We start from the raw sequence: 144,179 nt of genomic DNA on the forward strand, positions 1-144,179 counted from the left end.
AGGAGTAGCTGGTTCCTGCTGTAGAAAGAAAAGAGGGATGCTGACTTCATTTGAGAGTTTGCAGAGGGGAAGGAGGACAGGGAAGGGCAAGAATGAGAAACAAGTTTGTGTATTATTTTTTAAAAAGTGAACCCTAGGAGAATTACAAGAAAAGGAACAGGCAGGAACAAAAACTTTGAGTTATGGAATAGGAGCAGGAGAAAAGGGGCATTTTTTCTTCATAACCATTAGTAAGACTATTACAAAAGCAAAACCAAAAATAAGACACAGAAAATAGCAAATGCTGGCGTGGATGTAAAACAACTGGAACCCTTACATGTTGCTGGTAGGAATGCAAAATGGAACAGCCGATTGGTACAGAAGTTTGGCAGCTCCTAAGCAAACTAAGCATAGAATTACCATATGATCCAGAAAATTCCACTCATAGGCATATAGGCAGAAGAACTGAAAGCAGAGACTCGAGCATGTATTTGTACACCTATGTTCATAGCAGCACAATTGACAATAGCCAAAAGGTGGAAGCAACTCAACTGTTTGCTGATGGAAGAATGCATGAACGAAGTGTGGTCTATCCAGTCAATGGAATATTATTCAGCCTTAAAAAGGAAAGAAATTCTGACACATACTACAACTTGGTTGTACCTTGAAAGCATTCTATGTGAAATATTGCATGATTCCACTTATATGAAGTACCTAAAGTAAAGACAAAAGGTAGAATGGTGGTTTCCAGGGACTGGGAAGAGGAAGAAATAGAGAGTGTTTACCAGGTACAGAGTTTTAGTGTGGGGTGATAAAAACATTACGGAAATGAATATTAGTGATGGCTCTACATTGTGAATGTACTTGATGCAGCGAATCATATGTGGAATGGTTAAGATGGCAAATTTTATGTTATGTATATTTTAACAAAATTTTAAAAACATCCTTTTATAAAAAGGGAGATCAAAAAACACCCTAGAAGCTAAGTAAATTCCAACAAGTCAAAGCTGACTAGGTGTACTTGTAATGTAGAGGCCAGGACCACAAAGTAACAGCCACTGCCCTTTCTGGTCACTTGACACTCCACAGGCAAACCATAGACTCAGAAGGCATTCGTAGGGTTGTCCAGGAGGCAAGAGGCACTGTCCCCAATTCCAAGTGGTTGTGAAGATGTGCTGTAAGGAGAAAGAATTCAAAAGGCAAGGTTCTTACCTCTTTCTTTTGCAAAAGCAGGGAATGAGGCAGGACAAACAAGAACGTAAAAATTCATAGAAAATAGCATATGTCGAAGGAAAAACACCGTGTGCCCGGACCAGATCAAAGTGATGATAAACATCATGATTAACACAAGAATGAGTAGGCTTCTTTATAGCTACATTTTTCTGTTCAAGGCTGTGGTGGGAGTCCTCTGTAAATTAAAGGGCCAAAAATGAGTGAATGAAGATAGCCCTAATTTAGAAACTGCTGTTCAGGATTTTTTTTTTTTTACAGAACTATTTCAGAAGGCAGAAAAGATAATGGCCTTAGAATTTATGGAGGATGATAATGAAGAGACACACAATTCAAGGGCAGTTATCAGTCTTCCCACATGGACAGATGTGACCAAGTCCTATTGGAGGGAGGGCCCGGTGGCCAGCTCGCACTGAGCGTCATTGCTAAGAGCAAACTGTGGTCCGCGTATTGATGGCCTACAGGAAGTAGGGAAAGTGACTGACTGAATGACAATTGTTTTAAGAGACAAAAGAAAAATAATTTTAGTGACAACCTTAGCCGTAAGAAGTTTACAGACATATCACAGTTGGGATAAGCCCGACAGGACAGTTGGTTCTCTTCATTTTAAAAAAAATACACGAGAAAGTTAAGGTGCGGCGGCGCGGAGCGATCTGGGCCGGACCTCGCGGCCTGCGCGGACAGAAGCTGCTCGGGAGATCCCCGAGGCCGGGCTTCCGCATCAGGGCACAGGAAGGCCGGGACCGAAGACCGCCCTACAGAAAAGCCGGGGCAGGGCAAGGATGGTTCCGGAAGCCTGGTTCCCCTCGAGGCCGCGTGAGTGCGAGTGCCGCGTTGGTCTGAGGACGCCGCGGTCACCTTCTCACCCGCGCCGGCAGCCCGGCCCCAGACGGCGGGTGCAGGGGCGGGAGCCGCGGGCGCGGCGTTCGGAGGACGGCGGACCCAGCGCCCGTCACACGCCTGGAAACCCGCAGCAGTCGCGGCAATAACACGAACCGGGGACACCTGGAAAGACGGTGAGAATCAGGCTGGGGAACTGAACTAGAGCCTGTTGAACAGCGGAAGCACCACGGGCATGAACGGAAATGAACCGGGAGGGGCCAGTCTGGCGAGAGCGCCCGGGCAGCACGGGGGGCGGGGCGGGCACTGTGTGGGGGGGGCGGGGCGGGCACTGTGTGTGGGGGGCGGGCACTGTCAGTACGGGGGCGGGCACTGTCAGTGGGGAGTCGGGCACTGTCAGGGGGGGCGGGCACTGTGGGGGGGGCGGGCACTGTCAGGGGGGGGGCGGGCACTGTCAGTGGGGAGGGCGGGCACTGTCCGGGGGGGCGGGCACTGTCAGGGGGGGCGGGCACTGTCAGGGGGGGCGGGCACTGTGGGGGGGCGGGCACTGTCAGCGGGGGGGGGCGGGCACTGTGGGGGGGGCAGGCACTGTCAGTGGGGGGGCGGGCACTGTGGGGGGGTCGGGCACTGTCAGTGGGGGGGCAGGCACTGTCAGTGGGGGGGCGGGCACTGTGGGGGGGCGGGGCGGGCACTGTCAGTGGGGGGGCGGGCACTGTCAGGGGGGGCGGGCACTGTGGGGGGGCGGGCACTGTCAGTGGGGGGGCAGGCACTGTCAGTGGCGGGGCGGGCACTGTGGGGGGCGGGGCGGGCACTGTCAGTGGGGGGGGGCGGGCACTGTCAGCGGGCGGGGGCGGGGCCGGGCACTGTCAGCGGGTGGGGGGGGTGGGCACTGTCATGGGGGGGTGCCGGCCACTGTCAGCGGGCGGAGGGGGGGCGGGCACTGTCAGTGGCGGGGCGGGCACTGTGGGGGGGCGGGGCGGGCACTGTCAGTGGGGGGGCGGGCACTGTCAGCGGGCGGGGGCGGGGCCGGGCACTGTCAGCGGGTGGGGGGGGTGGGCACTGTCAGCAGGTGGGGCGGGCACTGTCAGGGGGCGGGGGGGGATGGGCACTGTCATGGGGGGGTGCCGGCCACTGTCAGCGGGCGGAGGGGGGGCGGGCACTGTCATGGCGGGGGCACTGTCAGCGGGCGGGCACTGTCAGCGGGCTGGGGGGCGGGCACTGTCAGCGGGCGGGGCGGGGCGGGGCGGGCACTGTCAGGGGGGGGAGGCGGGCACTGTCATGGGGGGGCACTGTCAGCGGGCGGGGGGGGGCGGGCACTGTCATGGGGGGGCACTGTCAGCGGGCGGGGGTGCCGCAGCTGCAGTTAGAGACAGGACAAGGGATCTGCTTCCAATTTTCCCGTGTGTTCATTACGTTCGGCTCAGGCTAGTAGAATTTATCATCCCGCGGACACAGAACTTTTTATTAATGGCCTCATCAAATAGCAGGGGCCAAAGAGTCTGAAAAAGTCCCATTATTTATGGCTGGTGGAAGAGGCGCTAGGCGTGTTCAATACGGAATCACTTTACAGCTGGAAGCCGAGGCCGTGTGGGATTTTTGCATTCAGTGGGCGGAAGGGATAGGAAAGCTGCGTCCACAAGAAAGTTTCCAATGCCATGTGCACAAAGGCTAGTGGGGAAGTGATTTTTCTCAAAAGAGAACTTTTCCTAAAGTGGAAGGGCACAATCTGAGAAATGGCAAAGAAGGTCAAAGCAGGTGGGACAAAGGCCAAGCACTTTGAAATGAAAAAGAAGGTATAATTTTGGGGCCAGATGGTTGCAAAAAAGGAAAAATAACAATCAGAGGTTTTGTTGAAAAGAAAGAAATACGAAAAAAATGTAAGATAGTGTTTGACATAAGGATTTTGATACAGGAAAATATTAAAGGGTAAATGTTTACTCAGAAGAGAAATGAAATAAAATCAAGAAGGATGGAAAGAGAAATGCTGAAGAGATTTTTGTAAGTGATTCAGTTGAGGGGAACTATGGGGTTTGTTAGAAGTAGGAAGGAGCTATAACAGACTATATAATTTTTTTTTATCTGCAAAGAAAAAGAAAAGAAAGCTATTTGAGTCTAAAGTAAGTTAAAACATGCTTTGACTCATTCTATATAAAGGTAGGTATTACTATTATAGAATATTAGTTGGACTTTTTATAATGAAGAACAATTGATCTGAGATTTAAGAGTAAGATCAAATAATCTGAAATAAAAATTAGGGTTGACTGTAAAGGTATCAGTTGATAGTACTTAGTCAAAAATTCTTGTTCCCTCTGAACAATCGCAGTGAAATGACTACAGAGTTTACTAGCTTCCTACTGGTCTCTGGCTGACCAGCTGTTGCTGGCTTGAAATAAAGAAATCTGAGCTTAGATAAGGCTTTCTGGGAAAACAGGTGGGAGAAAAATGCCACTGCGCAGACGAGAGGAGAGGCAACGACCTTTCGGAAGTGAAAGGCCAAGTTGCTGCCCCTGCTGTCCTGGTCAGTGGGGAGGGGTGAGGCACTGGGAGCCAGGTAAGTGCCCTTCCCCCAGCACCCCTGTCTCTTATCTCAGGCCCCTGTGCTTTCATGTTAGGTTCCATCCATCTTCCTTTGGGCCCTTTTTTCCTGATGGGAGTACCTTGGGGAAAGTTAAAACTATTTGACCTTCATCTCTCCAGGAATCTCATCAGATATTCAGACTGCTTCAGCTAGATCTGGAGCTGAGAGTCGCTGCCCTGGGTGAACTGCAAGGTTTTCCACAGGAGTCCGAAGTAGGAAATGGACATCACCAAGTATGGTGCATTTGAAGAGAGGAAGCAACTTAGGGCAGCAGATGCTGGGATACCAAAGGTCAGTGGTCACAGGAGGACATGGCAGAAGGCACCGGAAAGTGAGGAAAGCATGGAGCTGGGGGTGGGGGGAAGACGCATCACTCCTGTTTACAATGAAGGCAAAAGCCCCCGGGTTAGGAAGCAGTGTAGGTTTACCATGAGGCGGCGTTGGAAGACTCCTGGCAGCACGTGGACCATAGCTGGCTGATGTGTGAAGCAGACAGCCAAAAGCCCTCTCAGGAATAACCAAAATTAGCACCAAGCTAGAAATCCAGCGTAGTCATGCTCCATCCAGGCAGAGCTAATGAAGGACACTGTATCTCACCCTATCTCACCCTCCAAATTCACGCAAAATATCACACTCAGACATTTGGGGATGGAAAGGACTCACAACAAAATGTGTTCCCTATTTATTGCCGTCTTTTATTTTCACAGTAAAACTAGAGGAGAGTATGTTGCTGAGCATATAGCCATTAAAAGAATACAACCAACAGTTGGAAATTGAACTAAAAAAATCTGAGTTATAGCCTGAAACATACTAACACTTACTAATACCCCACAATGGATCCATATATTAGAAGCAATGTCTATCTTCAGTTTTATTTCCTCCTGGCTTACTAAAATCCATTATTTTATTACTTTGTGTATAATGTTGCACTGCCTCGTAATTTTCCCAAATTCATCCTTTTTCAAATTTTAAAGGGAAGGCCTGTCATTCCAACTTTCTATTATGTAACAAACAGGTTTAGAATTTTCCCTGTTCATGCTCTTCTTCCATATAATTGAGACTCAGTGCAAATCTGTTTGCACGTTGATGAAGATATTTCAAGGACCATGAATGCTATGAAAACATCAATGCTTCCCCCATAGGGCTTGAGGTTTGCGTTTTTAAAGTGCCACTTTTCTCTAGTCATTATGGGACAAAATAGGAGAATAAGGAGGGTCTTTTATTTCTACACCAAGGCTGGCATTGGACTGAATCTCAGCAACATTTTCCTGTTTGGGAATCATAAGCTCTTCTCTGATTCTGTGAAAATTATGCACAAAGTTCTGGGGTTTCTAGGGTATGAGGTACAAGGAATGTGCTTTCCTTTGCTATTACTCAGCAACTCGAGGCTATTTGTAACCATAGCACATCCATTTGAATTTAGCTATTTAACAGAAATGGAGACATTTACTTCTCTCTCTAGGCACTTCAGTTTTGTCAGGTGACAAGAAATACTGCCATGGCCCTGTTGTGGAGGCAAATTGAAATTGCAAGACTTGAACTCGAAAGAGCCTTTAGAAATGTTTTATTGGAATGTTATTTTTCCACCTGAAGCTGACTGATTCTGCTTCTCAGAAATGCAATTATCCATGTGTTACAAACTGCTCCTTTTATCTCTGTTGTAAAAACCAGTTCAGTTCCCTTTAGGACTCCTCTTGGCAAAGCATGACATTAAATGTTGATCTGTTTATTATCATGGAGTCACTCTTTAGGGAGAGAAAGAAAGGTTTGCGAGAAAAACTAGAGTGGTGACTAAAAGAATGATTGGCCCAGCATTAATTAGAATGTGGCTTTTAGACCTGGTGAGACACACCCCAGCTGTGACTGATTCACTTTCTCTGAAGCCAGGAACCTCAGCATGACTGACAATTTTGTTGGAATCATTCTTGGTTATGGGGTCTCTCTTGTGCATTCCAGAATGTTCAGCAAAAGATGCTGGGAGCACGAGATGCCAGGAGCACCCCACACTCCTCAGCCTCTGAGACAACCCAAAATGTCTCTGGATATAGCCGCGGGACACAAAATCACCTTTTGTTGAGAACCACTGTCTTAAGACTTAGTTCCCTCATCTGTAAAGTGGAACTAAGGAGAGGGGAGAGTTGCTGTTGTTGGTTTAAGGTGAAATAATGCATTCGAAAGGGTAGTCTAAGTGAATATAGCATTATTATTTTATAGACATGTATTCATTCATACATTGGACTTAAGATATCTTTATCGGGAACGGGAGATTCAGCAGGCCTCCGCAGGCAGAATATGATGAGGGTGTTTAGGAGAAATGTATCCCCTTTCTAAACTGAAAAATCAAGAGTTAAGAATTTACACACACATCAATGTTTTTAACCCCTGCATAACCAGCTAAAGAGAGGATTAGAGTGCCAATCGCAGATGTGATCCAAATTACCATTAAGGTTTATTCTAGCTTTGAAGATCCTTTGAAAATATGAAAATTAGAGTGGGATGAATACTTCTAGAATAATAAATATCCATGCTCTAGAAGCTTATTAATCTCCCATTATTAGAATAAAATTAACTTCCCCTGAACTCGTCTAAGTTATTTGGCGACTGTATACACTGAGTGACCTCTGAAGCGAACTGCTCAGAACGAAGCTGTAGATCTTTTTGGATATTCTGTTCATAGCCAACACTTTCTAAGAAGAGGGAAGGAGTTGGTAGGCATGGCTTTGGAGCAGACACCTCAAAGGAAGGATGGCTAAGATGTTCCGATCAAGATCAAAGCCTATTGTTTAGTGTAGCTAAATGGATAAAATAAATGTGAAGCCAAGTTCATGCACAGCAAAATGAGCAAAATATAGGGGAAGAAATGAATGAATATTCCTGTCCTTGGAAAAACTTAAAGACTACTGACTCTAGATCTTTATACATTTTACTTCTCACACTCCTAGGAAGTGATAGAAGTTTGAAGGTTTTCCTGGAGTGTTTCTGTAGTCATTAATTTTTAAAATAATTTGAACGCAAGTACCTATGTGTAAGAAGAGATTCTTTGCACTCAGTTCTGTTCTTTTATTATTTCTTCCACACACAAAAATGAAGGTTGCTGAATGCAGTTGTTAAATGCAGTTGCTTCTTTGTGCAAGCCACTTTTGCATAATGCCAAGCAAACACTTACAAGAGTCAGAAGTACAAAAAAAATGAGTTAAAAGAAATGATGAGAAGTATTTAAAATGAGTATCTTGTTGCAGCTAGTGATGATTCAAGTAGAACAAAACATTGGGAGATTGAGGGCTCAGACTTGAAGGAAATCAACTGGAAAAAGGCAACCTGGATTTACTTAACTCCTGTAAATGCAATATTAACAAATAAATCCTAAGATTTGGAGCAATGACAAAATATCTAAAAACTTGAGATTTTTTCCCTCCATTTTAATCCTGTATTAGGCTTCTCGAGAATTATTTACATCACCTGATGCAGCATCTATGCCAAATGCAAAATTGCACTGCATATTTTAGAGCAACTTTAGTTTCTTTGACTGACAACATTGGAAATGAAAAAGAATATTATTTTAGAGTGTCTGGTCCTTTATTTTGGCTGATAAAGAAAACTTCCATGAAATAGGAGACATTTTCCTCTTGGGTATAAACCTGTAATAAATGTTGCTGACAGACTAATTATAAATGTTTTATATATTTCGTGCATATGTGCTCCTCTCTAAACCAATTTAATTCCCATTAATGCTAATCTTGTTAATACCCACTCAGAGAGGAAAGAAATGCTCTTAATAAACTATTGATTTATTTGAGCAATTTAAATAGGGGATGTAAAGAACAGAAGGCAGAAGAGGAAAAGCCACCATTTTACTCACATCTGCATTTCCTAGAATATTTTCCAAATACTAATGAACTTTAGGTTATAATTGGTATGAATGGGAAATGGTGAAAAAATAAAGTGACAAAATGATAGTCCTCCACCCATCAAAAATAAGAGCATTGTAAACAAATTGCTATATTTTTTTTAGTATTAGCTCCAAGGTTAGAAGCGAGATATTATAAAGACGGTAGATTTTCTTTACTTAGAAAAAAGTTAAAGAAAAATGAGATTCACACTTGTATGAGTATTTTATCTTGCCCTATTCCTAACGTGGCTGGAGATTTTGTCCTTATACAAGAATCTAATAATTTCTCTCAAATTCAATCAAGCATCAACCAGTCAAGATTTCCCTATCTCAGGATACATTAATCAGCCAAGAGCCAAGACTGGGTCGTGCCCAGGTCTGAGTGGTTTCCTTGAACACCATTTAATGAGCCTGGGTGCCGTCAGGGGAGAACTTGGAAAGCAATAGAAAACCCTCTCTATCCCTTTCTAAATCATCCAAAAACTAGCTAACCATGTCAAAAGGTGCGGATGTCTATCTTCCCATTCTCCTGGGAAAAGTGGCATGAAAGAGGAAACAAGTGGAAGATTGAGTTTTGTCCAGGGTCCACCAGCTGGCCTTAAAATAAGTCATTTAACTTCCCTGAGACTCAGTTTTCCTTATCTGTAAAAAGGGGATAAAAACTTCTGCCTACTATACTCTTACACCATATAGTAGTATAAGCATTGAAAAGATGTAGTTGAAAGCACTATGAAAACTGTGAAGTGGTCTACCTACTGTGTTACGAACTGGAAAATGATTTAAGAAAAAGAGGCACAGGAAAAAAGAAGAAAAACAAACATAAGGGCAGATATCAATTTTATCAGGGCCTTGTATTTAAACAGAGAGAGAGAGATGTTTACCCTCAGGATCTTCTTAAAATATTTTAATGGCAACTGATGCGTATACTTTATGACTGGGTATATAGAACACAAAATAAAAAATGAAAACTGAAAGTATTTTAGATGAATGAAGTTTTTCTTTTCTGTTTATCCAAATGTTTGGTGTTGGTTATACATTGAGATGGGATGGGGGCAAGGATGATCTCTTAACATTCATTGAACAAAATACTGAAACAAATACTTTGAGCACAAATATTAAACTGTCTTTTCTCTACCGATTGGTAAAAAAATATATTATATTTTGATATTATTTTTTCTTTTTAAATTATGTGGTTATCCGTCCCAGCCGAAGTCGAGCCCGGTCATCTGGTAGAACTTGCGGTTGAGCGGCCGGTAGAAGTCGCGCAGCCTGCGCAGCACGTCGCCGTCGATGTCGGGGTGCGGCCGGCCCTTGGTCTTGCCCAGGCAGTGCGGCCGGCCGCTGCCCTCGGCCTTCTTCAGGCAGGGGAAGCCCTTGGTCTTGTTGAAGTAGAAGTGCTTGTCCGTGATGATCCTCTTGAGGCCCAGGAAGTCCTGCACGCGGCGCAGCTCGCCGGCCGGGTCGCGCACGAGCCGCTCGCCGCTCACGAAGAGCATGCGGCCGAGCGGGAAGTGGCGCAGCCAGTGCTCCAGGTGCTTGGCGTACAGGCCGATGTGGATGGCGCTCCACGCCGTGTCCACCAGGCCGGCCGTCCTGTTCCGGAACGTCAGGCTCTCGAAGCTGGGGATGTCGGGCCGCTTGGACAGCGTCTGCGCGTAGTCGGACACGGCCCGCGTCACCGGGTCCCGCACCACCACGATGAGCTTGGTGTCCCTGGACATGGCCGCGATGCGCGCGGGCGCCTCCCGCGTCACGAAGTAGCTGGGCGTCTTCTCCATGGTGATCTGCCCCTCCAGGGTTCTGGGCATCAGGTCCCTGGAGGAGCAAACAGAGCACGGGGTCAGCAGGTCGTGCCCTTTGCCCCGCCTCCCAAGGCCGGCGCTTCCGACCCCGCCGCCTCCCACTGCCGCGCTGCAGACACGTGCGGGGCCGCGAGCAGCGCCCGGGGCCGCTCTGCAGACACGCGCGGGGCCGCGAGCAGCGCCCGGGGCCGCTCTGCAGACACGCGCGGGGCCGCGAGCAGCGCCCGGGGCCGCTCTGCAGACACGCGCGGGGCCGCGAGGCCGCCGGGCCGTAGCGTCCGCTGAGGGCGGCAGGGCAGACCCGCCCGCCTGGACGCGCAGGCAGCTTCGCGCAAGCTAGAAGGAGCGAGACGCGCGTTTCTCTAAGGTCCTCCTGCGGGTCCCTGAGGAAAGCAAGAAGGCGAGTCGGAGCCTGGAGAACAGCGCCTTCCCGACTGCGCAGAGAGCTCCCGGCACGCAGAGGCCGCGTGCACGCAGCCTGCAGCCACACCGCCCGCGCTGCAATCTTAGCTCCCACTTGCTGGCCGTGGGAAAGTCGCATAACCACTCTGCACCTCGGGTTCCTCGCGTACTGAATGGAGAATAATAATACTACCTATCTCATATGATTGTTGTGATGATTAAATGAGTTAGTATACCTCAACAGCTTAGAAAACTGCCTGGCACCCGATAAGTACTATGTTAACTTTTAATGTTTTGATTATTATTAATCCACAATGCTATAAGAAAATCACCTTGGTCAAATTCTTTAGGTGAATTAGAATATTGTCATAAACATAATTATAGTGCTATGAGCTAGTATTAAACTGAGCCCTACCTGTAGTTTTCTTATAAACTAAGTAATTATGTTTAACATACTATTATAGCATATTATTATACACAACATACTTATCTTCATAATTCCTGATAAATTTTCCTGTAACAAATACATTAAATAATTCACCTTTTATCTAATGATTTGAAATACCATCATTATCATATTCTAAATATTTTGATTCATTTCTACATTGGTCCAATTATAAGTTATTATCATGTTACAGTGTATTTTCATGTATGTCAAAGTAAATCCCAACTCCATAGTGTTCAACCTGTTCTTGACCATTTCTGTCTGTTTATTCTTCCTGATGAATGGTAAATCATTTAGTTATGTTAAAAAAAAATCCCACTGGAGCCTTGATAAAGCAGATACTGCTTCTCTATTCAAGCATGCTTTCCTACTAATGGGCCTCAAGCCAAAGTATGAGCAGGAGAGAGAAAACCTATTTGCTCTTCCAACCTAAGTATACTGCCATTAAATGCACTATTCATTACATACATTTTCCAATACTAAGGCATTATCTTTCTAATTCCAATTTTTGTAAGAAATATAATAGATATGGCTTGGATGGATATTAGAGTAAATGTATTTTGGGACTTTATCACAATGACAGTGTATTTTGTCCTTTGATCGATGGATAAGAAGAATCAAACTTTTAGATATTCTTATATTGGATTTGCTTTTATTCTTGGAATAAACTCCATTTGATGGTAGTATATTTTATATACCATACATTTAATATACCATGCTAAACTTGATTTGTCATTATTTTGTTTTGGAGTTTCTATGCATATTCATAAATGAGACGTTCCTGTAGTTTTTCTTTTGTTCAATAGTTTAATCAATTGTTAGAATCTGAGTTATTTCATGAAGAAAAGAGGTTGAGAAATGTTTCGTATTTTTGTGTTCTATAGAAGTTTAAGTACAAAAATAATTTTCTATTCCTGTGGAGTTTGATGGGAATCACCTTCAAAGCCATTTAATACTGGCACTTTTGGGAGTGAGGGTAGGAAGGGATGTGTGATCTTCAAATATCTTTTCACTTTCTTGTACGCATATCAGTCTGTTATAATCCTCTGTCTTGTGTCAATTTTGGCAATTAATAGTTTTCTAAAAATCATCCAGTGAATAGCTACGGTTATAGTTATATCCCTTTAATTTTGTGTTTTTGCCTTTATTTCTGCCTTCTTGGTTAGATGATCTTTTCTAATCCATTTATTTGCATTTTATCTTTCTTAATGTCCTCCCCCTTATTTATTTTTTTAGCTATGCTTTGTTGTTCTCCTTCAAACGTATTTCACTGAATGCTTGCTTCATCTATTTTCAACCTCTCTTCTCAAGTAGTGAAAGCATTTTGAGGCTGTTATTTTCCCTCTAAGTACAGACTGGCCAAATTCCGTTAAGTTTTGACATATACTGTTGTCATTGTCATAACTTTGTGGACATTTAGCAATTTCATTTTGTAATTCTGATGTCCCTTTTGATGCAGGCATTATCTAGGGTTGTATTTATTTTTAATTATGATGGTTGATTTGTTATTTTTGTTCATGATTTTGTGGTTACTTTCTATTTTGCATTTGTGATAAAAGGACAGGCTTTGTGTACTGTGAGTTTGCCTTTGTTGGTTCCCTACAGTTTTACCCCCCATGCTATTTGCTAACTATATATATTGTCAACAAAGTCAAACATACACAAAAGTAGAAAAAACGTAAAATGAATCTGAAGTACTTTACATCCAGCTTCAAAAATGCATAACTGATGGCCAATTTCATCCATAAACCTACCCATTTCTTGTCCCTACCAGACCAACTGGATTATCTTAAAGTCAGTTGCAGACATCATCTAATTTGATTTGTGAATATTCAGCTCCCATCTGCAGTGTATCTGGCACAAATTCTTTAGTCTTTGTGGCAACCTGGTGGCACTGTGGCTCCCTTAGTTTTAATGATGTGGGTTTTCTCCTATTATTGTTTTCTCTGGTAATTTCAGTCAGGTTATCTTTGCTTTATTTGGGAGAGAAAGTGATAATTAGACATTTGACTTCTGTGGCTCTTTTTTTTATTTTTTAAAGAAATTTGCAATTCCTATTTCAAAATAATGTTTAACGTACCTTTTCCCCCATCCCTTAAATATACCTGGAGGTCTGGGTAAGAGTAAGGGAAGACCAGAGAGTTTGGTGCTGCCACAAGGGAGACACTAACTGCCACCATGCCACACCCATTCCACCGTGAGACATGAGTTCACAGAACTCATCTCCGGGTGACCCCAGTCATAGAACAGACAAGCTGGCTAGGCCAACCTAATTTGGAAGGGTGGGTTATCCTTGGGTAAGATGAGCCAGGAGATCTATCCAGAGACTGTAGGGATTTCTCAGCGGAAGAAATCTGATCAAGTATGTGGCAAAGTTTTGGGCTGTAAAAGCAAACACCAAATACACGAAAGTGTATTTGTTTGATTGTTTTAAAAGTCAGCATTCCTGTTTCCTTTCCTACAATCTTGGACTTTTTACTACTTTTCTTGAATTTTGGCCAGTAGAATAGAGACAGCATACTTTATGTGGGAGCTTCTGCTCGGGCGTCTCTGGGCTGGGGGAGGGTGCCCAGGGCCTTCTCAGAGGCTGGAGCTCAGATCGTGCTGGGCCAGAGCAAACACCGCTAGGGCCTCTCGGGGGAAAATCCCCTATTTTAAATAATTTCAGTGAAGTAGGGAAAAGAGCTATCCAAAAAAAGAGGCGTTTCATGAGGAAACAGCTAAAATAGAATTTCAAAACAAAAACACATTAATGATTGTCACCTGCAGGGGGAGGAAAACTGACTGAAGCGTGGGTGGGGCTGGGGAGTCAGCTTTAACTACAAGCTGCCTGAAAGCTACTTTTTGCAAAAAGAAAGAAGCGACAAATGAAAATCTTAATAAAGCTTACGTTGTAGAGAATGGTTGCTTTGCAAAAGAACTCACAACAGGATTCCTTAAATTGCAATCTCCTTTTAAATTTCCTTATACATTTTCTTACTGCAATTTGGGTTTTCATGTTGAAAAAACTGCTCATCTATCACATAAAACAGAATGTACATGTGAATTAGAACACTGCATTTCAAAGTGTCTAGCTCGAACTTGGACATTGCTCTTCCTTACCAGCATAAGGTACACACTGTGACTCTGCTCTGTGTAAGGGCTTCGGCTCGGAATGGGCAGTGAGACATCTACCCCGCTGTTACATAATAAAAGGCTTGTAGAAACCCCGAAGGTCTGTGCAATGAGAAGACACATGAGGTTTGCCTGAAGAAAGATGAGCTGACAGTGGGGAGAGAGAAATTCAGCTGGATGGTGGGAGGGACAGATCTTAGCAGGACTTAATTTCCAGACTAAGCATAGTAGACTATTCCAACTTCACTTCTAAATAGTGAGCAAGATTTAGAGATATTTACAGTAGGTATGGGGATGGGGAAATGGGTAGAAACCAATATTATAAGGAAAAATTAGAGAAGCTTATTTGTTTTGTCTTGAGGAAGACAAGGGTGAGAAGGGATTTCACAAGCAAATTAAGGATTATTATGAGGTAGTTTCTGCACGTTTGCTCTTCCTCTTCAAAGAACTCAAAGACAATTCACAATAGCCCCAAAATGGAAGCAACCCATGTGTCCAGCAACCCATGTGTCCATCAATGGAGGAATGGATTAAAAACTGTGGTTCATGCATACAATGGAATATCATTCAGTCTTAAAGGGGAGGGAATTTTGACACATGCTGCAACATGGATGAACATTGAAGACAGGAAACTGTACTGAGTGAAATATGCCAGTCACAAAAGGACAAATATTGTATGACTCCACTTACATGATATAGCTGGAGCAGTCAAATTTACAGAGACAGAAAGTAGAAGGTTGCCAGGGGCTGTGGGGACAAGGAACAAGGAGTTGTTGCTTAATGGGTACAGAGTTTTAGTTTCATGAGATTAAGAGTTCTGGAGACCGACTGCATAACGATGTGTATGCACTTTACATGACTGAACTTAAAAATGGTTAAGTTGGTAAATTTTATGTTGTGCATATTTTACCACAATTCTTTTAAAACAGAACTTAGGACAAGCCCTTCAATGGCAATGATAGAATTTAGTTAGACAAAAGAGTCTTTCTGGGCTTATGGATAATTAAACATTAAAACAAGGTACTACTGAAGGAGGCAGTGGTTTTGCTTTCCTCTTGCTAAACTAAAAGGGAAATACAATAATTTATGAGATTTTGTGGAGCTGATCTGAAATCAAAAGGGGGGTTTGTGGTCTGTGCCCCCTGCCAGCTGGGTGCTCGTGAGCCAGTGATCCAAGGCCCGTGAGCTCAGTTTGTCCCCTCCCCAGAAACAGCGAGACAAAGGTCCAGAAACCCACACTGCAATGAAGTGTCAGCCTGGCTGTTACTATGGGAACGCACCAAAGCACTGCTCTTAGGAGAGCCACGCCCGTGTTCTGAATTCCCAATCCCAGTGGAACCCCATTTCGGTCAGCTAAGGAGGGCGCCAGAGGAGATCGTGTAGACCTTCCTCACATATTCCTGGGCATCCACACACCTGCCCATTTACGCCGAGACGGTGAGGATGCCTGATGGGAAAGCCATGAGCTGGCCAAGTTCATTGGAAGGACAGAGACTGGTTCATTATGGTGTGACAGAGATGAGCTCAGTTTTTAAGGGAATTCCCTTTCCTTCCATGGCCTGGGGTATAGTTATGCCAAGAAGGAGACTGCTTGGCAACACGTCTATTTGATTCTGACACCATGCCACCCGCTGTGCGGAGGATGTCACTGTGGATCTGACGTGTCACCCTGGGTCAGCCTCTGAGGGCCCAGAGCTGCCCGAGCGGCCGTCCACCTACGGTGCGGGGACTGTTACGGCCAAGGAGCCCTGTCAGGTATGCTAAACAGTTTGTTGTTTTATATTCAAGCCCTAAGCCACGTCAGCAGCCAGTGTGAGTGCTAAAAGGACCCAGCGCGCTTCCCCACCGCTGCCTTCCTGAGACGAGAGGCCTGCGGCCACGGCTGGGCCTCGCCAGCGGTCCGGGAGGCAAGGCCGGACGCTAGCTGGACTGCGCCACTGCACCTCTGCCCTCAGGCCGCCACCGGGAGGGGCCCCGTGACACTCAACACACATGCATCGTGTATCTAATATGTGCAAGAAAGAACTTAAACAAAAAGCCACCTCCTGTGCTTTGCCCTTCTTATCAGTTGGGGCTATTTCTCATGAATTCCCACTAGCCTCACATTGCCTCTTTGTTCCCCCGCTCTTCCTCTGAAATTTCTACAGGTCCTCGCTGGAAGTATTTCTTTCTAAAAAAACCCACCTTATTACCCTTCCCCATTGTATTTTTAATAAACAGTGTTTGGTCAGTTGGTTTATTCATATGGGAAAATAAATCTTGACCTTTGCCTCTAGCTATTGAAAAAAATTAATTCCAGATTGCCTGCAGATATAAATACGTACGAATAGTAAACCAATGAAACTTTTGGAAGGAAACCTAGGTAAATAGCTTTTAAGGATGTTGAAGGAGGCAAAGTTTTTTTAAATTTCTTAAAGGAATAACCATAACTATAAAAAAGATGGTTTGGAGTATATTAAAAATAAGGACTTTTGTTTCTCAAATGATACCTTTAAGCTAGTAAAAAGTTAAAACTCAGAATGGAAGAAAATAAAGAAAATACAAAATCTGACAAAAGAGTCATATCCATGAAATATAAAGAGTTTCTACAAATCAATATGTTTTAAAAAATTAGACAGCATAAAAGAAAAATGGGTGCAAGACTTGAAGAGGCATTTCATACAAAAGATAGTACATACAAAATTACAGCTAGATTAGGAGGAATAAGTTCTAGTGCTCTGTAGCACTGTAGAGTGAATATGATTGACAGTAGTTTGGTTCATATTTTCAAAAATCTAGAGAAGATTTTGAATGTTCACAGTTCAAAGAAATGATAAATATTCAAAGTGATGGATATGCTAACTACCCTGATTTTAAGATTACACATTGTATACAAGTAACAAAATATCACTCAGTATCCCATAAATATGTACAATTATTACATGTCAACTAAAATTAACAGGGAAAATTAATTAATTAAAATGCAGTATCCAAATAGTCAACAAATGCATGAAAATGTGCTGAACTTCATTAGCCATCAGGGAAATGTCAATTAAAATACAATACCATATGATGACACATCCACCTAATTATCTAGAATAAAAACAATAGAGAATTCTGGGTGTGGTTGAGGACGTGGAACTGGCCCTTTGTTGCTTGGAGACTAAATTGGCAAATGACTTTAGAAAACTGTTTGGCGCTCTCTACCAAAACTGAACATGTGCAAACACTATGACCCAGCAATTTAACTGCCAGAAATACACTCAACAGAAATCATACACATGTTCACCATGTTCACAAATGTTCATGGATAATCCTAATAATCCCAAATTCAAGCCTTTCAAAAATAGAAGTATATACACACACAATGAGATCCTATAGAGCAAACAGAATTAATGACATAAACTTGAGGCCAAGCCTCACAATGTTAACAAACATAGCCAAGAGTACATGCTGCACGAGTTCCTGTATGAAATGTGCACAAACAGGCCGAGCTAATCTATCTCATTTGATGTCAACATAGTGGTTACCTTTAGGGGAATTTGTGACTAGGAGGGGCCTGAGAAGGGCTTCTAGATTGATGGAAATATCCCAAGTTGTGATCTGGGTGCTGGTTACACAAGTGTATCTGTTTTGTGAAAATTCATTGAGCTGTATTCCAGGATTTGTGTCCTTTTCTATATTTATGTTATAACTCGAATAAAAATTTTACTATGCTTATGAAAAATAAATGGACCAATTTCCTATAATGCTCCAAGAAATGCATGCATTTTTCTTGAAGGGCATTTGCTAAACCAACTATATCTCCAATTTGTGGAAATACAGATCACAAAGGAAAAGAAGTGAAGCTCACCTACTGAGGAGCCAGGGGTCCTCTCTGTGACCGCCTTCCCCCCACCCCAGAAAAGTTATGAGAACAGCAGCTGCCCCACAAGCGGGTGTCTCATCATCCTGGCACTACGAGTGCAGTGGTGTGCACCTTACCATAGAGCAGCGGTCCCCGACCTTTTTGGCACCAGGGACTAAGACAATTTTTCCACAGAAAGGGGCTGGGGGAGATGGCGTGGGGATGATTCAAGTGCCTCACGTTCACTGTGCAGTGAGACCTTCCTGCGAATGGTCATCTGTACTTGCAGCTGCGCCCCAGCCAGCGTGGCCGCCCCGCTGCCCCTCAGGTCATCGGGCTTCAGATTGTTATCAGGAGCCGCAGCCTGGATCCCTCACCGCGGTTCCCAGTAGGGCCCGTGCTCCCACGAGAATCTAATGCTGCTGCGGATCTGAGCGAGGCGGAGCTGCTGCAGAGATGCTCGCCACCGCCACCGGAGCGGCTGTAAATGCACATGCGGCCTCGCTGGCTCACCGCTCACCTCCTGCCGTGCGGCCTCGTCCCTAACAGGCCATGGACCGGTACTGGCAGGCTGCCGTCGTAGGGGATGTGTCTCAAGAGTGTGAACGCAAAAAGATAGGTAACTGAAGAATGGGTTGTGCGTGCAAGACATTTTAGCAATGACTTTCTCATTAATCTTTACACAGCCATAGAGAGATAAGGTAGGCAATTATGATCCCCAAATTTTCGGACAGGGAAGCTGAGATTCAGAGAGGCCTAATGGCATGGTGAAGCCCTCACGGCCAGGGTACGGTAGGTGGTGGGTGGGCCTCTCAGTGCTCGTGTCAGCCTCTTTCCATGGCATCGGACGGAAAAAAAGCAGCAGCCAGAGAGGATTAGGAAAAGAACATACAGACAATGGCTTGGATGGCGCCAATTCAACAGATGGAGAGCAGGAGGACCTGGGAGAGTGACCCAGAAGGCAGCTGCAAAGATCCTGGGAGACCTGCCCTCTGAACTGAGTGCAGGTGAGATGACAGAATTGGGGTCTGCCTGAATTGGGAACTGTATGAAAGGACACTGAAAAGAGGATGGCATGATTAACGTCGGCGGTGCATTCAGTCTGGGGCATGCTCCGGTGAGAACAGAGCAGGACAAAAGAATGCAGGTGTTCAATGCCTTACGAGGCTCCTCTGATGCAATGCAAACGTGAGGAGCTGCAGACCTGGGCTGGAGTGCTGCTAGTGGGAAAGGCAGTGTGGGTGAGAACAAGAGAAATGTTTCAGGGAGAACTGATGGGGCTGATTCCTGATTCATGGCAGGAACAGTGTGGAAGAAAGGTGGAAAACAATAACAATGGTACTAAAACAAACAGATATTTTGAAGAAGGAATTAGCTTCCTCTTTCCCCAAACATGGTAAAAAAAATTAAGTTTCTCTTTCCGTACAGTTGGTGCTACTTTGAAAAAAAAAAAACTTTGGATTTCTTCCTAAGGACTCTAGTGGAGACAAAATATTACTCGTTTTCCTCTGAAATATGGCACAGATGGATCACATGTTTCCACGAGGACAACATAGTTTTACAGGAAACCCAAGCCTGGGAATAGGAATATGGATTTCAGTTCTGATTTTGCTATTAATAAGTCATGTGATCTTGGGCAAATCTCTTTAGTTCCCTGGACCTCGACTTCTTTATAAGCAAAATAAGTTTATTGTCCTCAGTGTCTCCAGGATTTTCCACCTCTAAGATTTCATGTATGGCAAGGGACCTAATTCATTATTAACTTGTCGAGTTTAAAGTTCTGCACAGTTTCATGCTGCTCTGTTCTCAAGTGTGGCTCCACCAACCAAATCGAGAGATTTGTATAAATAATTAGGCAAGGCAATTCTGCATCAAGAGAATTGACTTCAAAATCAATGAGGTCTGAAAGAACACAGTTCAAATAATTGATGCCAAGAGAAAGCGCTGAGGTTAGTTCAAATGAAGGCTAGCCTGGCATTTCCCTAGTGCTTGGGGGCAGCAGAAAGACCAGGAAGTCCATGTGCTGAGTGGTCTCATTGTATTTCATCAGGCAAGTATGAGATCAGGGAGATCCGTCTCTACTCTGTGCTCCCTTTGTGCCTGAAACATCAACATAGTATGTGACACCTAGTAGACAAAGTTCATGGACAGGGCTGCATGAAACACAGCAGATCCAGGGCAGCCATAGTCAAGGTCAGGGTCCTAAGGAAGAACATGATGAAGACAGAAGCAAATAAACACTTATTAAGCATTTACCATACACCAAGATCTGATGACGTATTGTTTTTTGAATTCCACAACAACGAGAAGCTAGAATTATTATCCCCATTTCAAAAATGAGGAACAGGCTCAGAGAGACAATGTGACCTGTCCAAAGACACATGGTCATGACCAGGGACGGCCTGAGACTCCAAGTCCATCTAGCTCTCAAGTGCAAATCCCTCCAACCTACCCAAACACCCAGGCAACATGAGAGTTAATTTCAGTTGATGTTACTGGGGGTTGCTGATGTTCTGCCAAAATGTAGGCGTATTCCCTGCGCTCCCTTCCTATTCATCTCAGAGCACGAAGCCCCTTTCCGAAACCTCGCGGACAGGCAATGCGCCTCTCATGCTTTCAGTGCTGTGTTCTGCACCGTGCCGCCGTGTTGCAAGGGGAAGTCCTGAGTTGTGATTTATTGAGAAATAAATAAATCTGGCCCATGTATGTGTACTTATTTTTTAAAAAATCTATGCAATCAAACAGAATCATGTGTCTATTTCTGGAAGCCTCCAGCAGCAGAAAACACTAGGAAAGGCGCGCTCTTTTCATGGCTAGGCGAGAGGGCAGCTCCTGTGAGGCCCGAGGGCGAGCGCCGTGGGAGCGGGGAAACTGCGGGGGCTCTGCGTGCTGTCCCCGGCGCCAGCCCCCTCACATCGTATTTCTTTTCCTGCTGTTGTCATGTGGGACCCCACTGGCTGGGAGGCAAACGCCCTTCAGTCGCTGTGGGAGTGGCGCCTGTGGAAGAGGGGCCTGGCGCGTTTGCGCGCGGAGTCTGCAGGTGCAGCTCTCGGCCTCGGCCTGGCCCGTCAGCCCTGGGGCCGCCGCTTTCCAGGGCCGCTGATGGCAGGTTCTTTCTCAGACTCTGGCCCATCAAGTCACGAAAGAGACAAAAATGGTCTTTCTCTCACCGGGCTTTATGGCATCATGCACACCAGAGCATGTCTCAAGAAGACAGCATGGCATTCCTTGGACTCCAGGGAGAGGCGTCGAGGACTGTCGGTGCGGAGGCTGGGGACGCTTGCGGAGAGACAGGCCAGTCGCCTGTGGTCAGGCCGTGCTGGGAGGGGAAGGGCAAGAGCTACCTTGGCCGTAGATTCAAGTAATGAGCCTTCACGTGTGAGTCGGAGCTTGGGGTTTCCCAAGCAACTCCACACGTCGCCCCATTCGTTGACTCTCAGAAACACTAAAAATCCACCCACTCTTACAAAGCTCACCCATCGCTTCACTTCCTGATCTTCCCTTTCTAGGTTGGCTTCATTGCGGAACTCCTGTATCCACAGATTTGAAGTGTCATTTCTAACCCTGCAGACGTTCTCCCAGACTCTGTTCTAGAGTGGTGTCTGCCTCTCCGGAGCTGGTGTGTTTCTCCCAGTGTCCTATCAAAATAGCAAAGAATATGCAGAAAAACCACCTCGCAACCGTGAGAACTAAAATTCACAGACAACCTAATAACGTCAGAGTCTGTGAGACAGTCAGACCTAAGAAACCATCTGGAAGAGCCAGGAACACAGGGGCCGTCCCTGGATGCAGACGTCTGTTGTGAGCCGAGCGAAAAGTAACATCCACTGCACTGAGAGTGAGCACCTCCTTATTTTTTTAATTTATTTTTATGCTAGGTGCTACTCTTGCCTCACTCTAGTCCTGGCCTTGACAGGGAGCCACATTGTGAAAAATACTAGCAAATTTTTTGGAGTTTGAGAATAAAGAAAGTATTCCACAGGTATTCTATACAGAAGGAGAAACAGGTGGTGGGCAACCAGGCTACTGACAAATGCAGAGGGTGCAGGGGAGTTTGGCCGTACACCTCGGTAATAAGTGTCCACGGGTAGGAAAAGTTTAAAGGGAAAACGATCTCTATACTTGGCTAAGTTTTATTTCATTTGAAGTCACAAATAACATTTTTAAATACACAATGGTTCAGAAGACTTAAAACCCACGTAACTTTGGGAAGAAAAAAACTTAAAGGTTCATTTTAACTGAACTATACATAGAGCAAAATTAAAAGCAAAAAAACCCAAAAACCAAAAAAACAAAAAACAAAAAAGCTAGTGCATTTAAATAAAAGAAGAGGACATCTAAAATCAGGAAAAAAATAAGTCTTAAAGAATTATTCTTGGCTGGGTACAGTGGCTCATGCTTGTAATCCTAGCACTCTGGGAGGCTGAGGCAGGAGGATCACTTGAGGTCAGGAGTTTAAGACCAGGCTGAGCAAGAGGGAGACCACGTCTCTGCTAAAAATAGAAAAATTAGCCAGGCGTGGTGGCGCATGCCTGTAGTCTCAGGTACTTGGAAGGCTGAGGCAGGAGGATCGCTTGAGCCCAGGAGTTTGAGGTTGCTGTGAGCAAGGCTGACGCCACGGCACCGTAGCCCAGGGCCACAGAGTGAGACTCTGTCTCAAAAAAAAAAAAAAGACTTAATGACAATGTAAAGCTATACAATGACCACAAATACATACGCAGAAATCAAACACAATTAAATTAGTCAGAATCTAAAGCCTGATAAATATTTAGAAGCCCTTAGAAGTGTGCGTGCGTGTGTGTGCGTGCGTGTGCGTGCATGTGTGTGTGTGTGCGTGTGTGTCAGAAAGAGAGAGGGGGAGAAACTGATTACAGGGCGACGAGACAGAAGAGCGGAAAGAAGGCAGGAGAGCAAAGAGAAGACCCTGCGGCGGCAGGAGAGCTGCGCCCTCCCCACGCAGCAGGGCGCCTAGGCCAGGAGGGCGGAGGGAGGAGGGCGGAGGGAGGACCTCGGCGCACCCATGGGTCTGAGAAGGGAGGGCGGAGGGAGGAGGGAGGAGGGAAGAGGGCGGAGGGAGGAGGGAGGGGGGAGGAGGGCGGAGGGAGGAGGGCGGAGAGAGGAGGGCGGAGAGAGCAGGGCGGAGGGAGGAGGGCGGAGGGAGGAGGGCGGAGGGAGGATCTCGGCGCACCCATGGGTCTGAGAAGGGAGGGCGGAGGGAGGAGGGCGGAGGGAGGAGGGAAGAGGGCGGAGGGAGGAGGGAGGAGAGCGGTGAGAGGAGGAAGGAGGGCGGAGGGAGGAGGGCGGAGAGAGCAGGGCGGAGAGAGCAGGGCGGAGGGAGGAGGGCGGAGGGAGGGGGGAGGAGGGCGGAGGGAGCAGGGCGGAGGGAGGAGGGCGGAGGGAGGAGGGCGGAGGGAGGAGGGCGGAGGGAGGGGGGAGGAGGGCGGAGAGAGCAGGGCGGAGGGAGGAGGGCGGAGGGCGGAGGGAGCAGGGAGGAGGGCGGAGGGAGGACCTCGGCGCGCCGACGGGTCTGAGAAGCGAGTGGCGGCGAGTGGGCAGAGCTGGCCTTGGGTCGGGCTGCCCCGGCCTGGCTGTTCTTCCTCGGCTCTGTCACTCTGCCTTAATTCTAGACACCGAGCGCGGCGGGCTTGACGACCTCGCCATTTCGGTCCGGGAAAGTAGAACTCGTGCGCGGGGCGCGCAGTCTCTGCACTGGGGCGCGGTCAGAAGGAGAAATGGCTCTTCTTCAGGCGGCCTGACCTTGCGACGGCGCTCCATGCTCGCGGCGATCCGGGAGGTGAGGTGGGCCTCCTGCGCCCTCCCGCCCCGCCTGCGGGGCCAACCGCGCCCGACTGCCGCCCATGGTGGAGAGCTGCGCCACCCGCTTCTGCGGCGGCCCCTAGCTGAGCCCGTCACCTGACCATCCGGGCGTGCATGCGCGGCGGGAGCTGGGGACAGCTCTCCTCGCTTGGAAATGGCGGTCCACGGTCCACAGGCCACGGTCCACAGGCCACGGTCCACGGGGGCCACGGTCCACGGTCCACGGGGCCACGGTCCCCCCCACGGGCCATGGTCCTCACAGTCCACGGTCCACAGGCCACAGTCCACGGTCCACAGGCCACGGGCCACAGTCCATGGTCCACGGTCGGTCCACGGAGGCCACGGTCCACGGGGCCACGGGCCACGGGGGCCACGGGGGCCACGGGCCACGGGGCCACGGGGCGGGGGAGCCAGGAAAGCGGCATGGCCAGGGCAAGCCGGAGCTTTCAGGAAGGCTCCTTGGTACATGTTGGCCACGGTGGGGTTTGTGTTTGCTCATCCCTTTTTTCCCTGTTTGTTTTATCCTGTCTGTTAGGTTCTGGACACAGAGTGAGTGCTAAATCAACACATCTTTTAAGTATAAACAGAAAACGCGGCGTGAAGCTGCCTGGGTATTTTCTCTAAAATCAGCGATCGGTGCCCTGTGTAAATATCTCAGCTTGACTTTGAACGGTAGAAAATAATACATACTTTGTCTCACTAAGATCACAACAGAACTTCCAAAATAACCTTTTATTCATCACTCTTATGATATAAAACAAACCCCCCAAATAATGACATCATCAGGACATGAGGCAAGCAGACAAAACAAACTTCGGGGAAGCAATCCGTGAGTGTACCTTCCACACACTCTACCAGGGCAGCTTTGTTATGCTCCGCTGTGAAAGAGTAAAGCCATGGATCCATTCAGGACAGAAGAGAAGGGCTCTCACTTTAAGTCCCACAATTAGCAGGTCCCACAAATCACACAATACAAATTTGTTACAGAAAGTGTCACTCTAGCATTAGCCTAGTGCAGCTGGTAACCCTAAACTTCCCTCTCGTGACTCATGCTATTCAGGCCCAGGGACATGCTTTTCCAAACCTCTTGCCCTGTGTCTTCAAAACAAAAAGTCCAAATGCCGAGAGGATACATGGCTTGTGTTGCTGCCAACACTGAGGATGGACATTGCTTCCAGTTTCAGGAAGGATTTGAGTGAGGGAAGTTAGCTAAGAGAAAACACAAATTAAATAACTTACCAAATGTTTCATAATCAGATAGCAAGAAATAGTTTCTTGATGTAAAATTATCATTTTCTAGTTTTACTGAGAGTTCATTCCTTTGCTTGTCCTGTCTCAGTCCGTGGTCCTAGAGGTACTCACGCATGGTGGCACTCACAAGAGCTGCATGTGGAGGCAGAGGGCCTTTCGCATCATGAAGCAAATGATGCTGCTCTGAAACTTGCAGGTACATAGGTCTAAGTGAAACAGGTGCAGCATGATACTGATTCTTTCTATTAGCAACTAGATATATGTTGAAAGCTAGAATAGAGAACGGTTCTAATTTTATCAAAATGGTTAAGATTTAATTACAATTTAAAAAATTAATCAAAAGTCCATTTTAAATACTCTTTCAAATTATCTGAGTTATTAATGATAATTTGTATCTTGCCTTTGGATTTTGATAGACAAGTTGAAATACTTTAGAAGAAAAATAACTTCTAAAACATATGGAAATAACGAATTTCTTAAATTTAACATTTACCTTAATTTACATTTTCATCAAAATATATTCAAACGTACACAACTGTATTTCAAAAATCCTTCAGATCAGGGGCCACCAAAATACAGCCCATAGACCAAATATAGCTTTTTTAAAATTGTGTGATTCTATTTATATTAAACATTCAAAATAAACAAACCTGTAGGGACATAAAGCAGATTAGTTGTTGCCAAGGGCTGAGGGGCAGGATAGGGGAGAGGGAGTAACTGCTTAACAGGTAGTTGTTTCCTGTTGAGGTGATGAAAATGATCTGGAATTAGATAGTGGTAATGGTGAGCTATTTTTATAAGTAAAGTTTTATTGAAACCTGGCCATGCCCATTTACTTGTGTTTTGTCTTCCTCTGGTTTTGGGCTACAACAGCAGGCTTGAGTGCTGGGACAGAGATCACACGGCCTGCAGAATATCCATTATCCGGACTTTTTCAGAAAACATTGTCATCACTGCTTTAGACCATTACTGTCGATAGAACAAAATTAGTATAAGAATCTCGATTGTAACATAATTAGCGTTTTGCTGAAATTAAAAGATGAAAAATAAATTGTGCTAAGTATCTATTAATAATAGTTCGTGGTCTATGAATGTCTTTAGCTTATTACTCATCCCAACATGGCCAGCCCATCACAGACTACACAAATGAGCAAAAATAATTAAATTGAGTCACCTCTGGTAATTTGCCAACTTTCAGATGTATAAAAACAATAGAATTCAAACATATTTTTCTGTTTCGTTGTTAGGAAAGAATATTTATCAAAATAGGAGAATAGAAAGTATTTCATTCAACAGCTTATTGGCTTGATTTACAGCTTTTTAAATGTTTAGACATACGGTCTGCGGGTCTTCATCTGCACTCTTGTCCAGGGACCGGAGCTGTGAAGGGCAGGCCTGAAGAAAATGCCCAGGACGCAGAGAAGCCATCGCAAAGCAAAGCAAGGCAGACGGACCAGGCACCTGCTCCATGTCAGCCCCAGGGCCGTCAGGAGCGGCTCTTTCCAAACGAAGCAATCCACACGGACTAGGTGCTTCTAACGCAGAGATGTCACCAGCGTCTCACAGCTGTGACAGATCAGAAATCCCTCTGCTTTCGGCACAGGGAAACAAAATAGCGTAGACTCTTGAGTGAGACCATGGAGAAAAGACCTGCTTTCCAAATGGGCTTTTTAAAAATTAAATTAAAAATAATTCAAATTACACAAGTCCAAAAGGTTCATTATAGAAAATTTGGAAAATTCAGAGCACAAAAATTCTAAAAAGTAAAATTGTCCACCCACCACTCAGATGTACATTTTAAAATGCATCCATCTAGTCCTCATTCTATGCAGATCTTTATAACTTATTTATAAAATAAAATCATATTGTCCATACACTATTTTAAACTGTTTTTTGCACTTATGAATAAATAGGAAGCACCATTCTTATCATTAAGTAGACATCTACTTTATTTTCAATGGCTGCGAGCACATGATGATATGAAATGCCATAAAGCAGCAGTCCCCAACCTTGGTGGCATCAGGGACCAGTTTCATGGAAGACAGTTTTTCCACAGAGAGGGTGGGGAAGGGGGTGGTTCCAGGATGATGCAGGTGCATCACATTTACTGTGCAGTCAAACTTCTCTGCTAGTGACAATCTGTACTCGCCGCCGCTCCCCAGCGCTGGCTTCGCCGCCCCAGCTCCACCTCGGATCCTCAGGCGTGGGATTCTCAGAGGGAGCGCGCAGCCGAGATGCCCGCGTGTGCAGTTCACAGTAGGTTCCCGCTCCCCTGCCACCCTAGGACCCCAGCGCTGTGCTGATCTGACAGGAGGCGGGGCTCAGGCAGTGATGCGAGCGAGGGGGAGCTGTAAGCAGGGACGGAGCTTTGCTCACTGCCTCCTGCTCTACACCAGGTTCTTAATAGGCCTTGAACCAGTACCTGTCCAGCACAGGGCTTGGGGACCGCAGCCATGACGTGTTTAGTGATTCCCCTATTGCTGGTTACTTAGGTTGTTTCCAAAGTCCAACATTTTATTCACATGTCTAATTATTTCCTTGAAGTACAAATGAAGACATGTATGTCTTAAAAAGGTTTTGAACCATACTGCAAAACTTCTATGAAGGTATTTATATTTTGGCTTTGAATCTTAATGTAGTACTTAAATTATTTTAGTTCTGTTTATATTAAAGTGCATGTTTTCTTGCATACCCATTCATACTGTGCATTATGATATTGTAATTGCTGCCAATGGCATAGGAAAATAAATTCTTCAATATTTTAATACTGGTGAGCATTTTAGTAGATATTTACTAGAAATATGATTTTTAAAAGACATTTTTGCTAATGTATTTTTTTGTCTATTATTTTATACTGGGAGGATTTTTTGCTTAGACCTTCAACATTTTCTTTATATTAATGATATTTATCCCTTATCTTTTATGTAACAAATGTTCCAGTTTATCCGTTCACATTTCCTTTTATAGTGTTTTTCATATTTTTAAATGTTTTAAAATCTATCAGTCCTTTTCTTTATGACTTTTGCTTTCACTTTATGATATTTTCTAAATAAGGTCTTTCTTACCATAATACTAAATAAATATCATCTTTGATTTCAATTTTATTCCTTTTGGAATTCACTTTAAATTACGGTCGAGTTCAAATTTTAAACACGTTTTTCTAACAATAAAGAACAGGTAACCGTCCACTTATCCAGTACTGATATATACTACCTATATCACATACTAAATTCTATGCAACCTTCATTTTGTGTTTGAAGTTTTTCTATTGTGTTCTATGTTTATTCTTGCATTATCAGAAGACTTTTAATAATGTAATTTTACATGTCTCAAATCTAATGTTAAATTTCCTATCTGTTCTATTTTTAGTGAATGTGTATTTTTCCAAATGCACTGAAGAATTATAGAATATTTTTATCAAGTCCCCTTCCCCTCCTCACTTCCGTTGGAATTTGGATTTCATAAAACTTAAGGCCTAATGTAGGAAGAAATGACATTTTACTATACTGAGTTCATCAATCTGAGAAAATGATACAGCTTTTGCTTATACAAATTTCATTTATGTTTCTCAGTGAAGCTTTTATTTTATATTTAAATTAGTGTACAGTAAAATTGACTGTTTTTGGAGTAAAACTCTGTGAAACCCAATATTTGTATAGATTTGTGTAACCACCACCAATATCAGAATATAAAAGTTTCATCACTTCAATATCATGTAATTACTTTGTAGACTTACCCTCTCCTCACCCCTGGCAAGCACTGATCTGTTCTCTGTCACTACAGTTTTGTCTTTTTAAGAATGCCATGTAAATAGAATTATACAATATATAACCTTTGGAGACTGGATTCTTTCACTCAGCACAATGTTTCTGAGATCAATTCAAGCTGGCTCAGTCTTGCTGGAAGATAGCCTATGAGGGGTTCTCCCATCAATATATTGCCCCTTTTTATTGCTGAGTAGTTTTCTATTGCAGAGAAGCACTACAGTTTGTTTATCAATTCACCTACTGGGGGACATTTGGGTTGGTTCCAGTTTTCAATAATTATAAATAGAGCTGTTATTAACATTCGGCAGAGGGTTTGTGTGAATGTAAGTTTTTCTTCTGTCTAAATATCAAGGAAGGATTACTGGATCATTTGACAAGTATATGTATAACTTTATAAGAAATCAACAAACTATGTTGAATAGGAGCAGTAATAGAGGGCAGCCTTGTCTGGTTCTAGTCTAAGCAGGAATGCTTTTAATTTTTCTCCATTCAGTATGATGTTGGCTGTGGGTTTGTCATATATGGCTTGTATTATTTTTAGGTAAGCCCGTCTATGCCTATTTTGTTAAGCGTTCTTATCATAAAAGGGTGTTGAATTTTGTTGAATGTTTTCTTCTGCATCTATTGAGAGGATCATATGGTCTTTGTTTTTGCTTCTATTTAGGCAGTGAATTACATTTATAGATTTGTGTATGTTGAACCATCCCTGTATCTCTGGGATGAAGCCCACTTGGTCATGATGCATTATTTTTTTTTGAGAAGCACCTGAATTTGGTTTGCTAAGATTTTATTGAAAAATTTTATATCTATATTCATAATGGATATTGGTCTATAGCTTTCTTTTTTTGTTGCATCCTTTCCTGGTTTTGCTATCAGGCTTATGTTGGTTTCCTAAAATGTGTTGGGAAGGATTCCTTCCTCCTTGATGTTGTGGAATAATTTCTGCAGGATCGGCACCAGTTCTTCTTTGTAGGTGTGGTAAAATACGGGTGTGAAACCATCTGGTATGGGACTTTTCTTTTTAGGAGGATTTTTTATTGCTGTTTCAAGTTCAGTACTTGATATTGGTCTGTTCAGGAATTCTGTATCTTCCTGGTTGAGCCTAGGGAGGCTGTGTGTTTCTGAGAATTTGTCCATTTCCTCCACATTTTCCAGGTTATGTGCATAAAGGTTTTTATATTATTGATAGATGATATTTTGCATCTCCATGGCATCAGTTGTAATTTCTCCTTTATCATTCCTGATGGAGCTTATTAGAGTTCTTTTTCTGCTTTTCATTAGGCTAGCCAAAGCCATGTCAATTTTGTTTATTTTTTCAAAGAACCAACTTTTTGTTTTATTAATCTTCTGTAAAGTTTTTCTGTTGTCAATTTCATTTAGTTATAATTTGATTTTATTAATTTAACTTCTTCTGCTGGGTTTGGGAAGTCCTAGCCAGAGCAATTAGACAAGAGAAGCAAATAAAGGGCATCTAAATGAGGGCAGAAGAGGCCAAACTATCTCTCTTTGCTGAAGATATGATCTTATACCTAGAAAACCTCAAAGATTCTGCCATGAAATTACTGGAATTAATACTGGAATTAATAAATAAATTCAGCAAAGTCTCAGGTTACAAAATCAATGTACAGGAATCAGTAGCATTCCTATATGCCAACAACAGTCAAACTGAAAACCAAGTCAAAGAATCAATTCCCTTCACAATAGCAACAAAGAAAATAAAGTACCTAGGAATACAAATAATTAAGGAGGTAAAAGACCTCTACAGAGAGAATTATGAAACACTGAGGAAGGAAATAGCAGAGGACACAAACAGGTGGAAAACCATACCATGCTCGTGGACTGGCAGAATCAAAATTGTTAAAATGTCTATACTACCCAAAGTGATCTACAGATTCAATGCAAACCCCATTAAAATGCCAACATCATTTTTCACAAATATAGAAAAAATAATTTTATGCTTTGTATGGAACCAGAGAAGACCCTGTATAGCAAAAGCAACCCTAGGCAAAAAGAACTAAATGGGAGGCATCAGTTCACCAGACTTCAAACTATACTACAAGGCTATAGTAACTAGAACAGCAGTGCACTGGCACAAGAACAGGGACACTGACCAATGGAACAGAACTGAGAACCCAGATATAAAACATCCTCATATATCCATCTAATCTTTGACAAAGCAGACAAAAACATACACTGGGGAATAGAATCCTTATTCAATAAATGGTGCTGGGAGAACTGGATAGCCACAAGTAGAAGACTGAAACAGGATCTGCACCGTTCACCCCTCACAAAAATCAACTCATGGTGGATAACAGATTTAACCCTATGATAAACCTAAGGCATGAAACTATAACTCTAGAAGAAAACATTGGAAATACTCTTCTAGACATTGGCTTAGGCAAAGAATTTATGAAGAGGACCCGAAAGGCAATCACAACAACAACAAAATAAATGGGACCTGATCAAATTAAAAAGCTTCTGCACAGCCAGAGAAACTGTTGGGAGAGCAAACAGACAACTTTACAGAATGGGAGAAAATATTCACATGCTACAATCCGATAAAGGGTTGATAACTAGAATCTATTTTGAACTTAGGAAAATCAGCAAGAAAAAAAATCAAACAACTCTATCAAAAAGTGGGCAAAGGAAACAAACAGAAACTTTTCAAAAGAAGATAAACTAATGGCCAACAAAAAAATTCTCAACATCTCTAATCGTCAGGGAAATGCAAATCAAAACCCCAATGAGATACCACTTATCCCCAGTGAGAATGACCTTCATCAAAAAGTCACAAAACAATAAATGTTAGCGTGGATACAGAGAGATAGGAACACTCATATACTGCTGGTGGGACTGCAAACTAGTACAACCTCTGTGGAAAGCAATATGGAGATATCTCAAAGAGCTACACGTAGAACTACCATTTGATCCAGCAATCCCATTACTGGGCATCTACCCAAAAGAACAAAAGATATTCTATAAAAAAGACATCTGCACTCGAATGTTTATAGTAGCACAATTCAAAACTGCGAAGATGTGGAAACAACCCAAGTGCCCATCAATACATGAGTGGATTAATAAAATGTGGTATATGTATACCATGGAGTACTATTCACCTACAAGAAACAATGGTGATGTAGCACCTCTTGTATTATCCTGGATAGAGCTGGAACCCATGCTACTAAGTGCAGTATCCCAAGAATGGAAAAATAAGCACCACGTGTACTCACTATCAAATTGGTTTTAACTGATGAACACCTAAATGCATATATAGGAATAACATTCATCGGGCATCAGGCAGATGGGAGGGGGAGGAGGGAGTGGGTATATACATACATAATGAGTACGATGTGTGCACTGTCTGAGGGACGGACATGCTTGAAGCTCTGACTTGGGGTGGAGGCAAGGGCAATATATGTAACCTAAACATTTGTACCCCCATAAGATGCTGAAATAAAAAAACAAAAAAAGAAGCCAACAAACTGTTTTTAAGAGTGGCTATACCATTTTTCATTCCCAAAAGCAATGCATGAGGGTTCCATTTGTTCCATATCCTCATCAGCACTTGATATTGTCAGGTTTATTTTTTAATTTTAGCCATTCTAATAGTCATGTAGTGGTATCACATAGTGGTTTTAATTTACATTTTCCTAATGACTAATGATGTTAAACATCTTTATATGTGTTTAATTACCTGTTTTTTGAAATGTTTATTAAAATATTTGGCCCATTTTAAAATGGGGCTGTTTAAGTTTTTACTGCTAATTTTTAAATGTTCTTTTTTATATCTGAAATAAAAGTCCTTTGTTGGAAAATATTTGGAAATATTTTCCCAGTTTGTAGTTTGTCTTTTCATTCTTTTAATAGTGGCTTTGGCTGAGCAAAAGTTTTAGCTTTAATGAAGTCCAATTTATCAATTTATTTTATGTGTTGTGCCTAGCACATGTGTCAGAACACGTTGCCTACCCCTACAGGAAGCCTCAGTAAAGCTTTTTACAGGCAAGATGTACACACTTCTTGTTGAGATTATTCCAAAATATATATATTTTTAAATTTTGCTGCTATTTTGAGTGAGATCTTGATGTTTCATTTTATCTAAATATACCTTAAAGCAATTTTTTGAGACAAGGTCTCACTCTGTCACCCAGGCTGGAGTGGGGCAGTGTGATCATGGCTCACTGCAGCCTCCAACTCCTGGGCTCAAACGATCCTTCCGCCTCACACTCCTGAGCAGCTAGGACAGGAGGTATGTGCCACCATAACCTGATAATTTTTATTTTTTATTTTTTTGTAGAGACAGGGTCTCATTATGTTGCCCAAAGTGGTCTCAAACTCCTAGCTTCAAGCGATCCTCCCACTCAGCCTCCCAAAGTGCTGAGATTACAGGTGTGAGCCACAGCACCTGGCCTTAAAATGCTTGTTAAGATGCAGAAATTATATTTCCTCTCTAGTGATTTTTTTTTTTTTTTTTAGACAGAGTCTCACTTTTGTTGCCCAGGCTAGAGTGAGTGCCGTGGCGTCAGCCTAGCTCACAATAACCTCAAACTCCTGAGCTCAAGCGATCCTCCTGCCTCAGCCTCCCGAGTAGCTGGGACTACAGGCATGTGCCACCATGCCCAGCTAGTTTTTTGTATATGTATTTTTAGTTGGTCAATTAATTTCTTTCTATTTTTTTAGTAGAGACAGGGTCTCGCTCAGGATGGTTTCGAACTCCCAACCTCGAGCAATCTGCCCGCCTCGGCCTCCCAGAGTGCTAGGATTACAGGCGTGAGCCACCGTGCCCGGCCTTCTCTCTAGTGATTTTTAAAACTCTTTCTTTCAGTAAATCAAACAGATTTATGTATTTACATAGAATTATGGGTAAGTCATGTCAGACAAGTCACGAGATATCTTTGTGGTAGATGTTTTCATTTGTATATATCTCAGTAGCCAAAATAATATGTGAGTCTCAAAAATATTTTAGAGGGTAGGCAAGGTACCTAAAATGTAGATGAAGATATAGGTAGGACAGAATCTATATTTTTGACACTTGTACACCTATTATAAGGTAAGAATGAAGGGTTATAATGGGTGAGTCATGACAGATAGTCTAACCTCAAGTTCCCAAAATTTGTTTTTGTTGTAGCTAAGTCTGACATCAGGCCATGTTCTTACAGCAGAGTTTCTTAACCTGAGTTCTAAGAATGCCAGAAAGCAGTGAATTCACAAGAAGTGTATGTGAAAATGAGCATATGTGCATTTTTTTGAGGAAAAAGTCTGAAATCTCATCAGATACTCTGAAAAGATCATCTTGTTTCAATAAGGCACATTCACATTATACCCACTCTCTCATTCCAAACATATCTCATTCACTGCACATATTCAACAAATATTTATTTATTTATTATTTATTTATTTATTTATTTATTTTGAGACAGAGTCTTGCTTTGTTGCCCAGGCTAGAGTGAGTGCCATGGCATCAGCTTCGCTCACAGCAACCTCAAACTCCTGGGCTCAAGTAATCCTCCTGCCTCAGCCTCCCAAGTAGCTGGGACTACAGGCATGTGCCACCACGCCCCGCTAATTTTTTGTATATATTTTTTTTTTAGTTGGCCAATTAATTTCTTTCTATTTATAGTAGAGACGGGGTCTCGCTCTTGCTCAGGCTGGTCTCGAACTCCTGACCTCGAGCAATCCGCCCGCCTCGGCCTCCCAGAGTGCTAGGATGACAGGCATGAGCCACCTCGCCCGGCCTCAACAAATATTTATTGAATGGATGATTATTATATGGCTAACATCAGGTTTGACCTCAAGTGCGAGTTTTATTTAACAAACATTTATTGAATGCTTCTCTTGGCCAAGCATCCTATTAGAAAGTGGAGCTATGTTGATGAAAAGACAATGTTCCTGCCCTCAAAGAGCCGACCATCTAGAGGGCAGACAGACACTCCCACAAAGGTAATTCAGTAGGAGAATTACTGCGAGGGGAGTGTTATTCTGTCCAGAGAAGGCATACTGAATCTGCCTAAGGATTTAAAGAAGGCTTCACCAACACAGTAGTGCTTGAGTGAAAACTAGAATGATGAAGAGAGTAGAGCTATTCAGTGGCCTTAAGTTTGACTGCAAGCACTTAAACTTGAGGTACTGCTCAGTGAGCCAGATAGGAGAATGAGAGATGGTCACCAGTTATGTTATATGTAAATTCATTTTATCACAGGGTTTCAATATAGGTTATCAGATCAAGTGGGAGAGGGAGGAGGACTGTAGAAGAAACAGTGTTTGAAAACATGTAGGTGTAGGAGATTGTAGCATATTCAGGGAACTACAAGTGGCTCAGCCTTGCTGGAGTGTCAAGAGTTTCCACAATCCTGCTGATACAAATTTAATTTACAGAAGAAATACAATGCCAGCATAAATATACTATGTGAAATGGTGTAGCACTACTAATTAAGTTCTCAAAACAGGAAGCAATTTAATCATTATTAACTTAATCTATCCTTAGGGAACTGGTTAAAAATTTCTGGTCCATCCATGCAATATAACATTTTGCAATGTTAAAAAAGATCGAGTTGCATCTTTTTTCAGTGACTTAGAAAGACCCACAAATAGTATTAGCTTATAAAATAAGCCATAAATGATAGGATATTATCTCATACTTGTAAAAACAGACAATAAAAAAAGTCTGTGTATTAGAACGTGCTTCAGTGAGGATTAGGTCGAGTGTGTTGACCAGCCCAGTTATCATCCCTCTCTATCCCTGCCATTCGCCGCGGACTTTGTAGCTTTTTCATCTTGAGTGGAGTCTGTTTTCCCATTCCATGATACTCAGTTCATCTGTGTGCCTTGCTTTGGCCAGCGGAACATTAGCAGCTGTGCTACAAGAAAAGGCTTGAAAAACCTCCATCGCTGTGAGGACATGTCTGGCCTCCCCTTCCGAAGGATGGCAGACAAACGGAGCAGTCGAGTCACCCCAGTTGTCCCAGCGAAGGCTTCCCCAGGTCAGCCTTCAGCCAGCTGGTTCCCCAGACATGCGAACAAACCCAGCAAGATCAGCAGAGCTATCTGGTCGACCCACAGCTGACCACAGACATAAGCAAGTCCAGCTGAGATCCCAGGTTAGCCTGGATCAACCTTTACAACTCTGTAGATGAAAAATAAATAACCGTTACTGCGCATCTCTGAGGTTTTGGGGTAATGTTATGAAGCATTATTCTAGCCATACATAACTGACAGGCTGCATTTGTATATAATGCAAGCTTACCAACCATCTGGACAGATGCATAACAAACTATTAACACTGGTTACCTAGAGGGAATGGAATTGTTGGTCAACCTTATACTTCCACACACTGAAAGTACTGGTGTGCCTTCTCTCATCCAAGTACTAACCAGGCCTGGCCCTGCTTAGCTTCCGACATCAGACGAGAGCGGGTGCATTCAGGATGGTATGGCCATAGACTAATGTACCTTCTAAGAAATAGACTGCTACTTCTGCTTTGCTCCATTTTCTTTCCTTTACTTGCTCCTAAGATGCCGAAAAATAGATTCGAAAATAGGTCATAATCCTGGGAGCTGCCTAGAGCCTTAAGATTAAGTCTAAATGGTTACAGCACAGCCATCACTGGTCAAAAGTTTCAGAGTACTCGGCTTTTGTTCTTGTCCACACCACTGATAGGCTGAACATCAGGGAATGAGAAACTTAGCCTCTATTTCAACCCATTTTTTTTTACAAAGATGCAAGTGACTCCTGCTGGAGTATGGGGCCATTGAGAGAATGATTGTGTTTTCTATGAATAGGAAAAGCCATAGCAAGGAACTTAAAAAGTACCAGAAGTACTGTGCAAATGTATTATAAGCTGAAAGTGCTTAGGATGGCAATGATGGTGATGATGATGATGAGTTTATTTTTAGCCACAGTAAGAGCTGACTGCTATATAATCTATTAAACTCCCTGAGGTTGATCTAGTTTGACCTTTCATATGATTACAATAGCGGAGTCATTTTATAAATAGGGAGATACTGATGTGTGTAGGTATTTCTTTCATTCATGCCAACTTTCTAGAAGCTATGGCGATTATTTAAAAATTTACCAAGTCTAGAAAAAAAAAAGTAATTTCAAGTTATTATTCATTTGGTTGGGTTGCTCACCCCATGTTAAGCTTCAATCTCAGATAGTTTTAACTGATGGGGAGGCATTTAAAATAACTATAGACATCCAACAAAAATCAGAGGATCCTCTTTGTGTGAAGCGCAGAACTTATCAGAGGTAGTAGAATGTTAAATAGCATAAAAATGTGCCAAGTTTGCGGATTAAAAATACTTGGTTCCATCTCCTAATAATTATGTGACTCATAAGTTTCTTAATTTCTCTGTCTCAGTTTCCTCATCCGCTGAACGGAAATGACAAAGGTGCCCTGGTTATGGAAATTAAATTCTGTCATTCGCCACCACCGCATCAACCCTCAAATTGGGACAGCCTGGCAAAGGGTCAGTGAAGAACTAGAATGCTACTGCTAGCAACATTCTCCATATCTCTCATAACCAAAAAGTTTTGACTCATTAATTTCCCATTCCCTGGTACACTTTTATTGTCTGCTTACGTGGTGCCGTAAAACAAGGTCTGATGTACTTGACTCAGGATGGTTCCATTATCATCGAATTCTCTTAAATCTTCAATATGTTTGAGGGGAAACAAGCCGTTGTAAATTATATCGGCCCCACCATGCACTTAAACATTATAAGATCCTGGCCAGGCGGTGCAAAGTGACTTGCGCGGTGTCACGCCGGCCAAACAGGGACGCAGATCCAGGCCAGAGCAGCGCGGGAATATTTCCCAACCAGTGAGCGTCTGCGTGATCCATGGCCATCCTAACTGGCAATGCTGAAGAATACGCAAATACTTCCGTTTAGATTTTTGCAAATGCATTGCTTATTTGTAAGAAAACTAGAACAACATCCCTATATGTTGAGTTTGATGAGAGTTCGTTCTGACAACCTCAAACCTTCCAAACAAAAGCAACGCCATGTGCTTCATTCCAAATTGCCTATGTTCGCAAGGCTTCTGCCGGGCTTCTCCAGGCCCACCGCCACCCTTCCTGCCACACGCGCGGCGTCTGCAGGGTCTCGCCGCCCACATTCCTGCCTCTCGGTTTTAGGCCCATTCGCCTGTCGCCGGGCCGGCCTGCAGGCTGCATTGGACGCCCCCACTTTGTGCTCCGCTCGCAGACTCTTTGTTAACCACCTGTTTCTGTTGAGGGGCACAAGAGCAGCCTGAGCTTCCCTGCCGCAGTAGGCAGTGTGTTCCCTGCTTGCAGAGGTCTCAGCCCTTCCAAAATGTAGTCTTGATCTTGGGAAAATAAGTAATTAGCCTGATGGGGAGCACACTGCCGTTTCAGCGGTTTTCTCGCTCACTGGGTGTGAGGGGCAGAGGCCCCGCAGGGCAGCGGGGAGCCCAGTCTGCTGGGTGCCAGCGCCCACTCGGCTGGCACAGCGACTGCTGGCACTCGCAGCTCGTTAGTGCCGACCCAGCACTGCCACCCCCAGTGACGGGTCGGCTTTTGTGGACACTGAGGCATTCATTCGCGCTTTAACCTCAGAGTGCCCGTGTGGCCCGAAGACCTAGGTCTCACAAGTTGACACAGACGTCAAGAGCACACCAAGCGCTACAATAGGAAAAATGGGCCTGCGTTGTGGGGTCCTCGTAGAGACAAAAGCCGCTGTCACTGTTTCGATTGGAGGAGCCTTGGCGTATTATTACAGGCAGTGTCCCGTCCTTCTTGGTAATGCTGGCAGTAAGGGACGCGGTTATAGATCTGTGGACACAGTCCTGGGGTGTTTCACCCCCAACCTATGGACATTTCAGGATGGATAATTCTTTGTTGTGGGCTGTTCTGTGAGCTACAAGATTTGAGCTCCCTAGTCTTATCCAGTAATGCCAGTAGCATCCTAACCCCCGCCCCCCCAGGCCTTGACGACAGCCAGACGTGTCTCCAGAATCTGCCAGATGCCTCCCGGGGACAAAACTGCCCCTGCTAAGAACACTGCTTTAGAGAATTGCAACTATCATTTTTTAAAAAAGAACAGAATAAAATAGGATGGGCTAGGATAGAAAATATCAGAAACATAGCGTAAGGTAAGAGAAAGTATTATTTTGTGAACATGTATTTCATATTTATTTGTTTGCATGTATATACATATAAATAATGTAGATCGTGGTAAAAAGAAAAAGTTCGAAATACTGGTAGGTTGTCTTGATTCTCAGAAAGCCAATTATGAAATATTTATCTATGCTATTGCTAAGGATGGGTTTTATTCTCCCACTTAGAATCTCTATTTGTCCTTAATGATGTATTGTATGTTTTTGTTTGGCTGTGTTAAATTTTATATGGTTTTCTTTCAGAGAATGGGCACTTTGTTTTCTACCTTATTAAGACAAGTTTGGTTGTTTATGTCAACCTTAGATAATACAAAATTATCGAAGCAGAACATTCATCTTGAGTTATCCAGGAGATAAGTGAGTCTCTACTATGTGATGAGGGTAATCGGAAAAATGTGTCCTGCCATCTCAGGTTTATCATCTATTTCAGGAGACAATCTTTTAAACGATGCCTATTTAAGCCCTCATTTATAGCCAGATGACACAGGGTTAGACAGTTAATATCAAGTCAAGTCACACAAAAAATGACATCTGCAGTCAGTTGGGGATGTATGACATGAACACATAAAAACTCAAACAAATATATAATATTAATAGAAAAATAATGTTTAACAATAAAAACAATGCCAAAGCTGTTTTAAGTTAAGCTTCATAGATTAAAAAAAAAAGGCAAGTACTAAAGAAGACAGCCTTCTCAATTTTGGCCAAAACTTCGCTGCATTGAGTTTGCTGTAATCATAGAAGGTGGAAGTAGAGTTTACAGAAGTGGTACAGCAGGTGCTCAAGCTGTAACAGACAGCCAAGGTGAGTGTGAAATGCTGAACATTTAGAAAAAACAGAAATGGGTCAAGATAGGAATTGGAGGCAGGAAATATGGTCAAAAGTAAAAAATTATACAAGCTTGGAAGTTCACAAAAGAGAGAAGAAATTAGATCTCAGGAGTCCAGTATCTGAGACTCTAGAATCAAGCCAAAGACCAAGTGAAGTTTTGTCCATTTTCTTCTTATATATTTACTTTCTAGGAAGAAAAAGGGATTGGAAGATTTGGCCATGAAGTTGTGTGAATGGTGGGTGAGATAACACGGAAAAGATGTGGGTGCTTTAGTTAATTTCTTGAGAAGGAAACTAGATCAGTTAACTAGGACGAAGGACATAACAGTAAGTAGGACAAAGCCTGGATCTTTGGGAGCCCACGTATGGGATAAAAATAGGAAGAAAGAGGGTGGTTTCCTATAGCAGAGGAAACCAAGGGTACTTCATTTCAAGAAGTGCTTGTGATCAACAATGTAGAATATCAACACGGTAGATAGTTTTCCTAAAGTTTATGCAGATTTTCTTGGTGCTACAGATAACAGATGAGAGTTAGTTTTACATGGAGAAATCTCTAGTGGTTTCCTCTCAGTAAGTTTTTGCCTGCTTTTGTTTGGTTGTTTTAAATTTGGATTATCTTTCAACAACTGAAGTCCCCTTTGTTTACTACAGAGAGTTTTGGTGATTTGTGTCTTTCTATAGAGAATTTATTTCAGATACATTTAAAATTCATTATTATAGAGTTATATAGTTTATGTCTTCCAATTTCCTTGGTATTTTTTTACCATATCTATCCTCATTGTTTTATAATTTTTTGTTCTTTTTTTAGGTTTTGGATTTGAAAGTTTACTTTACTCTTTTTCATTCTTTCTATCTTAATATTAAAATGTATAAGGACATGAATTAATTCTACTTACATCACTGACTGTACAAATATGATAGGTATATAATGTTATCATTTGGCTCTTATATACATGGTCTTTAACTGCATATTTGAGTTCTTCTTTTATTCTAGGATTTTAATGAAAATAGTTTTAACCTTGTACTGATTTTATTAATTTTATTTTTCCTTTGTTATTATTTTTCACTTATAGTCAAAGTGTGAGTATAATATTATTTAAACATTCAAGAAACTTATTATGGTTTTTGTGGCCAAGTATATAAACATTTTATAAGTGTTTCACAGACTTTTGAAAAGACTATTTTCTGGTTTTAGAATAGGTACTCTTCTGAGAGCTATTTAGTAAATAAAAATGAAGTTTATTTTTGAGATTTTCATGTATTTTCATTTTTCCAGTTGCTCTGGAAAGATTCAAATGGATGTATTAGAATATTCCACCAGTATTGTTGTAATTTTAAAAATCCCTGCTTGTTCTGTGGATTGTATCAATATCAATTTCTTGTCTCTGGTATTGTGCTGCAGTTATACAAGATGTTAACACTGAGGGGGTGAGAGGTACACAGTAACTTTCTGTACATTTATTTAAAATCCTGTAAATCTATAATTATTTCAAAACAAAAAGTAAGAAAACAAAAGCATCAAGAAATCTTTCCTTGAATTTCTAACAGCTTTCATTTCATATACTTTCATGGCAAGTAGTTATGCCATCTAGCATATAAAGGTTCATGAATATTAAGATATCAGCTGTACCCTTTATTATTAAAAAATAAATATTTTTGTAGACCCAAATGAAGCATAGAATTATTTTGTTTGATCTAAAAAAAATAATTCTATGCTTTGTTTGGAACCAGAAAAGACCCAGAATAGCCAAAGCAACATTAAGCAAAGGAAGAAATCTGGAGGCATCACTTCACCAGACTTTGAACTATACTGCAGGGCTATAGTAACCCAAACAGCATGGAGCTGGCACAAAAATAGAGACATAGACCAATGGAACAGAATAGAGAGCCCAGATATAACACCATCCACATATGGCCATCTGACCTTTGACAACAATATACACTGGGGAAAAGAGTCCCTATTCAATAAGTGGTACTGGAAAAACTTGGTAGCCACATGCAGAAGACTGAAATAGGATCCAAATCTCTTACCATTCACAAAAATTAATTCAAGATGGATAACAGACTTAAACCTAAAACACGAAACCATAAGAATTCTAGAAGAAAATATTGGAGAAACTCTTCTAGATATTGGCCTAGGCAAACAATTTATGAAAAAGACCCCAAAGACAATCATTGCAGCAACAAAATTTGATAAATGGGACTTGATTAAATTAAAAAGCTTCTGCATGGCTAAGGAAACAATCAATAGAGAAAACAGACAACCTACAGAATGGGAGAAAATACTCACATGCTATACATGCAGTAAAGGACTAATAACCAGAATCTACAAATAACTCAAGCAAATCAGCAAGAAAAAAATCAAGCAACCCCATTAAAAAGTTGGTAAAAGACATGACAGAAGCTTTTCAAAAGAAAATAGATTAACAGCCAATAAACATATGAAAAATGTTTAATATCACTAATCATCAGGGAAATGGAAATCAAGACTACAATGAGATATCACCTAATCCCAGTGACAATGGCTTTTCAAAAAGTCCCCAAACAATAGATGCTGGTGTGAATGCAGAAAGAAAGCAACACATGTGCACTGTTGGTGGGACGGCAAACTAGTGCAACCTCTATGGAAAATAGTATGGAGATTCCTCCAAGAACTAAAAGTAGACCTACCATTTGATCTAGCAATCCCACTACTGGGCATTTACCCAAAGGAAAAAAAGACATTTTATAAAAAAGACACTTGCACGTGAATGTTTATTGCAGCAGAATTCATAACCGCAAAGATGTGGAATCAACCCAAGTGTCCATCAATGCATGAATGGGTTAATAAAATGTGGTATATGTACACCATGGAGTACTACTCAGCCATAAGAAATGAATTAATATCTTTTGCAACAATCTGGGTAGAACTGGAGACCATTCTCCTAAGTTAAGTATTGCAAGAATGAAAAACCAAACACCACAAGGACTCACTATTAAATTGGAACTAACCAGACTATGTCTCAAAAAAAAAATTGGAACTAACTGATCAGCACTCATGTGCATAAATGGAAGTAAAAGTCAGCTGAAATCAAGCAGGCTGGAGGGGTGGGGATGGGTGAAATCTTACTTAATGGAAACAATACACACTATTTGTGTGATGGGCACACTTATAACTTTGACTTATGTAGTACAAAAGCAATCATTGTAACCAAAACATTTGTACCCCCATAATATTCTGAATAATATATATAGTTTCATTTAAAGTCTTTTATATATGTTAATTGTTACCCCCAGCTTGCTTACTTTTATTTTCTTTCCTTTCTCTCTTTCTGTGTGTGTGCATGTGTGTGCACATCCACAAATCTGGAAAGGCAGTTTTGACCATCTTTATATTTTTAAACATTGTTTCTTATTGTTTAAGTAGGTCCTTGGAACTAAGAAATAATAGTCACAGAGTTTTAATCTTTTTTTGCTATATAATTTTAGTTCATTCATTTTTATTGTGAAATTTATTGCTTTAACTTTCTTTACCTTAACCATTTTAGGTAATTTGGATGGTTCAAAATTCTTTTCATAAACTTTTTTTCTTTAAAACTATATTATGCTAATGCTTTAAGAAATGTATTTTGAGGAACACATCTTATACTAACATTATTTTTCTTTCTGTGGGCAACCTATTTTTATCATTTAGATGATAGGGTTTTTGTTTATTGTAAGTGGACATATAGGAATAACATTTATCGGGTGTCGGGCAAGTGGGGGGGAGGAGGGGATGGGTACATACAAACACAACGAGTGAGATGTGCAACGTTTGGGGGATGGTCATGCTTGAAGCTCTGACTCGAGGGGGGAGGGGGCCATGGGCAATATATGTAACCTTAACATTCGTACCCCATAATATGCTGAAATATAAATAAATAAATAAAGTTTCCTCTTTGGAATCAGGACACATTTAGGCCACTTTCATTATTTTTGCATAGTATTCAGTAACCTTCTCAAATTGCAGACTAAAATGTTGAGAAAACAAATTAGAGATTTTCTCAAGTTTTCTCCCAGTTCATACTGAAACTCTATATTATAGAGAGGAAGGAAAGGAGGACATTCATTCTGATTCCTGCAACTGGTTCTGTTCCTTTAAATTACTGAGTTTTATGTTTGATCGTGTTTCTGTCTGCTGACCTTACAGATGCCAGGGGTGAATCTATATTTGTCTATATTTAGGGCTGAAACAGCTTCTGGTTTTCTCGGTTCCTGTTGATATCTGTCAGGGCCAGAGGAAGGGAGAAGGGAAATGTTACCTTTTTTCTGTGATTTACTTTGTTAAATTAAAAGTCAAATAAATATCCTGCAAGGAGGTCGGGAGTGAGCACAGGAACTACGGAGCACAGCTGTGTCCTGAGGTTGCTGTGCCGAGCCCCCAGCTGTGCCTGGCGGATGTCCTTGGAGAATCAGGGACCAGTGCTCCAGGCCCAGCCTTGCCGTCTGCAGGCCTGCGTCCAGCCTGCGCACCCTGGCCCTCAGCATCTCCCCAGGGCAGCCTCAGGACCTGCCTCAGTCCCTGCACGACCTCCCTCGCCCCATCCCAGCTCTCAGATTTCCGGATGGTCCATCGGCACCCTTCCCCGGACGAGCTTCCCTCCCGTGGCTCCTGGCCCTGTCGTCCTCCCTCAGTCCTGACCTCCCTGCACAGCGTCTTAGAGAGTTGGTGACTCTCGGTGTGTGGACGGCGGCTGCTCTTGCTCCCTCACGGACAGGGCCTTTCCCTCCTTGCTACTACTTCTCCGGCCATGTCACTGGGGATTTGGGGAAAGGAGAGATTTACATGAAAAAGTTCCTATTACTATACTGAACTAGGTAGGATGCCTCTTGAATTTTCATGTTTTTAAAATATTATCTTGTTGGCCTGTGGTTGGCTTTCATTCTTTGAGGCGAAAAAAACAAAACTGGATTCTCCTCACCTGAGGACACTAGACAGATCAGAGTGACGTAAAAGTCACTCAAAGAGGTCACTTCCTACGGGTGCCCCTTCCGGGCCACTGCACAGTGTGCTGCTGGCTGGGCACTATGCCAGGCACTGGGAACCCCATTTCCAGAGACTTCCTGCACAACTGCATGTGCCAGCCTAAAATAACCTATTCTGTCTCTGTTCCTCAGGCCCCAACAGCTGAGGCTGTCTGTGTGTGTGTACGAAACCGCAGTCCCAGGACTGAACCAGACGGTCTGGGCCTGCGCGGACACTCCACTCTTCTCGGTCATTCCTTTACATTGACATATTATTTTTCCTCTCCTGCCTGGGCTTTAAAGACAGGGACTGTGTTCCTGCCTGTTAGGTCCACAAAACTATACTTTAGAGAAAGGGGAGGGAGGGAATGGAGCAAAAAAAAAGAAAAAGAGAACACTCCAGGGACACAGAGTTGATTCTGTCTAATTATACTTTTTAAATCCCCCTAATTGCTCTGTTTAATTATTGATGTGGAAAGTGTTTCCTTTTAGGGAGGGAGTTAAGTAATCCAGAGCCCTCAGGACCAAGAAGACAGACATCACCTGCTCTGGATTTAGTAATTAAGGCATTATCAGTCACCCTGGGGCTGGGGCAGACCCTGGTGGGAGAGCTGAGGCCCCCTGGCCGCCAGCACAAAGACCAGTCACCAGGAGGCACCAAGAGCCAGTGCAGAGAAGTCTTTGAAAATGCATCTAAGATAAGCTTGCAGCCAGGCATCTTCTACGAAGGGCAATTGATCAACAGAAAGGGAAACAAACTGTGCTGCAATTTATTCCCATTCTGCTCATTGATTTTTCTTCCTTTTACCAACAAAAATTTGTTCACAGACTCCCAACGATGGCTGCAGAGGATCCAGCTTTGTAGATTTTAGTTCCCTTTCATTATCTGTAATCGTCTAGGGACTTCAAGTCACAAAAGCCTAATGTTTAAAGTGTCAATACTGTTGGTTGTTGTTCTTTTTCTTTTTGGAAATGTTTCATTGAACTACAATGGCCTTGTGTGGATATCACTAACAGCGTTCTCACTGTTGTACCTGACACCTGTCAACCGAGGCTCATTCCTGTTGGACCCCAGGAAGACACAGTGCCTCCTGGGGTGGCCAGGTCAGTGGCTACTGACTGATGAATGTCACTGGAATGAGGGGGTAGAAATGGAAGTCATTGGATTCATCTACTAGATTCTGACTTGGAATTCAATTCAGTATGGGTCACACTGTCAAGAAAAGCATAATCCAGTGGGAATAACATGCATCTCCATTTCCCCACATTTAGAATATGGACACCACACTGCACCGCCTCTTAAATCCCACCTGCCTCTAACATTCTGGGTATACGGGTCAAGGAACAAGGACTCCGACAAGCGTGGGAAAGGACGGCGAATGTGGCAGGCACAGAGATGTGCTACTCAGATCCCTCTTCAGGAAAATCTTGCTATCCCACTGCGTGAAGTGTGGTCCACTGACAGGCCCCAGCTGTCAGGGCCGCTAGGGTCCATCTCAGCTCTGGGGCTCAGGCTTTGCCCAGGGTGCAGCTTGGTCAGGATGGGCGAGGGCCGGGCAGGGGACTCCCGGGGTGAGAGCACCACTCCAGACAGAGCTCCCGGCTGGGCTGGGCTGGGGAGATCGCCAGGTCTGCATTTTGGTCTTCCCAGCCCAACCTCCCTCCCTTTTCCTTTACAGCTGTCCCACCCCACACAGCTTTTGTACTTCTAACCACATCCCAGGATAAGCTTCCTGGGAAGCCCAAATGGTGACAGGTGACTCAAGAGGGTGTGATGAAGCCAACCACCGGAGGCACCGAGGAGAGCAAAGCCACGAGGGAAACGGGTTGGAGCTGACCGCTGAGGAAGGAGCACAAAAGGAGAAATGGGCGTTGCAAGCGCAGGGACGGACACAGGCACGAGGCGCGGTGCTATGAAGAGCAGATGCGGGCCACGGGTAGCGAGTGGAGACGAGTGCGGACGTGTGGGGGCGGGGCAGGCGGGGGAGGCAGTGGGCAGGGGGATATCGCTGGGAAATATGGGATCCAAGATAAACACCTTTACAAATGCCCTGTGCACATGGTCCTATGGGTTTGTCGACTCTGATAAAGGGAAATGGTAGCCTTGGGAGAATAATGAGCTACACAAAGCAATAAAATATGGAGAATTCCATAGCATAGGATTTTGACAGCCCTAAAAATGATATTGTACTTCCATGTAGGTGGTTTCCTTGAACGGATAGCACCTGCTATTTGTTAGTGAGACTATGAATTGCTTGTCCCATGGTACAGTAAAATCAATCACATCATAACACCGATCTATCATGCGAGATCCATTCACTAGGCCCCCATTTTCAGGAAAGAAAATGGCAGTTAATATTCCTCTTGCTGACTACTTGTTCAGCAGAAGAAAAAGACCTGCTTCTGGACTCCTAAAATAACTTCCTTAAAGACTATTATCAAATTCTACCAAGGAAGAGTATCCATCCTGAAAAAGTTTTTATTTTATAAATCATAATTTGCTTTAATTAAAATACACAGTATTTCCCAAACTGTGCTCCAAGGAACCCATAGTCCTATCGGTTTTTCATAATATTAATAGATGTTTTCCATGGTCATTGTAACATGGGAAGCACTGTGTATGACAAATCCCATTTGACTTTTCACAGTGAACCTTAGAAGGTTCACAGCCCTAAAAATCCACCATAAAAAATCCATTTATATTTGTTGAATTCATTTCCCATTTGTATTTGATCACAAACTCCTTCTTACTTCATAACTCTCAACACTATAGAAGTAACACTACAGAGAAAACATTTTTTAGGTTGAGTTTGAGGAATTCAGAGCATTTCACAACAAAATTTGCTGCACACAACAAAAGAGGTTCCTTGGAAATGATTTAGGGTCACCCCATTAAGTGAGAGGGTGGCTACGAAGGTGGACTCTAGAACTCCCCACCCCCATTCAATCAGCATGGATTGTATTATATATTAAAAGTTAGCAACAGATTTTTTTTTTGGCTGAAGAATGAGTTCTAGTGGTACAAAAATTTGAAACCACAACTGTAATGAGTCAATCAATCTAACACACACACACACACACACACACACACACACGGGTGGGTTTGAGGGGTGGATAAAGCAGCCATTAGGAAATGGGGAGTGGCCAGGGGCTTGATCTCAGAGAAGGAAACACCCTCCTCTTCATTGCTCTGAACAGATGTAACACACAGTTCCCAAGGGATTTTCCTGGCTCAGACATACACAATCCGCCTAAAATATAGTTCTGATTTTCAGCTTCAAATGAAGTTAAGAAGAAATTGAAAGCCTCATGTCTCTAATCATTTTAAGTGTAAAGAATGTCTACAAATGGTAAACCCAAAATAGATGGCTTCAAGGTCATGGGCTGAATGAGAATCACAACAATAGCGGCAAGGTACTTCATGCACGCCATCTCTAATCCCGACAATCGCCTGCACGGCAGATGTTATTATCCCCACTACCCCAAAGACAGCACTGAAGTGCAGACAGGTTCGGTGACTTTTCCAAAGCTACCCAAACGATAAGGAGTTGGAGGACTCAAACTTAAAACAGGCAGATTTCAAAGGCAGCACTGTTACAAAGGCATTGAGTCCCACTGACTTTTAAAAAACATATATAAACAATCTGGATCTGAAACAAAATAGATTCTTCTCAATGCTTCTCAAGGTTAGCTCCCTTTGTAGGACTTGGAGGAACCTGCCACCACTCAAAATTTAAATGGTGCTTCCAAAGTGTATATATTCCCGAATCATGGCCTTTCTCTGCTGTGCTCTGCCCAAGGCCCCAGTCAGCACAATGCAGTCAGTGCAAGTGTAAACAACTCGGCCTCTCAGTTCTGCATATGTGCTTTTCACTTTTTTAGTGTGACCAGTGAGTTCAAGGCAGCTATGGCTTCTCTTCCACCCTGTGGTTTACAGGAATGACTCAAGTCCCTCCTCTCTCCCCCTGAGACCTCTTTGAGGTAGGCCAGTGAGGGTCTTGAACTCTCCACTATGGCTAGAAATGAACCCATGGCTTTCACATTCTGATCAACAGAATCAAAATGCTATTGAATGTTTCCATTTGATCAGGTCAGAACTACTCCGGAGGTCACTTCAGTGTCATCTGAATTCAAGAGAATCCATCTATTATGTGAGCCTGGACTTCTTGATAATTCAGTGCAACATTTAGGGAACAAGTCATAAAAAAATGGCTGTGTAATTCTATCATGGTCTCCCTCCTAAGTGAATTCAAAACAAAAAATGGACTGAGTTTGTCCAAAGAATGGCCAACTCTTTTGACATATTCATTAGTAAATAGCTCACTCTTCAAAATCAAGAACCCAGGATTGGATTTTCGTCAATGTTTCCTATAGTTACAATTCCTGATTTGCTCAGTACCCTTGCATATTATTTTCCCTTTCATCAGAACAGGAGCTTGCAAATGGCAGCTCTGTTTGTGGGGTGGGGTGGGTGCCGATCCTACCCACATCCCAATATTTAAGAGAGGAAAACTAAATAGGTTTTGTCCCCTTTAAAAGTGTTTCAGACAGGAAAAATCTCCCTGCATGTTATAAACTTGAATAGGAAAAATGTCCATTCTCCTTCCCCACCCCCACCCAGTTCCCAGCATCTTTGTTTGAACCGAGTCTCAAAAAAACATGTAAATCTTGGCCCAGACTAAGCAAATCACCTTAAAAAGGAAGGTTAGAGAACTGTTTATTATTTGAAATGTCTCTCTCCAGACCTTATTTTTGATAAATTGGCTTCAGCTTCATTACTTCATGATATATCTCCCTTGACATTTAATTATACTTACTCCAAACACATTAAGCGAATCAGTCTGAACAGCTTCTTATTAATATGCAAATTTCTCCTTTGAAAACCCATGAATCTGTGAAAAATCTCTTTAGGCTTCCATTAAACCCACTCAGGAAGTTGTATACCTCACACAGACACTTGCTTCATTCACTGACTCAATGATTCAGCATTTACTAATTGTCTGAGTTAACTATTCTGGCCACATCAAGGGGAGGTGGTAGGAAAGAGAGAGGGGACAGGGAACCAAATGGGATTCAGAAGCTGAACACTTAAAAGATGAATGATCAGAGTCCAGGCTTGAATTAGCGGCTGGTAATTAGAGTTGGAAAGCAAGCCTCTTTGCAGGCACCCGCAGCCAGATGAGTTGAAATAGCCCATTTGAGGGGCGAGGCGTGGACTGAGCTCACCGGCGACTTCCCTGGCAGGCCTACTTCCCTGGCAGCTGGAGAGGGCTGCCGAACCGGAACGTAGTCCCCTGCAGAGAGCTCTCCCGGCCCTCCCTGGTGCTGGCTGCACCCGTGCTCCTTTACAGTCGCCTTTGCAAAGGATCTGACTGTCATCACACAACACAGGGGACCCCAGGTTAAGGCATCCTAGTCAACAGAGGACTGCAGGAAAGCCTGGGACCTGGCCAGGGGACGCTCAAGTTCAAACTAGCAAATGAGCAGCCCGAAGGCCGTCAGGGGTCAGAAGCAAGTTCCGTAGAAGCTCAAGTTTTAGACTTCAGGAAACAAAGCCTAGGCTTCAGGAGCGAGCTGACGACCTGGCAACAAGGAGATGGAGGCAATATGGTGAGGAAATGAGTTTTCTGACAGAGTCCAGGGCAGGGGGCGTCAGAATGAAAGTGGAACAAAGTAGAGATCAATGCAGAAAAGAAATCTGGATACTAAGAGTTTATGAGAGAGTAAAGCAGTTCTTCAGTATCTGCTGAAACAAACTGAGTTGGGGAAAGACAACCGTTTTCCACAGCTCCATCAGACAGAAGTCTGAACTGAGGGACATCTGGGCGACAGAAGACAGAAACATCAGAAAGCAACGTGTAGGAGCCAGGTCTGGTGGCTTTTATCATCTCTGTGGAGTATTTCCAAGACAAACAAGTAGTAAGCAAGATGGTTTTATATATATATATTTATAGACACACACATATTAATATATATATGTATGCTTTGATTCAAAATGAAAGGAAGGAGGATATATAACAGGTTATTTTCAGTGTCATCTGAATGTTATCCTGAGTAATCTCGTCTGCTCTAGGACCTCAGTCTCACCATCTTACCAAAAAAGGGCAATAGCACCTGCTCCAGCCTTTCCACAGGGTTGCTGTCAGAATTAAATTGAATAAAGTACGTCCGAGTTTGGGCAGGGGGAGTGAAGGGACTTTGTGATCTGTAAAGAATTCTACATGTGTAAGGTTATTATACACAGTTATATCTATACAAGTTATGTTTTCTCATTTATACACTAGTCTCATAAATAACCTCAACTGCTAAATGGAAATTAAACTGCTTAATAAAGGGAATAAGAAAAAACTAATATTTAATGAGTATCTTTTGTGATCCACATACTACTTAAGGTGATCTTTATAGGTTATCTTATTTTATCCTTACAGCAACCTTGAAGGAACAGAAAAAGAAAATGCCATTGTCCTAAGTCCTGTTTGGAAGAGAAAAGGGCTAGATACAGACCCACATTTCACTGAGTTCTCAAACTTTTAAAGAGAAGACGAGAGAAAATAATAACAAAAATACACAAAGAATTTTCATAATCTAAAAAGTCATAGTTTTTAAAGATAATTCTGGATGTATCTGTCATTTGAGATTGGCTATATTCAACACAAAGGGTTTAAATCAAAATAATTAAAAATAGGAGAAATCTGATTGGATCAGAATAGAAAGATGTTACTTTCATGGAAACAACTTCCTACAGCTTTAGATAGGATAACAATAACCAAAAAAAAAATTAAGTGATATTTATTATAGTCAAAGATCATCATTTAGTTTATAAAGTTCTTTTCTTACTTGTTTAAAATTCCTGCCTCATATTTAATGCAACAAATTGGAAGAGAAAGGCCTTAACATATGAGAGCTTCTCTGAGAGCATTTTCACAGAAGTCTCAAGGTGAGCTAGGGGAAGAAATTAGGGAGAATTTGTTGTTTTTGAGAAAACTAGCCAGAAATATGTATATTGTTAGTTTCCTTTTTCTCAGTTCCATGGCCTCAAAGCAGCCACAGGCACTGGAGTGTTGTTATGAACCAACAACCTGCAACTTTTCCTCTCTGTGAGTGGGCAGATGCCACATGGGAGGGCGAATGCGTGACCTGAAGGGTCAATGACCAGGGTCCAAGTCCTGGCTCTGCCGCTTAGCAGCCATGATAACTTGAGTGTTTGTTTCTACACGTGGGCTAACGTCTAACTTACAGCACTGTTGACAGAATTAAAGCAGACAGGACATTTAAGGTGCCTGGAGTCAGCACTCACCCGTGGCAGCTATGGCTATTAGACACACTCCTCGAGGGCGGGTGCGTTCTGTTGCACTGTGCGTCCCTCAGGGCATTTGAGCAGAGAGGACTCTCAACACATATAGTCAGTGCTAGTTTCTCTCAGTACTTATGTTCTATAAAGTCACCCCAAACATTGCATCGGGAATACTGAGCCACTGCTCCTAGGGGAAACACAGGGTTAGGTTCCTGTGAGTTTCTGGTCACAACATTCTGTCAACTGTTCAGTTCACAACATTGTTTAATGTGTTTCTATTTAAAGACATCTTATTTAATATATATTGTTGATTCATTAAAGTTGAATTACGGCCCACGGTGCTATACTTCATGCCTGAAGGAAGCTTGTCTAACACACGTTTTCTCTGTAAGGCACTTCCCAGCCTTCTTGCACTTAGGAACACTAAACAGCAATTTAGCATTACACGTGGGGGCCATTTTAAACAGAGAAATCACCAGCAAAAACCATAAAAATGTGAAAAATGCGTCACCAAATAGATTGCAAAAAGGACAGCTAGCAGTATGAGAGCTCAAACAAGAAGCTAGAATATCCCTTCGTTCAACCTCAGCTGCAAACCTTGAGCAGCTCACATCTTCTGCAGCTCTGAGCATGTCCGTGGATGACTGTGAAGGCCCTTCAAGTACTGATTCTGGTGTTACAAATACATTTTAGCAGGTAGACAAATTCACAAACACAAACCTGTGCATGGCGAGGATCAACTGCATTTGTTCAATGCAAGTAAGACAATGGAATTAAAAACCTGTAAAAATAGGCCAAATATATTGGGATGTCTGTCCCCCCAAATCAACTTTCCCCCTTTTACAAAAAAAGCCAAAGTATCTGAAAGTCAGAAACACACGTGTTCTGTACAAAATGGTAAGTTGACGTGAAATGTCTTTCCCTATGCTAATGAAGGGTTTCTGAGGCTCTACTGCCCTGCTGGCTGTACGCCGGGGCATGAAAAGAGGAGAAAGAGCAAATCCCCCCCCCCCTAGAATCATACAAGATTCTCTCATTAAGGCCAGAAGCCAAAATATCAACAAATTTTTCTGATGACTCCAGAGCCTTCCCTAAATGACAGAGAGAACCACAGGGCTACTTATTTTGCAGCTGCTGGACACACAGCTATATTTCTCAGAACTCACTCATCAAAGCTCTGTGCTGGGGTTTGGTGATACTTACATGGTTAAAGCAAGAAAAGTTATACTCCATCCCAGTCTCATTTGTCATCTCCCAGAAGTTGAACTTCAGGGCCCAGGCTTTAAAGAAGGCATTTAGGTTTCAAGGTCTCTTTTCAAACAGATAAACCTGCCAACTTTGCCTACAATGTCAGTTCTAAGACAAATGAGCTTATGCTAGTTTTAAAAATTTCTGTTTGGGGACAAAAAGAGATTTAAGTTGTTTTAGAAGAAAGGCAAGGACTAATTCTTAATACACTGAATGGACTTGATTTCTACGGGTAGGTAAAAATACGCTCACTCTTTGTTAGTATGTTTTCTTTTGTTCTATGAGACAATGGCCACAGGCACCCTACCTCCTGGGTACCTAAGAGGGTATACATTCCCCTCTGCACAGACACATGGTTCCAAGAACAGGAAGGGGAATTAAGACTTAAATTCCATAACACAGAGAAGATCCAATTGTACCAATAATGTTGCTAACACCACCCTGCCCATGTTTAACACCCTTGGGGTGAAAGCAGCTGATCCCTTCCAAGTGACATTTTTAACACATAGAAACTGACAGCCCCAAATGAGAAGCTTCTTATCACAAAATGACAGAGCCAGGATGGGATCTGTGGGCATGTGACCTGTGCAGTCTCACAGAGCCCACACTCAAAAGGGCTCCATGCTTCGAAGGGCTCTCCCCTTGGTTCAGTGCTCTGGAAGCACAGCCTTAAAATTCCTAGTGATTTTTTTAGCAAGGACCCCTACATTTTCTTACTGCACTGGGCCCTGGAAATTATGAACCTGGTCCTTCGTGGAGCTAGTTAATGGCTTAGATAGGATTGCACAGACTCCTGGTCCGATGCCTCCTCCACCTAGGTGCACTATGTGACGTGACATCAGGTCTTCAAGGGACAGGACCTCCTCTGGAACTCTGATAGCTCCCATACATAGACTTCTGCATGGCATCAACTTTGCACCTCAGGGAATCCATCCATCTGCCCAGGGCAAGCTGTGAGCCAATCTCTCACGCACTACCAGAATCAAACACATTGGAATCATAACCTCAGCTCTGCTATGCACAGCGCCGGTTTATCGTCATGAAAGGAATGAGCTAACAGACGGGCAGGTTAGGAATACAATCCCTTCCTGGATAAACAGAGTGGCCTTCGTTCACTGCAGCTGCATCGTGTGGCATATTTTATGCATATGTAGTTTTATAAAGCAGCTAGAGAAATCCAGCAAGCTTATATCATCTAAGAACAACAGTATGACTCTCTGTTTGGCAGGCCGCCCTGCAGCCCTTCCCTCTGCAGACCCTCCATCTCTCTTCTGGGCTCCTGGGGCAGTCTCCCTCTTGTCACCATTACTTTGCACAAAGGTGAATAAATCAATGTGAAGCTCTTATTATCTTATTTTCTCTCTACTCCCTCCTATGCTGTCCTCCCAATCTTGAATGGTTTGAGAAAAATTAATGCCTGTGTCTCTGGCAAATGTATTGCATCTATAATTCAGTTTTAAAACAAGCATACCCGCAGTGGCCAAACCTTGGGTAGAAGGCTCATTTTTCACATGAGTAATTGAATCCTTCCATTCAATTTTCTTTCAAGTATTAAAGACAACTGATGCCTCACTAAAAACTCTTATAAAATTTCTACCAGACACTTATCAACTGAGAGTAGAGGTGCCCTGGAGGGCGGAGATGGCATTGGTGAAGCATGCTCCTAAAGTTCACAGGTGGAAGGAAGGTTATTCCAAGGTAATAAAAGTAATAAGAATTCTTTATTTCATCAGCTTCCACTTTATGCCATCAATATTCCTGTAAGGTTAAAATCTAGGCTTTGGTCATTTCTTAGGTGACAACATCACTGAATTTAACTGAGTTTTTAACTAATGCAATAAACATTCTTTAGCAGATTGACTTACTCTGCCAGGATATTTAAAAGGTTCTTTCTATCAAGAGACATCTAGTTGGTCCATCAGTGCTACATTTGTGTATTTTAAATGACATGTCACTTTTACAGTGTTTTTTGATTCAACAGAAGTGATGTGTCTTCCTACTTCATGGTCAGACATCTAGCAACTGAGTTGCACAGAATGAAGTTCACGGTGGAATTGGAGGGATAAGATACCCTTTGTTTTTACAGATGGTGATTCAACATTTTTTTCAAACAAAGTTCTTTGACAGTTGACAGAAATGGCTCGTTTACTGACCGACTCCACGCCAAGCAGATTGGCCACGGGAGAAGCAGACTCCCCGTTTTGCAGCCGTCGCAGTTGCCTCTTGCTATTGTCACAGTAGCACTTTCTTTTCTTAGAAAGTCACTCTGTACACTACTCACCTCATAATTGTCTCACTTCCCATTTCTGATCCTTAGCACTACCCGCTTCTCCCTGAGGCTTTCAAGCCTTCAGAAAGTAACTGTGGTCCCCCTGTCACTGTCTTCCTTTGAGATGGGTTGAAAACCAAGTGTCAGTATAACTGTATGAAACGGGACATTCACGAAATTATGACTGGCATTTCTGACCACTCCGAGAAGGTGAGAACATCGGGAGACTCACACCATACCCTCCAGTTCCATCATCTGAGCAGAAGGGGAGACTCTCAGTGCCCACCAGTGAGGAAGTCCCAAGTGTTTTGCTTCTGCCTTTTTTCACCAAGATTCTGGAAAGCATCGGGGGCACCAAAGCAGAAGAGACTATCTGGAGGAAGGAAAGGGGTCAAAGTAGAGTCTACAAAGCAAAATCTATCACAAGTGTCTTGGCCAATGAACTGTCAGCTATCTATGGCTGTATAACAAAGCACCCCAAAACATAATGCTGAAGACAACCCAAAACATCCGTTTGCTTATGACTGTGAAATTAAGGAAGAGCTTAGCTAAGAGGTTCATCTGCTCTGTGTGATCGCAGCTGGAGTCATTCAGTTTTATTTGGCTGGCAGCTCAGCTGAGGCTAGCATGGCGGAGTCGGCTTAGCTCACACATCTGGGGCCTCCGCTGTAGGGGCTGAAGAGCGGGGGTTGGCTAGGTTGTTGGGCTCCTTACGTGATGGCTCAGAGCTCAAGTAAGCCCAAGCAGAAGCCATCAGACCTCTAAACGGCTAAGCCCAGAACTGGCACAACATCACTGCTGCCACAGTCTGCTGGCCAAGCAAGTCACAAGTCCAGCTCAGATCCAAGGCAAGTGGACACAATTAGGTTCCATGCCTTGAAGGGAGAGATGGAATGCACCAATATGGATGGGAGGAATTGCCAGAAGAATGATGGAAATAATCAACCACATCAACTCCCAATGTTCTCCTTAGCCTGGTTCCTAGCACAGATGAGGGTACTAGTGATCAGTTGTAGGAGTTAGTGCTCATCCTCCCTAATTTCACTTCCCAGGTTAGAGGCATTGCCAAAAAACACCTTTTCCCTTGAGCATCACTGCGTAACTGTTATTACAGCCTCATTTCAAGTTAATTTGAGTTTCAAGTCAGTTCTTTCACTGGGAGTCCATTTGTAGGTAACACAGGAAACTTGTATAGGAATCAGATCATCTGCAATTCCTCAACAACCAATCAACCACCACGAGAACAAAACACTCCTCTATGTGTGCTGCCTTCCTCAATTCAAAAGAGATCTGCATTTCCAATATCACAGGAAAAGGAACATGCCAGCAAGGTTTCCGTAGATAAGATAATAGGTGATTTTTCCCTAAGTTTCTATGAGTCTGAAGGATTCTCAGAGGTAATTCTAATCTTTACCTTCTATATTGATTTTATATGCTCACCCACAAACATGTAAGATGAGATTCCATCCATATGTCCCAAGCTTGTCACTACAGAGCTATGAAGAAAAGGTCCCCCGCATACCCCTGTTTGGGCTTTGTTACTGAATAAGCCTAACTCCTTCTATAAAATATGCTTTAGAATTGTAGTTCCAGACTGATAGACTTATCTTTTGTGTTCCAACAAAAAGTAGTTCCTTGGGCTCCATCTCAGGTATATATGAAACATTTTTATCAAAAGAAAGTAAATAGTTTCTTTATAATTTCATTTTGAAAAAATTTAATAACAATTTATTATATATTTTCTTTTTGGTAGGGTCTTGCTATGTTGCCCAGGCTGGTCTTATACTCCTGTGCTCAAGTGATCGTCCTGCCTCTGCCTCCAAAGTGCTAAGATTATAGGCATGAGCACCGCACCTGGCGGGTTTCTTTCTAATTTCGGATTGATCTCTGATTCCTAGGCTTTTAGGACTGATCACAATGTCCTCAAACAACATTCTATAATGTTTTGGTGTAATCTGTGTCACTGGCAGGCTGCTTGACACTGAGCAGGGTATTTTCCCCTGAGTTGGAGGCTGAATATTAGAAGCACATCAAAGCTCTAGTTAATGGAAGGGGTTGAACATCATCATCATCATTTGTTCTTGCAAAATGTTTTATAGGTTCCAAAGCACTTTTCTGTAATTACCTTACTTGATTTCAATTTCTACGGTCCCTTCAATCTTCAACATTGTATGATTTGATGAATTAAAAATACATGTGCAATTGATAAAATACACCCTTTTCCAGCAGTTTCAACAAAGCGTTTCAAGTGCTCCTGCTGTGGGCAGAAATCTGTTTCCTTTCATCTCTACATTTCTGTTGGAAGACCACATATCATTTTCAAAATATTTTTCAAAACTTAAGGAGAGGTTTGACTTACTACTTAATGATCAGCTTTCACTCACACATGTCTGTGGTTCATTGAGAGAAATTCACTGCAGAATGAGAGTCTTCTAGAGAAAAAGCATTCAATCTATCTTCTTGGAAGATCTTGGCATTTGTTCCGCTTAAGGGCTGCCCAAAAGAGCAGAGGGGAGAGGCAGGTGGTCCCTGGGACCTCACATCCTCATTTAAGCAGAGAAACTCCCTTTTTATCCGTTTTGTTCATTTTTACTTCAGTGTAAAATTTCACTTGAACTAAGAGTTCTAAGGTCATCAAATATTTGAAAACTACTGCTTAGGGGAACACATGTGGATTTGTAAATCTTGCTAAATCTATTTATATATTGTGATATAATTCTCCCTACTGATGCTGTAAAAGAATTTCTTTAACTGAAAGCCATGATATAAACTATTCAGACTGACCCCATATGTCCCAAAGGCCTCCTTTAAAGTTCTGCCCTGTGGTTTGAATGAGTTTTTGAATGGATGCCAAAGATTTCCTATCTCCTCAGCTGAAGAGACTAAGACTACAAAAGAAGCCAAGCCAGGGGGAAAGAAAAATTCCAGCCATAAAGTTTCAAAGAATTCTCAGATGTTAATTCTGACCCAAGTGCCAGAGTGATTCACTGGCGGGTGATGCTGAGTAATCTTACTTTGGACTCTTAATCCATGTTCTATTAATGGGTTTTAGCCACAGCTCAAAAGGTTAGGAATTAAAGACCCCATTTCCACCTCTTTTTATTAAATTATTCTAACCTCATCCTGGGTAATTCATCACTGTCTCACTCGCTCTTGGTGTACACGTTGGGAATGGAGAGGCCAGTTTACACAATCAGCCTCTCCACCTTCCCAAACACAGCCTAAGAAAACAAGCCCCGAGCCCCGCTTCTGAGGTCTGAGAGTGGGCTTATTCCAATTTTACATCCTGTGCTGCAGAACAGCAAGTTCCAAGAGACTTATGCTCCCCAAGTAAGCTCTTTCTTTAGTGGACTCATATCCTTTGTCATAGTCTCGATAATTTTTGATGTTGTTTTAGGTTGAACTGTGAAACAACTTGGCCACATGGTCATCTGCTGCCTGTTTACACAGCATTCACCCGAGGACACAAATTCTGAAAGTTCCTTGAAGAAAGGAGATGGAGGTTAGGCTGTTCACACCCCTCCAGAAACCTCTTCCAGCTGTGAGTCACGCTGGCCTTCTCTGGTTTCTGTACACTCAATAAAGCATGTTGAAGAAATGGGGGCCCCGACTTCACTGGCACTTGTCTTGACTCAACGGTGCCTCCCCCAAATCGGCATATTGAAGCCCTAACTCCCACTGTGACTGCATTTGAGGCCAGGGCCTGAACGAGGGAAATGTGCGTTACACGAGGCCCTGATCTGACAGGACTGGTGTCCTTATAAGAAGAGCAGCAGGTGCCAGGAGCGTGCCGGCACAGGGGAAGAAAGGCCACACAAAGAGACAGCAGGGAGGTGGCATCTGCAAGCCAAGGAGAAAGGCCTCAGGAGAGACCAGCCCTGCCCACACCTTGATCTTGGACATCAGCCTCCAGAACTGTGAGACAATACATTTCTATTGTTACAGCCACCCAGTCTATGGCAATTTGTACGGCAGCCTGTGATATTTTGAAATACACATTTGGTCTTTTTCCTGTTTCCTGGCTCACAGCTCCTAAAACCCTTGGAATCTCTTAAGTAGTAAGTGTCTTTGTGTCTGCTAATGAGGTGACTGGTGGCTGGGGCCCCTGGACAGCACCAGGATGATGGTTGGCTGCCAGGGTAACCAACCACTTCCCCACACACACAGAGGGCAGAAGGGCTAAAGGCCAAGGTGATCATCAATGGCCAGTGATTTAATGTGTCATGCCTATGTAATGACGCCTCTATCAGAACCCAGCAGGACAGGGTTCTAAGAGTTTCCAAATAGCTGGACACAAGGCAGCTCCCGGAAGGTGGCGTGTCCTGGGAGGGCATGGGAGCCCTGTGCCCTTCCCTCAAATCACGCCCTATCCATCTCTTCCAGCTGGCTGTTCATCTGCACCCTTTGTAATACTCTTTATAATAAATGGGCAAATGTAAGTACAGGGTCTCCCTGTGTTCTGTGAGCCTCTCTGGCAAGTTAATCCAACCCGAGGAAAAGGTCACAAGAACTCCTGATTTATAGCCAGTCGATCAGAAGTAGAGGTGACCACCTACTACTTGAGACTGGCATCTGGAACGGGGGCAGTCTTGTGGGACTGAGCCCACAGCCTGTGGGATGGGATGCTGTCTCCAGGTTGGCAGTGTCAGAACTGAACTGAATAAGAAGACACCCAGCTGGTGTCTGCTGGAGACTCTAGTGTCAGAAGGGTTGCGTTGAGTGGTGTGTGAGAGCAGAGAGAAAAAGACTGCTTTTCCTCTAACATAGCCAAATATAGTGCCACCAGCTTCAATATTTGCAATTAGTCTGAAGAAGAGAAGTTTCCAGGAGTCATTATGTCTGTCTTTAAATATCTGAAGACGGGGCTCCCACATGGAGAATCAGATTTGTTCTCTATGCAATCTAGAAGGAAATGTAGACCTGTACAACAACAAGGAGATGAGATCCCTTCACATAAATAGCCATTGGCCTGGATGTTGAAGCATCACATAGAATGTTGGGATACTATGACTCTATGATGATTTCAAAGTGGTAAATGTAAGATTAAGGAGCTCACTCATTGAGGCTCACCACTAACCAGCCCATTGTCTTGGGGGAGCTGCAGAAAGTCTCTTAATCTCAGTTTCCAAAATCCTTTTTTTTTTTTTTTTTGAGACAGAGTCTCGCTTGTTGCCCAGGCTAGAGTGAGTGCCATGGCATCAGCCTAGCTCACAGCAACCTCAAACTCCTGGGCTCAAGCAATCCTCCTGCCTCAGCCTCCCGAGTAGCTGGGACTACAGGCATGCACCACCATGCCCGGCTAATTTATATATATATATATATTAGTTAGCCAATTAATTTCTTTCTATTTATAGTAGAGACGGGGTCTTGCTCTTGCTCAGGCTGGTTTCGAACTCCTGACCTTGAGCAATCCGCCCACCTCAGCCTCCCAAAGTGCTAGGATTACAGGCGTGAGCCACCGCGCCCGGCCCAAAATCCTTTTTTTAAAGAAACTTCAATACTTGTGAAAATCAAAAACGAATGTATTAGTGAAACATTATGGGATAGAAACCATCATCATCATCGCGCTCTACATGCCATCAAATGAAAATCTTCCAAGGGGAGGCGGAAATCCATTACACAAATGCTTTCCATTCATATACTAGAAGAAGAAATAATAATTGGTTTTACTTAATAATTGGTTTTGCTTAAAAATATATAAATAATGGTGTGTCTATTGAAAAGGTGATCACATAGCATCATTAAAAAACCCAAACTCTGGAAGTTTGCATTCCATCAGAAGAACAACAACCAAAGACTAAGCGAAACTGAACAGTGTTCTCTTTTTACAAATGTGTGCAATGCAGAGAAACAAACGCTAGTCCTCGGTCGCAAGGGTCTAGGACAAAGTTTCTAACGAAGGCCTTTTCAGTGAGTCACCCTTTGAAGGACGGGCTCTCTGCCTGGGAGCAGTTGTGCCGTTTCCCATTTCTTTCATTCATCACTTTGCAGGCCCTGCGCCGTCTGGCAAGCCCGGCCTCTTTGTGTGCAATACTTGTCCCTTTTGCTGTGAAGCAGTGATGTCAAGCGGCTATGATTCAGGTGAGCAATAAGAAGCAGATGGTGCCTCCACGAACCCTGAGCCTCTCCCCGCACTCTACCCCTTGGAACAAGAGTAATTATTATAAATGGGGCGGGTGATGGGATGAGCAAAGATCCAGGTTTTCCAAGGGGACCTGCGAAGCCACATCCTCTGGGACAAAAAAAAATAATAACCCTCCACAGCCACCACCATGGGCAACAAAAAGGAACCCCGATCGGTGATTGTTTACAAACATGGTGCTCACTCCATGGGTTATTGTCCCAATCTGATTAATGAAATAATGATGCTAACAGGAGTGTGCAGCTTGCTGCGTCCAGGGCTGACCGGAGTTGGGCAATTCCCCCCAGAACATCAATTCTCAGCGCCCTTGTCAGATAATTGTTTATGGAAAGACGAATGCACGTGGCAATCTCGGGTGAAGGAGTCTGATGTATGTGTTGTTAATGATTGAAATAATCAGTTTGGTAATAGCTGGCATGTGTGTTTGTCAAACGGCAAGTGGGGGGACATTAGCATTCCTCAGGCACTACGCCTTTATCTCCGGGCTGGTGTCTGACAACCACCCAAGAGCACCCATGAATAAATACTGAGCCTTTCCCAGACATAATTAAACTGCCAATGCAGATATACCTAAATAAAATTGATATCTTAATGGCACCAGATAGTGTTCCAGTAATGAAAGCAGCGCGAGAGGGACCTGCACAACGAGCGGAGACATCAACATCGGCGCTCGCTGCACAGCCGAGAGCTCCTCGCAGAGTTCACTGCCGCCCGGCGGGCTTTCACGTCGGGCTTTTTCTCTTCCGTTGCCCTCCCCCCCAGAAACCTTTCTTCCCTCTCTCTAGCTACATGGAGAGCTGACGACTTTCTGCATGGAAAAGGTTTCTGTTCCATATCTTGCGTCACACTCGGCCCTGCTGCAGACCTTGTGGTCACGTGACTTCTGAACTAACCCCACTACGCTTGGGGACACGAATGATCAAAGGTCCTGGAGCTGAGGCTGCATGATCTCCTTCATGGAGTCACGGAAGAACCTCTGCCACGCATGCCTGCACCATCCAAAGCACTCAGCACAACACTAAGAAATATCAGGTGAATCTTTATCTGCAGCCTTTTGCCAGCTCTGGGGCTTGCTTGAGTATAGGAGCATGTGTGTGTGTTTCTCTGCTTAATTTCCACCACTTCTCCCTCTGCAGCTTCATAAGTTTGTCTGTCTTCCAGGTAGACTCTCTTCTGACTGCTAAGATGTATACACTTCAATCTTGCAGAGTCCTTTATCTTCACCTGCCTCCCAAACTTCATTACATCACTATCCTGCAGTAGATTTTCCCCACTGACCTCCCTGTGGAGACTGCACCCCCTTTTCAGCCTCTCTCTTTAACTTCTTCCCTTTACTGAAACCTGTTTATTCATAGGCTTAATTTCCTCATCTGAAAAAAATGCAGGGTTTGGACAAGATCATCATTTCTCAAACTGTGTTCTCTAGAACACCCACCTTTCATAGCACATGGCCAAGTAGCAGATGTTCAATAAATATTTGTGGAATGAATGTAAACACAGGTACCATGGAAAAATGGATTCTGGAGACAAATAAGTTTAGGGAGAGCTGAGAAAAATCCGTTTAATCTTTACTCTAAAACTTTTCAGACTCTCTTATGTACTAATAAACAGCATGAAACTTCAAGATCATATGGTACACAACTTTTAGCGGACTTATTTAACCATGGAATTCATGTTTTGCAGGTTGCCTAGGAACCTCTCACAGAACACACATTAAACTTAATGATTACCAAATTTCCTTCTGGCTATTAAATGCCATGCCCTGTCTCTAACACAGAGCCCCACCCCTCACTTTCATCCACCTCAAGAGAAGAAAAGGAGTCTTCAGATTTTTCCTCCCCCTATTCCCAGCATCTAACACTATGTCTTGCTTTGTAAAGTCCTGTGGTCATAAAAAAATAAATATTTGGTCTTTGTCCCCAGTTCCTGGCACATAGCTCCTAAAGCCCTCGGACTCTTGGGAGTGGTAAGTGTCTTTTGTAAACTAATGAGATGATTGTGGCTGGTGTCTGCTAGGTAGCTTCAGGATGGGGGCTGGTCACCAGGCAGACCTAGGCAGGATGAGAGGGTTGGAAATCAGCCCCACACTCCGACCTCCAGGGAAGGGAGAGAGGTAGGAAACTGAGTCAGTCAACAATGCCCAGTGGTTTAATCAATCATGCCTAGGTAATGAGACTTCCATCGAAACCTCTAAACAACCAGCCGTCAGAGGGCTTTCAAGTTGGTGAAATCATCGGGGTGCTGGCAGAATGGTGCAGCCTGAGATGGAACAAAATATCTGAGCCTCTTCCCACGTACCTTGCCCTAAGCATCCCTTCCATTTGGCATGTCCTGAGTTGTATCCTTTATAATAAGCCGGTAATAGCAAGCACAGTGCTTTCTTGAGTTCTGTGAGGTGTTCTATCACACTCTCGACCATGAGAAGGGAGTTGGGGAACCCCTGACTAAGAGCCATGGTATCTGAAGTGGAACAGCCTTGTGGGAGGGACTGAGCCCTGAACCCAAGGGTGTGATGCTAACTCCAGGTAGTGTCAGAGTTGAACTGAATTGGTGGACACCCAGCTGGTATTTGCAAAAGTTGGAGAATTGATTGATATGAGGAAAAAACCCCACACATTTGGTGTCAGATGCAGTATTAGGAAAGATGGCACAGAATCCCCATTAGTTAATAATAAAAATCCAAATTTTTCAAAGTCCAAATTTTCACTCACATACTCATGCTTTCCAATAACCATTTTCATTGTCTCTCATGACTTGTATCTGTACGACATTTACATACGGCTACAGTGAGTTTGGGCTGCTACAGCAAAATACCACACACAGGGTGGTTTGAACAACAAATGTATTTCTCACAGTTCTGGAGGCCGAGAGGTCCATGATCAGGGTTCGGGACTACTGAGCGTCTATCGGGGCCCTCTTCCTGGTTGCCAGTCGCCTTATGCTCGTGGACTCCTTGCGTACAGAAGAAACAGAGCGCTCTGGCCTCTTTCTCATTTTACAAGGGCATTGTCCCTTCATGGGACCTCCACCTCAAGACCTCACCAAAATCCAATTAGCTCCCAAAGGCCCTACCTCCAAACACCACCACCCCGGCGACTGGGGCTTCAGCATATGCGTTTTGGGGGACACAGACATCTAGCCCATAGTACCTGTCTACCGTGTTTCTTCACACCCTGGATAATATGCAGGCTGACAAGTCATCTATCATCTCGACCCCTGGGCCACCATGTTCCCAGACTTCACTGCCAGTCTCCACTCTGAATCTGTCACTCTCCAACAAAGGCACAGACTCACGCCCTGCACAGCGTGGTCCAGCCTGCGAGCTGTCCGGTTCCTCCTGCCTTCCACGCAGTTCTCTCCTGCCATAGTCCCTTTGTTCCACCAAGGCTCTGCAACGCTCGGACCTCAGGGAAACTTCTGTGACACTGGTCCCTTCTGGTGACCTGAAGCCACTCTTCCTCCTCGGACAGCCACTGCTCTGCTAGTCTCCCAAGCTGTACTGTGGGACCCTGCCTCTCACGAGCCCCTCAAACACTGTAACTTAGCACTTGCCGCACGGATGTCACACATGGAACCCTCAGCCACGTGCGTTTTCCAATACAGCCTCTGGGAAAGCTATTGGGAAAAGTCACAGAACTAACCTATCTTAGTTTAGCATAAAGAATTGCCAACTTATATAACTGAACTGTTAACAGTAGTCTGAGACTCCCTTATTCATTTCTTATTGATTATCTCGAAACTTCCCTTTCCTGTGGGCCCACCAGCTCCCAAAATGCTGATAGGATAGTAATAGATGTTCTATGTAAACTATGTTCAATGATCATATATATTTTGGGGGATTAAAAGGTTAAATTCAAATAAATTTGTTTCATTTATTCTCAGAGCCTTAAAATGCTAATAGGCATTATGACCCCGCTAGAGGGTGCAAGATGCAGCATTTACAAGTTTATTTGGTAACTAAACCTACTTAGCAATAGTAGTAATAATAGTATTTAAAAAAAATCTTTTAGAGCACATGGAACAAACTTTGAATGACATCAGCTTAAATTTTCTTTTCAGAACTTGTGACACAGGGTTTGCTGGCTCTTCACCCAGCCCGTTTCCTCTTCTTCCTGAGAACACAGCCACACCTCAGTTGCCAACCTCCCTTCCAGGAGGTCATGGGTGTGAATGACCCCAACCAAGGGGAGAGTAGAGATGATGTGCATCACTGCCCAGTCCGGTCTCCAAACACCTCCCCTCCACAAGCTCCTCTCGCCCCGTTCTGCTTCTGGCTCCCGGGATGGCGGTGAACCCCTGCAACCTCAAAGGCACCTGTTATGTAGGAGCCTGGGCCCCTGAATCGCTACTGGGAGCAGAGTCGCCTGACCAAGGACACCTGCATTGTAGGTTTCATGAGTGAAAATAAACTTTTGTTATGTAGACACTCAAATTTAGGGGTTTATTTAGGCCCAGGACTAGGATAATGCAAGTGAGGGATTTGCCAAAGGTGCAACATTTAAGGGGAGCACCAACAATATATATGAAGACAAATAAGATGCATTAATTTTATTAAAAATTGAAATCAATGCCAAAAAATCCATCATGAACAAACTACCGGCATTTTATGTTTATTATTATTTTCTATGGGTGGGGTTGCATGTTTTGTGCTTTTGTATATTTTTTAGTAGAACAGGCAATGTCACCTGCATGAGTTATTATTTTTTTATTTATTTTTTATTTCAGCATATTATGGGGGTACAAATTTTAAGGTTTCAAATAATGCCTTTGCCCCCCTCCCCCGACAAGTCTGAGCTTCAAGCGTGACCATCCCCCAGACGGTGCACGTCTCACCCATCATGTGTACACACCCGCCCCTCCCCCTCCCAACACCCCATTACTGTAGTCCCTGTGTGTCCACTCAGGTGCTGCTCACTTAATACCAGTTTGCTGGTGAGTCCATGTGGTGCTGGTTTTTCCATTCTTGGGATACTTCACTTAGTAGAATGGGTTCCAGCTCTATCCAGGAATATGCAAGAGGTGCTACATCACCATTGTCTCTTAGAGCTGAGTAGTACTCCAAGGTATACATATACCACATTTTATTAATCCACTCATGAATTGATGGGCACTTGGGTTGTTCCCACAGCTTTGCAATTGTGAATTGTGCAGGTGTCTTTTTCATAAAGTGACTTTTAGTCTTTGGGGTGGATGCCCAGTAGTGGAATGGCTGGATCAGGTGGCAGACCCACTTGTGTCGCTTTGAGGACTCTCCGTAGGGCGTTCCACAGGGGCTGGACCAGCCGCAGTCCCACCAGCAGGCAGGAGTGCTCCTCTCTCCGCGCCAGCATCGGCTGCCGGGGGTTTTGATGAAGGCCGTCCTCCCTGGGGACAGGCGGCGTCTCTCGCGCTTTTGGACGACAGGGCCCATCTGTGCGCTGGGCGGCGCCCGCCCGAGAGCCGCGGGAGCCCTTCTCTTCCACGCCCCAAACTGCCTTCTCTGCTGAATACACTCCTTCCCTGAGAAGCAGGGTGGTTTCTTACATTCGTTTGAATGAGCCACGCTCACTTCTGTCTTCCTGCTTGGGCCGGCCGGCTTCCCTCGCCCAGACTTCGTGCTTGATCTTCCGCACGCCACCGCGGCGCGCGCCCCCTCACGCCACGCCACGCCACGCCCGGCACACGCGCCCCCTCACGCCACGCCACGCCACGCCCGGCACACGCGCCCCCTCACGCCACGCCACGCCACGCCCGGCACACGCGCCCCCTCACGCCACGCCACGCCACGCCCGGCACACGCGCCCCCTCACGTCACGCCCAGCGCGCGCCCCCTCACGCCACGCCCGGCACACACACCCCCTCACGTCACGCCTGGCACACTCGCCCCCTCACGTCACACCCAGCGCGCGCCCCCTCACGTCACGCCCGGCACGCGCGATCCCTCACGTCACTCCACGCCCGGCACCCGCGCCCCCTCATGCCACGCCCGGCACGCGCCCCCTCACGTCACGCCCGGCACACGCGCCCCCTCACGTCACGCCACGCCCAGCACACGGCTCCTCACGTCACGCCACGCCCAGCACGCGCACCCCCTCACGCCAAGCCCGGCACGCGCGCCCCCTACACGCCGCCCGGTCAGTGCGGCAGCCCAGGCCGATGCCCTTCGCGCGACTGACCCCCGCGCGGCTCACGCGTTGGACGCTGGCTGGCGGCACTCCCGCCGTGCGCCCCCGCGCTCTGCAACTGGAGAACCCTGACGTTTGGGGTCTGAGCCCGCTGCCCGCCCGCGGCGCTCTGTGGGCCGGGAGCCCTGCTCGTCCTCTCCTTAGCCCGCCGAGAAGCCCAGGAGAGGCGCTTTGGGGCCGGCAGCGGTGGCCGCTGCGAGCACCGTGGCCTCCCGCGCTGGCCGCGCTCGCGACCGAGCGGCCGGTGCTGGGCGCAGCGCGCCTGCCGCGTGGTCCCGCAGCCCGGAAACGTCCTCAGGGCCAGGTGGAAGGCGGTTCCGGGAGGGCCTCTGCGCCGCAGCTGCTGGCTGTGGTTTGGGAAGCCACGTGCGAGGAGCGTCCCCATCTTCACTGAAACCGGCCTTTGCCCAGAACCCGGCCGCCCGCCGAGGGGACAGGGCTGAAGCGGAAACGATCAACGACGTCGGCAAGTCTGGAGACCGTCTTCGAATGTAAATTGAGACGAAGAAAGGCGCAGCTAAGTCTGAGATCTTCTCTACCCCTGGCTCTTTCGGGGCCCTCAAGACCTGTCTACACCACATTACATTCTAAGTAAAAAAGCCACATCCCGGAATTCTAACCGCGGTTCGTACCCCTCAGCATCTTTGATTTGACTCTTCACCATCCTGTTGTCCACATCACTTTTTGCTTTGAAGGCCTTTCTTCTGAGGTGCCCGGCCAGCTGGTTTACTCCCTTCCTAGACACATGAAATGAGAGGAATTTCTCAAAATACCTTTTTCCGGTACATCATCCTAATTCCCCTCCTCTCACACATTCTCTCCTCTCATGCACTTCCTGTTAAAACTGTAAGTGGGCTCCGGACCTAACTATTCACATCTTCATCGAACTCCCCTTAAAATGGCATCCAGAAAGAATTGTGCTCCTTTGGTGCCCTGCACAGATAGGGGCTTTAGAGGGATAGATGATCTTAAAATTGTCCTATAAAAACTCCAGGCAGGAGTCTGCAAGGAAAATTAGACACCAAGATAAGAAAGCGGCACCACTGATACCATCACCAGGATGTAAGAAAGGCAGAGGCACAAAGGAAAATTGCAGATTCAAAAGGAAAAAAGAATATTCTTGGAAACTTCCTGCTTCATAAACAAGATGTCTTGTGACTATTTGATTGCAGAATGAATTTATTTTCCCAAGAGTTTCTACTGAGAGGCTAGACTGTCTTCTAGGCAGGACAAAGGTTCAGCAAGTCTACTGGTCTGTCTGCCGAACCTGAAATCTGGTTGTTAGAGCAGCTCTGAGCCTTCCAGATTCCAGAAAAGTAGCAGGGAAATTAACAGCGCTCAGGAGGTAATTGCCAGTTATTGCTCTATTGGTTCCAATTTTAGTAGCAAATGAGCAATGTATAATGTATTGAGCTTATTAAAAAATAAAAATGAGAAGTAAAAGTGCTCACAAGGGGAATGGCAAATTCACGAAGTTTTACAAGACACAGTCATTACCAGAGCTGACATCTGACAGCCGCCAGGCCCTGCGTGGAGCTGGTATCTGTGTGATGCCCTCGGCGGCCAGGAGCCCAGGGCGGCTCCGTGCAAAGCCCCGAGGAGCACACAACTGATTGCTGCTTTCTCGCAGAGGGGTGCTCACTTAGGAACTCTCCAGTCCCCAAACCTACCGGGCAATCTAGTTAGAGGCATGCTCCATCTCCTTTCGAAAGAGAAACAAGGCAAAGGTTTTATCTTTCAAGCAGAAAGAGGAAATATCCAGATTTTCAAAACCTGCATGGTTGGGATAAGATGCCATCTCTGAGGTTTTAACGGATGCTGCCTCCCTTCACCACACCCCACCTACTCTAGTACCTTATTCTACTGAGACTGCACTACGGCGGTCTTTGTCAGTTATCTCCCTGAAGGCAGACTGCCCCCCACCCCTGCCATTCCATCCTTGTGCCAAATTACTAGTTCTCCAGCCCTCTGAGAATGGGGTTACTTAAAATCAGTCCGTGGTACCTGGCTGATGTGCAAACAATGCACAGACATTTCAGTCTGGAATTCACCATCGTGCTCAATCAGTCTCGCACTACTTACGTCTCCGGCTACCACCCACTCCTCCCAGCTGGTGGCCCGCTTTGTTCCAGAACACTCATGGCTCCCCGAGTATAGATTGAGCCTTCACACCTCCTTGCCGAGCGGACCCTTTGTCTGCCTGAAGTGTATCCTCCTTCCACTCGTTCCCGGAGCCTTCCCCAAGTCCTTGTTCTTATAAACCTCCCACACGGGTCATGCTTTGTGGAACTGAGGACAGGCAAAGCGAGAAGTGTAACCTGGCCTTGTCTAAAGGGTGTCCCATTCAACATTAGCCCCATTCCACTTGCACAGATTCACCTGGGCAACCCAGAGAAAGGGCACAGGTGCAAGGGTGCAGGCGGCTCAGCCTGGAGTGCACTGGGAGCACGTGCCTGGGACATAAGAAAGGTGCAGAGACTCACCTGTGTCCTCCAGAGGCCGTAAGTCCCTCAGGGCCTCTCAGAGTGGCAGCTCCTCGCCTCAGGACACCGCGACTCAATTACAGAGTTTCTCAGATCGATGTTTGACTATGTAAGAACTTGCTTACGAGTGGCGTTTAAGACTTAACACCAAAACAAGACAGCGTGCCCCTATGACATGAATATGGCACCTTTTCATGATAGAATCACAACCAGAAAGCAACTTATATTAAACAGAACGTGCTGGGACGATCATTTAACTTTCTGAGGTAAGGAATAAAGTTGCGGCACACATCAAACCGCACTCAAGTGTCAATTCCAGATGTGCTATGTGTTAAATGTATGAGACTATGTTATATATAACACAAGAACTTGAAGACACAGCTGGATACGCAGTCATTCCTGGAGAAGTGTTTTGTAAGAATAAAAGCAAAGGCACAAATTATGAAGTAAAAGACATAATATCTTTGGCTTCATTAAATTTCTTCCTTCTCGCATCCTTCCCCCAGTCTTAAGCAAAATGACCAATGGAAGATAGATATCTGGGAAATCTTCCTTCAGTCCTGAACCCTAGTGAAGGGTGACGTCCACCGTCAGCTTCCAGGTTCTCCTGTGGATGTGACACAGATGGAACCAAATTAAGGGACACTACCTTTCCAAAAACTGTCATGTGGTGTGCTGTGGACCTAAACCAGAAAAGCTCAATCTCCCTGGATTTATGGCAGGTGAGAAAGCAAGGAGAAGTCAGAACAATCAGAGAACCTCTCAGACACTCAGTGACGGTGATGCTTGCACCCAGCGGAAAACCCCAGGACAGCAGAATGTTCCGGCAAGAGCAGGTGCAGTCCCGGCAGCGGGTGGGATGCAGTGAAAGCCACACCCCAGAGGTCTCAGCTATGACACAGTAAAACAAGCAAAAACAGCAAACTCCTAACCAAGAAAACACTGGAGAAGGCAGATGCCTAGCCCAGCAGAGTCACAGAAATGAGCAGGGTCCCAGGACACCCCAGAAATGCTTTCCTGATGGTGCCCTGGGATCCCCCTCCCCCTCTCCGCAGTTGCTGAATCACTTAATTAGCATGGATTTCTCATCAGCCAGACCTTCTGTTTATCTGAGGTGAATCAGCACTCTGCCTTCTGAGCAAATTAAAGGCCTGAATAAAACCCTTGAATGTTTAAGCATGAATCAACAGATAACAACCAACATCATTTCTGCAAGGAGAAGCTACAAAAGGAAACAGATAAGCCCCAAATAGGAAGAGACAAAAAAGGTACATTTTAGAGGAACAAAAACAAAGATTTGTAACAAACAGAACCTGAGGTATGTTTTAAGTGATACTTGCTCAACATTCTCCCGGAACCTCAATATGGACTTTACAATAACAAAGATGAAATTGGAAACACTGAAAATCAAGACAGCCTAAGAGGCAGCTCCATAAGGAGTGGGCAGACATGAAAAAAGAGCAGGTGAAATCACTCAAAGAACCTAAAAATACAAACTAGAAAGGTTAATTGTCGTCACGGAAGCCACACTCGAAGCCGTGTCCTCTGAGGCTGCGGAGAAAAGCGCGGGAGGAGAACGGGAAGGTGGAAGGCAGACGGGGAGCGGGGCACGCGCCCCACAGGCAGGCGACCTGGTCCTCCGGAAAGAGAGAGATCTCAAGACCGGGAATCTGCAGACACAAACGTTCACTATTTACAAAATTACTGAAAAGTGACAAACATTTGCTACTTCTGGTGAATGTTTTGAATTTTAAGAATAAGGACAGAATCCTACGAGTTACCTAAAAGCAAGACAAAAGAAGTGGTCTGAGGCCTTGAGTTCCCCATATTAAATATCATAAGGCCAGGACCCGGAGTCTGCAGGAATTTGAGAGAACATACTATCAATACTTGGAAAGCTATGTTCCACCAAGATCTCATTTATAAAAGAAGATTTAAAAGAAAACACCAAAAGCCAGGTGTGGCTCCAGCCTGCAGTCCTAGCTGCTCGAGAGGCTGAGGTGAGAAGACCACCTGGGCCCAGGAGCTGGGGGCTGCAGTGCGCTATACCGCACCTGTGAACAGCCTCAGCACCCCTGGCTGGGTGACACAGGGAGACCCTGTCTCTGACGAAGCAAACAAAAAAAGATCTTAATTAAATGCTAAAAATATTAAAGTATTATGAGTACATAGATAAAATTAAAATTGCAAATATGGTAAACATTTAAAAATAAAAAACAATAGTAGTGGCCAGGCACCGTGGCTCACACCTATAATCCTAGCACTCTGGGAGGCTGAGGTGGGACGACTGCTCAAGGTCAGGAGTTCAAAACCAGCCTCAGCAAGAGTGAGACCCCCATCTCTACTAAAAATAGGAAGAAATTAATTGGCTAACTAAAAATATATAGAAAATATTAGCTAGGCATGGTAGCGCATGCCGGTAGTCCCAGCTACTCGGGAGGCTGAGGCAGAAGGATTACCTTAGCCCAGGGGTTTGAGGTTGCTGTGAGCTAGGCTGATGCCACAGCACTCTAGCCCGGGCAACAGAGTGAGACTCTGTCTCAAAAAAAAAAAAAAAAGTAGTTATTTATGCAATATGTAAGTAGTAAAAATATAAAGTATGTAAGCCAATGATAAAAAAAAAATAGGGTTAAAGATGGTGGTTATCTCAAGAGAAGAGAGGATGAGTATAGAATCTATGAGGGGCACAAGGAAGCTTACCTACAACTATTCCACTTTATTTTTTTTTTCGAAATATCTATATCTATCTCTAGCTATGTCTGAGGTGAACATGAAAAAATATCACCTCTGGTGCATGAGAGGTTATCTGTATCATTTGTAGGCTTGATATCTCGTGCATGTTTTTTTAAAAGAACTAAATAATGGAGATATCAGAAAATAAAAGACTTGATCATCAAATAAGCTATAAACATAAAAAGTCTAACTAAAAATGTTTACATTTTGCCTATGTCAAAAATAGCCCATGAAGAAAACCACAATGTTATTGAAAAGTAATAAAGTGCCAGGTGTGTGTGTATATACTATATATGTACAGTATATAGTATATATACTATAATGGTTTAACGCTTGAGCTCAGGAATAGCACTGGTCTACGTTCAGATTTGGACTCTAACACTTAATGGCCACGTGGCTTCGGGCGAGTGACAACACCTCTTTGAGTTGCAGTCACCCTCCTCGTACAAGGGTGAAGGACGCCCTTCGTGGAGAAACTGCAGCATTTATGTAGGACAATAAATACAAACCTAGAGCACAGTTATGTGAAACAGGAACACATACCAGCCTGGAGCCCGGCACTGTGAGTATTAATTAGCTGCCGGTATTATTCAAAAGCAATGGGGAAGGCGGAGATGCTCTGGGGTGGCTTCAGTCTCCCCTCAACTTGGGGCCAACCAAGGCAAACCCGGAGCGGGTCTTTTCATGTTACTGGACAACAGCTCCCCAAAACATATAAGAATTCAAACATTTATGTCCTCAAACTTTAGTTCTACACTATAATTATAACTAAAAGTTAAATTTAAAAAATTATATATTTTTATAATATACGAATATATGTAATTATACACATACATTTTATATCTATGTAAGATTTTATTATATAAAACATACAACTTTAATGACATCATATATAATTTTGTTATGTAATTTTAATATATATAATTTTAATTTATCTATAATTAATTTTATCTAATTTATTTATTATTAAGGTCTTAGGCAAATTATTATCTTTACAGTAGCCTTCCCCTTATAAAATTCTAGGAATGAACAGACTGTCACAGCTTCAGTGAACGGCTAACAGCAACTAGCACAGAACGGAAGCACACACTGTCCTCGGAGGAGCCGAGGGCTGGCAAACAACATGCAAACACACATAGCAAGTTTTTTCTATGTTTGTTTAGGTCATGCAATTAACAATACTCATTTTTCAAATAGTTTGTTTTTGTGTTATTACAGTTGGGCCACCAACTTTTTTCTTATCAATTCTTTGATTCTATAAATTTGTACTTTGACAAGTTTTAAAGTTATAGGAAAGGTTCAAGAGTAGGAGTGTGTTACCCATATACTCTTCACCTGGAATCACCAATTTTATTATCTTGCCACAGTTGCCTCCATGTGCTTGTGTGTATGTGTGTGAGTATGTGTGTATATGTGCGTGTGCATGTGTGTATGCACACATGTGTGTGTATTTGTGTGTGTGTATGTGTGTGTGTGTGCATGTGTTGTGTGTAAAGTACATATTCTTTTGTTGAACCATAGTAAAGTCAGGCATCATGACATCTCACCCCTAAATACTTCCACGTGTATTACCTAAGAGCAAAAGCATTCTCCTAAGTAATCATAATATAATTATTAAACTCAGGTTATTTGACATTGTGCAAAAATTTTTTTATTACAACATGTGTCTGGATTTGGGATTTAGAATATAGGGTTTCCGTTAGTCTGGGTACTCTTGCTGATCACGTCGATGATAAAGTGAGCTGACCTCTTTCAGGACAAAACAATACTGCTCCATTACTAAATATCATGGATAAATGTCTCTAAATAATTAAAATTCCATTTTGTTCAAAGTACAACTGTAACACAGATGCCTGACAGAGAACCTGTTTTTAAACTAAAGTACTTAGTGCTTCAGGAAAATCTTTTTGAGTGTTTTCTTCTTTTAAAAGACAGCGAAACCTAAGTGTGGGAGATTACAGTGACATTCCCCAAGTTCACATGCTGAGGAAAAGTTGTTGAAATTCCAACTTAAATTCCAGCAACACTGCCCAGCAAAGCACAAATCTTCAAACGCCAAGCCTGTGGAGGACGTGGGCACAGCAGACCCGCTGTGAGACCAGAAGCAGGTCCTTCCATCCCCCTCGTTTCTGTTCATAGCACCACTCGGGCAGAGGCCCCCATTCCTCAGTGCAAGTTAGAGTCGTCTTGGGGGCTTTGAACAGATGCACAGATGCGTGAGAGCCCACCTCAGTCCAATAAAATAGAAGTCCCTGGGAACAGACCCAGGACACTGGTATTTACGAGCTCCTCCGTGATTCTAATCCACAGCCAGCACTGAGTCCCACCGCCCTAGAGGAAGGGAGGCCCAAACTTTGGGAGCAGCTGTATATTGCTGTCCACCACCACTGAGCGCTAAGTCTCCTGTCCGAGGAGGTGACACGCACTGCAGTTTCCTTTGCCTCGCTGCTGACTGCTTGCAGGCATTCACCTGAGAACCTGCCAGGCCGGAACAATCCCTCTCGCCCCTCCCCAGGCAGGCCCTGGGCAGTTCCAGCAGGAGACGGACGCGCACCCAATGGCGGGCGTTTCACTCACGCAAGTGGCAAAAGGACAGAGCTGGGAATTTTGCAGGTGCCAATGTCCCAATGTCCCAATCCCGGGGATCAGAGAAGAGAAACAAAGGGCCAGACAGCTACGTGGGATGCTCGGCGGGTGGTGCCAGAGGCAGCTCCCTGGGACGAGGTTCCCAGTGGCCGTGGGCTCCCACTGGAGAACCCCACAGCTGACGGGGCTGCACTGCAAATGTCCCTTACAAGCCAGCTGGACCCTCAAACAAAGACCAGTGTTTGTGCCACCTCAAAATACCTGAAAGCAGGAACAAGTGACTGATTTGACATGAGTCTTTCTCTCCCTTTGCCCCACTGCCCTGGCCACCCTGCCTGTTCCGGAATGGGCGAGTAGCAGCTTTGGCTCCGTCTCGGAGACACGGGGCCAGCGGCCTGCAAGAGCTGACTGAGCGCCCGTCAGGAGCCCGGAGATGAGTCAGATGTAGCCTTGGCCGGGAGGAGCCCGGGGCATTCTGCGAGAGGCAGGGACAGACACCCGGGCCACCCTGCACACATTTCACATCCTGTCACCGTTGTGGCCGCCAGGGCACACAGGAGGGACATAGGGCAGGGGGACAGTAATCCTATCCGATTCCTGACATCGCAGCCCCCTCCTGCCCGCTCTGATCTCCATTACATCCTGGGATTGAATGGCCCTATAAAAATGTCCAGCGTGAAAGACAGATTCAAAAACTGAAGAAACACTACCCTGATGGAAGTCCCTTAACATCCTCCAGCCTCTGTCTTCAGGCCCTTCCCCCAGGCCCTGCCCTCCCCCCAACCCCCACCCCGGGCCAGGCAGAGAATTTATGGGCTGCAAGTCCTGCTTTTCTACACTGATGGAAATCACTGGCAAGCATTTCCACCACCGGCCCAGCTCCATCCCGAGAGTCAAATATCAAGGCACCCAGCTGAGCGCGGGACTCGGGGTTTATGGAGCCAATCGATGTGCCCTGCGACCGTAAACCATCTTATATTTACTATGACAGGACAGTATTTGAGTTCATAAAAAGATGATTTTTGCCTAACTTGAGTTGCCTGAAAGGCCCTAGCTTCTTTTACAAGGGGATTGTGTATCAGGAGCCTGGAAACGCAGTCAGCCAGCTGTTGTTTGCTCACTCCGTGGGGTTAAGGAAGCGAGTGGACCCAGAGGGCCTTAAACAGGGTTCCGCAGACTCCCTGGGCTCCACGGTGGTGGGAAGCAAGGTACCTGCTATCCTGTGTGCCGCAGGTGGGGAGCAGGGAGAAGGGACCCGTTCAACCCAGCCTCCCCAGACCGGCTTCCTCCAGGGATGCCGGGATCCGCTGGGCAGGAGGGAAGTGACGAGCCTCCCACAGGCTGCACCAGAAGCCGGGGAGGGCAGAATCACGCCACTCTTCAGCTCACTCGCGACGTTGAAAGAAACTGAAGCTGGCGCACCAGGGAGTGGGGAGATTTAGAAGGGAACTACCTGCTGCTGAAGGGGAGGATGACACATTTTTTGCTTTTTCTGTTAGCTGAAGGGTCTGTGTGTTGGTCACGACCAGTGTTTCTTTTCACTCAAATCATTATGCACAAGGACCTACGTCAACTGGGGCCGGGGGACCTGGAGCAGGACTTCTGTAGGCAACCCAGGAGTGGGAATGTGGGCAAACGAAAAACATGTCAGGGATGTCCATCTGCTCTGCATTGATGACCCCAGCTGGGGATGGGGTGGGGGATTAGTGTCTTCATCTCTTTAGTAGCTTGATGGTTGGAAATCCAGAAGGTTCTTTCAGCCCTGACACTCTCTGACTATAGGAATCACTAAGTGGGTAGAGGGTTGTAGCCTAGCAAAGCGTCAGGAAACGGCCTTCCCGAAGCCAGACAGAAGGCTGCTGTTCTCTTTCTTTTTGGCTATGGGAACCTGTCCCTGGAGATCCAGGCTACAGCTCCTTCCTTTCCTGAATGTATGGTTTCTGCACTTTTTAAGTGCTATTAATTAACTGTGAAAGGGCAACTTAAAATCACAAAATTGCAACTACAAGCACTAGTGCCAAGCATATTGTTTTTCTTAGTTATTGTTGAATGACAATGGGCCAATCTACTACTACACAATAAAACATTTGGACTCATCCATGGACCAAAAAGCTAAATTAGTATTGCTCTTTAGGAACCTAAAGAGCTTAGATTGGTTTTAGGAAGTTTTACTGTTAAACCGAGAAAGCAATTCTGTCTCCATCGGCAGCACCTCGCGACATGTGTCAATGATATTTTTTCTGCACGCTGAGCTGTCTTCTGCCTGTGCACAGCAACACACATTTTACTCCTTGGTATGTGTAGAAGATAACAGAAGTGAAGTGTCTTATAGAAGATTAAAGGCAGTAGAGATTTTCTCAAAAGGTTCAGGTGCTTTTTGGCTGAGATTTATTTTTTTCTAAGAAAGTTATACAATCTGAGAATCCTTTAATATTTTATTTTAATCCATTCACATTTACTTTTTATTACAGTTGTTCCTCAGTATCCCTAGGCAACAGGTTTCAGGAACCCCACAGATACCAAATCCATGACCACTGAACCCAATTTTGAAAGAAGTTCTTCTGTGGGTAAAATGCTATCAAACAGCACCGCACGAGACAGAGAAAACGTCTGTGAAAAGAGTCAATTGATTCAGCAAACTTCACTGCTGTCTTATTTGAAGAATTTGCTACAGCCATCCCAACCTTCAGCAACCACCACCCCGATCAGTTACCAGCCACAAACACGGGGGCAAGACCCTCCACCAGCGAAAAGATAATGACTCGCTAACGGCTCAGATGGCCATTAGCATTTTTTAGCAATGGAGTAGTCTGTAATTAAGGTATAGATTTTTTCAGATGTGATGATATAGCACTGTTTCTCATCCTCGGCTGTGGCTGCTCACTGTGCACACGTCTCCTGGGAGCCAAGTTGTGAAAAATCAGCCCGCAAAGCTTCAGTTTTTCTTCTGCCAGAGACCCCAGGGCTTCATTGGTCCTGAGATCAGTTCTCGCGTTACTTTCTCAGCTTGTGGTTCTCACACTTCAGGGGAAGTATAAACTCAGACCACGGGGGAACATAGAGCTCAGACTTGTGGTTTTAATTCCTTGTGGGTGACTTTTTTGTTTTGCCCAAAAGCCTACAGAGAAGGCAAGCTTCCTAACACTTTTTCTGAGCATCGGAAGTAACGTTTCCTAATCCATGAGGTCAAGGAACATGGCGTTTGTCAAGGCACTTGGCTTCATGTAGGGGCATACTTGTGTCTGCAGGGGCAAAGGCAGGCTGTGGGCAAATGCTCGAACCCCAGCATTCGGTCAGGACTTTCTCCTGACCATCCTCTGTGAGCTCCTGCAGCCTCAGCCCCACTTACTGTTCTGGCAAGATTTCCTGTCTTTGAACTTGGGCTGGATCATTGTTTTTGTTGTGGTGGCTGTTCTGTTTTACGTAGCATTCTTATGTGTTTATTGCTAGTAGGTGGAGGGAGGAGGGATGCAGATTAATTCTTTCCTTAGCTCAGTCCATCTCATTGCTGGAATGTTCCTAAGATAATTAAAGAATTTAATTATGAGGCTATATTGGTACCACATCACATGAGCAGAGTCTAAGCATCCAGCATCCACGTGCACGGCTGTGAGACCCAGCAGACACACACACCAGCCTGAGCCCTGCGCTGGAGACTGCTCGGACTGCTCTCAGGAGCACAGAGCCTGCACCAGTCAGACGACTCCCTGCTGGTGGCCCCAGGCCATGCCCTGCCAGCTCCTTCCTTTCCCATCTCTTTATACCATCAGGAATCGTCCTTAAGATGTTCACTTTTTACAACCATCAACTTCCGAAACTTTAACGCAGAAGACCTAGACTGGACGTAAAATTCGGATGTAAATTCAATTTGTTGGGGAAGGCAGTGAAACAACAGGTAAAACAGAACTGACACGCACACCCAAAGAATCTCAATGCTACCTCCTCTTTGGAGCTCGCTTATCATCAGCTCTGGCTGCAAACTGCAGGTTTTCACATTCTCTGTTCATCTCCATCTAGACCATTCCACACTCCTCCCACCTTCCTGCTCACATAAGCTGTGTCCTAGACCAGTAGGCTGGAAATTCTATTCTGGGAGTTTCCATTAATCCCACTTGGAAAGTGGCACTGAGCAGAAGACAGGAGCCAGCAGGCTGACAAACAGTTATTCTAACCTCTGGACATCCTCTTGTAACTCAAAAGTGATAAAAAAAAAACCTTCCAGAATTATTGACATTCAAATATTCTCACCACATTTGAGAGAGTCCAGCTGTTACTCAGGGTGCAAAGTGGAGGGGTGACCTTAGGACGCCGCAGATGAAACTCGCAGGCAGTGCTCCTGTGAGGCGGAGAAGGCTCGTGTCCATGATATTTCAGTTTCTCTCCCACATGATTGGTTGTTCCTTCCCCGACTAAATACAACAAAATTATTTCATATCTTTTGTCCTAATGTGATAAGAACATCAGATGCTTTGTTCCAATACACTTTTTCATGATAAAGATAATATCACATTATAAACAATTTTGGAAACAGAAAAAATAATCACTCATCCATAATTCTAGCATTGCTGGAATGTTAATGTATTTCTTTTGAATCTTTTTTCGCCTCACAATTCCTATTTAAACATAGTTAAAATCATAATACCCATGTATTTTTCTTATACTGGGGAAATTAAGTTCCTATGCATTGCATATTTTTATTTTTCATGACAAAAACCCTCCGACTCAAGCAAGGGAAAGATGGTTGGCCGTATTTTGCAGAAAAGGAAGCTAAGACACAGGCATTTGACACTGCGTTGCTCCGTGTCAGAGAGACAGGAGAAGCTGCTGTTAGCACAGCCCGTCTTCTCAGGGGTCTGTAACCCCGGGAATTCACATTTGCTACTTCAGCGCACACAAGGTCCTGGGCAGTGAGAACTGGAGCCACAGCTGGAATTAAAGGCAGGAAGAAATCTTTGAGAAGTGGTGATAATGAGTCTAATCAGTGCACGGCCTCCCCAGAGGCAATAAAGCCAGTGCTCTTGGGAGGTGCATAACTCCCAGGGGAATTCCAAAAGAAAAATCCCCCCAAAATACTTTGTGTGATGGCAGTACTGGAATATAACCTCTGCTGGAGACTGCTTTAATGGACATCACTTATTTGGAACCACAAATTCTCTGTGCATTTTTTTTAACTCAGTCTTCCTATTTTAATATTTTATGTCATTCAGTTGGTACATCATTTTAGCAAATGCTCTCCTGTCTGAAGGTTGCAGGAAGAACGTCTCACTCAGGGGCTTCCTAGACTGCACTGGTTACCAGCTGGCCAACTCCACTTTGGCCCAATGGCTAAGTGAAAACTTTCCCTAACTTCCCTACAGGCCTGTGGTGTCTGAGGACAGTTATGTGCCCAGAGGGGTCAGAAAAACAAACGAGTATCTGCACTGGATAGAGGATAAGTAGATGGGAAAATATGAGATAAAACAAGCAGAGTAAGATGTTAAGAATACAATCTACGCAGGTGCAGTTGTGTGAAATTGTTTTAGCTTTGTCATATATTGAAATTTTTCATAATAATGTTTAAAAAAAATAAGAGAGAGACTCCACAGGAAAATGTTTTTTGAAGTAAGAAAATGCTGTTGGATGGGTTCCCCCCACCAATTTCTCTCCATCTCACCCCTGAGCATGTCTTTTTGACCTCTATGAACTGCTTAGGAACATTTCTCTAAAGATGACCAAATATGGTCAGAAAGCATTGAGTCAAACCCATTTTCGAGAGGACAAAACTGAGTCTTAAGGAAGGGAACTGCCTTGTTCCAAATCAAGTCATCGCGTGGCAAGTTGAGGAGCAGAAGGTAGGTCCTCTGCCTCCCCAGACGATAGTGTCCCAAGTCCTTTCCTTCCCGGGAAATGACCACGAGGACCCACTTTCTGTGAGACCTTACTAGAAGGCCTAGGAAGCCAATGCACTCAGAATTTTAAATGGAGGCTTAGAAACAGCTGGGGTGCTAAGGAGGCCCCTGAAGAAGCCAGCAGAGGGGTGTGCGGGCTGCTATGGGGATTCGATCCTGAGGCCGATACAGGGCTCACTATTCAATAGGCTGTTACTGAACGTCTGTTCAGAGGCGGGGCTCCCTGCAGGAGGGGCCTGCGGTGTTTTGATTCGCTGAGGCCATTTCACCTGCACGATCTGCAGCCACACATACCTATTTTACAGGATTAAGGCGAGGGGCAATTCAACAGCTATTTTCTGAGTTTCTTACCATGTGCAAGGCACTGTGCCAGAAACCACAGGAAAATAAAGAATTGAGCAAAACACAGACTCAAGGCACTAACCATCCTGTTAGGGATGTGGGAGACATAAAAAGAGCAAGTGAAAACCGTGCATATTGAAATAGGAGAAAACTGAAGGCCCTTTTCCACCATAAAATCCTGCTTATTTAACAACCTGGTCCCGACCGGCAGAAAGAGATTTTCATGTGCAGTCCTGGAGTTCAGGAGGGCCCAGAAAAAGGTTACAACCCACTCCACCAAAATTTTTCCCCTTATGTATTGATTTTCCTCAAAATAATGAACCCCATGCGATGCTCATCCTGATCTCCTAACTGCGAAATCCGTTCACTTTTTGGTGTTCGTGGTTCTCCCTGGCCTCCTTCCTGTACACATTTAGGATGACCTTCCCTGACCTCCATGCATCACAGTGGCCTTGTGCCTCATCCAACCTCCCTGAACGCATTTTAAAATCTCCTTCTATAGTCTGATGCCCTCAGGAAGGCTTCTTCCAAGGCTTCTTGCCTTCTCTCTCTTCACTCAAGCTGTCTATTGTTTCTCCCCTCACTTTTAAGCAGGGCACTTAGTCTGCGTTTGCAGGGTCCCATCTCTGTCAGAAGGTTTTACCTGGAACTCAGAGACTCCCTGCCTGACCTGTCTGTCCACTCAGAACCACACCCCTTAGCCATACTCCGCAGTGTTTCCCATTTCCAAACCACCATGCCAAAAACTTGGGAAGAGTCGTTTTGATTCCTTTTTATTCTCCCAAACCAACCAGGCACCAAATTCGGATGATTCTTTCTCTCCAGGCTCTCCTGGTCCAGCCTTCATTACCTCTGGCCCAAAGTTCTCCTTGGTGGAGTTCCCACCTCCAGTACCTGCTACTCTTGAACCCAGCATGTCCCCAAGTGCCTGTGTCACCCCCAAATTCATATGTTGAAACTCAAATCCACCATGTGATGGGATTAGGGGTGGGGCCTTTGGGAGGTGACTAGGTTTAGATGAGGTCATGAGGGTGGAGCCCATGATGGGATTAGTGCCCTTTTAGGGACACCAGAGACTTTGCTTCCTTCTCTCTGTTTTCTCTGCCACATGAGGACACAGGAAGATGACGCAGGTCTCACCTCCGGCACTCTCTGCCCTCACACCCAATTCAGTCTGTCCTGTCAATCTTTCTAAGACATGATGAATCATCACCCTGCTCAAAAACCTTCCGTATGTCCAGAGAAAATAATTCTAAAACTTTTAAACTGACTTCCAGGGTCCCCAACCACAGGGTTCTGACTTTTCTTTCTGATCTTATCTTGACTTACTGCTTGTAGACAAAATATCTGCTCCAGTCAATTAATCCTCTTATCACCGACCTGCAACAGCACCCAGCTGTGCCCCTCCTCTGCTTCCCAGTTGCCCCGACCTGGAATTTCCCCATGTCACCCTGTTTAACTAATTCCTACCCATTTTGTATAATGCCATCTCCTTCAGGAGGCTCCCCGCAAATGCCCAGCACATGAAGATCTCTCCTTCCCCCTCAGTTCTGAAATTTGCTGATACCTATCACCTACACCCCTCACCTGGCATTACAGGTAAAACCCTGCACTAAGATTCTTTCCTGATGCCTCCATCAAATTTCAAACTCTTGCAGTAAGAGGGAGGAACATATATTTTAAAGGTTTAGAAAAGTTGGGTGATGGATGCTTGAAGCAGAAAGAAATGAAACTCCCAGCCTCCATTTTTATTTCAAGACAATTCATCATACGTGAAGCACACTGGTCAGATAAATCGGAGGCATGTGTGATGAAGAAACCACAGCGCACAAATCTACAGCCGGTCAACTCCTAGTCCTGACCAGGGAGGTTTTGCTCTCGCTCTCTTCTAATTGCGGTGGCTTGTGTCGGGGAAGAATGAAAAAACCATTTCAGCTTACAGCTTATTCTAAGGGTCATTCAGGATTATTAGCTCTTTCTACATTTGTCTAAGAGACTCCCAGACAGCACAGGACCATGTCAAAGGTTAGCAAAGTGCCTGCCAAGAGAAGCTGCGAGGAGAGGGGAATGGTATTGACAAAAAGTGAGCTGAAAATGGACCGGTCTCTAGAATGCTACCAAAAGCCCAGCAGGTTGAGAAGCCTTGGAAGTATCCACTGTGAAGTGTTCAGCTTCACTCCCTGCGGTGCTAGGGAGAAAACAGAGGCTCCAGCTAGAGTGGGAAAGCTGTAAAGATGTCCCAGGACGTGCCATGGAAAATATCTATTCTGCTATGTCTGGCATTCCCACAGCAAGGTTTTCCGGGAAGCAGATAAAGGCCTTACCACTCCAAGGACGGTCCCCAAGCCGGCAGCAGCAGCACTGGGGAGCTCGTTAGACATGCAGATGCTCAGGCCCTACAATAACCTACTGAACCACCATCTCTGAGGCTGAGGCCCAGAATTTGTGTTTTAATAAGCTCTTCCGTGAGATCCTTAGATTGGAGAAGCTCTACCTTGGCAAATGGTCATGGGGCTGTGTGAACAGTTGCTGCATAGCAAGTGACTCGAGACTTGAATAACTTAGAATAACAAACACTGATTACCTCACCAAGTTGCCCCGGAACCCTGGAGCTGCTGAAGTGGATGGTTCTGGCTCAGCGAATCTCTTGAGAGCACAGTAGTCAGCTGGAACTGTAGGCAGATGGACGCCTGACTCAGCTGGGAGGGCCATTTTAGGCTCCCTCGCATGGCCACTGGGAGGAGACTCCAGCTCCTTGCCAGGTGGGCCTCTCCACAGGGCTCCTTACGAACATGGCAGCTACCATCTCCCCTTCAAGTCACCCGAGACAGAGGGCACCCCCAAGAAGGAATGCACAGTCCTTTTATAAGCCAAGCCTGGAAGGCACAGTCCATCGCTTCTTCCATGTTCTATTTGTTGCAAGAGAGTGACTAGCTCCTAACCCACACTCAAGGAAAGAATTAAGCTCCATCTCTTGAAGGAAAGAACATCATAGAATTTGTGAACATATCTCTAAAACCACCGCAGCAGTACTGAAGATATCTAAAAACCTTTATTAGCACCTAACATCTGAGGCATCCAATTTTAATTAACATCCCCAGGCTCTCCCCAGCTTGAGAGAGCCTAAGAATTAGTTCATTATTCCTAGAGAGAGCAACTATCCTAATGGGTTTTCTCCAGCTATTAAACTAGTTGGTGCAATTAATGACAATTTTCATGTCGAGCACTGGATGGTAGGACAGGCGTCTGTTTGGTGGGATGGGCCGCCAGCATGCCAGCATTTCATGGACCTAGGGTTTCTCCGCCCGGGCTGCGCACGGCCTGCACTGGAGGAGCTCTTACTAAGCTACCACGGTTCCCAGTTCCCAGCGTGTCCGTGAGGTCGCCCCTCTGCCACCCTGGGGAGGACCTGCCTTCCCCAGTGTCTTCCCCTCTGAAGGACATTTAGGTCTAGTGAGGAAACCAGCAAAGCTAACTGCTCCTTCCCAGCTCAGAGGAAGAGTAAGAGAGCGAAGACACTCTTAATGGCAGGAGTGCCTACACACTTTCCTTAGTCAGCATGTATATAGCCCAGGACAGAATACATAGAGAGCAGCACAGCTGTAGGCTTGAAGGGAGCCAATGGAAATCACGGAATTTCACATTTTATATCTAGGAGATGAAAACAACTCAGTGACAGAGAGATCGAGTGCCTTGTACAAGTTCACTGGCTAATGACAAAGCCAAGACTGATCCCTACTAGAAAGTGCTTTCTTACCAAATCGACACAACTACCGTTTGCATCAAGTTTAGGCACCAACTTTTATGGCTCATGACTATTTTAAGGAAGGCAAGAAATTTTGATAACAGTTTTTGTTGTGTGTGTAGGTGGGGGGAGGTTTATGGTAAAAGACTTCTTAGAATAGCTGCTAACCCAGAATCCAGTCAAAATGTACCCCTCACACTACCAGAGGGAGTATCTGATACAACTTTTCCAAAGGGCAATTTTGCAATAACTGTCAAAAACCTTAAAAAATGTAAATACCATTTTATTCAACAATTTTTCTTCTGACAAGTTACCCAAAGAAAATAATCATGGACGAGCATTAAAGATTTAGGTAAGGAGTCCACTGCAGTTTTATCTGTCATAGTGAAATACTGGAATCAAGTTAAACACTGAACAATAACGATGGCTTAAGTGACTTATGGCACATCAAGATAACAGAATCCAATGCACTCTTTAAAAAAAATCTTTAAAATCTTTTTGAAAGTCAGGGTTTCTTTCCACAGTGGTATTTGAAGATGTATTCAACACAACCCATGCCTGGGCCTGGTCTCTCCCCCTGTGCACATCCAGTACCCAGTACCGTGCCTGACACAGGAAGCGGACTAGGTAATACTTAATCAATGAGGAAATGAATGAATGACAGTTAGGCTCTTGGGGTGATACCAGATGCATCCTAATAACAAGGTTTCACCAGAGTAAGAGGAATTATGGAACCCATGTCAATAGAAACAAGTATTTTCAAATTCGGCAATTATTTGAACTTGAATTACTTCATGTATTAAAAATAGAAATTGATTTTTCGCTATTAAAAATACTCAAATTTGTCATTTTCATTAAATACACAAAATATGCAAATAATATGTAGCTGTTTGATATCAAAATGCCAAGAAAAACATTTTATTATTAGATAAACTGAATATTTTGACCGTATCACACATTTATATGTTTTTCAGATGCCTTGCACTATCTTTTTTTTAAAAAGAAGTCTAAACATTCATATAATTGGACACTTTTTTCCATGCAAATGAAATTCTTCATCTTTGTTGTTTTAGCACCATAAATACATGGAAACTCTATCCTAGTTCTACCTGTACAATACTTCTAAGAGTGCAAATGTGCACAGCCATTCCGCAAATCAATTTGGCAATCTGTACCAAATGTTCATAGCCGTTTGACGTTATGATTCTATTTCTTGGAAATACATTCTAAACAACTCATGTTCAGCATTAGAAACAGCATTACAAAGATTTCCATCAAAAGTACCATTTATAAAAGCCCCTAAAAGAAAAGTACCTAAAGGTGAAATAAGTAAATTATGATATGTTCTTAGAAGAGGAATTAGAAAAATATCATTACAATATTTATAAAAGGCCTAAAATACGGTTTGAGAACGTTTAGGCTGCACTCCTAAATCATACGAAATTGTACATACGGTGTAATCCTAATGAGGATAAAAACAAAACAAATACGTGACACATAGAAAAATGTCTGGGAGGAAATACAGCAAACTTGTTGCAGGCTTGTCTTTCTTTCTTTTTTTTTTTTTTTGAATTTGCTGCATTTTCTGTAATGGGGGCATATACAGAGTGCTATAATGTGCTACAATGCTGACACCGGCATTACTAAAACCGCTGTGCCATGTAAAATTGTACAGATAGAAAAGCCACAGGGCCCGGGGGAAAATGGGCTTAGGGTACAGTACTCAAAAACATCAGTGGCAAACTGAACAACAACAACAAAAAAGGTAAGAACCTAACAACGACAGCACAATTTTACACATGTTAAATGTTTAAGGAATCTAGAAATAGTACAATAAATATGACGCTTTACTGTGAAAAATCCCTAGGATTTCCTCGTGGAAGTAGGCATCGGAAGGGTTGCAGCTCATGAATTACCGTGAAGTGAGGAGTGGAAGGCTTTCTAAAATTGGATCATCAAACCATCACATTGTACCCTATAAATACCCACGATTATTACTTGCCAATTAAATAAAAATAATTTTTAGAATTAAAAAAATAATAAAATCAGACCTCAAGCCAGACACCAGAGATGGGTGTGACTCAGCACACAGTGAGCTGAGGCGCTGGTGGGGGCTGAGGCACGTGCACGGTGTGCTCAGGTACTCCCGTGAGGCTCGGCTGGGTACGGTTTCCTGTATTCGTCTAGCATTTCTTGTGGAAGAAAATGCACATAAGCAAATGCAAAACTCACATTATGTTCAAGTGGTTTCCCAATATACCACTCCCACTGGAACAAATCCATGTTTCACTAGGAGTGTTAGAACTGACTGAATTTATATGTACATCATATATATTTATGTATGAGACATAAACATAATGGCAGAACTTCCCTAATAAACTTTAATATGTGCTAATAAAACAATATTTCTAAAGCTGTCTACATGCTCCACACTGTCTTAAAACAACTAGTCACACGAGTGAAGAATAAGTAGGTGTGAATCTGCTTGGCAATGAGCAGGAAAAGGAGAAATAGACCAAATATTTTCCTATTCGAATGAGTTATGTTTTATCAGTATTTTGAGGACTTATTTAAAAAATATTATCTGGTGACTTGAATTGCTACAGAACTGTTTTGATAAACTTTGGTCTATCAGATAAGTACTGGGCTACAGGACCCCAGGTCATTCCCTAGGCTAATAATGAGATTTTATGATAGTGTACTTTTTCTTAATAATAAAGCATTTTATTTTTAGATAAGGATAAATAAGCTCAGTTCCCAGAGGATCAAGATTTAGCACAAACTCTATGAATTTCAAACAGGAATTGAATATATTAAAAGTAAATTCAGTCACACCATTCTGAGTCTAAATATTCCAAATTTTCAAAGAAATGTTTAAAACACACTTTATATTTTTTTGTGGTTGTCTCTACAAAATCCCACAAACATGTGAAACATCTCTCATTTCTACCATTTTTATATGAACATACGCTGTTAAATTACTTTCTTCTGATTTTGGAAGGCACCTATTTCTTTTAGCTACTGTCTGGGCATTTCTGTGCCAATAGAATATAGCCCACAGATATATACCTTTGTATTTCTTAAATGTCACTTGAGAACAGTATGAAGTTTTCTTCTCATTTTAAAATTAACTTGACTCAAACAAACAGACACAAAAAAAGGGATTTCCTGGGAAACAGTTTGTCCAAATGAACAAATGAAAGGAAGTGTTCTTCCGTTTTTTTCCTGATGGATGTTAAAAAGGGGGAAACAACTGGTTTGGCAAAGTATAGTACATCATCACTCAAACCTGAGTTCAATAGTTCAAATTCTTAGAGGCCTTAGGGAGAAAGAAAAAGAACTTTCTGTTTTCAAGGAAAATGATTTTGCCTGAGCTTTCAAAACTGAGCTAGCATATTCTACAATATTCTGATCATAGACATACATAAAAGTCAGATGTCCAAATCAATGTACTGAGGCTGCTTAAATATCCAATTACTATTTGATTTTAAGAAATTCCTGTTTTGAAGGGCAATGATTTTGCCCAAAGCTTTACAACTGTGCTAGCACATCATGATAATAGATACACACAAGTCGGAGGTCCACATCAATATACTCATATCGCTGTTTAAATGAACTGTTTTTATTTGATTTTTTATAAATGAAGGTGAAACATGCTTGTAAGAATAGAGCCAAAATATAATCTGCCCATCGATGTAGTTGGCTAAACAACCAAAGAGTTGCACATGGAATGAAACCTTTAACACCCACTGTCTAAGCATTTCATAATAATCACCTTTTTACATTTGCATAGCCCTGCTTTCTCATTCATTATATTCATTATATTACTTGATTAATGATTTTCATGCTTTCTTTCCTTGAGAAATCAATAATCTATTAGAAACCATATTTGAACTACCGTCATGTCTTTCCGAATGCCTTATTTTTTAACTAGTGCTGTCATATAGAGCAACCTCTGACATGCACAGGTTCACCTTTGCTCTTTCATGATGTTCAAGCAGCCTGAACACTTCAAGAGATTCAGTCATCAGCTAGTTTCCCAGAGGCAGAATTCCTGTGAAGACAGAATTCGTTTGAATTCCTGTGAAGACGGCATAGCCATTCATTCTCCAGAAACAGGCAAAGACGCATCTTTGCAAAAGAAGGCCACATGAACAAAATTACGATGGAAAGTGAAAAGGCAGTAAGTTGAGGGGTGAGGAACTCCCTGGAAATCCACTGCCATAGAGAGGCACGAGACTCCGAGGAGCAGGTACATACATTTCAACAACGGTGAGTTTCAGGACTCGCAACAGTCTCCAAAGCTATCCCTTGAAAATGCCCAGGCTGACCACTAAGAACATTGGCAACTGCTTTCAAATCACACTCCCCTTCATGTCAGCCTCTTTGCCCTTTTACTGGTGCGTCTCTGGAGCGTTTGATCAATGGTATTTCTCTTTTCTCACCTCCTTCTATTAATAGTTTTCTACTTTCTCCTCTGCTGCAATTATGTGGAACTTCTAGTCATGCAGTGTAATATTCTACAGTTCTGTCATATGTATGCAGAAGGTCACATGGAAGCTGGCTTTATTATAACCAGGATATTAAAAATATAAAGATTGTGTGCACTTACTGGTTTAAACTTAAGCCACCAATTTTTTAATTCTTCAGTTTTCTGGACTCCCTACACTCTGGTCTTCCCTCCTCCCTCATCCCTTCCAGACAAACCCCCCTAACCTGTCACCATGCTGCCAAAGGCCACCCTGAGATTTTTGAGATGACTGGAAAGAATTAATAAGTTAATTATTTGCAACAGTCCAATATTAAGTTTAAAGAAATGCCATGAAGACAGTTGCTGAACTTTACATACAGCAGCTCCACTTATTTTAAGCAACATTCTGCTTGGTATGTCCTCTAAGACCTTTCTCAGTGAGCCTCTCTGAGTTGCAGAGAAGTAGTTGCCATTAACCGAATGAGAAATTGAAGGCTACAACAGTGTTTTCTGCCATGAGCAATAAACTTGTGAGTCAGAGGATGAAGGAATAAATTGCTTTAGTTTCCCCAATCTCAAGGCTTTTGTTTTGTTTTTCATACTCTCTCACCATAACTAAAATTTCTGGAAAAAAGAAAAGTATTAGGAGCATGGCAAGGAATGTCTGGACTATATCTGATATCTGGTATTCCCAGTGAAGAAATAAGAATACATCACTGATGGAAGAATAGCCAATGGTTGAAACTTTTTACAAAAATTTCAATGTTGGTGAGAGAAAACATAAAGTATTGAAGTTTCTTCATTCTTTCATAGAACTTCCAAGTGAGTGTTCAAAAAGATGGAGATTCATAAAGTCTGTCTTTCTTTTCACACTTGCAATGGCCTTTAGTAGAGCCTGTACAGTACTGCCTTGAGAACAGCCACCATGCTTTTACCAAAACGTTCAAGAGAATTAAACAGGCATATCGGATGCAACATGGCTACATGTGTTTCATAATTAATGCTTGAAACCATAAGCATCCATCCAAAGAGGACGATCTGCAATTTCAAAAAGGAAGGGAGGAAGGGAGGGAGGGAGGGACGGAAGGGAGGGAGGGAGGAAGGAAGGAACGAAGGAAGGCTGGCCAGCCAACTAACCGGGCTAAAATCCTACAAAGAAGCTCTTGACCAAATCACTGTGCATAAGTAACCACATCAATACAGAAACCAGGACACATAAGTGCTGTAACCAGGATAGAAACACACTAAACACAGTCTAAACCCTCCTTTCATCTTGCGAAGATTTATTTACATGGATGGCTAGCCATGATGATCACTCAAGTACTGGCAAGAAAGGGAGGCAGCATCAGAAGATACACTGGGGAAGTTCATCGCACGCCTGCGCCTTCTGATGCACATTCGTTTACTCAGGAACCCGTGCTGTCTGGCTTCTGTCACACCACAAAAGCCCACCTGGTCTCAAGGTCACCAATGAATTCCTAATTGATAAAGCAAACACTCTCAAACCTTTATCTAACCTTTCTATAGCATTTGATACCACTGACCTGGAAAGCACCCTGTCTCCCACTACTAACATTTTAAAATATTATGAAAATTTTAAATATAGCAAAAGTTTGAAAGAACTGTACAAGAAACAGCCATTTACCTACCAACTATATTCTAACTGTACATTTGTCTATACTTTCATTGTCATGTATCTATCCATCTATCCATCCTTCTATCCATCCATCCATTAATCCATCTTCATTTTAATGCATTTCAAAGTAAACTGTAGACATCAGTTCAAGGCCCTTCTGAACATTTCCGCATGCGTGGCATGGGCCACAGCAACTCTCTCTCTGAGGCTGGAATATAAACCCGTTTTCCTGGCCCTGCTCTTTCCACCCTCTCCCTGTGCTCTGCTACACTCTTCATGTCTCGGTTGTGCTAACGACTGGCACAGCCTCCGTGACCATGTCCTAGGGATGTCTCCCAAGTCCCACCCTACTTGCGAGCTCCAACTTGCCCAGGGCACTTTCCTCTTTACTTGTCTAAAACGAAGTTGTTTGTACCCCTTGACATCTGTTATTCCTCCTTCTGTGTCCCCTATCACAGGTAGAGTTATCAACAAATATCCTCCAATTTCTCCCCTTCCCTCACTCCTACCATTCCACACAATGTTATAATCCCTACTACAAAAATGTCTAGTAAATCTTCATCTTGCTTCCCATGCACACTGCTCTGATCAAGTTCAAGCCTCCATCAACTGTCCCCAAGATTCTTCAACAGACATCTACTGCATATGCATCCATATGCCACCCAGGATTAGGCTTCCAAAGCACAACCAGAGGAGATCTCTGAAATCAGCCCCCCATGGATACCCATTCCTTCAACCCTGCCTCGAGGGCTGTGGGTGGCAACAGGGAGCCACTGGCCTCACGGGCAACTAAGCTCTTGAAATGTAGCAAATCCAAATTGAGATGTGCTGTAAGTAAAATGCATACTAGATTTTGAAGACTTAGTATGAAAAATGCAAGCTATCTCATTAATAATGTTTTACTTTGGTTATGTGGTGAAATTATAATATTTTAGATACACTGGATTAAATTGTAATATTGTTAAAATTAATTTAGCCTGTTTCTTTTTATCTTTTTAACTTAGGTCATTAAATATGAAATGTCAGATTTCAAATGAAATGTAAAGTTTAGAAGAAGCAGTACTATTAATCAAAGCATGCACCTAAACTGTCAACCCAGTTTTGCCATCTTAACTTGCTTATGCCAGCAGCAAAGAAGCTTAGAGGGCGAGTGGCCATGAAATTTTGAAAGGCATTTTCCACAGCTTGTTGAGAATTGAATATTTTTCCTTGCAAGAAGTGGTCCAAAGCCTGAAAGAAGTGGTAGTCAGTTGGTGCAAGCTCTGGTGAATACAGTATATAACAGAGAGTTTCCAAGTCCAGCTTCTGTAGTTTGAGCAGCGTTGTTTGTGTGACACGTACGTGGTTGAGCACTGTCTTGCAAGAAGATTAGCCTGTCTCTGTTGACCAATCTCGGCTGCTTAATTGCAAACTTCCTCATCATTTCATCCAACTGGTTGCAGTAAACATCCATGGTATCTAATGACCAGGTTTCATTAAGCTGTAGAGGATGATACCAGCGCAGGACCACCAAACACACACCATTAGCTCTCTTTGATTAATATTCGGTTTGGGACCATGCTTTGGCACTTCATCTTTATCCAACTATTGTGCTGAATGCTTGTGATTGTCAAAAAGAATCCATTTTCCATCACATGTAACAATATAGTGTAGAAATGGTTTACCTTTCTGAACCATAAAGACATGTCATGGCAGCAAAAGGCAAGCTTTGGGGCGATTTCTCTTCTGAAGCTTGTTTCATTCATGCAAAACCCTCTATCCAGCTTCTTCACCTTGCCCATTTGTTTCAAATGGTCCAGTAATGTTGGAACAGTAATGTTCCAACACTTTGCTGCTAATTCACGTGTAGGTTGAGATGGATTCGCTTCCACTACAGCTTTCAGCTCATCGTTATCCACCTTGGTCTCAGGTCACCCACGTGGCTGATTTTCAAGATTAAAATCACCAGGGCAGAACTTCTCAAACCATGGACGGACTGTGCGTTCATTAGCCACGCCCTTCCCAAACACTGTGTTGATATTTTGAGCTGTCTGCACTGCATTGGTTCCACATTGGAACTCATATACAAAAATAACATGAATTTTTGACTTATCCATGTTTTCACAACAATTGCTCTAAAAGAAAATTTAAAGATAATCACAAGCCAAAACATGTGTCTGCAAGATTGAGGCTGCACCTTCACAATAAAATTAAAACAAGAAGTGTCAAAGTGAAATGTCAGTGATATCAACTGTCAAAACTTAATACTTAAGGAAATTAGACATTTCATACTTAATAACCTAATAGAAAGTTGAAAATTACATATATGGTTCCTATTACATTTCTATCGGAATGTGCTGACCTAGAATAAAGTCCAAATTCCTTACAAATGCCATTTAATAATCTTCAAAAATGTTTCCCCAACCTTTCACTCCTCACCCGCACAGACAGAATGTTGGATGGAACCGCATGTGGGATGGTCCCAAGTCCAGAGGTCAGATAAGTGAGCATGACCTCACTGCGTCCCCACTGCTCCTTCCAAATGCTTCACAGAATGCCCAGGTGTCCAACAGGAAAAAGGAAAAAGGGAGAGCAGGGGAAGACTTATACACTAAATACACTCGGGTCGAAAGTCAAGGAAACATCAAAATGGATTATTAAGCTTTAAAAAATAGTCGAGCACTACTCTGTTTGGTGATATGACATCTCTTTCAACATATAGTTGAGGCCAGGCATGGTGGCTCATGCCTGTAATCCTACCATTCTGGGAGGCTGAGGCAGGAGGATCTCTTGAGGTGAGGAGTTTGAGACCAGCCTGAGCAAGACTGAGACCCCAACTCTACTAAAAATAGAAAAAAATAAGCCAGGCATGCCTGTAGTCCCAGCTGCTTGGGAGGCTGAGGCAGGAGGATCACCTGAGCCCAGGAGGCTGACACCACGGCACTCTAGGCTGAGCAACAGAGCAAGACTCTGTCTCAAAAAATAAAAAAAGAAAAATATATAATGTTTGCAGTTGAGTGAATAATCCCATTTCTAGAAAAATGTCATCATCCTGAACAACTCTGTGTGTCTCAAAACTTTAGGTCACCGCCATGCGGTACCAAGACGGGGGACCCTGAACCATTTCTCACCCAGCCTGGGGGGGTCTGTCGTCGCTCGGCTGGATCTCGAATGGGAAGTTAATCCCTACATCACGCCTTCCTAACACGCCCATAAATGTCGGCTGTGTGCGCTCACCTGAGAGTAAGAAGTAAATAATGGAAGAGCACATGAGATATTTTAAGCCTTTAGCTCAGCCCAGAAGTGTGCAAACCGCGGTGTTGTGGTTCTGGTCAACAGACTGTTGTCGGAAGCCAGCCGCGCCACCACGCCCCACGGTCCCTGCCGCTGCCCTGCTGCAGGCAGCACTGCAAGGCTCTGGCAGAGATCCTACGGCCACGAAGGCTAAAGCATTTACTATCTGTCCCCTTCCAGAAAAAAAATTGTGACTTCTGGCCTAAAGGATAATTAATTTTTTTAGATTAAACTCCAGGTGAATCTGTTATGTAATGAGCAAGTGCAGGTCCAGACCCTGGGCGCGGAAGGGCAGGGGACTGAAGTTTAGAGTCCACAGCACAGAACGCTCACACTCAGTTTGGCGAGGGACCCGAAACACGGTGACGTTAACCTTTTCAAACAGGACTTCTGTGTACACTTGTCAGTGTTTTCCAAATTTTTTTTCTCTTAAGATCCACTATAATAAACATATTTTATATCCAACCCTTTCTGCACACACTCATCTATATATGCAAATAAAAAAGAGAACCAAGTTTGTCAAGATAGCACTTGTCTTGCTTACTACATGTGACCCACTTATTGTATCCTATTTTAGTCCATTTTATGTATAGTTCCATTTTTAAAAGTGATCGATTTTATCATACAACCAGGTCTCATGAGTCACAGCTTGAAAGCCCTTGGTCCAGGCCAGCCCTTTCTTGCCTAACCCTGGCCTTCACCCCCTCACAGGCGTGTACTCGCTGCCATTCACTTCAGTTGAGATTGATTTGCTTCGCCATCAGAATTTTGTTTTGTTTTAGTTTTTAATTCGTGAACTATTTTCCAACATGTTAAAGCAAATCAGTATTTCAATTTTCTTTTGAAAAGCAGACGACATGGCAACAAGAATCCACTTTCCTGCTTCAGTTAACAATTGAGGCAGGTTCTCCAAGGCTTGCCCTCAAACTGGCCACCCTTTGCCACAGGGCAAGTGCACCTGAAAATCCCAAGAATTTTCACCACAAAGTGTTAGCTGCCTGTGACCTCCCTCCATATAAATATAAAACAGATCCGATTTGCTTTCTCTCCACCATTAAACCCTGGCAGGGCATTCTAGTAGACACTCTGGCCTTGGAGAGAGCCTTTTTTGTTTGTTTGTTTGTTTGTTTGTTTGTTTAAAAATAGATACTGTTGTAATCCTATGGCCTCCTACACCAAGAAGAAAGAGTAGGACCTCATTAGAAAGAAAACAAGTAGCCTTTATTTCTTAAAAAAAAAAAAGCAAACCCACAACATTTTGGATAAAAGAAACTACAAATATAATTAGAGTCCACTAGTAAATTTAAAAAAAAAATGCAAGTTTTTGTTTACTTTGTGAAAACCTTTGTTTGTGAAATGAAATCTCTGCATCTCTGTAGCCTTTCCCTCCCACCAGAACTTTTCAAAACATCAAGTTAGAGCAAACATGGCTTCAGTTAAGCAAGGGGATGAAGGGAGCGGTTAGCTCTGGGAATGTAACTTTAGTTGCAGCTTAATCCAGTTCTGTTTGTTAAATACCTGAATTTAATGAGAATCTGCAAAGATTTATGACCGTAACAAACACATCATTTTTGACTTTGTCATTCAAACCAGCTTGGCAACTTTGATATTTCCTAGTGAAAGGAGAGATCTAATCCAAGTAAGAACTCTGAAAAAAGGAAAAGGAATTTTATTCCCATAATTTGATTGATTACTTCCTACTTTGAACACTCAAGAGAGAAAAAGCAAACTTTTTCCTGTCTGTACTCGGATTTCTCCTACTAATCTTTTACAAGCAGGCAACGACCATAAAACACAAACTACGTTGGAGGATCCAAAGACCCATCATGCTAGCCATGCCCCCAAATCTATAAGCATCAAAATATTGAGGAAAACATCTGAGATGAAAAACAGAAATTTAAACATGAATTGACCATTGATTCAACTCAATTCAATGCTTTAATTCACCAGCTCTGGGAGGAGAAAAAAATAATAATGCTATAACTGGTTCTATTCAAGGCATATTTTTGTCATTGTTGCAAATCCTCCAGAACTAAATTTATATATTTTGGGGCATGTAACTGTTCCCCAATTGCATTCTTCAGAACTTGGAACTAGAAGTCTCAGACGTCTCAAGTTCTTTTCTTTTAGCTTACCCTTGGCAAGGCACTTCTATTTCTTCCTATGCAAAAGACAATCTTTGTCTTTAAGATATCTTCTACCTCCTCCAACATCCTCTCTGCTTTTATTTCACTGGAGCTAAAGGAAGTTCAAATCAACAGTCATGTCTCATGTGGCTAATGCCCTGAGCACTGCAGTAAGGGCTAGATGCTAACGATGACCAGCTGGCAGGAAATCGATTCGATGAACATTATTAATAACAATAATAATGAAGATAGAATAGTCTGTGGGCAACAATTGGGCTGTGCTCTGATTGGAGATATTAACATATCTAAAGAATTAAAAAATGTGTGGATCCAAAGGTGAAAATACAGAAAAGAGTAAAAAAGACAGACTCAGGCAGTGACTCAGCAAGGTGTCAGGAGAGTGCCCAACTGGGGGTCCCTACCATGCAGATGGGTGGACAGTGGCCACCCACTCACCGTGCCCTAATTCCAGGAGCAGCAAGCGGCTTTCTGATTACATTGCTGACAGTATTTTGGCTTCCTCAAGCAACAGAGTTTAGAAGGAGGAAAGTCACTTATTTGGTCTACTTAAAAGTGCTTTTAGTGGTTACTGTTCTTTAAATAAGTGGAGGGAAAAAATCAATTAAATGGCCCAAGATTTCTGATATGCTCAATAGGATGAGTTCTGTGATGAGATTACTTCTTGACAAAACAGAGATGGCTTTAGTTATTCCATAATAGGCCAAAAGACTAACATGGATATTTAAATACTTTTAAAAATTCACTTTTTCAACCATGTTTTGATGCATTGCCCGATTTTCTAACAAAAGGTTCAAGATCAGAATCAAACACGTCCAAGTCACTCCACCAAGTGGGGCGGGCTGTCAATCCCCGCCACCCTTGCGACACCCCGGCTGTGTAAACAGGAACTACACGTGGGCGACTATCAGAGAGGATCACGGAGCAGCCTGGGGCCGGAACACTGGCATCTGGGGGTGGTGAGCCTGGGTTCAGCAGCAGTTCTGCTCTATGACCTTGGGCCAGTTACTTCCTCTTTCTGAGCCTCTGTTTTCTGATCTATAAAATGAAGAAAATGATAGGAACTGCTTAAAAATAGTAATCATATTAATAACATCATTGAGACTACTTGCAGCAGAGGGCTCAACAAATTTAGCTAATATCACCTTACATCCGAGATGATAGATTTCGGCAAAGATACATTGTAGGGCACAAATACTTTGCTACTTTTAAGAAGGTTCAAAATGCATGAAGAAAAGTATATACCTGCTAAAATGGAAAAATGCCGAACAACAGTAGAGGACAGTATTAAATCACAGAATTTTTTTAAATCTACATAAATACTGGCAGCCTGTCCCTTGCATGAAAAAAGTGTATTAAACAGATCCAATAGAGATAAATAAATCAATGATTAAAAGGAAACACTGTTAGCTTCTTGGAGTTTCTAGATGGAGGGTGTTGTTTTGTTTTGCTTAAGTAAAAATGTAATGTGGACAAAATTATTTTTACAGTTGTTAAAAATATCAAAGGAAATGTTTTGAGGGAGATTTTCATTACCCTGTTCAACCAGAAGCCCAGATACACAACTGTGTGTTTAAAAACAGCAGAAAATGCCAGCATGCCACCTCAGCAGGAACTCTGGGTCTGACGACACCAGCAGTCCGGGATGGACAGTCCCACGGCATGCACCCATAGTCAAGGAAGGCCCTAGTCCTGGCCCTTGAGGCTCCGGGCGTCAGACATTCTCTCTCTCCTTCTTCCTTCAATGCAGCGACTGTTCCAGGTCTGTTTTGCTCCTACACTGGTCTCATAAGCCATGATGTGTCAATCATAGGTTCAAGCCTCAGGTCAAATGAGAAGATAGAATATTTAAGCTGGTAGGGAAAATAAGCGTGGCCTTGTCATCTTAGCCATAGGAGCGTCCACAGCCCGGGCGCCATCTCTTTACCCTATAAGCAGCTTTCCCACCTCTGACACCTGCCCCTCTTATATCTGGGGCAAAAACAAAACAAAACAAAATAAAACATATGCCCAACTCTGATTTTCCCCTGCCCCTACTTCAGTTCTTTGTGTCCTCAAAGGCTTGTCATTTACACCAAAGTTTTTGCTGTCTAGCACAAGAAGGATTAAGCCAGGGGAGGGGACTTTTACACCTTTTTCACTTTACGTTTACCAGCCATAGAAAAGAGAAAGAAAGAAAAGCAAAACTGTCTCTGAGCTTGGTTCAGGAACAAGAGAGTAGGAGGGAGCCCTGAGCCAATGTTTTATGAAATAAGCTGGAGAAAGATCGGCATGTCCGGAAGCAACAGGCACTTGCAGGGCAGGGAAAAGAAGAAACCTGGGATCAGAGTGAGCTGGTGCAGACAGAATGTTGCAGCTGGAGCCCTCATCCTCTGACTCCTGTGAGGCTCCTCCTGCCCTCTTGGCTTTTACTTTTGGTTTTAGAATAATTTTAAAATTGCAAAACAAAATAGCACAAAGAATTCCCATACACCCTTCACCAAGACTCCACTAAGGTTATCATCTTTTGTAGCCCTCGTATGCTACAATGATCAAAACCAAGAAATCAGCCTTGGCAAAATGCTATTAACTAACCTACACACATTATTCCCATTTTTCCAGTTTTCCCAGGAATGCCATTTTTCTGGCCCAGGCTCCGATGTAGGGCACCCTCATATTTACTCATTAGTAATGACTCAGTAATGACCCAGCTTTGTATCCTGCCATCTGGGACAGTTTATCAGTCTTACTGTTGAAGAATACTGGTCAGGTTTTTTGTTTTTTTTTTTTTGAGACAGTCTCACTCTGTTGCCTGGGCTAGAGTGCCATGGCATCAGCCTGGCTCACAGCAACCTCAAATTCCTGGGCTCAAGAGATCCTCCTGCCTCAGCCTCCCTTGAGTGGCTGGGACCACAGGCATGTGCTATCACCGGCTAATATTTTCTATACATTTTTAGTTGTCTGGCTAATTTCTTTCTATTTTTTTTAGTAGAGACAGGGTCTCGCTCTTGCTCAGGCTGGTTTCAAACGCCTGACCTTGAGCGATCCTCCGGCCTCGGCCTCCCAGAGTGCTAGGATTACAGGCCTGAGCCACCGCGCCGGGCCCGGTCAGGTATTTTGCAGAACGCCCCTCACCTGGGGTTTGTCCAGTGTTTGCTCGTGGTCAGACTACGGGTAGGAAGCTGTGACCTGATCCTCACTGCACCACCCGGGGAGCACGGTCTCAGCGTGGTAACGGCATGGCAACCTCGATCGCTGGGCTACAGGCAGCGCTGCCCGCTTCTCCGCGTCAATTCCCACCCGTCCCTTCCTCCTGCCTTCCTTGCGGGCTGAGCACACCCCTCCGGCCTCTCCGCTGGAGCTCTGCAACCGCCTCCCAGGAAGCCGTCCCTTGAGCCAGGGAGCGTCTTCCGCAGGCTGGGTCTCGGGCCGAAGGGCTAAGCCCGGTGCGCCCTCCGCAGGCTGGGTCTCGGGCCGAAGGGCTAAGCCCGGTGCGCCCTCCGCAGGCTGGGTCTCGGGCCGAAGGGCTAAGCCCGGTGCGCCCGCCCTGCGGACTGCGGCCCCCCGCCGCGCGGGGACGCACCGCCGCACTGCCGAGGGAGGAGCGGAGCATCTGGGAAGTTTTCCCTGGAGACTCGCGTTCAGACACGGAGGCAAAACACACTAACAAAAGTAATCTGGGGCGCATGGTATTCCCTTCAGTCATGAGCATTTCTAATATAAATCCCTAATCATATATATACATACACATACACATATACATATATATCTTGGTTTTCAGGTTTATTGTGAAGTCAAGTCTTTTATTTCTCTCCAAAGAATAAACTCTCTGCCTAAAAGAACTGCACTATTCCTGCCTACAAGAGGCAAAGTGCAGCTCGTGTGTGCGCGGCAGATCACACCTGCTGCAAGTGCTACCCAAACGGGAGGTGTCGGTGCTGCTGCGGTTTCTTTCTGTAACTGAGACTGCAAACACGCCCCATCATGGTAAGGTCTCCAAGCTCTCCCCTTGGGGTTCCTTGCGGACTCCTCCTCCCACTAGGTGGCGCTACATGTCGCATTCAAAGTGGGCTGCTCTCAGTCAATGAATAGAATTTTGTGTTGAAACCTTTACAAAAATGTCTCTGGCATTCCTCACGGCAAGTACTAAACTTCTTTCTTAATAAATATTTCCCTTTTCCCTTTTCACATTTACTGTCATCAGATAACTTCTAGAAAAGTCTAACTCTGAACTTCTGCAATACAGTCCTGAAGTAATCTTAGGATAAATGTAATTTTTAGGTACACGAATAGTCATGACCACATGAGTAATGCACAAATCCAAGGGCCGCATCATTGGAGGCAAGAAATTAGGGAGGCGCTTCCATTAAATGAACTCAGCATTGCCTTAATATCTAAATTTTAGCTTCATGTAAGTTTATTTATTAACTATATCAGTATGTCCCATAGAGATTTTTTAACTGTATCGAATTAGCAAAGGTTTTAAAGTGCTGACAAGCATTTCTAAGACATCCTGATAAAAGTAAAGGAAACAAAAATATTACCTTGGTGCAACTTCCTCTGATTACATATTAAAGGCATATATTTAATAAGAAACCTTATTTTCACAATTGTAACTCATCACTTAAGCAGAAACAAATTTCCTAAAAGCTTGTGGTCTAATATCATTAAAAAACATATACTAAGAAATGATGCAAAATAACAGCCAAGTTACTATTACTTGGTGAAGGACGATCTCCCTCTAAGGAAAAGAGCTAAGAATATCAAGTTCCCCACTGGGCCCCGCAATTTGACTGGTGGTAATTGCATTTGCAATCATTCAAATGCGTCCTGTACAGCAGTGGTCCCCAACCTTTTTTGGCACCAGGGACCACTTTCATGGAAACCATTTTTTCCATGGACTGGTGGGGGGTGGGGGGGAGATGGTTTCGGGATGATTCAAGTGCATTACATTTATTGTGCACTTTATTTCTATTGTTATTACATTGTAATATATAATGAAATAATTATGCAACCTCTCTGCTAATGATAACTGTATTTGCAGCCACTCCCCAGTGCTATATCCCTGTTTCGGCTCCAGTTGAGGTCATCAGGCATTAGATTCTCAAAAGGAGGGAGCAATCTAGATCCCTTGCATGTGCAGTTTACTGCAGGGTTCTTGTTCCTATGAGAATCTAATGCCACCACTGATCGGCAGGAGGCGGAGCTCAGGCAGTGATGCGAGCAACGGGCAGTGCTATAAATACAGACACACAGATGAAGCTTGCTCGCTCACCCACTGCTCACCTTGTGCTGTGTGGCCCGGTTCCTAGCAGGCCACAGACTGGTACCAGTCCATGGACCGAGGGTTTGGGACAGCAGCTGTAGAAATACAAGGCCTTTTGTTGTCCTTGTTTATATCAGGGAGATGTGTTTTCTCTGCAGTGCTCTCCTCGTGATGTGAGCATCTGGTCTATGTAAGGTTAGTCCCTGTGGTCATTAATTGCACGGGCTTATTTCATTCCCACGACCCCTCCAAAACACAGATTTGGCACTTCTTCTTTCCTGGGCAATCAACAGACTTATTTATATGAGACAAATATGTTGGCCAGAGTGCTTGCATTTTAAGGGGAGGGCAGGGGATTACAATGTTGTGATGGATTTTCACCCAATGTCTATGCATTTCACACAAAGTATATCAGCACATTACAAATCTCATCCCTACAAAGGAATACTCACTCACACAAGGTATTCCGATTCCAGGCTCTATCAAATGTGTTGTTGCTGTCGTTCAGTGCCTGGACTATGATCTCATATAGCCCCAAAGCCTGTTTTATACCCAAAATGTCCAACATTGCTCAGAAGTTCTCCAACCATGTAATAACTTTCCTCTTATAAATTCCATTGTTTTCCCCACCTACTGGGTGTCGGTTCTTGCACACACATGCATATGTCTGAAGACGCACACACACATACGCACACAGGGCCTGGGCTGGTTGACTTGCATTACTGGTGTTGTCTACTGGGGACGGGCCCAGAGTTCAGACAGTCAGCAAACACAATGACAGCATTTGGTGGGGAGTGTCCAGGCACTGAGAACTCCTGGGAACTATATGATGAAAGGAGTTATACCCTCTCCCCGTGTAGACATGTACTCTAGACTCAGAGTCCAAAGCAGCCTCTTCCCACTCTCCTCCTGCCCCTCATCCCTTCTCAATGTTCTCTGCTTCGTCCTAAGGACAGAGCGACCATGGACAGAGAGCCTTCAGTCTGGATGACCTTGCATGGGTGGCCAGACTCTGCAGCTCCCTTGGCTCAAATTTCATTTCAAACTCTTCATGCAGAAGGGGCTTGAGCAGCACGGGGTGTGGGGACTGCACATGGAGGTGCTTTGCAGCTGCTCCCAGCTGCTACGAAAGCCGATTTCTCCTCACAGGGCCGGAAAGGGCCTCTGCTCAGTCTGCCTCGCTGGTGGGCTTGAAAAACAAGACCATGATCATTAGAGGCCAGAAAATTTGAAATTTTGATGATGTCAGGGGAGCACTAACTCCTAAACTCTGAGATGAGTCATCTTTGATCTACAGAGTGAAATGATTCTAGCAATATTCTTCTTTGCTGAAATTTTCCAGACTTGTTAAAGAAAAAGAATTAAAATATAGAAATAGACATGCTAATAAGTATTTCCTACCTGGTGCCAAAATGAGAGACTAAAATGTTACAGAAACCAAACACTTATATACATACATCCCATGTATGTGTATATGTATGTATATCTGTAAAGACTTTATAAATAGGTTTCTTTTGTCTTAGGAGAAAAAAAAGACAAAACTTTTAGTTCATGCAAATATAAATGAGCAGAGAGGAGGGCCCTCTTATTAAATTCTGAGCTCGCCTGCTCTTGAACTACAGTAGAGACATTTGGGGTTGACTTCAGGTGAAGATCTCAACATTTTTAAACTAGTGAAACCATTTTCAACTTTGTTTTATGAACCCACCACACATACAATGGAAATGGACACGACTCATTGCAAAGGATTGCTTTCCCAGGAGACGCAAGCCACAGACATTTGCTGTACTGGTATCGTGTCTGCTAAATTAAGTAATGAGGAATGTTTTTTAAACCCCATCAGGGTGGAGTTTCATATGCAGAAAACTCCACTGAAGTGTCCTAAATTATCATTAAGAACCCTCTCTTGGCATATAAAAATTTGCTTTTCATTTATTTTAGAGAAAGCCTATCAGGACATTTTAAGTCAACACGAATAATTTCCTTTTTAGAGATTTTGAATAACAGATTGATTTTCTTTGCCTTTACTACAAATTTGTTCCCAGGAAGTGCTTATTACTTTACCCTTGAGACGCATTTCATAAAGTATTTTTTTCTTCCCAGTGAGAGAAGACTGTGGAAACCTCTCAGTAACAGGCGTTTCTAACTCACAAACTCACTCTCCAAGAGTCCTTACTCAAACTTCTGAATAGCAACAGATTTCTCGCTTTGCAGCAACAGTAGGGGGCAGTACCACAGTTAATTACTAGGGCTAACTGAAATTTCACTGGCAAAAACCTAGGCTAGACATCTCAGGATTCTCCCACATAAATGTGCGTCTAAAAATATTACACAGATTTTTCTCCTCCATAATTCTCTTCAGGGTGCAAATACTGTAATTTTATTTGTTTGTGCACATGTGTGCACATTTGTGTGGTAGTAAGTATATGGCAGAAATCCTATATTGTAAAGTTTGGGCTGACTCAGGAAGGTCTAACCAAATCCTCTGTTCTAAAATATTAGCTACATGTAAGTAGCTAAAATGTACTTACTAGTTAACTGGCATCCTGTGTGGGGCATTTTCTTTTTTCATAGTTAGGTCTTCAATCTTTTTCACAAACATCAAACTCTAAGTTTAGAGCCAAGATGAAAGAGAACTTATGGGGAAATTTCATTAAATAATCACATAATCCAGGCTCCATAGGTTGGATTTTTTAAAAATAAGTTTTCTATGTAATTGAGTTAAACTTAAATTTATGCATCCAATAAAAACCATGGCAAACGGTAAAACAAAGACATTGCTCCAACACTTAGAAAATTAAATTCACCAAACCATGAAGTCAACTGTGCAGTTATTTTTGTAACCACCATAAATTGCTTTATAGAACTCTTCTGCTGGAGTAAACAATCCCAGGATAGATTTACTTTGCAGCATGCACCCAGTTCCAAAGGAGAGTGGCCTAAAACTTTATGGCTCCTTTTTCTTTTCTTTTCTTTTTTAATACTCATGTTTCTAGTCACCTTGAAACCTTCCTTCTCTTACGGGAGCTCAGAAAGGTCCACAGAAAATAAAATCCAAGTCTGTAGACATACTTGTGCCCTCAAATACTCATTTCTGGAATAAGAAGAAACAATCCTACTTTGTGGAAATAAAGTTTGTATGGCAAAAGGAAAATAAAGGGTTTTCGTACTAAATATTTCACCGTATTTAATAGCACCTCAGAGCCCAACACAGTCTCAGATGTTTCAGACAGTCAGTTTGAAATGTGTTCGCTTATAGCACGGTGCGAGGCTGAATTCAATGCAAACTGCTATAGATAAGAGTTTTAGGGGTCTTTAATCACTCCTTTCTTATGTCCTTGATGGAAAAAACAGAGCTGCCTTTGTGCTAAAAAGAAGGACCTGTTGTTTCCAGATTCAACAGGTCATTTTTATAAGAACTTCCCAGAGGATACAACATAAATGACAGAAACACAAGGGGATATTTTAAGTGGCTGATGATTTTAAATGATATATAATCTATATTAAGGGAAGGTTGTTTGTTTTTCTTTCCAACAAGTGGAAAGTTACTGTTTTAAAAGTGTTTAATGTTTGAATGCAATTTTTAGGACCAAACCTTTTCTCATGAGTTGATTTACAGTAAATTTGGCTCCTGAAATCAATCTAAGGGTGAGTTCACCCATCAAGTAAATAAATGTGTCAAGTCATGTCCATTTCTATTTGGGGGATAAATGGCTAATTTAGTGGGCATTTGAAATATATCTAAATTGTGCTGTAACTTTTGTAACATTGTTTCAGTTAAAATAATGGGGAGAATGCATTTCTTATGAACAAGATAAACTTTATAAAATGGAAAATTCTAGCAACATGGTTTTTCCTTGTACTTGGAGGAAAGAAGAAAAGCCAATATTTTATGGCAAACAAAAGAGGCGACACTAGGGCTTATTAATTTATCTGCTACTATTATTAAAGGTGGTCTGAATTTGAGGAGACTGGCAAATTTAAGATTAAGATCTAAACAAAACTTGTTTCATAAACTGGATTCACAAGATTTTTCACAATGTATTTATTTTTTTTTCTTTTTCTCCTTTTTTTTTTTTTAAATTGGCTACCATATTTGTAAAGACAATTGTTTAAAGATCTTTAGAAAAGTTAAGGCCAGTCCAGAGACAAAAGTTACTTTTCCCTGCAAATATTAAAAGCACTTTACAAAACTCATATCTAGCCCTAAACAAAATTTATTACCAAGGAAGCTTTCTTTAAAACACGGTGGCTGGTTGCTGGCCCTTGCTGGGACATATATTCCCAAACTGCGTAGACTCTCTGGATCTTGACACTTTTACTAAGTCTCTATATTACTTCCCACCTAGAACAACTATCTGGCAAAGGATCAAGGTAACAGCAAAGACTGTGTTAGCCACAAGGGACTGCCCTAAAGATAAAGAAGAAATAAACACAGATTCCTTGGGAAGCCTACTACTAATTGACGAACAGGTTTCTAATTTAGGAGGAACTTTTCTTTCTTCTTTAGCTAAATACATGATTATTTTCACAGAGCAGGAGAAAGAGATGAGACTGGCTGTTTAGTGGAAAGAGAATCCCAAGGACTAAAATAAAATCATTAAGGCCAAAATTTCCCTCCAACTCCCTCCTCAACACGCCCTTCCTGGGAAGGAGAAGGCATAGCGGAGAAAGAGCCCATTGAACTGAGGACAGCAATGGGTGACCCTTTGCCTTCTGCACGCAGTGGAGGGAGGCGGACTGGGGGTCACCAAGGGGCCCCCAGGTCTCCCCCCCCCCCGCCCCAGCACCCCGCGCTCTGACGCGCTCCGACTGCCCGCGCCGCCCGAGCCTGCTCACCGGTACCAGGCGAGGCCCTTGTCGTAGCTGCGGTCGAAGAAGTGGGGCTCGGCGCCCACCGCTCGCACGTCGGGGTGCACGCGCAGGAACTCCAGCAGCGCCCGCGTGCCGCCCTTCTTCACGCCGATGATGATGGCCTGCGGCAGCTGCTTGCTGCCTTCGTCCAGGAGCAGCGCCAGGGTCCCCGGCGGGGCCTCGGCCACGCTGCTTCCGGCCCCGGAGCCACCGGGAACCCCGGCCAGGCCAGGGGTCTCCTCTTCCCAGGCCGCTTCGTCGCCGTCGCCGCGCGGAGCGGGCGGCCCGCGCCTCCGCCACTGCCGCAGTTGCAGGAGGCGCTTCCTCGGTGCCGGCGCGGGCCACACCGCCGGCTCCCGCGGGCCTCCGGCCAGGGCGCCGCGACCCGCGGCCCCCGCCTCCTCGCCGCGGCCGGACAGCCCCACGACGGGGCCCGACAGGGTCTGGCAGCGCTCGGCCAGGCAGTAGAAGACGTACAGGGAGGTGAGCAGGGAGCAGAGCATCAGCAGGAACTTCCGGAAGATGCTGCGGGACAGCGGCTCTGCCGAGGTGGGGTGGGCGCCGGCCGGGCCCGGAGGGGCCATCCTAGCCGGAGGCGACGTCGGGCAGAACGCGGGCCATGCTAGGCTGGGACTCCTCCGCCAGGTGCCATAATCCCCCCCGGGCGGGCCTGCGCTCTGGCCGGAGGCCACATCGCCCGTGCGCCCCTGCGGCCGTGCGAACTGCCCCAGAGACGCGGCCGGGCGCCTGGGGGCACGGAGCCCCGGGAGCCTGCTCACGGTCTCTACCTCCGGTCGAGGAGGCGGGAAGGGGGACGCGGTGCCGTGCTTAAGAAACCATCGTCTTAGACGCGCCCAAGTCCTGAGGCTTGGGCATTGCTCGGCGCCCCGGTTCCGCGAGTGTCGCCGGAATAGGGGTCTTGGAGGCGGCGGCGAAGGCGAGCGTCTTGGCCCCGGCTCCGGGCGGACTGCAGGCGCGGATCTCCGCTTAGCGATCGCGCCTCTCGCTCTGTCCGGGTCAGGGGACGCGCGGCTGCGGAGCCGCTGAGCCCCGTGCGCTCCAACAGTGGCGAGCGACAGTCCCCTCCAGCCCCAGCTTCCTCTGGGCCCCGTGCCCTCCTGGGCACTCCGCCTCGGCCCGGGCTCAAGTCCTTTTGGCCCCGGAGCGAGGATCCCCCCAGTCCCTCTGCCCAAGCGGGAAGCAGAAGGCCGGCGCCGAGCTGTCCGCCCTCTCCGCGCGCCGGCGGCTCCAAACGGCTCTGGGACCCCACCTGTGAGCGGCGCGGCGCGGCGGGGCAGCGCGGGACCTGCCAGCCGCCGCGGCCACTGTGCTCGCAGGCGCTCCCCCGCGGCCTCCCAGGCCGCCGCCGCCGCCGCCACACGTGGGGTGCGGAGGGCAGCAAACTTGGCGGTGACGTCAACGGCCCCGGCCCGACCATTCCCCGGGCGAGCGCGGACCCGCGCGCAGGGGCCGGGCCTGCGGGCGGGCGGGGTGGGAAGGAGAAAGGTGGCGCGGGCTCCGCAGGGGCGGCCCAATGGCACGGGGAGGGCGGGGGCGCCAGGGGCGACGCCCCTTCCCCGCCGTTCTCCCCCTCCGGGCAGCCTCGCCTCCTCTGAGGCGAGCAGGGGCCTGCGGTGGCTCCGGGGTCGCCTGACCACAGCCAAGGGCGGCCGGATCCGGGCCTGACTTCCAGCCTACCAGCCGCGCGCTAGATGGGGGCCCGAACCTCTCCCACGCGGCCAGCCCTTCGCAGCCCTGGCCTCTCCAGGCTCCCCACCTCTGCTTCCCTCCCGCCACTGCGGCCGCATCCCCCCGCCCCACCCCTTCCAGGGCTTGGAACCTCCTCCTCGTCCCCAGGCTTTGCAAGTTTTGTTCGCAGCAGTCCTCACGCGGGTCCGCGCAGCTCGCGGCCCTGCCCCTGACCGCGCCGCAAGCCCTCGAGCAAGGCCCTTCCTTCCTTCCTTCAGCAATAGTTTTTTTCTTTTAGTTGTTTTCCCTCGGATTTGTTTAAGGATGATCCGGAGTCCCCCAGGGCCTAGAGAGGAACCATCTCCTAGAGGAGCCAATAAATAAATCAAAGGCAGAAATTAAGATCTTAAAAAAATCAACTCCCATTCCAAGTCCCTATGTCCAGTTTTTGATGAAGTGTCTTTTTTCCTAATGTACTGTGTGTGCGCGCGCGCGCTCGCAAAGGGGTTACATGTCCTTTCACGAAGGGGGACTTCCTCCTCTTGCCTCCCGTGACCCTGCACCCTCGGGGAGCGGTCAGGAAGGGCACAAACGGCCTTGCGCTCAATGGAGGGAGGGGCCGTGGAACCTGCTTGAGGTGGTTTTTTGTTCCAGTCCTATTTGTTCCTTATTTCTTGGCTTCCTGGCCTGGCAGGGGGAACTCCGCATACTGTGGGCGGTCGCCTGGCTGCTTCACACCAACCCCAGCAATTGTGGAGGCGGCTTTCTGGGCCCACTGTGGGCGCTAACAAGATCCCACGTGGCCAGGACGTCCACGTTGCAGGAAACTCACCGCGACTTCCCGCTGCCCGGCCCCGGCCAAGGGACTTCCGCGTGCACCCGCCTGCCTTCCTGCGCTCCGACGCGGAAGTGGAAGTCAGTGCAGTTCTTTCTCCAAAGGGACCTCTTGGTTCTAACTCTGTACTGCATGGAACTGCCGAATTTGTGCCCTGCTGGGTAAGTACTCACTGCTGCATTTGGTTTTATGTTTATGAACTACCAGTCCCAACTGATTCTACAACCAGAAGCCTTTTAGCTTCTGATGCCATAAAGCACTGGACTTTTATAAGGACAAACAGCAAGTCCTGCCAAGCTTTAAAGTTCCTTTGTGTCCTAAAATTGGATATTGACAAACCAGTTGAGGTTTAATACTCACTTAAGCTTTAATGTCTTTTAAAACTTTTCTCTAAGTATTCGGTCTGATTTGCAGAAGAACAAAACAAAGACCATTTTAAAGTTGTTCTGAAAGCCTGCAATCCCACAAATACTTACAAATGTGCCTCGGTTTCCTCAACTTGAAAATGATGGGCTCTAAGTGCCCTTCTAGTTCCAACGTGACACAATAGCGTTTGTTCATTCACATTCTGAACACAGGTATTTCCTTTGATGTGGGTATTAAATACTCATGCTTTGTAGGAGACATGGTGCTCACAATCACTCACATGATATCTAGGGCAGCTCTGCACATTACAAGGAAAATGTGAGCCACAATTACAAGCCACATAGGTAATTTTAAATTTCTAGCAAGTTTCAGTACCTTGAAAAAAGGTAGAAAGAAACAGGTAAAAATATTTTTTCATAATATATTCCATACATCTAAAATGTGATTTTAACATGTAGTCAATACAAAAAATGGTTGAGGTCATTTATGTTTTCTTTTCATGTGACTTCTTTTGGAGCTGCATGTCCAGTGTTCAATACCCGCATGTGGCTCAGTGGTTAGCACAGTATGCAGCACACTAGGGTGTTTTGGTGAGGAGGATGTATCTGTCAGTCTCAACAGGAATTGGTGCATTCAAATTAGGATAATTCATGGAGGATTTATTTACAAAAGATCTGTTTATAAAGAAGTAGGATAGACAAAAGCCAAATATAGCACAACAACCCTGAGCTAGTAGCAATGGAGCTGTTGCCAACTTATGTCTGAAGAAATGAGGGAAAGAGAGGTTATTAAAACCTAGGAGGAAAAAGTCGTAGAAAAGAGGCCCTTAAGAAAAACAGCTTTAGTGGTGGGACACAGCCTGCCCCAGCCAACCTCTTAGGGAAGGAGTCAAGGACAGAAATGTTATATGTGGCTTTATGTCTAATCATGGCAAAAATCCAGAAGAGTGATCAAAGTCTCATGATAACATTAGATTCAGTCATACTACACAACCTCTTAGAAAATGTTTTCCCTCATCCATTCAGATGCATTAATTAGAACGGAAACAAGTTAGAGCTAATGATTATTATGGCAATTTGAAGGAAAACAATACTTACCAGAAAGCACAATAGGTTTTGTTGCAGTTTCTTCTTGTTATTCCCTTTCTGTTTGTCATTCCATGTGTATTAGTCAGGGCCTCCAGAGAGAGAGAACCAATAAGATAGATAGATGGAGAAATGGATGGCAGGAGATTGATGAGGGGAAGTGGCTCACACAACTGTGGAGCCTGCGAAGTCTCAGGGCAGGCCGTGTAGAAGCTGGAAACTCTGGGCTGCTGGTGGGGTGGCTCAGAACGCAGGGGCACTGATGTAAGTCCTTAGAATCCAAAATCCAGAGAGCCTGGAGTTTTTATGTCCAAGGACAGAAGAAGAGTAACGTATCCCAGCTCCAGGAGATAGCAAAGAGACATGAACCTTTCCTCTGTTTCTGTTGTACCCAGGCCCCCAGCGGACTGCATGGTCGCGGTCACATGGAGGGTGGATATTCCTTAACTTAATGCACTCAAACCCACCCACTAATCTCTCCTGGAAACACCCTCACAAATACATCCCAGCATAATGCTTTCTCTAGGTACTCCTTAATCCAGTCAAGCTGACACCTAAAATTAACCATCAGACCATGTTAAAGCATATATCCACTCCTTAGGAACAATAAGGCTCTGCCTTGGAAACGCTCAAGGTTTTTTTCTTGCTATCCTAGACACTGGTCTTGAGCTCAGTGGTGAAATGGCCAAGGTCTAAGCTCAGTGACTTTCAGATTCCCTCTCCACACCCTCTCCCTCCCTAGTGTGGTGTGCACTCTTGAGATGCCGCCCTGCGTCCTCTGGGCATCCGTCCGACTGTCCACCGCCCAGTCCTGGGCCTTAGAAGCCTGTCACTGTACTATACATAGGATGGCTTATCTTCTCTCATATCCTACCACGCAGGTTTTATATTTTAAAGTAAGGAATATTTTTAAAGATGATTTCATCCCACCTGCCCATGTATTAATGAATCATGCTCATTTGCAAAACCCCTTAACAGGTAATTATGTATAAAGAATAAAACAAATCACACCCAAAATTTCATTGCCCAGAGATAACCAAGATTAATATACTGGTTAGTTTCCTTTAAGTTTATACGATATTAATATATATAGTTACATTATATATATGGAGAGAGAGGGTGTGTGTGGGTATAGCTATATAAGAGAGTGATAGATGAATAGATAGCTGTAGCGATAGATTCTTTAACCACTTGGGTACGAGCCTTGACTGTACCCAACAGCCACAGATGAACGCGCAGCAACTTTAGCCGACAGCCGTGGTATGACTTTTCTAATTTTTCATTTATCAAAATAAAATCGTGAACATTTAAAAATAACGTAATGAAAACACATATGTCTATGTTACCTATTCTGATTTACATTACAAGTAAAGCTGCCTGTAAAGTGAAACAAGCTCCCAGTGCTTTCAAGCTTTCCTCATCTCACACGAGCAAGACGGATCGCCGTCAGTGCGCAGCGCAGACCACCGCGCGAGTGCGAGTGCCGCCGTGGGCGAGGTTTCACAGCCGGTGAGCGCCGCACCAAAGTCGTCTTAAAAAGAAGACTGAATCTCGTGGGCAAAGGACATGAACAGAAATTTTTTGAAAAAAGATAAACTAATGGCCAACAAACATATGAAGAAATGCTCACCATCTCTAGTCATCAGGGAAATGCAAATCAAAACCACAATGAGATATCACTTATCTCCAGTGAGAATGCCTTTATCAAAAAGTCCCAAAACAATAAATGTTGGCTTGGATGCAGAGAGATAGGAACACTGCTGGTGGGACTGCAAACTTGTACAACCTCTGTGGAAAGCAATATGGAGATACCTCAAAGAGCTACAAGTTGAACTGCCATTTGATCCAGCAATACCATTACTGGGCACCTACCCCAAGGAACAAAAGACATTTTATAAAAAATACATCTGCACTAGAATGTTTATAGCAGCACAATTCACAATTGCAAAGCTGTGGAAACAACCCAAGTGCCCATCAATACATGAGTGGATTAATAAAATGTGGTATATGTATACCATGGAGTTCTACTGAGCCACAAAAAAACAATGGTGATCTAGTGCCTCTTGTATTATCCTGGATAGATCTGGAACCCATTCTACTAAGTGAAATATCCCAAGAATGGAAAAGCAAGCACCACATGTACTCACAAGCAAATTGGTATTAACTGACCAACACTTAAGTGCACATATAGTAATAACATTCATCAGGTATCAGGCAGGTGGGAGGGGAAGGAGGGGATGGGTATATTCACACCTAGTGGGTGCAGTGTGCATTGTCTGGGGGATGGACATGCTTGGGGCTCTGACTTGGGTAGGGCAAAGGCAATATACGTAACCTAAAAATTTGTACCCCCAAAATATGCTAAAACAAAAAAAAATTTTTTTAAATAATAAAGAAATGAAAAGAAGACTGAGTCTTTCTCAGTGTGGAGAATACAGAGACCATCCTTTGGCTGCCTGTGCAGTGAGCATAGTGCTGTGTGTGGACTCATGAATAGTTCTTCTCAAAGAATTTGGAGTGCTTCACTAGAGGTATTTTACCTCCCCTTCCCCAGAAGGCCAGCACATCTAAGAGATACCACCACGGCTCTCCCCTGCCCAACTCCTTTCCCGTCTGTCCCTCAGTCTCCTCCCTGCCTCCATCTCCTGCCAGGAGACCCAGTGAGCGCACCAGAGGGAAGCCTGATGGCTTGAGGGCCCACTGATAAATATTAACCCAGGCCAGCCCCCGGCAGGAGCAGGAGGTAAAATGGACCTGGGAGAGCAAACGGAGTATGTCCCACATGTGGGGAAACGTCAGGTTTAGGAACCTGTGATCTCAGACGAAACATGCACACACCCCTTGCATCACATTTTATTCAATAAACGACCAGACTTCATGCTCCGCTCTCATCAGATTCATTTTCAGTTCCCAGATTTGCCTGTTCCTTCCTGGCTCAAGGCACATAACATTTCTACTGAGAATACAGTACCCCAGCCCAACCTGCCCTCCAGAGATCAGCTCAGCAACGTGCTTATCCCCAAGGGTGTCTTCCCGGTCCATCTCCCGTGTCCAGTTTCGTGGAGTCTCCTGGTACCCAGCTCTTTTCCTTCCAGAGTCTGAGAGTTCCTCGTTATACAGATGTGTGGTTATGACACAGCACTCCCGGGGCCCAACACCATTGCTCATCAGTGCACCTGGGACATGTCGCATGTTACCCGGCGCGGAGATGCCCTGCTAAGATGTCGTCAGTGCACTAGAGACTCGGGGAGAGCTGGGGCCTGGACCCTGGACTGGCTGGAGAGTGCACCTTACAGAGAGGCCAAGAGCCTGGAGGGGGGCGTGTTGCACTGCAAACGCTTGTGTTTCAGTGGGAATGAAGCGTGTGCCTGGCCGGGGGAGGCACTGAAAGGAGCTGGAAGTAGCAGGAAATACGAATAGAGAAGGAGTCAGGAGTTGGATCTGAGGACCTGGTGTAGCAGGAATACAACTAGAGAAGGAGTCAGGAGTTGGATCTGAGGACGTTGTATGGTTTTCTTGAGCATCTGAGCTGGTGTGGGACATCTGTGGAGACTGAGAAGGCCACGTGGCGTTTCTCAGGGCACTTTCTCCTACAGAGTGCCATGGCAGGAGAGCGGGATTCAGCCGAGTGACCAACTCCTATTGGAATAGCAAAGCTCGCAGTGGATTATTAGCTACAAATCAGAAGGGAGATTTGGTGGAGGTGGTAGTTTGCAAATTGGGTCTTGAGAAATTGGGAGGATGCGATATTTTGAGTCACTGGGATAAATACCAGTGTGGCAATCCTAAGAGGCAGTCAGTAAATATTTGTTGAATGATTAACCAAATTTTCTTGTATTCTTATTTTACCGTTGAGAAAGTGCTTCCTTTATCTGTTAATTTAGTAGAAGCCGATGTTTGGTTTTTGCAGCCTCAGGGGCGTCTACACTACATTGTAGTCTCTGTTTTCTGACCTGCACATGCCTGTGTTTTCTGTGGTTTACACCCCATTCCTGAGAATGAAGTTACCAGGTGAGAAGTCATGTTCCTTTTTCTGGAGCATTCCCACCCAACATTTCTGCTTCCATCTGTTCTCTCTCTTAAGACTCATATCAGGATTTTGCTGCTGGAAACCACGCTGAAGACTCCATCCCCAGCCAAAAGAAGGAAGACTGCGGTCGAGAGTGACTGAGAAGACATGCAGAAGTGCTCCTGTTCACCGGGAACGCAGGGAACACGGGAGCACCAAATTCAGGGCCGCAGTTAGCGTGTGCAGGCTGTGCCCGCCTTAATTAATTCCAGGGAAGTCCCTCATGGGTAGTCATTGCAGATTTGTAATTTATGGTGATAGTGCTCTGTCAGATGGCAGTAAACTGTTCTTTTTGTTTTTGTTTTGAGACAGAGTCTCGCTTTGTTGCCCAGGCTAGAGTGAGTGCCATGGCATCAGCCTAGCTCACAGCAACCTCAAACTCCTGGGCTCAAGCAATCCTCCTGCCTCAGCCTCCCAAATAGCTGGGACTACAGGTGTGCACCACCATGCCCGGCTAATTTTTTCTATATATATTAGTTGGCCAATTAATTTCTTTCTATTTATAGTAGAGACAGGGTCTGGTCTCACTCTTGCTCAGGCTGGTTTCGAACTCCTGACCTCAAGCAATCCGCCCACCTCGGCCTCCCAGAGTGCTAGGATTACAAGCGTGAGCCACCGCGCCTGGCCAACAGTAAACTGTTTTGAAGACCCAGCGCCTTGATCCGGTTTGCACAGTGGTGTCAAGGGTACTCACGGGGCCTCTAACACTCTCCTGATGAAGTCAAGGGAAGGGTGCTTTCTGCTGTGCGTGTGAAAGGCAGACTAGAAACAGGAAGCTAGGACAGTGCAGGTCTCTTTGCCCTTCTTCTAATAATAATACCAACCAGATCTTCTGGGCAAACACTCCTCCCTAGACTCACGCCACAAAACCCCAATACAAGCAGCCTTACTCCTTGGATTTACACGTCAGAGTAGCCCATCTTCCTCTCCAGAGGGTTTGGTTTAGAAGATGCAGCTAAATCCAACCAGAGCCAAAGGTTCAATTCCTGGACTTCGCTGCAACTACTGGAAAAGATGTGTCCTTTGCCCTGGGCTTACCAGGCAGGCAGGATAGAAGCCTGAGCTGCTGGTGGCCGTGCTGGCCTCTGTGACAGAATCAGCACAGGAATGCGGAGGCCAGCACGGGACAGAGACAGATCCTGGGGATTTGGTCTGAGACCCTGGCTTCGTTTCTGCCCTGGAGCTTATATTGACATGCACGGATACATTCTGTTGTTGCTGTTATTGTTTTCAACATTCACTGGGATGTTCCAGTATCATGCTCTCTCTGTACTCATGAGATTTGGTTTTCCGTTCCACCCTGCAAGCTTCCTCGACTGCCTGGCCAGCGAGGAAGATCGCCACCAGCGATCTTATTAACGAGCCCAGCCTGTCGTGCTTTCTGCTCACCAGGTGACACTTACCACGAGCCACCTGCTCTCACCTATGTGACTGCACCTGCTTTCCTGCCCGCAGCACACCAGCCAGGCCTGAGCTGGGTCCCCCTAGCCTGACTTCAGAGAGCCTTGCTCACACAGAGTTAGCTAATTCTGATGTTTGAAACTGTCTTTTTATCTACCTCATAAGGAGTCTAACCCATTACTAAAGCATTGACTATAAAGCAGGAATATTTGCTTTTGACATCTAATGATGATTCATATACAACAAATACACCTCCTGCTCTGGATTATACATGCACATCACTCCAATATAGTTTTTAAAAGCTTTATTATTCATGAATGGCAGCCATTTGCTTCTCTGAGCTTATTTCAATCACAACAATATTAGGAAAATAGAAGAATGATTCATCTCTGCTTGGGATAGAAAGCTACCTGGTCCCCAAAACTGGGATTTATTTGTAATAAAAAATAAAGAGACCAAACAAAAAGATTAGGGCCCAGGATTTTTAGACCTCAAATTGAAGTAACTGATTTCTTATTGTTAGTCCCAGGAATAATGAAGATAGCATTTTAGAAAATTACTTTAAGAACTGTATGCTGGATAGGTTGGAAAGCCTTAAAATTGACAACCCAGTGGGGAAGCTATAGTTAGGTGCCAGCCGTGAAATCACGTCAGCCCAACGATGACGTCAGCAGAAGGTAGAAACAGAAATATCTACAATATCTTCCAAAGAAAGAAACATAAAACTCTGTGATGGGGTAGATAAAGCAGGTGAAAGAAAGGCAAAAGCTGAAAGCCATTCCAAGCATTGCCACTGAGTCGGTCTTCCACAGCTGGCCTGTGTTTGTCCGCGGGTGGTTTTGTCGTCTGTCTGCGGTCATTTTGTCATCACGGTCAGCCGTGCTGGTGCCCTGCTCTGAACAGACTCAGGGATGCTCCGGAGAGGTGGACTTGAGTGGGCAGCAAACAAGAGGCCAAGGAGGGACAGAGGCTGGGTCAAGTCTCTTTCAGATTGAAGCTACAACTTTTGTCACAAGTCACCTCTCACTAGAGGACCGAGTAGGCCTTGAATGAAGTCACAGTGACTGTTTTGATTGCTGTATAAATTACCTACAGTTCTTTCTTACTAATCTCATGATGTTGGGGGCAGAATTGCTTTCTCAATCTTAGGTGAGATAATGGCTGAAAATACTAAACATTGAGTTATTGGGAGTTCAAATAAAATAGAGATCACCAACATTTCCAGTGCAAGTGAAATTTAAGAAGGGCCTTCCTTGTAGCAGTAAGATTTTGAAGATGGATGAGAGCAATGTGCTTGTTCAAGATTGACACACAAAATTAACAAACAAAAAATGTATTACAAGACAATTACATGAAGTGTTCTTACCAATATTAGTGAGCAGTGGAAGTCTGGGCCAGTGAGGCGGGGCATTGCCCGGGCACCAGGGATTCTCCCAGCAGGGCTTCCTCGGAGAGGGTGCTCAGGCTCTTCTTGTCATTTCTGACATAGGAAGAGGCCTGAGCTTCCCCAGGTACAACCTTCATCCTGGGAAGTGTTCCGCAGAAAAGTGTTCTGTGATGAAGTGAACTTGGGAAACCATGTTTCCTGTTGATCACTCTAGATGAACATTAGCATGTTATAGTTCATTGAAATAAAGAAATTAGTTAAATTTTGCATAATCTGTTGTTTTCCAAGCTTTGGGGATCATGGAGTCCCTTTGCCAGGTCCTTTCTGGTAACAGGCATTGTTCTGGGGACCACACATCAGGAAACAACCCTAAGCTTTACAAGACTGGCTGTCATTGGGATCCTCGGAGGTCGAGAGTCTTCCGAGCTCCGTGGGGCTCGGCTGCATGCGCTGAGAGCCTGGTTTCCTTGGAGACCAGGCTGGGGCACATTTCACCAGGTATCTTGGATCGTCTTTGTTCTGTTATTTCTCAAGGGGCCCACTCTTCCCAAGACATTGGGTCTTCACTAAGATCCTGACAAATGGTAATTTTCATGAATACAAGGGCTGTCCAGAAAGTATCCAGCCACATAATATGAAAATTACATGTTGACAATGGCTGGATACTTTCCAGACAGCCCCCATCTATTGATTTGGTCAGAAATAATTGAAAAGGTTGATAATTACATCAAAATATCCTCATGCTCCTTGCTTCCATCTTGAGTGAATCCTTTCATATCCGGTGACATCCGTAAAAAATGGGTGTAGGTTTTAAAATACACCTTATCCAGAAATGGATTAGCATGCAAAAGGCTCAAGAGACATTTTTAAAGACCATCGAGGTTTTTAACATTGGAAGAACTCTTACTTGGAAAATGTGACATTTTTAAATAATGCAATGTAGTGCTAAAAGTTGATTCAATGAGCATGATGTGCTTATTTTATTTGTTCTCTTAGTTTGTTTTCTGAAAGTAAAGGACATTGAATCCATAATTTTATTTATTATCATATTGGTCTGTCTTTTATTTTAAATGTGTCATATGCTTTCCATAGAAGATAAAAAAATAAGTAGAATTTGTGGGTGAACTTTAGAAAGATGTGGGGCATATACACTAGACCTGAAAAGTGTGAGGAGTCTAAGTGAGTTTACCAGGTTCCTCATCTCTAGAGAAGACTTATTTTTGGCCAAATCAATTATTCATGAAAATTACCATTTCTCAGGACCTTAGTTAAAACCCTATCCCTTGGGGAAAGTGGACCCTTGAGAAATAATAGAACAAAGAAACTCCCTTTGTTGTAGGAGAGGAAGGTAAGTTAGGGAGAAAGTAAGAGAGTGAAATGTTGCTGATTTCTGAGCAGGAGCCACTCCTAAGCCACAAGTGTAGCAGGTGCTGGAGGAAAGGCAGGGCCCTCTAGATAGCCTAAGAGAATTTGAGAGCAAAGGAGTTCTGTGCCTTGACCCCCAGGGAGGGTCAGGGAAGGGGCACGCCTCAAGGAAATCTCCCACCCCAGTGGCATGAGAGCAGAAAAAGAGAACAGCTACAGTGGTCCTCATCAGGAAGCACCTGCATCAACTTTCCTGGAGCTCCTGGAAGCTTCGAAGGCAAGGAAGAAGGCACAGAAACAACTGAGAAGTAGTCGGTCTGCAGAAGCCAGGTCTGTAGCCAGCACAGCTGTGACCGGTATAGACTAGTGACCAAGGACCAAGATGCCCGCAGATGGATAACAGTGGCCAAAGCCCAGATCCCTATGATGCTTTGGCATTCTCTGGGGGGCAGGAATCAAGGAGTTAATAAAAGCCATGATGGGGGAGTGGGGGGCACAGACCCTGAGATTATCCAGAATGGACAAAAACAAAAAACAAAAAAAATCCCCAAAAAACTGGGCATGCAAAATGAAAATTCAGTTTGGTTTTCAAAAATCACAGGTAAGTTATTTTTTGCACAACTGATTGCCCAGTCTGAGATTTTGTGTGTGTGGCACTCACTGAAGTAGTTTCCTAACTGAGTTTACTAAGGAGAGCCTACAAGTCATGCCTTAAAACACCCATCAATACCACCTCTTTCAACAAATGATTTTTCTTTTTCTTTTTAGTTCGAATTATTATTTCCTGCACAACCATATAGATTTTTCAGTTATATGTTTAGGCAATAAAAATAAATGATTAATTACTGTGAGTGTTTTAATGCATTTTTGACTAGGTCAAAATTAAATATGGTTTTAAAGTTTGGATGGTTTGATCTCTGACAGTCTAAACTGCTTTTATTTAATCAAGTTATTAAATATTCACAAGGATTTTAAGAATTGAGATGAGAGATCTCTTCTACACCAAAATAATCACCTTTTCATTGTTCTGCGTAATGTCTAGTGAAGGCATCAACACATCACACAGAGTGTACTGATACACATTGACACAAATAGCTTCAAATTTACTGCAAGAGATTTGACTTGATGGTCCTTTTAGGGCCATCTCATCTCCCTGCTGGTGACTGATGTTCTTTAAGCAGGAAAGCATGACAAATACAGCTGAGCATGAATATGAACTGGAATTAGAATAGTCACTGCAGCTGCTCCTTGGGTTATCCAGTGTTCCGCTTCAGCAAATTTATCCTTGAGCAAGTTAGTTCATAAAGCACACAAAGCACATGGTAGAGAATAAATAAAACTTTAGAGATGATGGAAAATGTTACATTACCTGCAAAATCGCAACAAACCTTGGTGCACATTGGGTAACTGAAAAGGAAGTAAGCAGCAGCTACCAAGAGGAAAACTTTTGTTTTCTGTCCCCCACGGGGTTTCTGTTCCAGGTCAGGCGTGGGCTTGGGCTTTCATGGTATTATTTGCAACATCCCTCTTTCACTGCTTCCTCCTGCGTCGGCCCAAACCCTGTCAGCCCCAAAGAACCGATGCCCATCTCCTCTCTTTCGTTGTCTACTAGTTATTTTAAACTTGTACTAGGACTTCCCAGACAGAATGATTGCATCAGTTTGTTTTTCTTTTTCTCACTTAATTTGAATGAAAGCTTAATTTGATTTGAAAATGATATCTTTTCTACTGTGGATTTTTTTTTGGCATTTTCAGTTTTTTTTATTTTTTATTTCAAAATATTAAGGGGATGCGCATATTTTAGGTTACATGGATCACTTTTGTAATGCTTGAGTCCCCGATATAGGCATGCTCATCACCTAAATAGTGTTCATTGTATCTTTAAATGGGTTTTTGTTGTCCCTCCTCCCCCTCCCCCTGCTTGAATTCCAACGGAGTGTCCCTCCCCTCTGTGCACGCATGCAGTACAACAGTAAACACACATATTTAGTTCTAATAATTATTTTGTATACAATAATATAGTTTTTTCAGGCATATTATTAAATATTAAGCAACTAAAAGTGCAAGATTAAGTACTACATTTGTTTTCTAGGGCTGCTGTAACAAATTACCACAAGCTGGGTGGCTAAAACAACAGAAATTTATTTTCACATAGTTCTGGAGGCTCAAAGTTGGCAGTTGAGGTGTTGACAGGGCCACGCCCCCACCCAAGGCTCTCGGGAAGGCCCCTTCCTTGCCGCTTCCTAGTTTCCTAGCTTCTGGTGGCTGCTGCCATCCCTTCATGCTCCTTGGCTCAGAGATGCATCACTCCAATTTCTGCATACGGTCGTCCTCCCTCTGTGTGTGCTGTCTGTGTCTTCTCATACGGACACCAGTGATTGGATTTAGGACTCATCCTAATCCAGTATGACCTCATCTTAATTTGCAAAGACTGTATTTCCAAATAAGGTCGTATCCACAGGTACTAACGGCTAGGACTTGACCAGATCTTTTAGGAGGACACGATTCAACTCGCTACACAGGTGTATCAATGCAATTAGCTTAATAATAACGGCTAATATTTTTGAGCTCTTATTATATGCCCCGCACTGTTAAGTGTCTTGCAACTATTTAATATTATCTCACTCAGTTCTCACATGGACCTTGAGAGTAGGGTTTTATTACACCCATTTGATAGATGCAGACATTGAGGCTCAAAGAAGATGAGTTAACATGGCCAAAGTTGCACAGTTAGTAATGGCATGACCAGGCTCTCACGCACCTCTAACTCCAAAGCCAAGGATCTTAACTGTTAGGCTGGGCATCTCCTAGTTACACAACTTATTCTTAAAAAGTTCACTTATTTTATCTCAGACTACAGTAAAACACACTTTCCAGACTCAATCTGCAGTTCCTTGCTCTATCTTGTTCATACTTATAGGGCTAATAGAAACATCCTGAGATGTTAAAACTCCCAAAAAGCTTTCTTCTTTTGGTGCTTCTGCCCATTCTAACTTTTGTCATTTCCTAGGAAGGACCTGTAGTTGATTTTCTTGCAGACTCTACATCATCTTATAACTCTTGAAGTGAGAGAGATTGATTTTGCCAGTGTTACTTCTCTTAAGGTATCTTTTATTTCCAATAAAAAGGAGCATTTTATCTTTTAATCCACTTGATTGCCTCTTCTCTTTAGTGTCCTGCCATTCAACTGTTGGAATAATATCAGTGGGGGCTGCAAAGACAATGCTTAACTTTACTAATTAAACACTAAAACCCCAAGCTCACCTCTAAGCTTTTTACAGCTTGACCTCTGACATAGGCTTGACTGTTTCAAAGAACTTAGAATACCTCATACTTTAGCCTGTTTAAAAATGTGATTTTTTTAAGACTCGTTTACATGGGACAAAATAAAGTTTTCAGACATGGCTATATTGTGAATTAAAAAATAATTCCTACTTTGCTTGTATATGATTATGTTTTTGTTCATAGATAGGGAAATTCAAGCTAATGTGCTAAATATCCCAAGAAAAAGAGTGAGTGTAGAGAGAGTTACTGAGAAAGAGAGATTTTGAGTTATTTTTTACCTAATCAATTTCTCTATTTGTTGTAGGGTGACAATCTTTTTTCTCTAATTTTTCTAATACCTATTCTTTTCTTGCTGACTTAAAACGACACGTTTATCTTATATTTAACTTGACATATGCCTAAATCTGTCCTGAGACATTTTATTTTGTTCTATTAATCTGTCACTTGTATCAGAACCACATATTATTGTCATAGTTTTAAACACTGTCACCTTATGACTTCAAACCCTAAACCACATGCTATGGACTGAATGTGTCTCCCCAAAACTCCTGTGTTGAAGCTCTAATCCCCAAAATGTTGGTATTTGGAGGTGGGGCCTTGGGAGGTCTAAGGGTAGAGCCCTCACAAATGGTATGAGTGCCTTTATCAGCATAGAAAAGAGAGAGATGATCTTTGTCTGCACAAATGTGAAGATACAGCAAGAAGGTGGCCATCTGTAAACAAGGAAGGGAGCCCTCACCAGCCGCCAACCACGCTGGCACCCTGATCTCAGGATTCCAACCTCCAGAACTGTGAGAAATAAATGTTTGTTATTTAAGCCTGAACTATGATACCATCATTTCAAAATGTCTTGACAATTCTTAGATATTTATTTTCCCAGAAATTTTAGGTTTATGAGATCAATCATCCCCAAAATATGCTATTTACATTTTTATTGAATTTTCATTATATTTATAGATTGCTTGACCAGGGATAGCTCAAATATTTATAATGTAATATAATATAGTCCCTTCCAAGACCATGGTATGCCATTTTATCCTCATTTATTTACACTCTGTTTCATCACACAGAAAAAAAATTATCTTCCTAAAATTCCTGCATTGCTTGCTATAGTTATTTCAAAATGGTTTAGATATATGATTGCTTTGTGAATGAATCTTTCCCCCCATGATATTTTTCATGATTTGTGTATATATTCTATAACTGCCATCTTTACCAGGCACTTTGTTAGTTTATGGTTTTTAGTAGACAATCTCTAATCCATAGATGATGACAATTTTAAACATTCTTCCAAAAAGTCTAACTCATTCTTTTTCTTGCCATGTTGCCTTGGTTAGAACTATAAGAATAATACAAAGTCATAGCAAAATAGCAGGTATCTTTCTTATTTTATGCTACTAATGGGGACACGTCCATAGTTTGACCTTTAAGTACAACATTTGTTCTTTTTCCAAAGTGGATTCTTCACATTATTAAGGAATTGGATAACTTTATTTCTAATATTAAGAATATGTATTTCTCATAAATACTTGTTGGATTTTGTTTAATGCCCTTTACAACTACTGAGATGCTTGCTTTTTTGTTTGCTGCAATCTATTATAGTAACATTTTGATATGTCAATTTGTTTTAATGTTGAAGTATACTCAATGTTCACCCACTTGGTAATGGGTACCATTATTATTTTACTGTTATTTGTGTTTTATTTGGGATGCACGCATCTATATTCATTCAAAGGGCCAGACTTTTTGCTGTATTCAATTTTTTGTCAAGCATGTTATAATGATTAAGCCAGATTTCTAAAATGACATGAAAAATTTCTAATTTTTTTCTGTTTCTCTTGTTATACTTTTTCTGTTTTCCATGGAGGAATATAAGTCACTTATGAATTATATATTTCTTAGGGGTAATATAAAAATTATCCATAAATCAATTAAAGTCTAAAGCCTTAATGAGAAAAGATATTCATTGATAATTAAAAATTTTTTTGTGGTTGTTTTATTCATATTTTCTACCATTTCCTAAATCAGTAATTGTTCCTTAATAATCATTGTTGAGAAGTCAGAACAAGATAGTAAACTGAGCATAGTCCTTCACTCAAAGTGAGTCTATTATATTATGGGGAAAAGAAGGAAAAATAGTAACAGGTGGACTAACAACATTGCAGAAGGCATGAAAACAAGAGGGAAGAATAGATTAGGTGTATGGAGCCAACTTCCACCGAAATAATATGGGAGAAAACCATTGCAGAGATGAGGGTGGGCCATGTGGTTCCCATGCCATAGTCAACAGAGGTTCAAAAAGTGCAGGGGCCACTGATGAGGGTGATGCAATGGGAGATGATGCTTTGCCTCTCCCAACACCCCCCACCATCACTGCTCGTTTGTGTGGCCCAGTAGTGGACAAGCCCTCAGAGGTTCTGGTCCACACAGGCCAACCTGGCAAAAATCCAGCCCCATCACAGTAACCAAAGTGCCATAAAAAAGCAGAAGCAGGAAAACAGGGATTCTTATGAGACTTGCCAAGTGTGAGGCTGAACCATATGAAGTTGCTGGGTTTTGTGGGTTATGAAACAGTTAAACATCAGTAGATATTTGGTTCTACCTAATTTGGACCAATGAAAAAGGTCAGTAGGTAATTGGATTAAAAGAAGAAATAACACCTGGAGATGAAATAGCTAACAGAAGGAACAAGGGTAGCAAAAACACTTTCAGTAAGTGAAATTAATGTCAGTGAGGATCAAGAGAATATTGCATTCCTAGAAAAGAATCATGTAGACAACAGCCTTAAGATTGGGATTTCTTCACCAGAAGTTCTCTTTCCCAGTGAAGAAATGAGTGGCCATGAAAAAACAATTTACCTCAGTCCCATTAAAAAATCTATCAATTAAAATAAAGGAAGAGAGATGAAACTGTCTTAATTAGAATAGATCAGGGGATAAGGCTGGATTCCGCTCCTGTGCCTGCCTTGAGGCTCCAGAAACTGTTCTGGGGAATTAACATAAGACTAAGAATTTATACTAATATCTTCAAATGTGGAGGGAAAAAAACTAAAGGGATATCTTTATCTTTTGACTCTTCTGAGCAGGGGGTAGTAGGAGTTGCTGCTGGGGGCAGTAAAGTGTGTAAAATGAATGACTGGGTGACCTTCCAAATTGGCAGAATAAAAACATAGGTGATAGAAAATGTTTTCAAAAACAAGTAGAAAATAGAACATCTAATAGTTATGGAAAAAGTACATTTGTGTTGGCTTTAAGGAAGGCAATTTGCTAGCCTCTATCAAAATAGAAATAATAAATTCTTCCGGGAATTTATGCTAAAGAAATACTTGCACTTGTGTTCAATGATGTCTATATGGAGATGCTCAATTTCCATGTAGCTTGCAGTAGCAAAATTGCTGAAATCTTAAATATCCATCAATAGAGAAGTGGTTAAATGATTGAAAAGGCAACCTTACAGGGGCACACTCTGCAGGTATACAGTTGGGTGAGTTAGACCCATATGTCATTACTGCGTTTATCATCAACTCAATTGCTTAAGTTAAAAAGCAAGTTCCAGAGCAGTATAGAAACATAATTTCACACGCAGATTTCTCACATATGACATGGAAGACAAAAATATTCACACATGTAAATGCATGAATTAGGAAAACAAATGATCAACCACTCCAAACACTGGTTATCTCTAAGAGGGAGAGGAGGAGGGAAAAGATATTGGGAAGGCGATGTTCTTGTTTTGCTATACTTAATTGTTTGACTTCTTTCTAAGATAAGATAGTAATATTTCATTTGTGTTTATTTAATAAACATTAAAAGCGTCCTGAAATCAGCACATTCATCAAGTAGTATATGATATTCAATTATAGTTTTTAAAATATTGTATCTCTTTATATCATTATTCCAATTCTTATTTAGTACATTTGTATTTTTACCTTTTTAATAAAGCTTGTCAGAATTATGCATATTTATTTATTTTTGTTCAAATAAGCAATTTAGAAATATAAGTATATCATTTCTTTCCAATGCATTGATAGTTTTGCTTGTAATTTTATTTCCTTTTTTCTTCTTTCCTTAAATGTATTTTATTGTGCTGTTTTGATCTTGAGCAAGAATAGAGATCATATTTTATTTATTTTCATTTTTTCTTATTCAGTGATAGAAACGTTTAGGATTTTTTGCACTTATTTATATTATTTTTCTTTTTTTAAATTTCCAGAATATTATGGGGGTGAAAATGTTTTGGTAACATGGATTGCTTTTGTACTGCTTGAGTCAAAGTTATAAGTGTGCCCATCACCCAGATAGTGTGCATTGTACCTGTTAGGTATGATTTCACCCATCCACTCCTTCCCCCACCCACCTGCATAATTTCCATTGAGTTTTACTTTCATTTGTGCACATGAATGTTGATCAGTTAGTTCAGTTTAATAGTGAGTACATGTAGTGTTTGTTTTTCATTCTTGCAATATGTTATTTAGAAGGATGGTTTCCAGTTATATCCAGATTGTTGCAAAAGGTATTCATTCATTTTTTTATGGCTGAATAGTACTCCATGGTGTACATGTACCACATTTTATTAATCTACTCATGAATTGATGGGCAGTTAGGTTGATTCCACACTTTTGAAATTGTGATTTCTGCTACAGTAAACATTCTAGTGCAAGTGTCTTTTTGATAAAATTACTTCTTTTCCTTTAGGTAAATACCTAGTAGTGGATTATTGAATCAAATGGTAGGTCTACTTTTAGTTCTTTGAGGAATATCCATACCATTTTCCATAGAGGTTGTGTTAGTTTGCAGTCCCACCAACAGGGTATAAATGTTCCTTTCTCTCTGCATCCATGCCAGCATCTATTATTTTGGGACTTTTTGATAAAGACCATTTTTACTGGAGTTAGATAATATCTAATTGTGGTTTTTATTTGCATTTCCATGATGATTAGAGATGTTGAGTGTTTTTTCATATGTTTATTGGCCTATTAGTCTATCTTCTTTTGAAAAGTTTCTGTTCATGTCTTTTGTCCACTTTTTAAGGGTGCTGTTTGATATTTTCTTGCTGATTTCTTCAAATTCTTAGTAAATTCTGGTTATTAGCCCTTGATTAGATGTATAGCATACAAATATTATCTCTCATTCTGTAGGTTGTTTGCTTGTTCTGTTGATTGTTTCCTTGGCTGTGTAGAAGCTTTTTAATTTAATCAAGTTCCATTCATTTATTCCTGTTATTTCTGTGATTGCCATTGGGGTCTTAATAAATTCTTTGCCTGGGCTGATATCTATAAGAATTTTTCCAACATTTTCTTCTAAAATTCTTATGGTTTCATGTCTTAGATTTAAGTCTGTCTTAGATTAATCCTTCTTGAATTGATTTTTGTGAGTGGTGAGATATTGGATCCTGTTTCAATCTTCCATGTATTGCTCCCCAATTTTCCCAGTGCCATTTACTGAATAGGGATTCTTTCCCCCAGTTATATTGCTGTCTACTTTGTCAAAAATCAGATGGAAATATGTGGATGGTTTTATATTTGGGTTCTTTGTCCTGTTCCATTGGTCTATTTCCCTATTTCTGTGCTAGTAACATGTTATTTTCATCAATATAGCCTTGTAGTATAGCTAAAGTCTGGTAAAGTGATGCCTAAAGATTGGTTCCTTTTGCTTAAGGCTGCTTTGGCTATTCTGGCTGTTTTCTGGTTCCAAATGGAGCATAGAATGATTTTTATAGATCTGTAAAAAATGGCATTGGTATTTTGATGGGGATTGCATTGAATCTGTAAATAACTTTGGGTAGTATGGACATCTTAACAATATTGATACTGCCAATCCATGAGCATGATATGTTTTTCCATTTGTTTACATGATCTGCAATTTCCTTCCTCAGTGACTCATAGTTCTTTATATAGAGAGCTTTCTCCTCTTTGGTTAAATATATTCCTAAGCATTTTATTGTCTTTTTAGCTATTTTCAAAGGTATTGCATCTTTGATTTGATTCTCAGATTGACTATATTTGATGTATAGGAATACTACTGATTTGTGTACATTAATTTTGTAGTCTGAAACTTTGCTGAATTTATTTATCAGTTCCAGGAGGCTTTTGGCAGAATCTGTGGGGTTTTCTAGATATAAGATCATATCATAAGCAAAGAACAATAGTTTGATCTTTTCTTTCCCCATTTGGATACTCTTAATTTCTTTATCTTGCCTAATTGCTCTGGCTAGGACTTCCAGCAGTATTTTGAAAAGAAGTGGTGATAGTGGGATTTCTTTCTTATTCCAGTTCTGAATGGGAATACTTTCAACTTTTCCCCACTTAGTATGATGTTGCGTGTGGTTTTGTCATATAAGGCTTTTATAATTTTGAGGTATATTTTTTCTGCATCTATTGAGATGATCATATGATCTTTATTTTTGCTTTGGTTTATGTGATGAATCACATTAATTGATTTACTTATGTTGAACCATCCTTGCATCCCTGGAGTGAAGCCTACTTTGTCATGGAGGATTATTATTTTGATGTGCTGCTGAATTTTGTTTCCTAGAATTTCACTAAGAATTTTTGCACCTATATTCATAAGGGATATTGATCTATAGTATTCTTTGTTATGTCCTTTCCTGGCTTTGGTATCAAGGTGATACTGGCTTCATAGAATGAGTTGGGGAGGATTTCCTCCTTTTCAATGTTATGAAATAATTTCTGCAGTATAGCTACCAATTATTCTTTGTAGGTCTGAAAAATTCAGATGTTAAGCCATCTGGTCCAGGACATTTTTTTGGGAAGATTTTTTTTTTTTTTTTTTTTTTGCTGCTTCAATTTCATTGGTCATAATTGGTCTCTTCAGGAGTTCTGTATCTTCCTGACTGAGCCTTGGGAGGGTGTGTGTTTCTCAGAATTTGTCTACTTCCTCAATGTTTTCAAGTGTATGTGCATAGAGATTTTTATAGTACTCACTAATGATATTTTGTATTCCTGTGGTATCAGTTGCAATGTCTCCTTTTACATTTTTGATTGAACTTATTTGGGTCCTTTTTTTTCTATTTCAGGTTAATCTAGTGAGAGATCTATCAATTTTGCTTGTCTTGTCAAAGAACCAAATCTTTGTGTTCATTAAACTTCTATATATTTGTTTGTTTGTTTTCAATTTCATTTAGTTCTTCTCTTACCTTGGTTATTTGTTTTCTTCTCCTGGGTTTGGGATTGGTTTGCTCTTTCTTTTCTAGTTCCTTAAAATAATTCATTAGACTGTTGATTTGTGATCTTTCTGTCTTTTTGATGTAGACATTTAAGGCTATGAATTTTCCCCCTAGGATTGCTTTTGCTGAATCCCACAGAGTTTCATAATTTTTGTTGCCTTTGTCATCTATTTCAAGGAATCTTTTGATTTCTACCTTAATTTCCTCCTTGACCCAAAAATCATTCAGCATAGGTTGTTTAATTTCCATGATTTTGCGTAGAATTCAGTGTTTCTGTTGAAATTGATTTCTAATTTAATTCCACTATGGCCTGAGAAGATGCATGTTATAATTTCTATTTTTTTTAATTGTTGAGATATGCTTTGTGGCCTAAGATGTGATCAATCTTAGAGAATGTTCCATGTGCTGATGAGAAGAATGTATATTTAGTCATGTTTGGGTAGAATGTTCTGTAAATGTCTATTAGGCCCATTTGCTCTAAAGTCCCATTTAAGTCCAATCTTTCTTTGTTTATTTTCTGCTTAGAGAATCTGTCCAGTTCCATCAGGTGGTTTTGTAGTTTCCAGCAATTATGATATTGCTGTTTATCACTTTGTTAAGATCTAGTACGGTTTGCTTTATTAATCTGTGCACACCTGTTTTGGGTGCACAAATGTTAGGATTGTTATGCCTTTTTGATGATTTGCTCCCTTTACATTATATAATGACAATCTTTGTCTTTCTTTACTATTGTTGATTTGAAGTCTATGATATCTGATATGAGAATAGCTATACCTCCTTTCTTTTGATTTCTATTTGCATGGCATATTTCTTTCTATCCCTTCACCTTGAGTCTGAATGAATCCTTGTGGGTTAGATGTGTTTCCTGGAGACAGCAGATCTTGGCTTATATTTCTTTACCCACTGAGTCAGCCTACGTCTCTTGAGTGGTGAATTCAAGCCGCTCACATTTATTTTAAGAATTGATAAGTGAGATGAATTTCTGTTCATGGTGTTGGCTAGAACCATATTGCTTTGTTTTACTTCTTGAGCCATTATTTTATATGGGCTCTGAACTTTAGCTTTTTGGTGATTTTACACTCATGAGTTTCTATTGTGCTGATCAATGTATAATGCAGATCTGATTACTTCCTGCATAGCAGGTCTGATCTAGACACATTCCCTCATTGTTTGCTTATCTGAAAAAGTCTTTATTTCTCCCTTATATAAGAAACTTAACTTTTTAGGATACAAATTCTAGGTTGGCAATTATTCTGTTTAAGAAGACTGAAGATGGGCCCCCAAACCCTTCTGGCTTGTAAGGTCTCAGCTGAGTAGCCTACAGTTAGCCTGATGCATTTTCCTTTGTAAGTTATCTGATGTTTTTGCCTTAGGACTTACAGGAGTTTCTTCCTATTATTAACTTTGGCTAGTCTGATGACTGTGTGCCGTGGCATTTGCTTCTTTGCAATGAATCTCCCAGGTGTTCATTGAGCTTCTTATACTTGAGTATCTAAATTTCTAGCAAGACCAGGGAAGTTTTCCTCAATTACTCCCTCAAATAGGTTTTCCAACCCTTGTCTGTTTTCTTCTTCACCTTTAGGGATGCCTATAGTTCCTATGTTTCACCTCTTTACATAATCCCATATTTCTTGTAGGCTTTATTCTTTCCTCTTAATTCTCTGTTCTTTATCCTTGACTGACTTGTTTAATTCGAAGGCATTGTCTTCAAGCTCTGAGATTTTTTTCTTATGCCTTGTCTAGTCTATTCTTATGATTTTCCACTGTTTTGCATTTCATTGAAGGATTTTTTTCCTTTCCAGAAGTTCTGTTTGCTTTTTTTTAATAATTTGATTTCTTTAGTGAATTTTTCATTTATTTCCTAATTTTTTTGGTAGTTTCTTTTTCTTGGTTTTCCGTTTTCTCTTGTATTTCATTGACTTTACTTATAATCCATGTTTTCAATTCGTTTTTTTTTGAAACAGAGTCTCACTTTGTTGCTCAGGCTAGAGTGACTGCCATGGCTTCAGCCTAGCTTACAGCAACCTCAAACTCCTGGGCTCAAGCAATCCTCCTGCCTCAGCCTCCCGAGTAGCTGGGACTACATGCATGCACCACCATGCCCGGCTAATTTTTTCTATATATATCAGTTGGCCAATTAATTTCTTTCTATTTATAGTAGAGATGGGGTCTCACTTTTGCTCAGGCTGGTTTCGAATTCCTGACCTTGAACAATCCGCCTGCCTTGGCCTCCCAGAGAGCTAGGATTACAGATGTGAGCCACCCTGACAGGCCCATATTTTCAATTCTTTATCTGTCATTTCAATATTCTGATTTTGGTTGATTTCCATTGCTAGAGAGCTAGTGTTCCCTTTGGGGGTGACCTTTTGCTCTGATTCTCTATACTTCTGGAGTTCTTTTGCTGATTCCTTGTCATCTGGAGTAGGTGTTGCTTCCTATTTGTGTATTTTCTTTTGTTTAGATGGGTCTTTTTCCTCTTGCCTCACTCATATGGGTATGTTTGTAGCATATGTTGTGTAAGAACCTTTGACTTTGCTTGTAGTTGCTTTGGTGGCAATCTAGGTTCTAGATGGATCTTTGGTTATAGGTATCCTTAATGTAGTAGTTTTCTGAGTTGCTAGTTCTTTGTAGGCTATAGGAGTGGCGTGCTATATGAGTGGGCAGATTCCCTGCTTCTGTTTGATGAGGGAGGGTAGAAGTCTTTGAACTCCTTTCTCTTTTCCCAGCCCTGTGGTCTTCTCAACAGTGTTAGTTGTAATGGCATGCCCAGGATAATCTCTGAGACATTTGGTGGTACTTGCAGATGAGTCTTAACCACACCCTGTATGACTGAGTCATTAAATGCTGTAAAGAGTTTGCAAATTGACCTCCCTGTTAGTAGGAGTCACTTACCAGAAGAACAAGCTACAGTGTTGTTTTGGGGTTCTATGACTGGCTCTGGTCCCTAAGGAGAAGCACTCAAATTCCCCAGGTGGTGGGAGGGCCCCAGGAACTTCAGGTGAGTCCTTATTCTCTGCCACAGCAGAGGCAGGTGGGAGAGTAAGGCTGGGCAGGCCTGGGTTGGGTGAGCTTGCCCTCAGGCTCCACAAAACCTGGCAAGGGATCTGTTTTAGCAGGGGTTGAAGGTCTGCTTGCAGCTTCTGGACAAAGCTACCAGGGAGGGACTGAAGAGGCCCCACACAACCAGAAAGTATGTTTGTGGAGGTGAGGCTATCTGAGATTCACAATCTGGCAGTCTGGAGGGGGCCTCACTCCTCTCTGCTCTCCTGTGTTCCATGGTTTCTCTCTCAGCATCTGCCAATAGGCAGGAGTTCAAGCCAACCGAGCCCCCTCATGACTGTGATGTGGGCCAGGAAGTTCTCTGCCCAGGATCCCAGCCCAAGCCGAGAGTGTAGGTCTCCTACTGTGGGAGGGGTGCAAACATGCTGTAGCTAGCACTCCCTCATTCTCCCCCTAATCTGCCCATGCTGACTCCCTTGCTCCCTTGTCTTCCAAGAATAATTCACAAGTCTCCCCTCCTTGCCATGAGGTACGTGATGGAGACCTGAGGGTAGAGGATCTGGCCTGGGGTCCATCTCCACATTGCTAAAGATTAATCCCTAACCATGCCAGGGAGAAGTGTGCTGGTCCCAAGCTGCCCATAGGGTGCCCAAGCCGATTTGATGTCTCTCCGCCTCAAGGCATGCCCTGTTCTGATGGAGTTGCTGAGCAAGCAGCACCAGGGAGGGCTGGTGGGCAGGGAGCTCATGGTCTGAGCACCCCTCATTCTGCTGCTGGACCCCAAGGGGAAGGGTCTGAGCCCCACTCCCTGTGGAAGCTTTGGTGTGATGGCTCAATTGTCTCTGTCAGTGGTCACGGAGAGGGGAGAGGAAAGGGAAAAAACCAGTCTGGATGGCGGAACGCTCTCTGGTTACAACTATCCCTCACTCCGGAGCCTGCCAGCCCAGAATGTCCTGGAAATGGAGTCACACATATCACCCGGGACCCACTGGATCCCTGTGGCTCCTGCTTTCTGGGACAGAGTTGGGAAATGTCTGTGTGAGAGCAAGCAAGATGAAACCCAAGGAGTCGAAGCCCCTTGGCGAGGACATAGGCACATGGTGTGTAGAGAAGCAATATGGTACCTGCTGTCCCAGCTGGGGTCTGTGGAGACAGGAGATACCCAGGGGGGCTGGGAGCCTAGTGCCCTGTCTACAAGGAGCTCCCAGCTCATTGGTGGCAGCAGCCTCTGGGCTCATGTGGGCAGAAAGTCTGTCCAGCAGCTCAGGAACCTGCCAACTGTCGGAGATGCAAGGGAGGGAGAAACAAACTGCTCCACCTGCCCTTCTCACTGGACGCCAAGCCTCTCAGGGGTTGGTCTCTACTGATACCCTGCTCCTCCCTGTTCTGCTCTGCAACTTCTTCCCATGGAGTCTCCTGAAGGTTCTGATACCCTTCCCTCAGACCCACACCTGATCTCAGTTTGTTCATTTTTTCTCTTTCATCTAAAACTTCTCCTCCTTCCTGAGACACTCTGGCAGTTGGTGTTTCTGGCCAGCCACTTTGCTCCTACAAGAAATCTCAAAGTGTTTAGAATTATAAGTTTGCATCTGAGTAGACTTGGTCCACATCCAAATGTTTTTCTATGTGCTGTTTATATCTAACTAGCAGATTGCTTGCTATGTGCCAGGAATTGTGCCATGAAACTTAGACACAGCATCCCATTTCATCATCATGGCAGCCCTAAGGAGTAGGAAATTTTTTGTTCCATTTTACATGTAAGGGGACTGAAGCATCCCTTGAGGAAACCAGCATGTCCCCATTCTTAGTCCATGTAGTTTGAGCAGCACAGATCCAGCCAGAGTAGGAGGGCATTCGTTGGCCACAGTGATGGGTTTGGGACCAGGCAAGTGACCCAAACCTAGTCCATTGAAGTCCTCCCTTAGAGTTTTGCTAGAACTCTCAGGAAAAAGAATTATTTTTCTCATGGAATCATTAGCTATAAAACAAAATGGAAACAGAGTGATCTTTGCCTCATTGTGGATAGAGTTTTCCTGGGACTGAGGACAAACACAAGGGTACCTGTGGTGATTTATGGAGAAAATAAGATAAATTTCTAATGATATCATCTGAGCACCTACAGAAAAATGTACCTGAAGCCAGAATCATCTCTTGAATTTTCTGGTAACATAGACCAACAATTTCTATCTTTCATTTGGGGATAGTTGAGATGATTTTCTATTACTTAGAATCAAAACATTCCATAGAGAATTAAATCCTCCAGATCCCATAACCATTCATTCATGAATTAAAAAAATGACCACATATAATCTAATACCAGAGCCTATGCTCACAGTTATTAAACTATGTTGCCTTTATTTATTATTAATTTATTGTTTACTTATCTATTCATTTATGTATTTATTACTTCACTCATTCATTTATTTGTTGAACACATATGACATTGGAGAGATATGGGCTAGATCATTTAGGGTCATTTAAGAGAGAGAAAGGAGTATAGAGATCTTTCTAGTTGTGATGGGAAAACATTGAGGAATTTTGAATAAGACCAAGGTAATATGATTTATTTATTCAAAAGATTAGTGATGCATGGAGAATAAACTCTAAAGGACCAAAAGAAGAAGAAATAACAGTGGAGAACCTACTGCAGTTTTCCAGGACAGAAATGCTGTCTTGAAGGAGAGAGCATGTCTTTATTATTGACAAAGGTGCTGATAAGAGGAGACATTTGCAGTGTATTTTGGAGGTGGAGACAGTGGATGACTCCATCATCCACCTGCTGATGGAGTCAATGTGAGCATAAGGGAAAGGGAGGAATGAGAATGGCTCCTCAGTCTTTGGCCTAAACAGTCGGAGAATGATTGTGCCATTTGCATAGATATTTAGGGGAACGCAGATGGCTCAGAATGGCTAATGGATGATGGTTCAGAGTAGAATGGCTCCAGAGCAGGAATCAATCCTAGAGATTTGGTGATACATACTTTGAGATGCTTATTAGACATTCAGGTGGAGATGTCAAATAGCCATCTGTAAATCTAGAGCTCAGAGGAGAAACTGGATTACAGCTAAAAGTGTGGGAGTTTACTGAATGCATTTTAAACCACAGAAAAGCAATTTAGTCTTGTCCTGAGGAGACAGTATAAGAGAGTATAAATAGAGAAGTAGAGAGGAACAAGGTCTGCAACCTGGGATATTCCCATATAGTAATTAGGAAATGAAAGAGAAGTGTCCTAGTCTGTCTGTGCTGCTATAGCAAAATACCAGAGACTGGGTATTTTATAAAGAATGGAAATTTATTTTCTCGTAACTCTGGAGGCTGAGACGTCCAATATAAAGGTGCGTCAGGGTATGGTGAGGGTCTGGTCTTTGCTTCCAAGATGGTGCCTTGAATGCTGCAGCTTCCGAAGGGAAGAACGCTGTGTTCTCACATGACAGAAGGTGAGAGGAGCAAGTGGGCAAGCCAAGGTCTGTGCTAAGCCTCTTTTATGGGGCTTTTAACCTCATTTATGAGGGGGGAGCCATTCTGGCTAATTACCTCTTAAAGGGCCCAGCTTTTATTCTATCACATTGGCAACACCGGAATTTTAGAGGGGACACATTCAAACCATAGCATGGAGCAAGGAAAGAAACACAAGAAGCAGCAGACAGTGGGGTCGGAGAATAATAAGCTTGGCTGGAGGTGGGGGTAGAATTGATCAAGAAGGATCAATTATGTCAGCTGGGTTAAATGGTGGTGTTGACCAGGTAGAATTAGAAGTGAAAATTGGCCAGAGTTTGGCAAGTTGTCATTTATTCTTGAGCTTGACGAGAATGGTGTCATTAGATTGGCAAGGTCTAGGAAGCCAGGTTTCATCTTCTTCAGATGGGAAACATACACATACAGCATGGAAATGGTCTAACCAAGAGGAAAATCATTATAGGTGACCTCTGAGAAGGGTTTGGCAAACAAGGGAGAGCAGAGAAATGGGCTGAGAACTGGAGGGGAAGGAGGGTGGAAATTTTCTGAAAAGTGAAATATATTTTATGTTGATGAGAATGACTCAGTCCATAAGGGAGAGAGATAATTACAGGAACTAAGTCCTTGGGTTGATGAGAAGTAAGAAGATCTGGGACCAGCTGGAGAAAAGGGGCTCGGGCACAAGCAGAAGTTAAGCCAAAGTGCATGGGCACAGGCACAGGTGAATCTGACATTTGGTGGTAGCAGGATGAGGTATGGAATTCTTCCAAGTACCTCACATTTTTACCATCCACACCTTCTATTGTTCATGCTCACGGAGTAATCCTCCCTCCGCATCTCATCAGGATCTTCGGTGCACTTCTTCCACACCAATGTTTCACTGCTCATTCTATTTTTTCACAGCAGTGTGATGGGATTGGTGGAGGCGGGCAGTGGACAGAGAGAGAAGGTAGGGAATTGTGTTCTGTAATACAAGGAGAGTGAATTTACCAGCAAATAGAGTGCAGACAACCCAGCTGGTATTTGTGGTCACGAACTTTTAAGTACAATGAATCATCACTGTTGCATTTTTTTTTTTTTTTTTTGAGACAGAGTCTCGCTTTGTTGCCCGGGCTAGAGTGAGTGCCGTGGCGTCAGCCTAGCTCACAGCAACCTCAAACTCCTGGGCTCGAGTGATCCTTCTGCCTCAGCCTCCCGGGTAGCTGGGACTACAGGCATGCGCCACCATGCCCGGCTAATTTTATATATATATATCAGTTGGCCAATTAATTTGTTTCTATTTATAGTAGAGATGGGGTCTCGCTCAGGCTGCTTTTGAACTCCTGACCTTGAGCAATCCGCCCGCCTCGGCCTCCCAAGAGCTAGGATTACAGGCGTGAGCCACAGCGCCCGGCCACTGTTGCATTTCTTGAGCTGTGTTCAGATGTCTGAGTGTAGACTGAAATTGATCAAGATTTGGGACCAACTAAGGCAGAATTTTTTTAGACAAATACTATGAAGTGAAACAAGAAAAGGAAGTTTAAGGAGGATGCAAGGGAGAGATTGTATGAAAGACTATGGAGTATAAGCTGAGTGGGAACAAAGAGAAGGCACTAATGGGTATCCAACAGTGAAAAATGGAAAAACTGATGTTCCCGTATGAAATGAGTGACTATAAAAATAGGATGTGATGATTATGTTTTTGGATATAGTGCAGTTAAGGGTAATGATAAGATCTAAGGTGGTAATCTTAAAACTTTTTTGACCTTGATCCACAGTAAAATAAAATCTTATTTTGCAATCTAATACACATATAAATGCATCTCTCTCTCTGTCTACAAACACACACACACACACACACACACACACACACACACACACATAATTGATTAAATTTCACAAAACAGTACTGATCCTTAATACTGAGATATACCAAGGTGATATCACACATATTCTGGAATTTTCCAGTCTATTCTGTTTTATGAAAAATTATAGGTTACAACCTACTATATTAAATTCAAGTCATGTTCATGAGTTGTGGCTTGTAGTTTGTAAAGCACTGGTCTTAGGTATGAGTGTGTAGTTGGGTGGCAGAGAGGGAGAAGGAAAGAGCTGTTAGAAATGAGGAGGTCAAACAACAGAGAAACCAGGATTTGAGATGAATCATCCATGTGGGTGTTGTAAGTCACCACAACTAAGTTTGACTCATCATTGTCCTTCTATAGGCTGTAGCCACTATGCACATGTGGCTATTTAAATGGAAATTTTTGGGTTTTTTTTTTTTTTTTTTTTTTTTTTTGAGACAGAGTCTCGCTTTGTTGCCCAGGCTAGAGTGAGTGCCATGGCATCAGCCTAGCTCACAGCAACCTCAAACTCCTGGGCTCAAGCAATCCTCCTGCCTCAGCCTCCCGAGTAGCTGGGACTACAGGCATGCGCCACCATGCCCGGCTAATTTTTTCTATATATATTAGTTGGCCAATTAATTTTTCTATTTATAGTAGAGACGGGGTCTCGCTCTTGCTCAGGTTGGTTTCGAACTCCTGAACTCAAACGATCCGCCCGGCTCGGCCTCCCAGAGAGCTAGGATTACAGGCGTGAGCCACCGCGCCCGGCCTTAAATGGAAATTTTTAAAAGCTTTATCGAGGTATGATTCAAATAAAATAAACTGTACATATTTAAAATGTACAATTGATAGCTTTTGACACACACATGCACATATATGTATATGTATATAAATACACAAACACACACAGTATGTGCATTCATAATCATAATCAAAATCAAGATGTCCCACCTGTTCCCTAGGCAACCTGATCTGTGTTCTGTCTCTGTACACTGCTTTGCACTATCTAGAATGTTATGTAAATAGAATGATACATTATATGATCTCTATAGTCTGACTTGTTTCAGCATAATTAATTTGAGGTTTTGTTGTGTGTATCAATAGTTTGTTTGTTTTTATTGCTGAGTTGAATTCTATTGTGTGGATACACCACAGTTTGTTTATTCATGCGCTCCTGCTTTGGACATTTAGGTTGTTCCCAGTTTTGGGCAAATAAGTTGCTATGTACATTCACGTACAAGACTTTGTATGGATATGTGCTTTCATGTATCTTGTTAAATATCTAATAGTGATTGCTGGATCATAGTTTCTGTTTAACTCAAATATTTTCTACTAAAACAGGAATGGGCCTGTCCTTTACTCCAAAGAAAAATCACTAAGCTGGTCATCTGCCTAGACTATGTAAGCCAACCTTGGAATCTGTATAATTGCATCTTTGTCTATTTTCATGCATAAATGAAGGCTTAATCTCCCATTTCCAATATCACAGTTAAATATTTGCCTGAGCTATGCCATTAAAAACCATACAATTCCAACTCCAACATCTTTCTAGGAATTCTATTGAGAGCCTAATTACCTCTAATGAGGAGAAATACTACTTTTCTTTACATTTGTTGTTACTGATACCTGAATGCTTTATTTTTTAACATGCCAAAGATTTTAACTCAGTGATTTATATATACTGGGATGAGTTTGATTCAAATGTGGACACTCATTTGAGAGTATAGTAAAAAAAAATCTAGTTATTGGTGGATAATTAGCAAAGATACATTTTAATTACATCCATTCAAAGGAGAAGACAACACCACAGTGGTTTTCAAAGGTCAGTCTGCCTTAGAATCACCTACAATACAGATTGCTGCCCCTGCCCCAGAGTGTCCAACTCAGGGAGTATAAGGGGAGGCAGAGAATTTGTGCTCCTAATCACAGCCAGCTTCTGCAGTGCCTGTGAGGCCTTGGGCACACGATGCTGAGCCTCTCCTCTCTAAAATGGACATCATATTAATAATACCAAGGAAGATAATTTACATAAACCACTTTAAGCAGAGTGTGTTAGCAATTATTTTTTCATGATAAGCTTTAAAAACATGGCAACACATATCACCGAACTTCATGTGATATTGCAGAAATACAGAGTGTTACATAATCAAAAATGAACAGTTCTGTTCCATTTCTCAGGGAACAAATTTAAAATTGGAATCTCCTCCATTTCTTTCTGGTCCTCATTTTCTACTTCCCCTGGTCTTCTTGCCTTCTGCTGAGTGTAGTGAAGTCAGGAGAGGTCAGGAGACTTTTAGGAAGCTTTTCCCCTAAAATTCTTGGTTCTTATAATGATTGGGCTAATAATCTCTTGAAAGCAATACTTGGCCTATTTGATCCCTAATCTACCTCTCACCACGATTAAGTCCACTGGCACGAATCCCTTTCTCATCAATGCAGTTATTACATGCAGATCACTCTTACTAAAGTACGGATGTGTAAGAATGTCAAGACCTATTTTATGTCAGTAAGACCTTCTTATAGCATAATACATGAGTTTTGAATTGTCAAACCTTTGGCAAAAGGGCATGTAAACATTTTGCTAGAGAGTAATATACTTAGGACAAGAATCTTTGTGGAAATGTTGAAAAATCATTTTAATATGAAAAATAATTAAAATATATGAAAAGCTGAAGAGACTCTTTTAGGCCCAGGTACCCAAATCAATAATAATAATAATTTTGTTGTTTATTTAGGCAACATCCTATTATATTCCTTCCATGTGCAAGGTGCTGGGGACAGAGTTAAGAACAAGAGGGACAATTCTAAGAAAGAGGTGGTCTGAAGAAAGATATAAAACAAGACAAGAAATAAATAAGTTCAAATTTTGAATGAATGCTATGAAGAAAATAAATGGACAGGTAATATGCAGGGGATGGAGGGGAAGAACAACCATAAAATAGAATAACCAGGGAAGGGCCGTCTCCTTCTGCTGAGCATTTACTATGTCACACATTCAGCTAATCATACTACACATGTTATTTCTAATATTCCACCATAATCCCTCTAAGTATTATGTCTAATTTGCAGAAGATAAAACTGAGGGTTAGATATTTAAATTAACTTTTCAAAAGTCACACACCTAGAAAATGGCCATGGTGAATACATATCTAAGGTTGTCTAGCTCAAAATCTTCATGATTTCTGCCTTGTGTTGTTTTTCATTATTATTATTATTATTATTTCATTATTATTCACCATCACTGGGTTAACTTTAACCCATACCACTACCACTAGCGTAATGTAATGTAAAATGCCTATTACCTTAGCTATATGCTGGTTGTTTTATCTGCATCAGTTCTAAATCTTGCAGCCTGCCATAGGACCTTAGAAATGCTGGACTGGGTTCAGATACCTCACACTTCTTGTCTGCAATCTTTTCACTCTACTGCACTTGCAGTTGTCCAAGGGCCAAAGGTGTAGCCGAGAAGATTTTTTAGCAAATGTTCTTGATCAATTTGGCTCGTACACATGACTTCACAGGGCAGCAAGCATTTGCCACCAGCCCACAGCTTCTGTTGCATAACTAACCTTGCCAGGTGTCCGTTAGAATGCTTGGATCAAGTAGCAATTATAATCGAAGTGTGATGTCATTACTCATACAATTTTGAGCTGCTGAAGTTTAATTCCTTAAATTTATATCACCAAATTGACATAATGAAGGATTACAGACAGAAGAAAATAGGTATAAATTATACCTTCATGTACATTTGAATCATGCTTGAGTTATAATCTAATACTCCATCATTAAGTGTAGACACTCTTAATTCAGTAAAGTTGTCATTTAAAAAAAAATCTTGGAAATTTTACACAGATAAAATTCTGATCATCTGTCTATTGGATAATAAACGTGGATGTATTAGGTCTAATCTAACATTCCCACTTTATAGACAGGGAACTGATGGGTTAAATAAAAAGAGTAGCTAACATTTATACAATGCTATTCTAATTTCTTCACACATATCAACCTTTTTGATCTTTGTTAACAGCCCTATAAAATAATTATCATTCCCATCTTAAGATGAGGAAACTGAGGCACAAGGAGATTAAGTGATATTGTGAGTGGTCAAGATTTGAGTCCTGAGTGCCCCTAAGCACTTCATAATTCTATACTGCTGCGTACAAGCCTGCAAAAAAAGTAACAATTAATGTTGGAATGACTCAGCTTGGTTAGTTTTTTACTCTATCTTCCTTTTTTCCTAACTTCCTGTTTTACACGTGTGTGCCCCTCTTTAAAGAAGGAAAGGGAAAATTAGGGACAAATTATGATATTGTTAAGCTAAAAAGGCTCTTCATAAAAAAATACCTTTGAAATTTAGAGACCTTTCTATCCTTTGCAATGACATTTTCTATACATATTTGGAGAAAAAAGATACTTCGAAATCAAGATGCTAGACCCTTAAACAAAAGAAGAAGCAGATTCTTATGGTGAAGAAAGTATGAAGAGTAAGTTATATCTGGGAAGCCTATAAAAGCTGTGAATTTCTAAAATATTAGTTTGGAGAGAAAGAGAAAGAATTATTGATGTGTCTGTGTAAAATTTTTTGAAATAGAAACTTTAAAAATATTTTTGAAATGACAAAAGCACAGAAAACAATAAAATGTGGTCTTTTCTAAGTGAAAGGATATTGATATGAAAAAATAATCTGTACAAATGACTGGGATCAGACAGGGCAAATGGTGAAGATGCCCGATGAGCCTATCTGCCAAGAGGAGGCAGAGATGGCCATCTGGCATCCTCAAATGAGTGGGACATTTTTATTTAGCTTGGTTGTCACCATTGACTTGCTAGCACTTGCCTAACTTTGGGTGAATCAACACAATTCCTGTCCAGAAGCATAATGTTTAGAGGATATTTAGGAGTTTTTTAAAGGAGGTTATTGGGAGTTAGGTTGTCCAGACCTTTTGCAAGGTGAAAAACAAAAAAGAAAGATTCTCTGGCTATGTTTATAATTGTACAATGATGTGATAAGAAATGGGGTTCTATCCAGGAATGCTGTTTTACACATATAAAATATCAATAGCCACATACATACTTTTTCCACACCAATTTAATATTCTGGACAAAGACTAGATTCCCTGTTGATTATAACAAGAGCTATATTTGTTAAGTATTTCCCAGGTAGTATGTCAAAAATCTTAAGCATCTAATCTTCCCACATTCCATGTGACCTAAGCATAGTTATCTCCTTTAAATAGGTAAGAAAACTAAGTTTAAATTTGTTTTGTTTATCTTTTTTCTCTTTATGTTACAGAAGTTCTTTATACTCTACATATTTATTGCTTATGAGGATCATGTGTCATTGAGACTAATCAAGCATACAGGTAAAACTCAAAGGAATTCAGGAAGAACCAACATAATCTATTGGAAATCAAATATAATTTCTAGATAGAAAAACCATCATGCATGGTGAGTAAAAGGAAAGATAAATTTATGGATATTATACATGAGGGAAAATAAAATTTTCAAAATGGTATTCTTTGGGATATTTTACAGTACATTTGCTTACCTCTCAATAAAGTAAAATAACATATTGGCTCTCTGAAACAAGAGCTAAGAATGAGAAGACAAGATAACAAACTGAGATTTAAATGGGAGAGTTTGTAGGACAAAACAGAAACAAATGAGAAGCTTGATGAGATAATAAAAAAGATGATAAAACATTAAAATGTATTAGAAGCAGGAAAAACAAAATTTATCCTCAAGAAGATAGAGTTAGAAAATGAAGAGTATACTAGAGAAGTTGTTCCAGGATGGCAAGAAAAAGAAATATAATTAAAAACATGAC

General features: G+C 43.1%; 1 protein-coding gene across 1 annotated transcript; it reads right to left on the reverse strand.

Annotated features, from left to right (window-relative positions):
* Positions 1-7,705: 7,705 nt before the first annotated feature.
* On the reverse strand, positions 7,706-108,787 carry HS3ST3A1 (heparan sulfate-glucosamine 3-sulfotransferase 3A1). The gene is made up of 2 exons (XM_012747964.3): positions 107,391-108,787; positions 7,706-10,331 (listed from the first exon to the last, which is right to left on the reverse strand). The coding sequence occupies exons 1-2, from the start codon at positions 107,987-107,989 to the stop codon at positions 9,710-9,712; spliced, it is 1,221 nt and encodes a 406-aa protein (XP_012603418.1). The 5' UTR covers positions 107,990-108,787; the 3' UTR covers positions 7,706-9,709.
* Between the last annotated feature and the right edge of the window lie 35,392 nt (positions 108,788-144,179).

This window comes from Microcebus murinus, chromosome 18 (genome assembly GCF_040939455.1).
Source record: "Microcebus murinus isolate Inina chromosome 18, M.murinus_Inina_mat1.0, whole genome shotgun sequence".
NCBI classification, from domain to species: domain Eukaryota; kingdom Metazoa; phylum Chordata; class Mammalia; order Primates; family Cheirogaleidae; genus Microcebus; species Microcebus murinus.

Bases quoted from the DNA above. Each gene is read 5' to 3' on its own strand.
- HS3ST3A1 (XM_012747964.3), bottom strand. From the start codon at position 107,989: ATGGCCCCTCCGGGCCCGGCCGGCGCCCACCCCACCTCGGCAGAGCCG. The intron at 10,332-107,390 runs GTGAGCAGGCTC...TTGCTCCTCCAG, and splicing joins AAGGGCCTCGCCTGGTACCG to GGACCTGATGCCCAGAACCC.